This window comes from Pholcus phalangioides, unplaced genomic scaffold (assembly GCF_987345545.1).
Source record: "Pholcus phalangioides strain wild (caught in Gottingen) unplaced genomic scaffold, Ppha-v1.0 ptg000008l_1, whole genome shotgun sequence".
Taxonomy (NCBI): Eukaryota; Metazoa; Arthropoda; class Arachnida; order Araneae; family Pholcidae; genus Pholcus; species Pholcus phalangioides.
Genome location: NW_028301601.1, coordinates 28,787,060 through 28,931,238, shown reverse-complemented (window position 1 = coordinate 28,931,238; position 144,179 = coordinate 28,787,060). Strand labels below are relative to the sequence as shown.

At 36.5% G+C, this 144,179-nt stretch overlaps 5 protein-coding genes across 7 annotated transcripts in view; 1 reads left to right on the top strand and 4 right to left on the bottom strand.

Annotated features, from left to right (window-relative positions):
- Ziz (dedicator of cytokinesis protein Ziz) overlaps positions 1–13,120 on the bottom strand; it is an 87,871-nt gene extending 74,751 nt beyond the window's left edge. For all 3 annotated transcript variants that reach the window (XM_089234503.1, XM_089234504.1, XM_089234505.1), the window contains exons 1-8: positions 12,816–13,120; positions 10,834–10,950; positions 7,605–7,777; positions 6,964–7,036; positions 5,981–6,076; positions 4,204–4,335; positions 1,892–2,072; positions 1,608–1,696 (exon numbers count right to left, since the gene is read on the bottom strand). In XM_089234503.1, coding sequence (XP_089090629.1) covers positions 1,608–1,696; positions 1,892–2,072; positions 4,204–4,335; positions 5,981–6,076; positions 6,964–7,036; positions 7,605–7,777; positions 10,834–10,950; positions 12,816–12,914 — 960 coding nt within the window. In that variant the 5' untranslated portion in view covers positions 12,915–13,120. The remainder of the gene's footprint in view (positions 1–1,607; positions 1,697–1,891; positions 2,073–4,203; positions 4,336–5,980; positions 6,077–6,963; positions 7,037–7,604; positions 7,778–10,833; positions 10,951–12,815) is intronic.
- Positions 13,121–24,430: 11,310 nt separating this feature from the next.
- On the bottom strand, positions 24,431–37,679 carry SelT (selenoprotein T). Its single transcript, XM_089234502.1, has 5 exons — positions 37,493–37,679; positions 34,882–35,119; positions 34,681–34,768; positions 30,212–30,350; positions 24,431–25,182 (listed from the first exon to the last, which is right to left on the bottom strand). The coding sequence occupies exons 2-4, from the start codon at positions 35,008–35,010 to the stop codon at positions 30,235–30,237; spliced, it is 333 nt and encodes a 110-aa protein (XP_089090628.1). The 5' UTR covers positions 35,011–35,119; positions 37,493–37,679; the 3' UTR covers positions 24,431–25,182; positions 30,212–30,234.
- Positions 37,680–37,919: 240 nt separating this feature from the next.
- Positions 37,920–59,966, top strand: LOC149084158 (aldehyde dehydrogenase 1A1-like). The gene is made up of 13 exons (XM_089234501.1): positions 37,920–38,026; positions 41,216–41,278; positions 42,176–42,280; positions 43,098–43,238; positions 45,263–45,389; positions 45,587–45,648; positions 45,843–46,085; positions 46,548–46,650; positions 48,636–48,820; positions 49,341–49,663; positions 55,298–55,372; positions 58,101–58,140; positions 59,778–59,966. Exons 2-13 carry the CDS (start codon positions 41,240–41,242, stop codon positions 59,808–59,810), a joined length of 1,476 nt encoding a protein of 491 aa, XP_089090627.1. The 5' UTR covers positions 37,920–38,026; positions 41,216–41,239; the 3' UTR covers positions 59,811–59,966.
- Positions 59,967–62,795: 2,829 nt separating this feature from the next.
- LOC149084157 (uncharacterized) lies at positions 62,796–77,901 on the bottom strand. The gene is made up of 8 exons (XM_089234500.1): positions 77,623–77,901; positions 76,271–76,430; positions 74,461–74,600; positions 70,642–70,827; positions 69,342–69,461; positions 67,308–67,394; positions 64,378–64,522; positions 62,796–63,113 (listed from the first exon to the last, which is right to left on the bottom strand). Exons 1-8 carry the CDS (start codon positions 77,725–77,727, stop codon positions 63,037–63,039), a joined length of 1,020 nt encoding a protein of 339 aa, XP_089090626.1. The 5' UTR covers positions 77,728–77,901; the 3' UTR covers positions 62,796–63,036.
- Positions 77,902–79,056: 1,155 nt separating this feature from the next.
- Positions 79,057–84,082, bottom strand: LOC149084156 (uncharacterized). Its single transcript, XM_089235454.1, has 2 exons — positions 84,037–84,082; positions 79,057–81,892 (listed from the first exon to the last, which is right to left on the bottom strand). The coding sequence occupies exons 1-2, from the start codon at positions 84,049–84,051 to the stop codon at positions 79,325–79,327; spliced, it is 2,583 nt and encodes an 860-aa protein (XP_089091580.1). The 5' UTR covers positions 84,052–84,082; the 3' UTR covers positions 79,057–79,324.
- Between the last annotated feature and the right edge of the window lie 60,097 nt (positions 84,083–144,179).

Genomic DNA, 144,179 nt, shown 5'->3' with positions numbered 1-144,179 from the left:
TTCTGACAAATGCCTTCCAGTTCAACGATGACTCCTCTAGATATTTTTGCAATTAACAATTTTAAATTACTTTAGTTTTTTCTGTTTTTTTTTTTATTTGAATGGTTTAAGAGAGTTACAAATTGTTTTTCAATTAAGGCATTGTGCCTTAAATTTTTAAACATAAATGTGAAAAAAATAAAATTTTCATTGATTTGCATCATTGTTGACTGTCATTATGGTTTTCTTGACACCTCTGGGGGGGGGGGGGGGCAGGGGGGTACATTACTTCAAGTCCACTCACAGCCTTGTTATGTGTACAAATGAGGTGGTGGGCAAAGTGGCCCCATTATGCCAGGTGAGTTTGCCTACCATGTTTTTATTTTTTCATAAAAAAGGAGTGATCCATTAAAATAACAACTACATATATCATATCGACAAATCATAAACCAAACATAAAAAAATTGTTTCTGACTTTTCATCAATGAGTAGAATGAAAATTTTCCTTTTCAATTTCAAAATCAGGCAAAGTCACTTCAGTTGACGATACATGTCATAATATGCAGTAAAACCTCAGTAATTCATCACACTGTTTAAGTCATCATTTTTCTTCATAGACAACAATGTTATTAAGCCCTCATTTACTCATTGCCAATTTTGATTATCCCGTAACAGTTGATTTCTAGGGGTAGACAGCACTGTCATATGTTCAAAAGCAACCATAAAAGCCTTGTATATGCAAATGGAATTACTCAAGTGATGAAAGTGACACTGAGGTAGTTCATTTCCTAATTAAAACAACAAAAGTTCTTAAAGCATTAGGGAACTATTCAAGCTGGACCTGATTTGGAATGGGCAAGTGGGGTATTTACCAAATGCCCCCAATTTGGGAATTCAAATTTGAGCAAAATATATTTGTTGACAAACTAAAGATTTTTCCCTCAAAACAAGGAGGCTTTATAATCTCAACTTTGCCCTGCTCATCGCCCCTTCAAGTCAAAATCAGGCCCTGTATTTGAGATGTATCTTATGTTTGTACCATGAACTATTGCTGAAAAATTTAAAGCACTAAAATTAAATGTGTTGCAAAATTAATACGTTGGGGAAAAAATTAACTATTCTAACAGTTACTCTGATCAACTAAAATTAGAGCAAAATTGACATAAAGCATTGACGTACCTGTGTATTTAACTATAATAAGTTAACATTGTAAAACTCAGTTAAAATTCTATTTTTTCCTTTGTAATCTATAGATTTGTTATTATTACAATTTAAATTTGCATGTTAATGAATGTTATTTTAAATTTATATGATTTTTACAGTATTGCACTTGAAACTGACAACACTTTGCCTAAATTATCCCTCCACTTAAGCTACCACAATTTCCTGAAAACTTGAGTGGCAACTTATCATGCTTTTACTGTAATATCATATCTGATTTTCTACTCATCAGTAATATTTATAGTAGAGCTTTGTAGACCTTACTCATCATATATTAGTCTGTATAGCCATTCGTTTTCTTCATTAAATATCACTGAAAATTTATGAAATTACAAAAGGGAAATTTGACATTAAATTTCAAAACCCATTAAAAAAGAAAATCAGAAAAAAATCTGAATTATTCTCACTTTTGCTAATTCTGGATTTTTACTATGCTCAAGTCCTTTCAATGTACTATACCCAGTAGAGGAAGACAGTGTAGAAATTCCACTTTCACCTGTAACAATGGTGTATATATATATATAAGAAAGTATTTAACGAATAGTTGATAGGTACATCAAAATGACACTAAGCTCATTACTTGTTAGTGGACAGTTTAAGAGTCAAAACGTCACTTTACATCAACCAATACTGTTGATTAAAAAAAGTTGTTGATACAATATGCATCAACTAAAAGATTATAAAAACTCACTTGATTCATCCAATGACAATAGTGATTTACGGTTATCACCAGCTGATTTTGATGAGCTGACCACATCGGATAATATATTTATCCAGCTCTGAAGCTCTTGCTCGTTTTCAGCAGCTAAGACACATGTTTTATGACCTTCAGACATTTTAACTTCAAAACCAAGTTTGCCTCGCCTTGAGTTCTAAATGACATAAAAAACAGGTGAAAAGTGAAATAAAAACAATTTGAAATAATGGTTCATAGCTTTGTGACTACGAACTAAATAATTAAATATTTTTTTCAGAGGTATGCAAAAGCATACCATGATGAGAAAAATTTTTAATAAATGGTAGAGAAAACTTTCATCCTAAATGTAATCAATGTACCCTGAAAAATGATTCAATGCTGGTACAAACATTTTTTTCCAAGTGCTTAACATCAGCTGGTTAATGATTTCAATTTATATAATAAAAAAAATTCTAATAATTGTCGCACTTATATACAGGGTGCATAGGAAAAACCTTTTATCTTGGAATAGCCCACCTACCGTTCATCCTAGAAACATACTTCCATTGGAAAAAAAAGTTCCAAATAACGTGGAGACCTCGAATACATCATTCATATTGCAAGGGTTTGTATAATTATTAAAATAAAAAAAATTAACCTATTATTTGGTCACACTGTCCTAAATAACCTAGTTAGAAAGTTGTTGCCCTGTCTCTCCTGAACCAAACAAACAAATCCATGTTTTTAAATGGCAATATTCCCTAGATATTTGAATTCAAAAAACCACTGAAAATGAGGGAAACGCCAGCATACGAAGCATAGAATAAGCTTATCCTTAGTTTATGTGGTTCTTTCCCACATTTTTAACCCTCTGGCTGCTCATCCCGCGATTTCCACGGGCAACTCAAATGTAGCAAAATCTGCTCATCCCGTGATTTCCGCGGGCATGTGTTTTTCTTCCTTTATTGAGGAGCGCATCCCGTTTTTACTCGTTTAACCACTGAAATAAATTATATACAGTATTAGACATTCATTTACGTTTTGGCCAACAGATGTCGTTAGTTGTCCACTAAATTGCGGCATTTGAAGGCACATGGTATTACCTCTCAAACTTCACTTTTTGAGTGAAAAAAAATTACACAATTTTTGAAGCAACTTCGGTCCACAAATTGAGCAGTCAGAGGGTTAATGAATTTTGAATTCAAATATGTTAGCAAATATTGCATTTAGAAACAAATTTTTTTGTTAGGCTCAGGAGAAACAGGGCAACAGCTTTCTCAACAATTTTTTGAGGTGAATGGCAATACCCTTGCAATATAAATGACATGCCTGGGATCTACATATTATTGGGATTATTTCTCCAATTGGAGGTATACTTCTAGGATTAATAGTTCACTAATTATTCCAGAATGAAGAGACTTTCCTATGTATTTTGTATGTGTGCATGTATTAATGGTGTTCTGATAAGGGGGAAAATGCTAAGAAATCAATAAAAAAATTCAATGATACTGTTTTACAAGATTTCAATCATTAATTGCTCAATAAATTTAATTCCTTCTGTACAAAGAAATAAGGCAAAAATAACTAGGTGAGAATCTACGATTTGAAAATTTAGCAGACAGATTTGGTGTGGAGCATAGAATCATATAGCAAAAAAATATTGATATCTGGCCCAATAAGGAATGGTGTTATTTGAACTGTAAAGATGAAAAAGTTGATTAAAGCACAGATTGCAGATTCAAATATACTATAATATATTACTCATATGATAGGCAACATGATGATAAAGTATGGATGCTAACTGAATTCAATATTTCCCAATTAAAAGCAAGCAGCTAATTTATGGCAGCAAATATTTTGTAATTTTATGAAAGCTAATTAAATTCACCCTAATGCTTTAACTCCCTCCGTAATTTATCCAATATTGATTGAGAATTATGGTACGAGAAGAAAATGTCATATAAGAATGTTTTGGAGCAGGGCTGTCCTAGCTGGTCCCAGTGGGAAAATAATTAGTCCTCCTTAGCCCTTGATTTTTTTTTCTTCTGTTAGGGGGGGGGGGGGAATCGAAAAATTCGAATGTAAGAAATAATTTCAGAATTGATGAAAATTCAGAATAAATGGAAGAAAAAATTCTATAACCCACACAAAGGGTTACAATTCTTTGTTTGATAGTTCAGAAGCAAAAACATATTTAAATTTTTTAAGAAACTATATATCACCCCAATAAAAAATTAAAAGAAAAAACTTCCAATGTCAGATTTTATTTTCTTGGTTTAGTTATCAGATTGGCATCAACTGAACTGCACTAATAGATATCCACTCACTCTTGCCACATTACTGCAAAAATCCATACAAAGTGCTCCTTTGGACTCATTTTTTCTGTTATCTTTATGGAATTCCAACATGTATGTACCGTCAACTTCTTGTCTAAGGCATACAAATCTTCTTTTGAAAGACTAAGATACAAAAAAAGTTATATATATATATTTATATATGTGTGTGCATGTAATGGATTGAAAGTTATACAAATTTCATTAATTTGTTAATAAATTGGAAGTTAACCCTAAAATATTAACTAAAATAAAAACTGCATGTTACCTATATTACCAACTATGTTACTGAGATGTAGAGTTAGTATTCTAGAGTTAAATATATAACGAATAGTAGATATTATCCACCAATTACACATATTTGCAATTTCCATGTAATAAAGGGCTTATCTATATATATGAAATTGATTTTCTGCCTGTGTGTCTGTTCCTTATTCAAATCTACAATTTTAGCTCTATCATCGCCACAAATTTTGCATATATACCAAATGGGACCGGACTTGAATGATAGGTTACTTTAAAAGTTTGTCAGAGCAGGGCAAATGCCCGAAGTGAGTGAAAAACTGTCAAGCAACAATGGTTTGTGGGCTTCAACAATCACTTTCGGAGCATTTATTTTGGTTACTGTGGCTCCCTAGCAACGTGTTCCAGACATGAATATGCATTTGTAATGGTTTGCCATTTCTTTAATGCTGCCAGTATTATGCATGATAGTTCATGTCTTTGCAATGGTTTGTCACTTTTTCAATCCTCTCAGTAATTGAAGAAAACCCAGGCAGTGCCGGATATTATAGCTATTAAGTTATAAAATTAATTACTTCTGTGGGCTACATTTTCTTTTGAAACTACAGTCAAACTTTGGTAGTAACAGTCCTGGTTGTTATAACTAGGACATGATGACAATAAGCATGATACCAAACATTTTCCTTAGAGAATGATGTCGATGAACATTGACGTCAAATGAAATGACTTTTGATGAAACATTTTTTTCAAAGACTTTGTGGTTTTTCCCTTAAAATTTGAGCTTGCTACATTAACATTCTCTCATTACCATTGACAAGATATCTCACTTTCTTAAATGCGTTTTAGTTTAATGATGTGCAAAGCACAGATGTTTGGTAAATATTTCTCAATGAAAAACATTTTCCTATCCCCCTTACTTTGCAGCTGTGGAAAATCTAAAAAAAGCCTACTTCATAAAAAAAAGAAACATTTGCAGGTAAAAAACATTTTACATGAGGATTTAGTGATTTCTCCTCTTGCAGTTAAAGGGTTAATGAGAAACCTTCCTGTCTTTTCTATTGATAGCTATGAAAATGTATACAAAATTCATGATGAATAGATTAATTTTTTACTCATTGGTTATAGGAACATTGGCAAAGTTCCAAGAAGCTACGAATCCCCATTGGTATATTTGAAAATCTTTAATAAGCTATTGGTAATGACAAATGTGTTTTGATTACTTCTAATTTATTTAAATGAAAAGAAATTACCTTTACGTTCTAGCATATAATTATAAATTATATATATAAACTAGTATCTTGAAAACTTCAATCACAGCAGATGTAACAACACAGTTTTTTAGTCCTTTGAAAATGTTGTTACATCAAAGTTTGCCATTATTTTAAGAGAAAAATTTAAAATATTTGATATTTTCTAATGTAAACATTCATGATTGTTTTTCAACATCAGTTGATTCTATACAGTACACTATGTGATATTTTCAATTTAAACAGATAAATAGCACATACGAAACAAATGCAATATTTACTTTCGTTGCTAAACTAATGAAGCTGTCATTCCCAGATTCTGGACCCTTGAGGATAAAGCCTTCTTTAATGACTCCACTCTGAACAGAATTAGATGCCTTCCCAAGAATAATAAAACAAAATTAAAAAAAGATAAAAAAAAAACAGCAAAAATAAAGATCAAGGATTAGAGTACACCTCTACAATGCACCAAAACAATTTCTATGTATAGTAACATAATTTCTTGCTTATAATCTGCAGATTACACTTAAAAAATATATGAATATGTTGGCGCAGATTTCAGAAAACTGCATATTATCTAAAGTTTATTTGGTTTTTTCCTGAAAGGTTGGAATAAAAAATATCATGGTACAGTCGAATCCTGTTATAAAAAACTTAGCTAAAATAGAAAATTCCATGTTTTTCTATTGTTCCTATATAAACTTATCAGGGGGATTAGAAAAATTTTTGTTAAACAAGATTTTTGCTATTTGTTAAAATAGGAATCGACTGTATAAAAAATATACCATATTCTGGTATAAAAAACATAGAACATAAAAAAATGACATTATCATGCTAAAACTTTTTAATGCAATGAAAAATTACTCATTTCATTAATATAACAGCTTGGTTATTGATATCAGAGTATGTAATTCTTTTTTGCACTTGGATAACCTCAAGAAAAGGAAGAAAAATTAGCAGATTTCCTTTACTTTTTCTTATCTATTCATATTTTTTAATGCAACACTTTCAGAGAAACATTTCTTTCTAAGAACATAATGTCAGTGGCCATTAAGCTTTGCCAAAATGCGTTCTCTTGAAAGAAAAAAAAAACCCCATTTCTATAGTATGAGACAATTCTATATGTGATGACGTAAGTCGAGGGAACAGAAGATGGGGCTATTACCATACTCTTGTCATAAGCTGTGTACTCATTGTATGTCAGACTTTCAATATACCCTAAAAGAAAGTTTGGTAATCTATAAACCAGAATATGTTTCCTTACACAAAGTTTTTCATTTTCTGTTTCAGCATCGACTTCATATACTAAGTCTTCTAATTCATTGGTTTTTGGCAACCTTTATTAAAAAAAATGTGATAACATTATCAAAGTAACATTAAAAAACAAAGGGGAAAGAATATCATGTACATAAAGTTTCTGGAAAATAATGAAATGAATTTGCTCATTTACAGATTATTTCCTCTCACTATTATAAAGGAAAATATGCAATTACCAATGAGATTATCACTAGGTGATGTAATTTAGTTTAATATAATAAAATAAAAAGTGAGAGATAAAATTGAATTATGTGCGTGATAGGAAAGTGTTGAATATCATTCAAAGGAAGCAAAGAGTAAATGGCAGAAAAAAATCACGATAAAAAGCACTGTTTTTTTTTTTCTTTTCCTTCTTCTCTTTTTTTTCTTTTTTGTGAATCTTATAACTGAATGAGAAAATTTTTTGTTGCAGTCCACCACAACAGAACAATAATCTATAAAAATATATTAATTTGTCTAGGATGACAGAAAACCCTGATTTATTCAATGAAAAAAATTATTTCTTTAAATAAAACTAAGATAGACAGTAATAATGTTATTACTTCAATAAATTCTCCATAACCTCCAGGTATTTTTTAAAAAACTCACTTCGGAAGCAGTAGATACGATCCAGAGTAAACTTTGTACTTGTAGTCAACCATACACCAATTGTCAGTATAAGATTTGATACACATGCGGGAAAATAGAGAAGATATTGAATTGTTTTCAAATGTTGGCACGGAAGAATCCACTGTTCGGTGTACTCGAGGGATGGAAACATTCTAAATGAGAACAACAAACATATTTCAAACACAAGTAAACCTTTTACCCTTTTTGTGAGGGTAGAGATTTTTATGTCAAAAACTGGTTTAAATCTTAAAAAATCTGACAAAAACCTAAATGAATGCTTTTGGAAAATGTTTTGAACACAATAGGTTCATAAGGTGATGAGAAAATTGCTTTTTTGCATATTACAATGTTTCATGTTTTTAGGGGTTCAAAAAAACACTAATTTATTACAATAATTAAAAATATTAATTATAGTTCACAATTTTGAACTTTTTGACATACAAAGGTAGTAGAACAGAGAATATATAATTTTATGGTCTATTTTATCTGCACTACTGATCAACTGTGTTCAATTTACTAAGCGAAATAAAGCTGTTTAATCAAAACATGCGTTATACGGAGATCAGAAGTTAAGTTGTTTTACCTTAGAAACTAACTCACTATTAAAACAATCAAAAACTTATTCTCAAATAGTTTATTTTTTGTAACCTGATAAAGATATGTTAAATAACAAAAAAAAACTTATTTTTATACAGATTAATGTCTTTTATGTTTTGAATTATGTGATTTATTGAGTATAAAATATCTACAAGATATACAGAAGACTGGATGTTGTGAAGATATTTATTATTTGAGATGTTAATTTTTTAAGGAAGGAAGAAACTCATCTCTGCCTCTACCGGGAGTCGAACCCGGGTCTCTCGATTGCCGGACGAGTGCTCTGACCAGTAAGCTACAGAGGAGATAGAGGTTTTCCTTCGCTAGAGCGTATATATGCCGAACGGAACCGTGCAATGGACGGTGAAACCGATCAGCTAATAGCTCATGGACGACGAGCCACCAGAGGGCTATATATATGACATGAATGTCGCTCTCCACTTGTTAATACAAGATAATCTATATATATACAAGATAATTATCTTGTATTAACAAGTGGAGAGCGACATTCATGTCATATATATAGCATAGTCATATATATATATCTATATATATACAAGATAATTATCTTGTATTAACAAGTGGAGAGCGACATTCATGTCATATATATAGCCCTCTGGTGGCTCGTCGTCCATGAGCTATTAGCTGATCGGTTTCACCATCCATTGCACGGTTCCGTTCGGCATATATACGCTCTAGCGAAGGAAAACCTCTATCTCCTCTGTAGCTTAGTGGTCAGAGCACTCGTCCGGCAATCGAGAGACCCAGGTTCGACTCCCGGTAGAGGCAGAGATGAGTTTTTTCCTTCCTTAAAAAATTAACATCTCAAATAATAAATATCTTCACAACATCCAGTCTTCTGTATATCTTGTATTAACAAGTGGAGAGCGACATTCATGTCATATAAAATATCTATTTCAGTATTTTAAATTATCTGATCTGCCCAAAATTTTATTTAATATTAAAAATTTGCACACAAAATCTGTTAATACGCAAATAAAACTAATTTATTCTCACCTAAAAGTTTCTTAGCTCAGGTCATATAAATTCAGAGTTTTAAAGAGAATTTTAAATCGAAGCAGAGCTGGCAGGACTTGATACTCAAAGCATTCATTGTTTAGCACGTTTATATACAGCTTCAACTGGGAAACCATTGCATTATAAATGTTAGTAAATATACCTTTAATGACCGGACACACCCGGCTTCCCATCTCAGAGAGATATCAAAGAGTTCCCAGAGGATGGGTGTATACAGTAGTAAATATACCACATCACTGTCAAACTCAGCCATTACTTTTGCACTATGAATAGGTTACAGGAGTGTTTTAAGCTTCATGTAGGGCTACAATGAGCACTGCCAAATTAAAGGACATTTTAGTCCTACAAATTAATATGTTAGATATATTTTAATGTTTGCACAACAAGGGTATTGCTTTAAGCACCAGTATCTAGGCAATTTAATAATAACAGATATGTTGTAAAAGAACTTTTTAAACACCTATCTGTTATAAAAAGAGTACAGCAGATGTTTATATCTATGCACATATAGAGATTTTGAAAGGTAAAAGAATCATCTAGAATTGAAGAACATCAAATCATACTATAGTTTTTCCTTCAGCTTTTATGTTGAGCTCTATTCAAATTGTATATTTTATAACAAAAAACATATATATTGTCCAAAATAATTCTGTAAAGAGTAGCAAATGATTTCAAAGTCATATTAAGTTCAGGGTTATTATAATTAAAGTTACCGTACTCTGAGTAGTTTTTTCCTCAAAAATGACTTCTCCAAATACAACCAAATTTTTAGGATATCTTAATGAGACCATGGGAGAAAAATTTATGAAATAAAAAATATAGTTCAGTTTTTGACCAACAAGGGAAAAAGTGGAGCTTTTTTTATTGTATTTTCCCATGGTACATGTAACGTATATACCAAGTTTCAATGAAATATATCTACCAGAACAGGCACTACATAGGTCTGAGTAATTTCAGTATACTTACACCGCTCAAACCAAAAAAAAATGTATAGCACTGTTAGTATAGGCTACTGATGACGCTATTCCAACCTATGTAGCACCTGTTATGGAGGAGGTATTCGATTGAAACTTGGTATATGGTCCATGGGAAAAATGAAAATACCTGATGGACAAAATTTTTTGTTTTTTTTTTAATTTCATATCTCTCTCATTGGACCATACCCCATGGTCTCATTAAGATATCGTAAAAATTTGGCTGCATTCGAATGAGCAGCTTTTGAGAAAAACTACTCAAAGTACGTTCAATTATAATCACCCTGTACTTATTCTTTACATAACATAGTCACTGAGCATTACATGCAATCAATGTGTTTATTTTCAATGGAAATTTTTATATTGAAAAGCAATATATTCAAGTTTAAACCATCAAGAACTGTGTCCAGCGTTGAAAACCTGCCAACCCTGATTGTTATGCTGGTCAACACAGCTCATACATTTTTTATAACACATAGATCAAACTCTATGAAATGAGAGAACTGAATAAACTAGAGGAAAAAGAAAAGACTAAACGGGGAAAAACAAATGTAAATTTTTGCAATTCAAACAAAACTAGACTGGCAAACAAAAATTACCATGAAATCCTCTTGAGGAAAAAGAAGAATTTCTCTTAAAGGATCATTCTGTAAAATCGTTCGATTCTTCAAAGAGAATGTTTCAAAATCGACAGGCTCTACTAAGTGCAATTTACCCTAAAAAACAAATACAAATATGAGAAATTCAATAGCAATACTGATATTGCTATTGATATAGCAATATCATATAATATATATAATATTTAATACACTGATAGGTCACATATAAATTTGAAAACAAAATTTTGATTGGTGTAAAAATTTCTAATAAGTTTTCTAATTTTAAATTTCTAAATAAGTTTTTTTGGAACAGATACAGTATAATCCACATCGCCAAGGGTACTATAAATCCCCAATGCCAGCATAATATGCTGGGTTGCCATAACTTCTCTCTTGCTTCTAGAATCACCCATTCTAAGTGTCGCTAGTAACGCAGGCAATTCAAATGGCTTACGGTGTGAGATATACTGTGTAATATTTGAAATAGCATCATTTCATTTTACAAAGCGTCATTATCCCATCACTAGGATATTATCTGGATTATACAGCATGGTCCTGGTCATTTGAGCTCTAGGTTAACTCCCATGTTGTCGCTATTTGGTCACTCTCTGAATCACTATTTTGATCCCTCACTGACTTGGTTCCTTGATCTCTAGGACACTACAATACTCAGATCTCTCTAGGTCACTTTTTTGGTTGCTTACTACAGAGCTCAATTTCCAGATTACTCCCAGACTCACACATTATCTGAGTTATACTTTTGGTCAGTCAGTGACCTCGTCCCTCACTCTCTAGGTCAGTGTTTCTCAACCTTTTTCCACTCGTGAGCCCCCTTTAGGCAATATTTTAATCTCATGCCCCCACCCCCCCCCCCCCATTCTAGATTGCGATTCTTTCAGCTTACCAAATTAAATTCGGTGGAAACTAAATTAACAAAAATTTTAAATAAGATCCATTTCTGGAACCCTGGGCCAGGCACTGATCCAGAAGGGAGGGGGGGGGGGGATGATCAACCCTCCCAAGAACTGAATTAAACGTGAAAAATAGGTATGGATGAAACATAGGACGATTCAGCTACCTACAATCGACGTATCACCTGGGACCCATGCCTATCTTGGGCTGGAGTTCAGTGAACATGCTTCTTGTTGGGGGTTTTATGCATGGCCGTCACATCAAGGGTCCAGGGTAGTGATTTTCTGGGGCTCCATACTTAGCTGGATGCAACAGCTTACAAATTTACATTCAAAAATCATAGTACCAGATCTCATTATGTAGGCCCCGGGCCATTGTCCAAAGAAATGTAAAAATTTTATATGTTTTTTTTTTTTTGACACAAAATAAAGAGTTCCAGACTCTGCCACGAAGCTGGGCTGGAAGAGATCTCAGCAACGGGATAAGCCCAGTGGCAAAGTTCTGCCGTTCATTCCTTCAGGCCCTGCCCAAGTGGGTTAAGATTGCCTTGATTTTATGGACATCTGCTTTCGGATTCTGAAAAACGTTGTAATATTTTCTTCCACGATAGAAAGCTTCATTTCTTCACAGTTCTTTGTGGCCTCCTTCACCACTTGTCATGGCTCACCCTTTCATCTGCTTTTTACCCGCGGCACCATTGGAATATCCCAAAACCACAAGGGGGTCATATGGGCCCCCCAGGTAGAGAACCACTGCTCTAGGTCACTCACTGACAGGTTCTTTGATCTCTTGATCCATCACGTGCTTGCAAACCCTTTAGGTCACTCACTGGCCTAGCGTCTCACTCTCTAGGCAGAGGAAGACATGGTTTTACCGCTTGTGGACCATAAAACTTTTTACCACTCTTCTGCCCCCCGTTCTAATAATTTTCTTTACCACTCATTCCTCAAATTTGACGCCCCTCCGAACTTACCACATTGGGCTATATCCCTCCCCGTAAATAATCATCTTGTTGTAACGGAATGAAATCAGCGACCAGTAAAATAAAAGTTAAGAGGGAACATAATTACACTTATTGTACTGTCACGGACAGCTTGAGAGACAGTCTCTCGGACTTGAGCAGCTGAGCCTGGCTTATGAAGGCCCCGGGTGAACTTCCTCTCACTCATTGCGGCGACTGGGGATTGACACTCATTAAAAACTGATGAACACTAAAGTTTTTTATGTTCAATGAGACACTGAGGTCAGTCCCGGACGCAAAGTAATAACATATGGGGAAAATAAAAAAAAATGTTATTTAGCATAATTGGCACATCAGCACTGCTTTCAAACTTCCATTACAAACACGGACGTCCTTGACCGGACTTTGATCTGCTACTTTGTGCGTTGGTTTTATTTCCTCACATATTTCGTGACACCTACCGACAGCATTTTGAACTAATAATCACTTTTGAATTTGCCGAGACCATACCATTCATCACCGGCTCTGCTCTAGGAAGGGGGGGGGGGGGGGTCATTCAAGTATTACGTCATCATCGATGGGGGGTGGAGGGGGTTTCCGATTTGCTGACTTTTGATGACAAGGGGGGAGGGGGTTTGGATAATGCTTACGTCATCGACCACCCTTTATGAAAATATGAGTTAGGATTCAGAGGAGAAGAGCTGATGACGAAATTTTGCTGACAAGATGGGGGGGGGGGGGTCAGCGTTTTGCTGACTTTTGCTGACAGGGGTGGGGAGGGGGTCAAAAATGGCTAAAAATTTGCTTACGTAATACTTGAACGCCCCCCGTTCTTGCAAGTGTCGTCTTAATGCGGGGGGGGGGGCATCATAGCACGGCCAGGAGGAGACGGAGCTCATTTGTAGAAAGGTGCCTCATGAATGATACTCTGATAGAAAAATTTCAGAATAAACACGCAAATTGGTAGGCAGGTATTTTTTTTCTAGCCAGATGGGGGGGGGGCGCTCAGAAAAATCACTTCGCCACAGGGCTTATACAGGGCCGCAACTAGGGTGGAGCCAGCTGGACCAAAAGGGGAACAAATTTCACCGCCTAATCTCTGCTTCAACATTACAAGAGGGTGCCAAAATGCTTTGCTTGATACAACTGGTCAAATCTCTAGTTGGGGCGCAAGGCCTACAATTGTGTTAAGGTGGCCTTGATGTACCAATGGGTAGGGGCAGAAATGAGAAAAGAATCTCTGCCTGTGTGGGATATATTTTTGGTGCCCCCGATAACGTTTCTCAGCTCAACAATTTTTTTTTTTAATTTTTAAATTTCTTCCAATTCGGATTTGGCACCCTTTCCTAGAGAGGTACCGCATGTGGCTTTACAGATCGCACGGCCTCTGTGGGGGCTGAAAGGCTTCAGCCTAGTTTCTTATACCTTTTTTTTTCATACTATAAGTTCATGGCCTCTAAGGCCCCAACAAAGATCCTAGCCTAGTGACCCCTGCTGCGGGACGTGGGTGCAATAAATGCATCCAGTCTTCCCAACTAGGCTAGTGCGTCCTATAGATATTGTACCTATTGGTGGACGACATAACGTTTCGAGTCATCCGGTATAGCAGTTTTTTTTTTGTTTTTTTTGCCTTGTAGCATTTGCCGCGAATTCACAATGGCACTAACAATTTTAAGGGAATTAAAATTAATTTAATACTCTAGAATACTTTAAGACATTCATTTTTAAAAATATTGTTAGTGCTGCTAACTACTTTCAAAATCAGAAGTGCTTTATGTGGTGATAACGAAGCTCAGGTATAAAAAAATAAATTCTTCACTCAGCTTTGCTCCTTACAAACAAAGCTTATAAACTGACATGAAAGATCAAACTTACAGTCAGTAATTTTTTCAAGACCCAAGGAGACATCCAAAACCAAGGACCTCCAAACAAGCAGATGACAGGCACTGAGCTATAAGTAAACTTACTTATAGCTCAGTGATGACAGGTAAGATCGTAAAAAGTGAATTTTTCCACACTACACTTTATAGTAATGTGCTGCCATCTAATCTCAAATTTAAAAGTGACTCATGTGGTGATGACGAAGTTAAAAGTAAAAAAACTATATTCTTTATTCTACTCAGTTCCTTATAAACAAAGCTCGTGAACTGAACTGGGAATTTGAACTAGAAGCTCGGCTATTTTATTTGAGAATAAGGAGACGTCCTAAACAAAGAACCTCTTAATGAGCAGACGACCACTGAGCTATATGTAAACTTTACTTATACCTCAATGCAGACGACAGACAAGAAATCGGTTTGTTGGGTTCCCTACAAGCTAAGCTCACAAACAGAACTGGAAGTTCGAATTGCCAGTTCAAGAATTCTCTCAGGACACAAGGAGACGTCCAAAACAAGTAACCTGGAAAGAAGCAGACGACAGATTCTGAAGCATCAAGCCGCCGCGACGGCAGCGACATCAAATACGAGGAAATGACGTGACTCGGTGAAAACAAACTTCCCATATGGGCAATTTTTCCATAGAAATGTTCAGTTCGGTCTCTAAATATTCGGTTTTAAAGATTTAAAAAAAGGGTAGAGAATTCATCTAAAGGTGAGAAAAGATTTATTATTTATTTCATTAATACTGGAATAATTTCTTTCATTGATGTGGAATAATTTCTTTGATCAATTCTTGAATTTTCCTTCATCAATTCTGAAATTTTTCTTCATTAATTTTGGAATTTTTCTTCATTAATTTTGGAATTTTTCTTCATTATTTTTCGAATTTTCTTTCATTATTTCTCAAATTTTCTTTTATTGATTCTGAAATTATGTCTCATTAATTCTGGAATCGTCTCTTTCATTGATTCTGAAATTATATCTCATTAATTCTGGAATCGTCTCTTTCATTGATTCTGAAATTATATCTCATTAATTCTGGAATCGTCTCTTTCATTAATATCTCTTTTTCATCAATTTTGGAATTATCTCTTTTCTTCATTCTGGAATTATTTTTCATTAATTTTATTATTATCTCTTTCATTAATTTTATTATTATCTCTTTCATTAATTTTATTATTATCTCTTTCATTAATTTTATTATTATCTCTTTCATTAATTTTATTATTATCTCTTTCATTAATTTTATTATTATCTCTTTCATTAATTTTGAATTATCTCATGGATGCTGAAATTATTTTTTTCATTTATTCTTTTGGTGCTGCCATCTAATCTCGAAATTTCAGGCAACTCATGCGATGATGAGAAGAGAGATAGAAAGAGTTCGGTAACAAAATTTGTACATTTGCAATAATCGATTTTATGTAGAAAAAATAATTATTTCTTTCCACAAAAAAATTCGGACAATACGGATGGTTGAACAAATAAGTGAGAATACTGATTATGTGGCCTTCAGATAGGGTTACCAGATTCAAAACTGAAAAAGAGGGACGCCTGGTCCTGGTGCGAACCAGTGGTGCAATGCCGTCTTAACGCATGCCTTCCCCACCCCGTGCCGTGCCCGAAGGGCCTCAAGAAAAGAGGTGCCTCAGAAAAACGAGACGTAGTTGGATTTTTCGAGAATTTTTCTGATAGGGCCTCCAAAAAAACCCGTTGCTTGGGGCCTATGATGCTATTACGACGATCCTGCCTGTCAGCCCCACCATTGTGGGGGGGGGGGGGTCATGGAATTCCAATTCTTTTACTTCTATTAATTTACATTAATTAAACAAAAACAGCATTAAAAAATTCTAAAAATGATCAAAGTTATCGAATTGCAACGTATATTTGATAAAGAGATGATGAAGCGCTTTCAAAGTACGACAAACATTTATGTCTGTTCAATACGGTTCGAGCCACGATGAAGTGTCAGCAGGTAGACCACGCTAATTATTATTAATAATTTATAAATTTTGTAAAATTAATGTGAATGCCATTCCCTCTCAATGGATCGTGTTTGATTACGATCCAAACTATCAACGCGTTCATGAAATAATGAAAAAATGAGTGTAATAAAATGCGTTCTTTCTGAAAAAAATTTCCCATTCAAGATTTATGTTCGTAACTCGAAAAGTTTGTAAGTCGGGGAGCAACTACATAAAAAAATTTAGGGGGGGGGGCCGCAAAAATTTGCTTTTGCATTGGTCCGCGAAATTCTCCGAAGCTCGGACCTGTCTCTGATTTTTGAATTTAAATATCTCAGCGAATTGGGCCAGAAGAGAAAGAGCAACAACTTACGAATTGGAGGAGTGGGGGGGGGGATTTTATAAAAATTTAAATTTTTTATTTTGTGTACACTTTATTATCATCCTCAAAACTCGTACAGGGGGATTTCTGGTCACATTTTGAGAATTTTTAGAATTAGAACCAAATCACTACGACGAACAGTTGACGAGATAAAGGCTGGTAACAACACTCCAAGGAGAGACCATTGAATCTTAGAATGGCCATAATATTACCAATAGGCAGGGCCGCAACTATTGGGGGGGGGGGAACAGGCGGGTCTGGTGTCCCGTCGCATCACAAAAGGGGGCGCAAATTCAACCATTTAACCTATCCTTCAGTATTACGGGGGGGGGGGGTGCCTAGATGAGTAGTTGCCCCAGAAGCCGGTCAAGTTGCCGTCCTGCCAATAGGTATCTTATTTCTGATGAATCACCGTTATATTGGGTATTTTTTTAGATATTCTGAAGTTTTTTGTAATTTACATTTGGCCCAGGCCCGTCATTTAGGAAGAGGAGGGGGTCAGGAGACCCCGGCTTTTGAAAATACACTAAAAATGATATATATATATATATATATATATATATATATATATATATATAATAAGTCACCCTAATAAGTGCAACGCGGGCACGAATAATAAATAATCACAGAAAGTCCGGGCTCTATTAATTTAGGGCTTGAAATTGAAACAAAATATTTTTGTTGAAAAAAATTAAAAGTTCTTTCCCAAGTTGAGGTATTCTGTTTACTTTTCCCTGCCCAGGGCCCCTCTACCAAGTCGAAAGTGTTCGAGATTACTTTGTAGTTGCATCATGAACTACTGATGAAGAATTAAAACACTAAAATATATTAAATTTTATGTATATATACACATCAAATATAATCTCTATTGCACATCAATTTTACATATATGTAAAATTAATGTGCAATAGAGAGTTCTATTATGAAGAAAAGCTACTTATTCTAACAGTTTCTCGGTTAGTCTAAATTAAAAATTACTAGTACGAATCAAAGTGTACAGTACATTTTACCACAATAATTTAAGTAATAAGAGATAAAAAAAGGTAAAAAATTGCTATTATTTTTTTCTTTCGCAATCTATAAATTTTATTAATATTGTTATTTTGATTCAAACTTTAATAAATGTCATATTACTTTAAATTTATACGATTTTCGGAACATTGCATATTCAAACTGACGACACTCCGCTTAATCCGTCATAATTTTTCGATAACTTGAGGTGACGACTTATGGAAAACGTTTGAATGACGGCCCTGCACCTGGTAGCATTTCTTTTACTTCTATAGATCAAACTACACAGTTGATCTACTAATGACCCACAAAAATCATGCTCTTATTCTGTAGTACTTGGTTTACTGCATGGGCCCATCTGGCGCTGGGGTGTCAAGTAACAATTATATCTGGTTCCGATTTTCCAGAGTGAATATGCAAATAGGTAGGTAGTAGTGCCTCTCTCAGCAAAATCACTTTGTATGTGGGCGTATGATAATGTTAAGACAGCCCTGGGCGTACTTCAGGGCCGGTCTTAGACTCGGTGGCACCCGGTGCGAAAACAGTAGTCAGCGCCCCCCCCCCAGGCGTGAATCCAGAATGATGTGTCAGAGGATGCATTTTTTTCTAGTCATTACTGTCCCGTAAAATACGGGACAGATTCATTCTACCATATAATCAGACTCTTGGTGTGGTGATTGTCCCCATTTCCCCCTCCCCCACCTCTTGGTTGGATATTAAGTGGCAAAGAAGTCGGAGAAGCTTTCTTCCTAGAATGGGATTACTGCTATTTAACTTGTAAATAAGCATAAAAACCCAACGAGTTTGATTTAATCAAGAGATTTAAAAACATTAAAAAAGGAAAACGTCACACATTTATGCAGGGTACTCATCACAAAGGATCTATCTTCTTCATGCTTATTTTATAATTGAGTTTTATGGTAAAACTCGTGCAGTGTACGCACGGGATAAGATGATAATAAAAGTGTTAAAATTAAAGTGATATTTCTGTATGATTTCTTTCATATTTATAAAACTCATGAACTTCATTCGAAATTATCCCTTTCAGACCCAGTACTAAGAAACAGAAGGGGCAGGCAAACACCAGCTAAAGCACCCAGCCCTGCAACTTGGGACTCCCAAGTTGGGAGGCCCGTAACTAATCTGAGGCAACTTGGGCGGTGCAACGAGCCGAATGGGGGGGGGGGGGACATGTAACTCCTCCTTTTTCTGAGCATAACCATTTCAAGGAGAAACCAAGAAAAGACTGCCCCCGAGAAAGCACGTTATAGCCCTGGGGAAGGGCCGTCTTCAGAGCATCATAGGCCCCCGGGCCAAGTAGTTTTTCTGAGTGTTTTTTCCAGTCATCTCTCATCTAATGATGGGCGTCAGGATAGTTGAGTGCTGCTTGTACTGATTTCCCAACTAGGGGGTTCCCAGAATACGAGACAGGCGGTCTGGAAGTCTCTGGGGGTTTCATATAGCATAGGATATCTTTGAAAGAAAGTATGAAATCTAGCGCTTACGCTAAAGAGTTTATCATATATATCGTTGAGAGTGTATCCGGAGTGCATACGTTGCTGTATTTCGATCATAGTGTTATACTTTTCAGGAACACCCAGTGTGTAAACTGGTGATACGCTAGTTTCTTCCTTGGAGCAGTAAGAAACGTTATCTTTAAATGTTCGACGCATCAGTTTCTAGTGACACCCGGTATGCATAGTTTTAAGCTGGCTTAGTCTTTTTTTTCTATTGAAGATAGCATATCTGTGATAATGAAAGGTACCGGACTCCTTGCTCTACCTGGCACATGAAACTCTCGCAATCGTCAAGCCAAACCCCCGGGGGGTTCTGTGCATAGGGGTTGTTCAGAGTGAAGCACCAACGCTTTGCTTGTGTGCCCATTTCCAGGCGTAGGCGAATTGTGAGGTGTATTACCCGAGCAATGTTATAGTAGGCGTCGTAGGTCCCCAGGCGGTCCTAGAGATTTGACGCCCTTTTAGAGCATATCCAGTGCCACCGAGCTGCCCCTGTTTGAACTAATAGGAAAGTCTGGCGAGTCGGGAGACTATAAATTGGGGGCGCTAAAGTGCATGGGTTTTCTCGTATGAGAACATTTTTGTTTTTCCTCGTGTGACAAGTAGGAACGAGGCCCAAGTGCAGGTTCCCTATTTAAAATGGTCAGCTAATCATAGTTTTTAATTCATTCATTTTTTTCTTTTTCGAAATACTGTATTGGCGATTCGATTCTGCGTTTTTAATACAAGTCGGGAAAAAAGGGGCACGAAAAGCCTCTGGCTCAAAATCTTTCCCTCATCAGAAGACACCTTCAATTCCTATAATACTCCCCACAACACAGAAAAACACCTTTGCTGTCGTTAGTAGAAAAATTTATTGACGGAGGTCGATTCCTCCATTATTTTTATTTTTTACAGCACAACAAAAAAGAAAGAAATTTGGTCTTCCCCCCCAAAATCTCCTGCAGGGGCAAACGGAAAGAGCTCAAGAGAGAGAGTGTGTATTTTTATCTGACCAAATCGCTATGCACCTATATACTGTACGTATATAGGTGCACTGCCCATCGATTATTTTCTTTTCGAAAAAAATAACCGTAATATTATATACACTCAAACTTTTTTTTTTTAAATTCTCATCTCAGTCATTTTTCATGTATAGTTAGTTATTTTTTTATAAATACGTATGTTAAATATATTTTTCTAGTAATGTATATATAACGCGTTTCGGCGCCCCTTCTCATTTGGCCACCGGTCGCACTGCCCTAAGACCGCCCCTGGCGTACTTTATGAAAAGTGTGAAAAGCTAATCGAAAGACAGGGATAATGTGAAGTCGAGTTTACAATATTATTAGTTTCTCATCTTTTGTGCCATCCTTTGTGATAACGACCTTCAACTATACAATCAAGTGTTCTTAATCTAAAGCCCTTGTAGGTATAAAGGACGTAAAATAAAATGTCATGTCAAGTGTTCTTAAAATTTTAGGATCTTTTATCGGATGATCGATGTTGAAAAAAAATTGTACATTTGAAAAAAATACCATTTGATATTTTTTGTGGTGCCCCTTTTGTACTGATGCCCTAAGCACGTGCTTATTTTGCTTAATCCGTTCCGGACTACAAGCACCGCAATAAAAAACATACGCAATGAAATATAGAAACAAAAGAACATAATAAAATATATATTAGTTATTTTTCATTTTGTTTTTAATTCTAATAAAAAAAAATAATTACAGTAAATCCCATATTAATTCGTATTTCTAATCAATTTAATGTAATAAATTTGATAATTCAGACCTGTAGAATTGAAATATTGGAAAATTGTCTGGAAACTGATGAACATGCCAAGTTTTGGAATCCATGAAGTTTCGTGATGAATTTTTGGTTACTGATTTTAAACGTGGCTCATTTTTGACAAAAATGGATTCCGGTATAACAGGAGAAAATCTATAAAATATGTATTATTCTAACCTTTTACGTACTGAATTAACTTTTCAAAGAATTTTTTACCTAATCTTTGTATTATTATATTTTTTTATTATGTAGCTTTCAATATAAAAGCATCATAGGGGGAAAAAAAAACAAAAGCAGTTTAATAAATAAGAATTTCCTTGTTTCTGAGTATTCACTGAGATATTAGAATTCGAAAGTCGGAGGAAAGTTGGGAAAAAAAGCAGCAAAAACCAAGGGACAACGCTTCTTTCCCGACTTTTGAATTCAGAGATATCAATACGAATATTGCACTTAGAAACGTGGAAATTTCTTCGTTGGCATCACGACAAACAGGGCAACAGCTTTTTAATTCGGTTTTTGGGCATAGGTAGTCCATATAAAAAGTAAATTTTTTAATTTTATTTTAATAACCGTACAATCCTTTGAAACATGAAGGACTTAGCTGAAATTTCTGACTTCGCACATTTACATTCCGCCAGAATGACTTTAATATCTGCCATAGTTTTCTTGCTATTCCCATTTTGAAAACCGTCAGGCGATTGTGAGAGACTGTATATTCAAGTAATGCAAGCACATTCAAATCACACGAATGCACAAATCACTGGCGGGCCCCGTCTAGAATTTTAATCGGTCCACGAAAAAAATTTGAAAAATTATTTCATTACTTCAAAACACACTTTAGGACTTACAGTTAAAGATAATATGTATAGATATCATGTAATGCATTATTTATTTTTTGATAGACTATAATCAAGTACGCACAAAGTATCTCGGCACCATTGATTGGTGCCGAGATACTTTCGAATGTATGCACCCTACATTGGAAATAAATTTATCAGTGTTTTTCATTGATGTGTAGACGCCTACAGGCCGGAGGTTGAGTACCAGCCCCTGTTATATGGCAATAATTTTTAATTAATCAGAATAGGATATGAATATAAGACAGAAAAGATAAAATTTAAGTGCAACTATATACAGTACCACTTTCTTTTCTTTTGTTTATGATTTATTAGTAATGGCCTCACAAAAATGAGATCTAGTTGAGATTTTTGAGAATTTGCCTGGTAGAGCCTCGGAAAACTCATTTGGTCCGGGGGCCAATGATGCTCTTAAGACGACCCTGCATGGGAGGGGCAGCAAAAACATAAATACGGCCCTGACTGTGGTCGCCAAGTATATATTCAAGTCGTCTTCAATACATACATTCAATTCTTTTTTGAGCCTATAGATAGCGCTAATGAAAATCAAAAATCTTCGGTATTGCGATCATTTTGTGATAAAAAAAAAATTGATTTCATTTTTTTTGTTTGATTTGTTCAAGAAGCTTTATTAATATTGCTCCATCAGTTTAGTTTTCAAATGTACAAACTATACTAACGTTGTAAATTGGCAATTGAATTGTTCCCCGCATAATCAGTTATTGTGAGCTGAAATCACTGATATTCGATTAAGCGGGGCCCACTGTAATACAGTGAACGAAATAGGAAAAATAAAAGTAAAAATTTGATGCAAAAGTAAATCAAGTTCCAATAGCGTTTTCTCCCCCCCCCCCCAGATGAACTTTACACTGATTTGGAGGGAAATGAAATGGAATTTTGTCACGATTCCATCCCCCATTGTTGCCTTATCAAGTTTCTTTAAAAATTCTGATTTTGAATGTTTGTTGAGACTGAAAATAGATACGTGTACTGGGTTCATATAAAGACATGCACAGGCATGACTAATTCATGAAGGTTTTTCCTACTTTTTGAAACATGGTATACATATATGTACAATGCTTTCGATTAGAGCAGAAAAGGAATCAAGTTGAGTTTGAATTTTTCATCATAAAAAAATATTAATATTCTTAGCAATTTAAATTAATCCACAAATAAAAAAAAAATAAACAAATAAACAAAATGATAAAGATAATATTCGGAATGCATTTTTTTTATGGTTGGAGAAAAAGGGCAAAGAGGATGTGGGCTCTTCGTTCCCTTTTTTCCCACTCAAGTCGTCAGTGATTGTATGGAAGACTATTTGGAGGCAACTTCCTCATGGATGGAAATATGAAATCCCTTCAAAAATGTTTCATGCAAAAAATGAAGCAGAGTCTCGAGAATTTTTACATGTAAAATGTTGCGATATCCGATGCAAGGCCAAGTCAAATACTGTTACCAACTGTGACACTGATACACAAATCACCCCAAGGCTACACACCTCTAGTTGAACATTTTGGGACTTGGCAATTACGCACCATGAAAATGCATTGGTAGTCGGCTGTTTTATTATTCACATTCATTAATTTTATCAAATAATGTGAATTATAAAAAAGGGGAATAAAAATATGTATATGTATAGTGCTTTCTCGATTTTACATGGTAAGGTGCAATATGTGCTGCGTACTTGCCAAGTCCCGAAAATTTCAACTACAGGTGTGTAGCCTTAGGGCAATTTGTGAATCAGTGTCACAGTTAACAGTATTTGACTTGGCTCTACATCAGATATCCCAACTTTTTAAGGGTAAAGATTCGACTTTAGTAGAAGACTTGACTTTAATTTGTACATGAAAGGTTTTTGATGGGATAAGTCTATCTCTCTAAAAGATACGAGGCTGTGGACTTTGCCCTTATACATTGAAACGTTTACAAAAACTAGACATTTTCATGCCACCAGAATTAGAAAAATAAGGCATGAATGTGAAGAGCATTAAATCCCAAAGAGAATGACACCAAAAACGCTGAGCCCAAACTAAAAACAGAGGATTCATGTCTTATATTACAGGGTAGAATAGTTTTTCTCATATCATAAAAAAGAAGAGCATTGATTCAATAACACAGAAATAGAGATGTAATAACACATATGATTCATAACACAGATAGGAAGTTTTAAAAGTTCAGAAGGAACCACAGAAGCAAATAGCAAACAAAAAAAAAAACTGGATTACAGTTTCTTATGAAGTTTTTAGGTTAAACTTTTCTCATCCTCTTGTACCAATCCTTAATTAACATTTGACCCTTGATAAAACACATTTCATTGTACATCAAACCCGCATCATTTTTTGATATCAAAGAATGTTTTTTTATTCATGTTATACATATTTTCATAAATGAACGATATTAATGATGATTTGACATTCATAAAACAATATCTTCCATCAAACAGTTTTTCAAAGGCTGTCGTAATTCATATGAACTTACTCAATTTTTTTTACTTACCTAGATGAAAATAGTATTCACATTGCTTATTAACCTACTGAAATTCACCATAACATGAAAAATAAAAAGTAAAACCTACATCTTATGTATACTAATATCAAAGAACTGCTTTTGAATTCAATTCAAATAATGCATGATAGCACACAAATCATCTTTTACAAACTATTGTACGTTTAATAGCGAAAAATTACAGAACGTATTTAATCATGTTTTTCAATGACACGAACATAATTTTCAAATAAATAATCACGACACATTTTCGAAAATTATATTAAAAATAACAGGTCTCAATTCATAGCAGACTTTTTTCATTGGGGGAGAAAAGAAAAAATACAAGACAATTGTTTAAAAACATGAAAAATTTTGTATTGTATATTCAGTCTCGTATAAATTTCACTTCTTTGTGAGCAGTAACCTGATCCAAACATAACATAATATGGAATGGCTTACAAAAAAAAAAGACGTGGGTAATTTTTTTTGTTTTTGAGCATGTAGTATCATACCATCAATCCTCTACGGGCACTGCGAATGCTTTATGCAGAAGACATCATCGTTTACAGATGCTCAAACAATAAATACACACGGAGCAGTTTTGCCTGAAAATAGAACAAATATTTTAGGATCAGAGATACTTTCACGGATGTAAAAAACTTGAATAGAAATGAGAAGATAAAAAAATCAGATGAGGGGTATGTGCGTTTAGAAGTGCATAACAGAACATTTATTAAATACTTGTCCGCACTTAGAGGTCAGACAATATGAATGAGAGTATATAAAAAGGTGGTTTTAGATGGTATGGGTGGGGTAGGGTGCAAGAGTATTTCTTTCAAACCAAGCACAACTCAGGTCTATCACCATCTATGGGCGATTGTGAGTGTTTACCTAGTGAGTTGTGCCAAGTGTAACTGTGCGTGTACCCTAACAGTCTGAGTGCGTATGCAGTGTTACCTTTGATTTTTCAGTGCTGCCATCTATATTTCAGAGGTGAAGTGAGTGATGTGTTTATGATTGAGGTCTGTTGCTCTCTGTGACGCAAGAGTATTTACAGAACTTCTGCCTATCAGACTTTTCTGTTAACCAGGATTGGTAAAACAAACCGTTTTTTTGTTTTAAATAGTATCAACATTAAAAACAATAAAATTTTATGAAAAATCATTCAAACTCTAATAATTAAAATAAAATGCTTATTAATGTAATTAACAGTATTCCCATATTAAGAAATCAATAAATATTTCTTATATTTTAACAAAAACAAACTTTTGCAATTTAATAGATTTTTTCCTCAACTCAATGGATTACTTTGTGTTTGAAAAAATTCTTGTAATGTTTTTATTAATCATATAATATAAAGATGTTTTCTCCAGTTATTTTCAGTATGCTTAATTAGGAAGCTATTTTGTACAAACTATAATAAAAATTAGGCGAATATAATGTATTTAACGAAGAATAAATAATGCAGATTAATTAGTGATTATTTACAATATACAGGGTGATTATAACTAAGGTTCTGATTTCAAAACACTGTAAAAAAAGAATGACTGTCAGAATGACTTGAAAATTGACATGAATATTCCTAAAGAAATGGAATTTTATTAAGTAAAGAGGGGAAAAAAATACTTCAAAATGTAAAATTAATGACATTACCCAAAACGTGGGAAATTTGCTCGCAGAATGGAAATGATAGCCAGTCGTGGCAAAATAAATTAATTATAACATTACACGATTTCATAATTCATGGAAACATTACAAAAAAGTGAAGTAATTGAACAACTAACTATAACTTATTCAAAAAATGTTAAATATGTTGTCCACCGTGTTCTGGCTATGAGGTAAAAGCATAAAAATTCTTGTTCAACGACAGATCAGAGTATGCCATGGTCATGATGTGGATGCGCTTGCAATTCACTTTTATTAAACCAAACGTGCCCCCATGTTAATATTCCTGAGGAACTTCTAACATATAGGAGAAGCGCGGAAGCTTGCAATTGACCAAAGTTTGTAATCCGACTACTGTCCATAACATTTTGAGACACCCCCCACAGCCAGAAGTTGCAAGGGTTAAGGTCAAGTGAACTGACGGTCAGCCAGGTGTTGTGCCATCCTGTTAATATCAAAATGGGTCTTCAACAGTTGCTTTGCTAGTATTGCAATGTGCATCTTGATAGAAATTGTTCTATCCACACACTGATGCTGCGGAAGTGCCGAAATGATGTGGTTGCATAAAATAGATTATACTGCTGGTCAAGTACAGCATCATCTACTTGCACTATGTGCACTTTTTTTCTTTTGCGAAAGAAATTTCCATTGCTTCAGGAGTATCCATGCAAATGTTCAAGTCATTCTGACCAGTACTTATTGTATAGTTTTGGAATCAAAACTTTAATTATAATCACCCTTTATATAGCCGATTATTTTTCATAAATCTGTTACTACTATACAGTAAAATCTTGATTAACTGGGCCTAATAGTGAAAGTAAAAAAAAAAACTATTGAATATTAAGACTGGGAGATATACAGTAGAAATGCTACTTTTTACGGAAAATGAAAATGTCTGAGCTAATGTAACTACTAGTACACTAGTCTTTGTCCTTTAGGGACAGCTGGGGGTTGTACCACCTTCTGATTCTTAACAACCAATCATCCATACGTAAGAATCACGTTAAGATTCGAGCTCCGAATGCAACCACGGTGCGATTGTTAAAAGTTATTCTTAAGGTCACGTGACGATGGACATGCCGATAAATTTCCCTTTTAGGGAATTTCGCCATTTGCCAATCAGTGCCCAGCTAAAAATTAACAACAACTTGTTGTTGAAAAGATGGAGAGGGAAAAGAAATTTTAGAGCGACGCTAGCCGGAGCCTGAAAAAATAGCGGAGATTATTTCAGCAAATGTGAATACAGTTTTGAAGAAATGATAAATACATAATATTTTTTTAACACGTTGCAGTAAAAAACAAACATATCCATACTTAATCACCCGATATGATTCGAATCAAAGATTCATCCCACGTTCACTGGGATGGATCCCTGCCACCCTCCATGAAGAGGGGCTATATATGTTATGGTGAAAGTGATAAAGAGCTGTTATTATATGAATAATCACCGGCCAGTTTGGTAAGTTTGATGAATTTTGCTCATATACCGTGAATCTATCACATTTGTAGGTCATTATGCAAAATCGTCAAACCATGGCTAATGGGACAAATGAGTCATCATTGTGTTTACATTACGTATGTAAGTGAAGCTAACATTACAAGGCAATCATTTTTATAATATGCTTCGTTTCTTTAAATTAATTGTCATGGTGAATTGAACCTGGTGATGTATAGCTGCTTTGTGGTCAAATAACAATATTAGTGATCAGATAATACATCAATATTAAAAATGGTCATCGCTTCTTTAATGTTGGCTTTTTCACGTACACCGAAGCATGTGAAAAAAAAAACAAACGCAGCAGCAGGTTAGTAATGATTTTTAATTTATGTACAATTATATTTCGGACGATTAGAGCTTTATCTCACATATTTTGTGGAAGAAATTCAATTTTCTCCGAAGTTTTAAACTAATAAAAAATTTCAAATCTACAAGTTCCCATAATATGAAAAAAATGTATTTACGACTCATCGATCATGATATTTATGGATTGAAAATTTGAGAATTATGCATAATCACTGGTAAATGTGATAAATGTAGCAAAATTTATAAAACTTTATTGAAATAATCCAATATTTTATCACTATTATCAACATATATGTGCTGCATATAGACTAACACTGTTTTCAACTCTCCCACACAACCTTCAGATAACTTTTCAATAATTTAAAAAGTCTGCCGAATTCCTTATTTGGAAATAAAAATGCATTTTAATTTTTTTTTCCATTTTTTAAAATATGAATCATAAAAAACTTCTATTAAAGAAAGAATTTAAGTTATCTCGCATAGAAGAAAAAAATTGTTTACTAAGAATCAAGTTAAGAAGTGGGTAGCCTTGATTCTTAACTATGGAACAAAAACGATTCTTAGTTAAGAATGTGGTAGCAAAGTTCTCTCTCGATTCTTAACTAAAGATCAAATCCATAGTTAAGAAGCGGATTCTTATTAAGAATCAGAAGGTGGTACATCCCCCGGTGTCTTTATTGGATTATAGGACCACCTGCCCCTAGCATGATGGTGTCACTACTGTTGCTGCTTGTTTGTGAAAGGAAAAAAAACCCAAAAAACAAACAACACTACATTTAGATGTGTGAAGCAAACCTTATTCACGAATTTGCAAAAGATAGAGCACCAGAATGTAACCAAAGGTTATAAAATGTGGTAAGAGTGAGAAATTATTTTTCATGTGAAAAAAAAAATATTCAGGCCACTATGAGACTTTTTGAAAAAAACCACTTATACCATCTTATGCCATTTAAAGATATACCATCAAAATGTACCCCAAGAATATAAAACGAGGTAAAAATAAAAAAATATGACTAATAATGAACCAATATTATATTTTCAAGGAAAAAATATTTAGGCCACTTTTATTTGATTTTTTGAAAAAAAACCACTTGGTTAAAACCAAGGTTTAAACCAAACAACCCTGCTGTTAACCCATTGAACTTAAATAACTTAAATGAAGAGTCCAACTCGCCATGAAATTGTATATCTACGCAGTGCTGCCCTTCCGCCACACAGTTCAGAGAGTCTATGGTGATTTGTTTTTAGTTCTTATTCGTAATACATGCTCTTACATCGAGTTGCTGTATTTTACTTATATTTGATATCTACATATTTTTTATGGGCATCTTTTTTCAGTCAAATTGTCCACCTCGTTAGACAATTTGCCCCTTGTGGCCTTTGTATTAATACCTAGAAAAAGTGCAGCTTGACTGCTCCATCCTGTATGATGTCATAACAAAATTACTTATTGCCAAGCCATTTTTCGCCACAACACACCCAGTGTAGTGCTCCCCACATGCAAAACATGTGCTATATCAAATTTATGTGAATTTGGATACTATCATATAAAGGTGGCTACTGCTCCTAGGCCGCAAACTTTACACTATGTACGCTACACAGTCGGGTTTGTAAGCAATAGTAGAAAACAGTGTGAGAGGTGGTGTTCTATGTGATATAGTCAGCTTGTTTCTCTCACACACATGCAGATGAAAAAGATAAGTTCCTAAAATGTCAAGACTTCAGTTTGGTATTAAAAGAGTGAAATCACTCAAGTCTGAGGCTCTTAATTTTTTTTTTAATGCATGTTCCTATGTTAGTTCCACTTAAAAAAATAGAAAAAGTAAGACTGGTGGAGGGTACCCCTCTTGAGAAAATAAACAGCCTTATGAAAAAAAAAAACTTTTTAAAATTTTTTTTCATAGCACTATTTCAGTATCCCAAGACGGAATAATTCTCTCTCCCCACGTACATTATATTCTATTTTTTTAGGAATCTTTCTAAGTTTAATCTGTCAACTCTCTTATGATGCACATAAATTATAAAGACATAAGTAAAGTTTTTTACAAATGGTGCTTCGAGACCAAAGAGCATCCACATAGACTAAAATATTTGCTAGCTGGACCCACATTCATTACCTAAAAAATTTGTAAGCAGAGGCATCACTGTATTCAAATCATACTCACTCAGAAAATATGAACGAAATGGACTATAAGTTCAAGTTTGATCTCTCAGGATTCAAGGAAATGTGGTTATTTATGATTTGGAACAGTTCTGGAGGAGAAGGTATCCTTCCAGTTTCTAATTTTGACCAAATAGGCACACCTATAAAACAAAGAACATTGAATATCACTGAAAAGAAAAACTAATCATCCGATTTCACACGCACAAGACATCCCAGAGTGGAGGGGAACATAATTGAAAATGGCCTTGGGGAGGGTCTGAGAGCTTACATAACAAAATAACTGACTATATTTTTATACATTACATTAAGAAAATTATTTTTCTGTAAAGACCAAGGATTTCACCCCTTTTATGGGCTTGCACTATGAATGTCACTCCTGTAATCAATGATGTATCAATGCAGGGATCTTCAACCCATAGTCTGCGAGCCAAATGTAGTCCTCTGAGCTTTTTTTCGCGGCCCCACTGACTATTTTGAGAAGAGTGCTATTTAAGACAGAAAAATGATTAAATTACAAAAAAAAAAAAGTTGTCAAAAGAGTTCTGGCCACAGAAATCTGCACTGCTGTATTTAGCATCCAAAAAGTATGGATGCTAAATTTTAGTTTCCCAAAAACTTTATAATTTCCAATATAACTAACTTCATAACTATTATAGTTTCCAATATAACTAACTTCATAACTATTATAGTTTCCAATATAACTAACTTCATAACTATAATAGTTTCCAATATAACTAACTTCATAACTATTATAGTTTCCAATATAACTAACTTCATAACTATTATAGTTTCCAATATAACTAACTTCATAACTATTATAGTTTCCAATATAACTAACTTCATAACTATTATAGTTTCCAAAACTTTTCATTCCATCACCACCTTCTCTTCATAAACTTTTTCTCTCAACGCCCCCCCCAATGCAAACGAACCCATAGGATCCTATGTTATAGCCGTAGCTTCTATCGCCCACCGGGAGGGGCAATATTGCCATAAGAAACATCAATATATATAATTACAGAAATACTGAAAAACACCTCTTAATAAAAGAAATAATTTTAGAATTATTGAAAATTTTTTTATAATTGATGAAAATTTATGAAAAATATCTACAGGAAGAAATGACTTTAGAATTATTGAGGAAAATACCAGTTGCTGAAAAAAAATTAAGAATTTGTGACAAAATGTTTTTATAATTAAATGAAAGATAAAAAAATAATTTCAGAATTGTTGGCACACAAACAAATTTCAGAATTAATAAAAGTTATAAAAAAAATCAGAATCAGTGAAATAAATTATTTAAAAATAAATTTAAATTCAAATTTAATGAAAAAAATAATTTCAGTAATTAAAAGTGTTCAATAATTTGGAGAACCCTACTTAGTAATGAGGGAATACCACAGTAGGCTACGAATTGTGGCCCACAGGCTTAATGGAAAGTTTTAATTTGGCCGCAATGCTTGAAAGGTTGAAGACCCATCTTAACAAATGAACTCAAGTCGAATAAAGGCACTGAAATCAAAGTTTTTCACTAATATGCATAAAATACATTTTACTTTGATTGTGCTTTATCAACATAACAAAAAGAACAAAAAAAAGGCTCAGTCTCTGAACTTATGACATCCTTGCCTGCAGTGAGGAAAGAAAACCAACCCTGGGCTAAGTAGTGATCACATGCCGCTTGACAGATAAAGAGAATACATAGAGCCTCTTACACTGCAGACCAAAAGGTTTGAAATAAATAAAAATTAGGCAACCAGCCAAATTTCTAAAAGCCAAGCATGCTTTTTGCTCAAGAAACATGGTCCTGAATCATGTTTTTTTCCACCCTTCCAGAACTTCATAAATTTTACCCATGTTAAAAGACATTATGTAATGAAATCAGAAAATTTTGCCTCACCTCTAGACCTCCAGAGATGCCGCTACACTCTAATTTACTTGGGTCCCTTCTGAGTGAAAGTGGGTCCCTCTCGAAAAAAGTATGGTCCCCCCTTCCCCCATAATTCACTGGTACCTCTACAAATTTTTTCCAGCATGCCCCAGGTCATCACCTGCTTATATCTCTTCGTTGAGACAGAGCGGTGGGCAATGTTCTGAGTAGGAATAGGAATCTCTGTGAATCAAAAATATTCATTTATAAAAACATGTTCTATCCAAAGGTTCATTTATTTTTTATTTTCTATCAGTAGGAAAAGCTTGCAAAGAAGCCCATTAACGCTGAGAATTTAACGTATGGAATGCAGCACATGTACTAAATCTAAACCAAATATACAGTTGATCCTGCTCATAACATTCCCATTTAGAATATTTCCCCCCCCCCCTCCACTTAATACAGCAACTTATTTTCATGGTCTCATTAATTAGCATATTACCATGGCGCAATAGCGGGTTCCAAACCAGGATTTTAACCGAAGAGAAAATCTGGGGGTATAGGGGGACCCGAGTCCCCTGTCCCTAAGAAAATGAAAAATATTTTGGTAGAAAATTAAAATATTGGAAAAACTACAGTTTTATACTATGTTAATTAAAATTTTTTTTGAGTATTAGTGACCTATAATTTCTGTGGAAGAAATCATTTTGCCCCTCCAAAACACTGATTCTGTGTACTCACCCACCCATTATTTTCGTAATGCGAAACGGTGACTATCACATAGCAGCTAAATGACAAAACTGTGGATATTCTATATACTTTTTCTTCTTGGAACTCTCAGAAGATGCGTGAACAAAACTTTTATATGCGTTCTTTTCTGAAATTTTAGGTATTCGATGCACTATAGCATGTCAATGGCATCTCTGGACCTCAATCTAGCAATTATGCATAGAAAATTTTATAGGCGCCAATACTGATTTTTTAGTCACGATGGCTACCTGGGATCTGTCATACCCAACTGTAGATTAGTCTCCATCCAGGAGGTTTTGGTAAACTACAACCCCTGCTAAGATGGAGTGGTGGGCCATTATCTGGTCAAGAGGAGAAGATATACATACTACGTGAATTGCAAGAAACCTCCGTTTATAAAGTCAAAATATCTTTGCAAAATTTTGCTTTTCCTATAAATCACTCATAAACCAAGTTACTTGTAATAAAAAGTTTTATAGTACAAATATATATATATAACAATAAAAAAAAAAACTGGAAACAATAACAGCTTTTGTAATTGACAAGTACTATAGATAACAAAAGCATCACTTCGAAAACAGTAAATGCAAGGGCACGGACGACATTTTGAAATTACAGAAGATAGAACACACACACACACACACACACACACACACAGTTACTTATGAACAAATATTCATTCCTACACCAGAATATAGTTCGCAAACTGTGACATCCATCACAGAACGATGTAGAAGAATTTTAAGAAGTGTAAAAACACTATTATGGGAATTTATACTTTCTTTCTCTCAAACCGAGCACAACTCATATAGTCTATTGCTATAGGTCATTTACTACTGAATGAGTTTGTGTCACAAATGTGCATGTGTACCTAACAGTCTGAGAGCGTATTTAGTGTTGTAAACGGATGTTTAGTGGCGTCATCTATTTTTCAAACTATGAGTGAAGTGCAATGACTGAATACTTGTACTGTTGTCAGCCTGTTGCTACTTGTGGCGAGACTTTTAACAGGTACATCGGTTCACATCAGCACCTCTAAGTTGGGAACCAATGACAGCCAACTTTGGCCATGAAAATTTTTACTTCAGAACATATTTCCAGTCAGCTGAGGGTTTGAGATGTGAATGCGAGCTGATCTCGCCATTAAAAAAATCTCTCCACAGAGAGCAACAGGCCTACAACGGTAAAAATATTTAATCATTACACCTCACTAACATGAAATACAGATGGCAGCACTGAGGAAAAAAAAACCAGACACTACACCGGATAGAGATTGGTAGGCACACAAATTTTCATTCAAACCAAGCACAACTTCGGTCTATTGCTATAGGGAATTTAATACTGAGTGAATTGTGCCGGAAGTGTGAGAGTGTGTGCCCCTAACAGTCTGAGTGCTTATATAGTGTTGTGTCTGATTTTTCAGGGCTGCCATCTATATTTCAGAAGTGAAATGAGTGAAGTGTAATGATTGAATAAGTATACTGTTGTCAGCTTGTTGCTCTCTTTGGTGCGACTTTTTAAAAGGGGATATCAGCTGGCATTCATGTCTCGAAGTTGGGAACCACACAAAATCAACTTCAGCCTCCAACACTGACAATGGTAGTATTCCAACCCGGGTCGTCATGACACGAGTCCATCACTTTGACCACTCAACCACCACACCCACACTTCCAGCACAATTCGTTCAGTAGTAAATTACCCATGGCGATAGATAGACCAGAGTTGTACTCAGTTTGAAAAAAAAAGATAAGTCAGCTGAGGGCTCATTTGAAAACATTGTTTTGCGGATATTCAGCAACTAGGCTATTACCAACTTGAGAGATACATGCAAACACGGCGATGTCACTTACCATTCAAAATTATTTCAAATGCTCCTGTTGATACTAGTTGACCTTCTACAGTGTTACTAACAAAAAACGCCATCAAACATGCATACATCTAACCAGAGAAAGAAAAAAAAGAATAACAACTTTAATGGTCAGGAATATTATCATCAGAAAAGAATGTTTCAAAAAACATCAGTGAATTACGTTAACTATGCTGTTACTAACCTTGTTGTTAAGCATCCAGAAAAAAAAATTAGGAGTTTGGTAACCGGCCAGAGCAAAAGGATCACTGTTGCTAATGACCATAGCGATAAGAAGCCACTTGAATATACCAACACCGTTTGCTAGATGCATGCGCACTAGTGGAGGTGGATATGTGTCTCCAAGCACAGTAATATCAGGATATTTTTCTTGTAATATGCTAACATACTGCTCGAAGACACGACGGTAACCTCACGAATAACTGAAAAAAAAAAAACCCATCTCACATCAATAAAATTAATCTAGTTTATTATTGTAAGAATCTTACTAATAGCACAAATTACATGAATCAATTCTTATGAAAACACAAACTACTTTCATGGCGAGCCCATACTATATGTGCTCAGATTCGCTCCAGCCCTAGAAATTCTGACCGACCGATTTACAAGTTGACTCTTGAAAATTTTAACCAGATCCTTTTCATGAGGCTCTCTTTGCACTTGATGCCACATGGATGAGCCCATGAGTTAAGAGGGCATTGTGAGTGTGAGAAGTTGAAGCAACACTGGTTTAAGAGAAAATACAAGGAAACACCTATATAAAGATGCTCAAGAGATCAGAGAAACACATCATTATAGATGGAATATCTCAACACTGTGAAAAGTGCATTGAAACCGAAGAGCAATATCGTTATATAGCAAGGGTGCTCAACCTTTAAAAGAGTGTGAGCTTTAATTAAGCATTTTTTAAAGCAGAAACAGGCAGAGATAGATAACTTGAAGTTCAAAAGGGGGAATCAAAATATTTAGCACCCTTTAAAAGAAGAAAAAAAAAAAATTTTACGTTTCTTTAAATCTAGATTTTTTTCTTTCATGAGTCCTGCAGGGAGTCGCCATATTGGTGAACTTAGACACGGTTTGCATGTCCCTCAAAGAAAGAGGGAGATATCACGTGATCCAAAAAAAATCTCATTGAAGAAAACCCGGGCAACGCCGGGTATTATAGCTAGTGATCTATAATCTGTAAGTGACTGCAAGCCACTGATCTAGAAGATTGATTCAAGGCCATTAAAGTCAGGGCCGTAACTACGGGGACGGGACTGCCCCGTGTGGGAAAATTTAGGGGGGCAGCAATTTTAGGTGGGAACAAAGAACACCATTACAAAATTATCAAATTTTAAAGTTTTGGGACAGCAAAAAAAGTTTGTGGAGGAGGGAATCCTAGTTACGGCCTGATTCAAGTGATCGGAAATGTGAAGAAAGTCATTCAGGTGATCTGAACGTGTGAAGCAAGTCATTCAGACTTTGGCAACTTTGTCCCTGTGATAAATTGCCAAGACCGTCATAATGGGGCTCTTGGTTACTGTATTTTTCAGCATATTTCCAGTTTTTGCTGGGTGATACCAGGTAGCGTTAGCTTTGCCAAACTAGTTTTTTCTTTTGTTCAAAAGTATTTTAAAAAATTCGAGACAGCCGTTGTTCCATTTCCAGCATGTCTCTTGGATTATTATTCTTCCCTTCTCCTGTCGCTCGCGTCACTTGGATTATTATATATTGGTTAGGTTATATCATACTGTTTTATTTATTTCATTATATTTATTATTTATTTATCCATTGTCATGCCTTCTGTCTTATCATTTAAAAAAAAATGTCTTATCATTAAAATCCTACAGTTTATTATTTAAAAGGAACTCAGAGAAACTTTCATGACTGGAATTCCTTATGCCCAGATCCACTTATTATAAAAAAAAATAGAGTACAGGTTTTATTTTTCTTTTAAACTGATGTTTAGTCTAGAAAGTGATATTTTTGCTATTATTATGCTTGGTGGTTTCTATTATGTTTTGTACAGTGATGATTTTTTTCTTGCAGCCTCTGTAGGGTCTGACGGCCTTGGTGACTTTTCGTCATCAAACATGTTTGGTGCCAGAAAAAAAAAGTTACCAGAAATCGCCAAGTGGCAGACCATACAGTAGCTGTTCCCTTGAGTCATCTATAAAAGTGAAACGAGCTGCTTGAGGAGATGTAAATGTGTCGCAGCTGCTGCTTAAGAGAACCATAAATTCGTCACAGGTTACCGCTTAAGTGTACTGCGACCCACTCAAGTGATCTCCAAGCATGCGATTGGCCACTCAAATGCGCTGGCCAGTCACTTAGGTAATCTGCAAACGTACCACATGCCACAAGTTCCGCTGGTCATTTCGAAATGTTCTGGGGGTCACTCAAGTGATCTGGATGTGCATCGTTTGCAGTCCGAATGATATGGAAATGCGCCGTGACCCACTGAAGATACCCGAAAATGTGCTATGGGCCACTTAAGTGATCCAGAAACCTTTTTCTGGGCCATTTCAGTGGTTTGGTTATTTACTGAGGGTCACATGTGGCTTGTGAGCCACGTGTTGAGCACATATGATACAGGATTTTTACTGTAGTCATTCAGTCTTAAGGGTTGAAACTTTATAGAAGTCTTCTAGATGGCGCTGAACGTTGGTTCACAGAAAGGAAAAGTGAAACACTGGAAGGCTTTCAAAGATTTAAATAGTATAAGAAAGCAAGACCATAAAATAACAACAAAATTGCGCATTATCATATCCAACACAAAGAAGATAAAGGATAACTGACATTAAAAGCCATACCAGTATAAAAATTTCAGCGTTGGTCCACTTAGCGAGTGAAGGAACGGTGTCTTTGGAATTTCTTTCACATTGTTTTCGGAAGAGGTAAATAATTCTCTCGTCGACAGAAATAGGAATAATGAAAACAAAGACCAAACTAGATATTTACAATAATCCGCCATGACTTCCTTTATCTGCCTTCCTAATTAGTATTCGCACTGGCGTCGACTTGGGTCCTTTCTCCTCCTTAATCATGTGCTAAATAAAACTCGGCACCAAACGAACAAAAATGTAATTTTTTTCACTTTAATTGATTTTATATGAACGTTATACTGAGAATTATCGACAAAAATGATTTTTTGTTAGAAATAAAAGCTATAATTTTATTTTTTGCATTTAATTTTTTTCATGTTTTTTTTATTTTATTATCTGGCAACACAAAGCTTTATTTACTTTTTTTTTAAATGCTGATAACCGGTACCTCCATGTGATAACCCTTGGAACTACGATTTCTGATATCCCCATCCTTCCAGTTGAAGTGGTAGGATAAGATAGGTAAATTTATCTGATGAACGATATTTATTTATTTATTAAATTAAAATAAACGAATTCACTAATTACTAAAGTAAATTAACTTATTAATTATTAAAATAAACGAATTTGTTAATTAAAATGAACGAAAGTTATTTTCTCGAAGTTATCTCATTAAATATTGATACTAGGAGTTAGTATCAGGACCGGAACTAGGGGGGGGGGGCGCAAGATTTAGGTGTGAAAAAAAGTTTCAGTTGGTGTATCGAACCAATTATTTTTCAGTCTATAGTGTAGGTGGTTCTCGATATGTGTTTGCTGTGACTCCTAGGGCCGAACTAGGGAGGGATGACGGGGCTAATTTCCCTGAGCAGCGAACTTTAGCGGGGGGGGGGGGGGATACTGTTTCCATAGACTTTTATACAGTGGAGGGGGTGCAAACCCCTTTTTTCAGGCGCTAATGCGAGCCGGTCTACTGATTCAAAAAGTCTCCCTGCGGATAGAAGGTAGATTAACACAATACTTACATAACATGAAAAAACAGCATTTACCATCTCTACTTCAAAATATATTAGACAGATGGCAGCACAAGTGGAATACAGCAGTATGATTGTGTGGTGACTGTGTATTGACTGGAGTTGGCTTGTATGCTCTGCTGTGAGTTTTTGCTTATATGTAATCTTTTATTGAAACCTTGCATTCTCGTATATATTGGCACGTTCATCATTCATATACAATGACTGCATGGCGACAGATAGTAACGGACTGGCATCCTAAGAACCAAGGTTTGAACTCCACAGTTGGTGGACGGTTGAAGATGGTTTCTTGTGGTTCCTAACTTCGAGGCCTGATTGTGAGCCTATCTCCTTATAAAGTCTAGCCACAAAGAGCATCAGACTTTCAATGGTACAAATATTCAATCATTACATTTCACTCATAGTCTAGAACAGCGGTTCTCAACCGGTGTTCCGTGGAGCCCCAAGGGCTCTGTGTGCAACTCCCAGTGGCTCCGCGGGGACTCGAGGAAAATAAAATGAATCAGTAAATTTGATAGATAAGTAAATAAGAGAGGCCTACAAGGTTCTGCCATAAAAATTATATAGAAAAAAGGGCTCCTCGAGTCAAACAGGGCTCCGCCATAGAAATTACATACTGAAAGGGCTCCCCGAGTCAAAAAAGGTTGAGAACCGCTGGTCTAAAAGATAGATGGTAGCACTAGCGATCCATGCACAACAATAGATAACACTCAAATTGTTAGGTGCACATGCATACTTCTGGTACAACTCATTCGGTGGTAAATTGCCCATGGCGATAGATAACAATTGTGCTGGGTTTAAATGAAAGAAAAAAAACTCCAGAGAAGAACACAAAACGTGATAATTTTGACGACATTAGATACATTAGGGCTACACTTGCAACTCTGAACACATTTTAACATGTAGGAATTCATTAGAAATTTCTAAGGTGAATGTGTATGACGTGCTTCTACGGTTAAGTAGTAGTTAAAGGGCCGGAGAGGTGAAGAAATATGTGCTTTGTTAAAAAGCCTTAATTGTGGACTTGGTGCATAACCAAACATTGCCAAGGGCATAGCATAACATGGTAATAGTCCAATAAAAAATCATGCCCTGTTGAGACAACCGAGGTACCCCAAGCTTATTGGAGGGTTTATTGAGCCAGTTTCGAGGCACGAATGTGAGTAGTAGTTGAGCCAATTAGGTATAGGAAGATTAACATTCAGGACTCTGTATCTGTCCCATGTGCTCCAGCTAATAATCTATATATATAAAATTGATTTTCTGTCTGTCTGTCTGTATGTTCTCTATACAAATCTACAATTTCAGATAGATCGTTGCCAAATTTTTCATATATACCAAATGGGATCCGACTTGAACGATAGGCTACTTTAAAATTTCGTCAGAGCAGGGCAAATGCCCCAAATGGGCAAAAACTGTCGGGCAACAATGGTTTTTGGGCCTCAACAATCACTTTCCGAACGTTTACTTTGGTTACCGTGGTTCCCTAGCAATGTGTTTAAGACGTGTATATGCCTTTACAATGGTTTGTGATTTCTTCAAGGCTATGTATATGTATAATATTTATGCCTTTTTATAATGGTTTGCCACATTTTCAATACTCCCAGTAATGAAGTTTTTTGAATGATGTCATAATCATCATCAGCATCGCTTTGAGGGTCAGGAAAAGGGTGACGCTCATAGAAATCAGTGCTAAAATTGCCGAATTTAATGTAGAAATGCGGAAATTTGGTGGGGTTTTCTGTCACATCAATAGTTTTAAAAATTGTATTCAATACTCGATTTTTGAAATATTGAGTTCATTTATAGATATACGAAGCCCAGAAAATTAGATATGAAGTAATTAGCCGGACCTACTTTCGAGTTGGATATCCATGCAATAACATTGATTTCAACTTTTTATTTATATTTTCTCAAGCATGAAAATTAATGTCTCCGTATTGTCTTTTAATATTGAACTGCATAAATTCATATAGTTTAGGTTGCTTTAAAATTAATTATGGGCCCGTAAAAAGTACATCGAAAAAATTCCACAGCTATAATTAAGCATTTTTTAAAGCAGAAACAGGCAGAGATGGATAACTTGAAGTTCAAAAGGGGGAATCAAAATACTTAGCACCCTTTAAAAAAAGAAAAAAAAATATTTATTTTTACGTTTCTTTAAATCTAGATTTGTTTCTTTCATAAGTCGCGCAGGAAGTCGCCATATTGGTGAACTTAGACACGGTTTGCATGTCCCTCAAAGAAAGGGAGATATCACGTGATCCAAAAAAGCCTCATTGAAGAAAACCCAGGCAGCGCCAGGTATTATAGCCAGTAGCAAAGCGCTTGCGGAGAGCCAAAGCGCTCTCTTCAAGCGCTTTGGCTAGTAGTGTATAATATAGATATGTATAGGAGCCTTGGGTAAAACACAGGATGTTTTAGATACTCGATAACCCCTATGAACATGGCAACATGTATTAGAAAAAGGAGAAAGTCATTAAGAAAGAAATTTATTTTCTCACATATTTCATGCCTATAAATGGATTAAGAAAATGACACACATTAAGAAAATGACAGTGTTTGTTACTCAAAGACTTGTTAAAATGGGTCTATATAATTGCATATTTTAAATGATTTAAATACTATGATTTATTGAAATTTTTTATGATTTATTAATTTATCTTTGTATGCTTAGCTTGTGACTGTCAGATATTTGAATATGGCACCGAATAAAAATCCAGAGATAAAATATACAAAGGTAAGGTGTTTTTTCTCATATGGATTTATTATTTCATTTGATAGATAGAGTATCTTGCATCTTTTTTCAAGTTAACACCATCAATCAATGTTCATCATTGTCAGTGAAGGACGCAAAACATATCTCTGACACATGTTGAAAGTCAAATAAGTCTAATGTTAATCATTGAATGGGTAGTGTTTGATCCTTAAACACTACTTTTATTGCGAATACATGTTGAGCTTAGCGGGCTGTTGAATTGCCTATTGAGGATTGGATGAATGGGGGTGGGGGAAGAGGAATTTTTTTCTAATTAATTTTCGAGAAGTAGATATGTGAATCTTGTGGACATCTCAAGGTTGAAAGGTTAAGAGACTTCTCATTACTGGACAACTTCTCTTGACAGACACTTTTGAATCTGGCAAAATAGGACCTCATTGTATTTCATGATAAATTAATGGAAGTTCTCTTTTAGTAAGCAAAATGTTCTGTCCCATGGTGTTTCTAATTAACTTATTGAGAGGTAGTAAAACTTTGATTTACGAGAGTCTCACAAAATGAGCAAAAATGTTAAACTTTGACTTCATAAACTACTGATATCTTTCAGTATGAGTAGTAGACTTATGTATACCAAGATGAGGACCAGTTTATAAGAGGCCATGCATATTTGCTTCATCTATCCATCATCAAATGATCATAACTCGGTTAACAGTTCTCTTTCTCTGCAATCAATGCCACTGTTTCAAGTTCTGGGGTTGAAAATTTTTTTATAATGCATTTTAATTATGTATTATGGCACCATTACTTTAACAAACAAATTAAAAAAAAGTTGAGCATAAACTTAGTTTATAATCAACAATGACAGCTGTTAATTTTTAGAAGAGTGATTTAATGACTAAATTACAAATTTTGTTTTAGATTTTCATTAACAATGAATGGCACAATTCTGTCGGTGGGAAGACTTTCCCTACAATCAACCCTGCTAATGGCAAGAAAATATGCGATGTTCAGGAGGGAGATTCTGTAAGTCATTATGACATTTTCATTATTGTTATTATGATGTAATCATATCAAAAACTTTTGTGAAATGGTGAGTTATTAAATTGACAACCAAAAAGTGTTTTGGTACTCTTCTGTTATAACTATACCACACATTTTTAACACCAAATTATCAAATTTTCGTTTAGTTCTTTTTGCACACCTTGTTTGGAAAAAAAAACTAATTTATAGACACCTTTAAAGAAAATATTTAACACACTAAACAAGAGACATAAATTTCAAGAAAATTTGCCAAAAAAGACAAAGGAGGTGCCAAATGATATGGTTATAATGGAAGAGTACCAATGTTTTTTGAAAGAAAGTGAGACAAATAACTTATATCTCAGTGACATATATCATATTTTGAAATGGCTAATGTTTGTTTCATTGCATTTATGAAATTTGCTTCACAGTTTTTATTGTTAGTACAGTGATGCTCGTTTTTATGAACCCATACAAACATGAAAAATAGTTGGTAAAATTGAGAGTTTGTAAATGGAAAATACGTTTAAAGGAATAGTGTATTGTTTATAACCAGAAAATTAGTTTGTAAATGAGACATTGTATTAAAAATAAACAAGCAAAATAATCGAAGAATATAATTATTCTCATTATGAGTAATTAATGCAAAAACGATAAATCTATTAAAAGTGTTTGTAGAATTGGCCAATCAATGAGAAATAAGCAATTTGTATGTTATTAGTTATAAGCAAATTGTAATAAGGTGATCAAGTGGTTATTTTATGTCTATTAGTTGAATAACAATTATTTGAAATACAATTTTGGATATATTTTTTGAAAGGCTGATGTAGATAAAGCAGTTACAGCTGCAAGAGAAGCGTTTGAATTAGGATCCACATGGCGAACAATGGATGCTTCAGAAAGAGGTCGGCTCCTTTTCAAATTAGCTGAACTTGTGGAGAGAGATTTGGAGTATATCACAGTAAGCTTATAACTAACTTATACATTGAAGAAAAGGGCATTCATACTAAAAGTTACAAAGTAAAATTTTTATGTGGATATTGATTTGAATGTTCTGTTCATCTTATTAAAAATAAATTTTTCCTCTTCAAATAAATTCTTGTATCAGTTTTAATTGCTCACACTTCGTACTGCGGAAACTCAAATTCAAAGAATGCCTTCATTCTTTACACAATAAATTGAGGAATGGTGGGAATTGAATCAAGTGATATTTAAAGGTTATGTGTTTAAAATAAATTTGTAAGCTACATAAGTTTTTCAAGCACTGTGAGGTATACCTTCCTGGGAGCCACGAGAATTTATTATTTTTTTTAAAACTGTTTGGTGATACCTTTTTTTCCCTTAAGCTGTGATCACAATAACAAAACCTATGAACTTTACTCCAACAATGCTGTTGCAACGCCCAACCCCATCTCAGTTGTTATCACAACAAAATCTGTTGAACGTTACAGTACCCAATTGCCTATGAAAATATATTGCCGTAATTTTTTATATTTGTAATATTTTCTTTTCTTTTCCATTCAATAATGAAGTGTTCCAGGCTCTGCCATGAAGCTGGGCTGGAAGAGATCTCGACAACAGGATAAGTCCGATGACAGAGTTCTGGCATTCATTCATCAGCTCTAGTCATGATTTTTTTTTCTTTGTTAAAAAAATGCAACTTAGGGAGGTGTGTCCAGATTTTGGAAGCTCAAGGGAGCAAATTTAAAAAAGTTTTGAAACTCTTGTGCCATTTTATAAATGCACTGGTTTCCATATAATACATAATCTAGAATGATGGGGGAGAGTAGGGAGGTATGGGACAGAGTGGGACAGTTGCTTTTACGGCTAAATAAATTACTTTAATTTGATCTTGTTTTTTCCAGTGTGTGAAGCTTCAATGCTTAACATTTATTGCTAACAAACTTTAGACAAAGAAGATTTACCCTGTTATAAATTGAAAAAAAATTAATTTTCAGTATTCAAAAGTTAATGCATTCAATTTTGTGAATTAATTTTTTAGTTGTATAACTTTTTGAATGTGAATCAGATGTACAGTTGTTAAAAGAGAACATTTCTGAATATATTGAGGCTTTGACATTCAGCCTGAAAATTGGATGGTTTGTGTTTGAGTCTTTGTTATATAATGAATCCACTAGAGGAAGGAATGGGACAACCTCAATTTAGTTAGTTTAATTGGCTTATTAGTTTGAAAATATCAAATAATAAAAATTGAATAGTTTTCTTGTATTTATAGGCATTCAACTTTTATTCAGATTCTTTCATTACTGTTTTTGATAAATATGTAATTTTTTGTTTCTGAACAGATGATTTTTTCCCTTCAAACTTTTTGTATAGAATGTCATTATTTTATTTAAATCTGGTCCCAGGAATATAGTTTCTCTAAGTTTTATCAACATTGTGGCCCTATAAATTTATTCCACTTCAATGTTAACTAAATTTTTACTTTTTAATTATTGTCCCATACCCGTATCTCACTCTTTCCATACAGGAGAGGGAAGAATGGGACAATTTTTTTTTGCAAATTTAAATGACTCATAAAAAATACATTGTTACTTATTTCGGAGTTTTATATATTTTTTCCTATCTCAAGGGAAAGATTCTTGATTTATCAATTATAAAGTTTTATACCTTACGGAGAAATTTCTGTGAAAAAGGTGCCCATTTCTCCCCCACTCTACATAAGCATATACATGTAACTTGCATCTCTAATTTTCCTGCAAAGTAGTATTTGGACTTAAGTTAACCTGCTAATAGGTAAAATAACACTAGAGAAGTTGGGTCAGTTGTCATGCTTAGTCATGAACAGAGAAGAAATAAAACTTTTTTGTTTTGATAAATTAATCTCAAGTTTATACATCAAGGTTTTTTTTCAAGGCCATGCTCTTAAATAGATTATGCTCTTATTGTAAAGTGCAAGGTAGAGGCTGTTCTTTTTGTTAAGTAATAACTGCAAAAACGGAAATGTGTTTGTTATTTTCAAAGGATCTGGAAGTTCTTGATAGCGGTAAGATACACAAAGACACTTTGGAAGAAATCAAGTTTGTCGCCAGTGCATTTCGATATTATGCTGGTTATGCAGATAAGTTTCATGGGAAGACCATTCCTGCAGGTATATACTATTTGGCTTTTACATTAAACTATAGAACTGTGAAATTGTTTCTTAAATAAATTCGTTTATGTATTGTCTGATATTAATTAACATTTTTATTGAGTTAAAGAAAAAAATTCTAGTAGGAAAATAAAATTATATTTGTAACTATATACAATTTATAGGCATATTTCCAAAGGCATTTTTTGTTTTGACAGATGGCGATGTTTTTTCATTCACAAGATTGGAACCAATTGGAATCTGTGGTCAAATTATACCGGTACAAATTTTCTTTTTAATGAATTTTTCATTTTCCTGATAAACTGTGTGAATTGCTTTGAAACCGAAGGGTGGATAGGACCGAGACTTGAATTCTTCTGTTTAGAATTCTTGAGCTTTCAGCTAGGGTATGGGAAGATTTTTGCTTTATGATGTTGAATGTTCTTTTTCTTTAATTTTTTTTAAATGTTTCAGTGGAATTATCCTCTTGTTATGGTGTCTTGGAAGTTTGGTCCAGCTTTGGCTATAGGCAACACAGTAATTCTGAAACCCGCTGAACAGACGCCATTGACAGCACTATATCTGGCCAGTCTTGTGAAAGAAGCTGGTTTTCCACCTGGAGTAGTTAATGTAGTACCTGGGTATGGGCCTACTGCTGGTGCAGCAATTGCGAGACATCCTGACATAGACAAAGTTGCTTTTACCGGATCAACAGAAGTAAATTTTCTCCTTTTTTTTTTATTGAGATGCTACATTGTTTTTAGTTAATGCCATGTGATGAATCAATCCAACTTATAAATTTTTGAAGTAATTGAAACACTATGTTAGATGCAAATTTAAAAATTTAGCAATTTATTTTAACTTTTTGTAATTATGTGAAGTTTGCTGACTTGACATATATAAAAATATTTTGACTATAAAATTAATTTTTCTACTTAATAATCCAGGTCTCTCTTGTTATAATGAAGAGTATTAACTTTTCACGTAACAATAGACAAAACTACATGCCATCTTGATTGATAGCAACTGACTAAATTATTGTATAGTTCCAATACATTAATTTGCATTATGATAGTTTTCATTGTTTTTCATTCATAAACTCGTTTTTGCCATACATGTGCATGAGGTATGATATACTAGTTTATACAACTCTTTTACTAAACACATTTCTATTTATAGGTCGGTAAGCTGATTCAAACTGCAGCAGGTGAATCCAATTGTAAACGTGTTACTTTGGAGATGGGAGGCAAGAGCCCTCTCATTGTATTTGATGATGCTGACTGTAAGTAATTCCGAATAGTTTTCATTTGAGATGAAAAAACATATTTCATTTATAAAACACTATTCAAACAAATAGATTGAAGTACCAAAAATATTTGTCTTGCCCATATTTTATTTAAAATTTTGTAAATTATGTTGATCCTAAAGAGATTGGTTCAAAGAAATACAGTAAAAGTCTGCTATTATGACAATTCACAATCATGAGGAAAATTATCATTATAACAGACTTCTTATAAGTGGATATGTATATTTTTTGCTCTATCAGGTTATATAATTGTAGAAAATTGCTGCTTTATCTGCACTAAAAAACGTCTCTTAGATCATTTCATTCTAATATTAACAAATGAACAGAACTCTAGTCATGAAATTGATTTTTGGTTTCACAGCTATTGATTCTCAGTTTTGCATAGTTTCATATTTTCAAAGTGATTTAGTCGACGAACTGAGCAGTCAAAATTCTCAATTATATCACTGCTCACTTTTCTGGCTCCATAGGCTCATCAACATTTTTCTGCTCATCTGGAAATTTTTTTAACACAATTTCCTGTCATTCGAAAACTGTAAGTTCTGGTCTCGTGGCCTCTTAATCACTGGAAGAGATAAAAGGTGAATGAAAGCATCACATCCCATGTGTATAGTTGGGCTGCTCAAAAATAGGAAGAGAGGGGATTGAAAATTTGACTTCGTCCATTCTTCGTTAGAAGTACCTCAGAGTAATTTTTGTGAAGCATGTGCGCCATGATAAGAGTTGTCATGTTTAATTTTTGAAGAGAGAGAAGAAAAAACTGGGGCCACACAATTTTGAGAATTTTTTTTAATGTTATAAGCAAATGTTTCTTCATTTTCAACTTACTATAACCAAATATTTTTGGTATCGCTAACAATTTTTTTAATATTTGACAATCTCTATTGCTACTCACTCATGATAGTTCACTCCCACGAAATAATTACCATTATGGTAATTCAATTGAAAAGTTTTTTCTTAAATTGTTGGGAATGTGCTAAATCCGTGATTTCCTAATAGCCTACCACTGATCTAAAGCCCTGTTTACATGTGTAAGATTGTGGGTTGCTTTAGTGATTATTACTTGCATGGCTAATTTTTTTCTCATGGAAGGGGGGGGGGGAAAGGTGGGATAGAGATCCCTCAAAAGAAGCCCATCTTTTTTGTGGAAGAATGGTGGGTGACTCCGACCTCACTCCCATTATCCTTTGCACTGTGAAAACGAGCTCTTTTAACAGTCATCTTGAGCCAACTATTTCCATTCAACCCAGTTGACCAGTGATGACTTCCGGAGTGGGGGGATGCCTGAATAAACTAAACTCCATGTAAATGGGTTGTAATGAAAATCCTGTTACCTGTAACTTCCTGAGTTATGTAACATGTTTCTCATGTAAACAGGGCTTTAGTTTGCTTTGAGAGATTGTCTATGGGTGCTGCGAGATACATTAAAGATGAAATGTATTGAAAGTCTGCAAGAATGTTATTTCGTGTTATTGGATTATGTGAACACAACATCACAGCAAGCATTATGATTGGTAGGAAAAGATTAGAAGTGTAGGATTGCTTCCAGAAGCTGCATGATGTTTATTGACTGGCAGCTATATATTCTCACTCAATGGTAATTCTGAATATGGTTGAACATAGGTGGTTTGAACTGATGGAATTCTTTGTCAAGTGCCCAAACTTTTGAATATTAACGTAGATGCTCATTAGAACAACCCCTTTGTTCTGTCAGAAATAAACGTTGCATCAAGGGGTCATTATATTGAAAGGAAAATATAGATAAGAAAGTTGTTAAATGAAAACATTTTAGACTTAAGATACCAGTCATTGCAATAGAATGATCACATGGAATGAAAAATGTGAAGTTATAACAAGCATAGAGTGTATTATGCTTATATGTATACATACGTGAATATCAGTATTTCTTTATAGCAGAGACAAAAAATAAATAAATAAATAAATTATTTTACTATTCATAGTGGACACAGCTGTGGAGATTGCTCATTTTGCTGTTTTTGCCAACATGGGTCAAGTGTGTTGCGCTGGGACACGAACATTCGTGCAAGAAAACATACATGACAAATTTGTTAAGAAGAGTGTCGAACTTGCTCAGAAGCGTATTATTGGTGATCCTTTTGATGAGAATACTGAACATGGTCCTCAGGTAAAAAAAAACAAACATTTTTTTCATTATAAAAATGGAAATATTTGCTCTCGTAGTACCATGACATACTTTTTGAAACTTTGCTTTTAAAACAGTATGAAGGGATAGACAAATGCCAGGTGGTCATGAGACTACTAAAAAATTGGTATTGGAACTTTAAAATGTTCTTTGTGTACTTTCTAAATTGCAGGCTGAGAGCAGCACAAAATGTTTTGAATTTATAGCAGCTTTTCTGCCAACTTGAAAGAGGGTCACTATGCCCTGAAAAAGTCAAAATAAGCATTATTTTGTACCTTTTCCTTTCGGTAAAGGAATTTGTTTATCGCCTAAGATCATTTTCTGGAGCTTAGATTCTTTAACGATTTGTCCAGTCCTACAGTATGTTAATTTTAATCATTTTATAAATAAATTTATGAATATCTTGATATTTTTAATTTTGATGAAACCTTGTAGTGAGTATGAATTTGATTTTAAGTTGATGTTTCTATAATTGTTTTCGTATCTTTCTATATTTTCTTAGATCAATGAAGAGCAATGCTCTAAAATAATGGATCTTATAGACAGTGGCAAGAAGGAAGGAGCTATTCTTGCTTGTGGAGGTGATAGAATCAAAAGCAACGGCTATTTCATCCAGCCAACTGTATTTGCCAATGTTACAGACAGCATGCGAATAGCCAAGGAAGAAATATTTGGTCCAGTCCAGCAGATCTTGAAGTTCAAGACACTTGATGAGGTCATCAAGAGGGCTAATAACACAATGTATGGACTTGGAGCTGGAGTCTTGACACAGAACATAGACACTGCATTGCTTTGTGCTCAAGGAATAAGAGCTGGTTCAGTGTGGTATGTGTTAGATGCTACTTCATTCAAAAACTTCAAGAAATGGTTCTGTGAATATTTTATTCCCAATTTAATTGCTTATTTAATATTATTTTCAAATTCTCCCCCCACCATGGAGTATAAAAAATTATTTCAAGGCAAATGATAGTGGCGAAACTTGACAGATGCCACCCCTTAAGTTTTATGACACTCAGTTGATATTCATTTGAATAAATAACTTCACAAAAAATGAAATGACAGACGTTGTTTGTGATTTGACTACTATGAAAACACATTCTCAAACTAAAAAAAAGAAGATAGGGAAAAGAAGGCATGAGAAAGAATATACAAGGAGCAGAACTGTAGCATGTTTTCTCGGGGCCCTGGGTCAGACTTTTCCTGGAGGTCCTCTTCAAAGGGTTATTATTTTAGAAAGTCCAGTCCTACAGTCCTACAATTTTAATCATTTTATAAATAAATTTATGAATATCTTGATATTTTTAATTTTGATGAAACCTTGTAGTGTGTATGAATTTGATTTTAAGTTGATTTTTCTATAATTGTTTTTGTATCTAAACACATTCTCACACCAAAAAAAAGAAGATAGGGAAAAGAAGGCATGAGAAAGAATATACAAGGAGCAGAACTGTAGCATGGGAACATTTCCACAATCACAGTCGTTCCTTTGTATTTGCAGGGGTTACGTTCCAGGGGTGACCATGAATACAGAAAATCTGAATAACACAAACTATAAACTTTTTGTTTTTAGATGTCTCATATTTTTTTGCTTTGTGCAACAGAAGTAGAAGAGAACTTCTTGTGATTCTCAACGATGTTTTCTGAAAGAATATCAATGTCTTTTAGCCGTTTCATCTTTATTTCAGTTAATTTGTTAGAGTATGGTAATAAGGCCTTCTTAATCGGTTTTTCTATGTGTCAGAAACGTACCAAAGATGGGTCTTTGTCATGGAAACAATGCAATGCTGGTTTATTCTCACAGCTTCTAGGATCTTTGGGCTTCCAGAATGAAACATCATTTAAACCAATCCAGGAAAAGTGTTTCCAAGTTTTTCTATTGTTTATACAAAATATTGGGAAAGGTGATTTATTCTTTCTCTCCAATGTTCGCGGATTTGCAGACGGTTTAATAATGATGGTTATAGTATACAAGTCATATGTATAACTTGCATAACGTTTTTATTTCACCCATAGAAAAACGGCACTTTCTATGAGAGACAAGTGGATCCACAGCTATATAGTAGCAGGTGTAGATACACTGAATATTGAAAGACCGGGGACACTTCTCATCTCAGAGATATCGAAGCTTTCCTGGGGGAAGGTGTATCTGGAAATTTATTAATTTATGAGGAAATAACAAACAACGATATTCCATATGTACAGTGAAGAATCTGGAATTTAAAAAAAATTGTGATCATAACATCATCTACAGATAATCAGTCCATAATCTTAACATTGCCTTTATGTAGATAATCAAAGAATAATCTTGTCTTGTAACCATGATAGAATCTGGAATTGAATTTATCCAATCTAGAATATACCAATCTCATTGATTTTCAGTATAATCTTGCCTCCTTGGCAGGCTTGTCGGCTATTTCCTTGGCAAATATGCCCGTGTGGGCTTTAACCCAGGCCAATCGGATTCTCGTGTTGGCTCATAAAATTCAACGAATCTCCCATATATTACGATGCATAAAACATGGGATGGGTTTTTGATTGATAACAGGCATGAAGCGCTGTCTGAGAAGATCAACACTGTTTTCAATAAGACGTGTGCCTTTGAAATGGTATTAAAAATCGCACATACTTCAGCTTGAAATCACTTTTATCACTACATAAGTGCACCCTGTGCCATCAGAACACTTGGAGCCATCTATATAGATCTTTACTGTTCTAGGATCCATCTTAATGCATTCAGCACCAGACAGCATGACCTGATTTGCATCGATGTCCACGTTTGGGTGCATGAGCCATAACTTGTATTCCTTTTCAAAAGACTGCTCCTACAGTGACAGAATATTGATAACATCTTCATCCAGATGGAAAATGCTGGTCTTGTGGGCTTCATCTATATATATAAAATTGATTTTCTGTCTGTCTGTCTGTGTGTGTGTATGTTCTGTATACAAATCTATAATTTTAGATCGATTGTCGCCAAATTTTGCATATATACCAAATGGGACCCGACTTGAACGATAGGCTACTTTAAAATTTTGTCAGCCCAGGGCAAATGCCCCAAACGGGCAAAAAAACTGTCTGGCAACAATGGTTTTTGGGCCTCAACAATCACTTTCCGAACGTTTACTTTGGTTACCGTGATTCCCTAGCAATGCGTTTCAGACGTGTATATGCCTTTACAACGGTTTGTCACTTCTTTAATCCTGTTAGTATATGTATAATAGTTTATGCCTTTATAATGGTTTGCCACATTTTCAATATACTCTCAGTAATGAGGCTTTTTGAATAGACGTCATAATCATCATCAGCATCGCTTTGAGAGTCAGGAAAAGGGTGATCCTCATAGAAATCAGTGCAAATTTTGCGATTGGCGATTTTGCTGTAGAAATGCGGAAATTAGAGGGATTTTCTGCCCCCATCAATAATTTTAAAAATTGTATTGAATTCTCAATTTTTGAAATATTCAGTTCGCTTAGAGATATACAAAGCCCAGGAGATTAAATATGAAGTAATTAGCCAAACCTATACTTTTGAGTTGGATATTCGAGCAATATCATTGATTTCATTTATATCTTCTCAAGTATGAAAATTAATGTCTCCATATTGTCTCTTTCGATATTTATTTGCATAAATTCATGTGGGTTAGGATATTTTAAAGTTAGTTATGAGCCCGTGAAAAGTGCATCGAAAAAATTCCACAGCTTTAACTAAGGATTTTTGGAAGCTGGAACAGACAGATGGATAACTTGAAGTTCGGGGGGGGGGATCGAAATACCTAGCGCCCCTTAAAAAAAGAAAAATATATATTCATTTCTACGTTTCTGTGTAAATCTAGATTTGTTTATTTCATGAATCGCGCAGGTCGCCATATTGGTTAACTTGGACACGGTTTGTATGTCCCTCAAGAAAAAGAGGGGGAGATATCACGTTATCCAAAAAAAGCCTCATTGAAGAAAACCCGGGCAGCGCCGGGTATTATAGCTAGTATTCAATATAACTGCTCAGCCACAGATTCCTTGTGACAACATATGACGTCATTTGCAGTGGTGGAGTAGGCCTCAGATACATGTTGTATGTATCTGAGGCCTACTCGCAAGCGCTGGGCTATGTCCAGAATTCTTCTTTGTGTTTGCTTAGGATATCGAAACCAAGAGGCGCATCCAAAGGAAACTGTACAACTGATCTGTATAAAACATTTCTAAAATTCTACGAGAGAAGGAGTTGGAGGCTGGTCACAGCAATGGCTGATCGAATTTAAAGTTGTTTTCTTGATATATCAGATTGTAGATTTATTCATGACATAATAATGGGAAACGGCAACAGTGAAGCTAATCATTGTCAATATTTGAAATTTTTCGTTCAAGTTTTTCACTTTTAGAAACATTTAAATACAGTATTTTACATACATTTACAGCAGCACTAAAAAAAACCATTAAGAGAGTTTTTTAAAACATTTAATGTATAAAATTTATAGTTTTTTTGTTCCAATACAAGAATTAACACCGCAACAGTGCTTTCCAGAAAACTAGGAAAAATGACCGCAAATATGAAATCCGCGAATACTGAGGTCTGACTAATAAATTTACAGTAAAAGTAAAAAATGTATTCCCCGGAATATGGACTGCTTTACGAAAGAGGAAAATAACCTATCAGGTAGCAGCATATGGGAGTGGTATAAGAATATTTAAACACAGTAAAACCTCTCTTTTTGGAAACACGGAACAAAAAAATTTGTCCGTAAAAGAAAAACGACTTAATCAGAGGGTTTGAAATGCATAATTCTATTTTTCAGAAGGGGGTAATTATTATTTTATGACATGAATGTCGCTCTCCACTTGTTAATACAAGATATACAGAAGACTGGATGTTGTGAAGATATTTAGTATTTGAGATGTTAATTTTTTAAGGAAGGAAAAAACTCATCTCTGCCTCTACCGGGAGTCAAACCCGGGTCCCTCGATTGCCGGACGAGTGCTCTGAGCCACTAAGCTACAGAGGAGATAGAGATTTTCCTTCGCTAGAGCGTATATATGCCGAACGGAACCGTGCAATGGACGGTGAAACCGATCAGCTAATAGCTCATGGACGACGAGCCACCAGAGGGCTGTATATATGACATGAATATCGCTCTCCACTTGTCCAGAGCACTTGTCCAGCAATCGAGGGACCCGGGTTCGACTCCCGGTAGAGGCAGAGATGAGTTTTTTCCTTCCTTAAAAAATTAACATCTCAAATACTAAATATCTTCACAACATCCAGTCTTCTGTATATCTTGTATTAACAAGTGGAGAGCGACATTCATGTCATATATATAGCCCTCTGGTGGCTCGTCGTCCATGAGCTATTAGCTGATCGGTTTCACCGCCATTGCATGGTTCCGTTCGGCATATATACGCTCTAGCGAAGGAAAATCTCTATCTCCTCTGTAGCTTAGTGGCTCAGAGCACTCGTCCGGCAATCGAGGGACCCGGGTTCGACTCCCGGTAGAGGCAGAGATGAGTTTTTTCCTTCCTTAAAAAATGAACATCTCAAATACTAAATATCTTCACAACATCCAGTCTTCTGTATATCTTGAATTATTATTTTGTTGTAAAAGCTGGGGTGAATGCATCTGAGGGGTTTCCGTTTAAAACAGGTTCTACTGTATATTTCTTGCTCAACATTCAAGGGAGTCATCTACATTTGAATTCTGGAACAGTTCCATTTTGAAAGAAAATTAGTGAAAATGTGTTACCTTTTGATTAAAATTGGAGCTGATTACATCTGAAAAATCAAATTTCTACACAACCTATTGATTCCAGAGGGCCTATCCAAGGAAGGTACTCTTATTGCTCTCTCATGCGTAACATAAGAAACATGATCACTCTGAAATGTGACTTCGAAAGCCCTTCTGAAAATGTGCTGTTTTGGAAAAAATCCCTTAACACAAGTAGGACAACTGCTTTGTTATGTTTCCTTTTGAATGAAAAATATCAGAGTGAGTGAAAGAGGTGGATATGTTCTCTTTTGGTACAAACATCTAACTATAGAACTAACACATTGTGATTTCTATCAAAAAAATTACTTTCAAATAAACTCTGTTCCATAAATAATCCAATAGAGCTCATCTCAAAGATTTAAAAACTGTTGGAAGGTGAATTTTGAAAAAAAAAAAAAAAAAAAGGAAATGTGCCCTTTTGAAAATGAGCTCCTCACACTTAATCATCAGTTTAAAAAAATGCAAAGACTACTTCAATTATTTTTTCATGCAACTGTTGAATAAGTACTTTGATTGCATATGTATTCCCAAATTTATTTTAATACAAAAAGTCATAATAATGGCTGTAAACAGATTCTATGAATTTTACAACCAGCTTCCTTGTTTTAGGACTATATTAATTAGTGTTTTGTAAATTAACAATTTTTGTTTTCATGAACATCAATGTGTGAAGTGTCATGTGTGAAAATTTTTCATGCTTCTAGGGTGAACTGTTATGATGCGACATGTATTCAGACTCCCTTTGGAGGATTCAAAATGTCTGGGCATGGACGAGAATTGTAAGTTATTGTAGAATCCATATTGAAATTTCATTTTTATTAGAATTTTTGAAATAAAACATTTAAATTCCATAATCTAGTTATTCAGAAAAATTGACTTGAGAACCTCACACGATAGAAGTGAAACTTCTAGGTTTCACATGACTAGATTCACTTCAACTGAATTTATTATTTATAATTGAATTTAGAAATTTTAAATTTAATTAAATACCAAAATAATCCCCATGTGTGGCATATTTGTTCATTAAAAATTTCTGACAATAATCATGGTCGACTCTGAATCGGGGAGGGACTTTTTATCGCGACTGAAGTCTAGTAAGTGCTCTGGATGTACAACCAAAGTGCTTGAAGCTAAAGCTAATTCTTCAAGCGCTGTGTGTGCAGTGTTATGACAGCACAGCCAATCAGGAGCTTTCACTATGAAGTCACAAAACTTGCATTCACACGCAAAATATACTCTTATATAGCCAGCGGGGTACAGCGCCATGGGAGGGGGGGTGGTGGTGGTAGGGAAAGGTAAACTCTTTTTATTTTCTTACACAGTCGAATATCTATTGACATCCCCCCCCCCCCCCCACAACCCATCTGGTTCTTGGAACTTCACACAATTAATTAATGGAATGGGTTGTGAGGAAAAAGAAAGCACTTCACTTTTTGAGATGGCTTTATTTCCCTTACAAACTTTCACTCTTATGTTGCTATAGAAGTTTCACTTTAATAATTTTTGTTGGCCTCAGGAGAGACAGTGCAACAACTTCCTAATTGGAAGTAAAAAAACAGGGGACTGTGTATAAAAATATAGATTTTTTATGGTGTTACACACTGTGTGGGTATTTTCACTCTCAAAGCTGGGTAATTTTTTGAACGGTTTTTGAGCATTTTTTAAATTGAAACTATGCCTCTATGACTGTAGAAACTTAAGAACTACATAGGTTATAAGAGGGTCAGATTAGATTTTATAATCAAAAGATGTGTTTTATTGTTCTTACATGTTTAAATTTTTATCTATAACCAAATACAGTGCATGCCATTTAATGTGATCACATTAGGACTCTTGAGTTTCTCATAACAATAACCGATTCATGCTATATTGGAAAAAGTTCTGGTTCTAAGTTTGGTGACCATGTCCTGTTTGGTCAAATAAGATGCAAAATGCATTAAATCATGCATTTTATTTTATTTGTCCTAAATCAGGTTTCCCCCCCCCCCCCCAAGGTAATATTTTTCTGTGAAGAATCAAACCTCAAGAAACAGACTATTTTTTTTTACCTTACACACATACATGGATTATAGTTGCTATTATGACATAATTAGCACATTGTAAACTGTGTACAGAAATTTTTGTCAATGTGAGAACCTTCTGACCTCCTACATAGTCTTGTAGGTTGATAAGAATAACTTATAGGGAAAAAATGAGTCAAGAAAAAAACTTTCGAACATAAACCAAAGTCTTGATAACTGCAAATTTTTTCCCATGTTATGATATTGGTTCATTCCGTACTTAGCAAAAACGACATCATTACCCGAATGATGACATTATTTGTGATTTTAATAAGAATCGTCTACCATATCAGTTTATTAGTTAATAACTTCCATATAAGTTATAACTTATCACACCAACTTTCAACAGCATAGTCTTGTTCTAAATGTTGTATGGTTTAATCTATCTCATTAGGCCAGTTGACTAGGTTGATTAGCATAGGAGGTTTGGATTCAAATCTGTGTTTAGGGCTTAGATCATAGTTTTGTAAATTTTGTGTTCTGTATCCCCTTTTTTTTTTCTCATCGTCCCAAAACTCAAATCTTTCCACAGGATCCTATACTAAAACTGCAGCTTCTACTGCCCCCCTGAAACATTCCATTGCCCACTTTGGGAAACACTGGCTTAAATGCCTTTCTCCTCTCAGAACCAGTTTTCAGTTGATCATCCTAGTCTGAACACCCTGTCAGAGAGAAGAGTAACCAATCTGTGACATCCATGTTACTGGGGGGGGGGGGGGGGGAGGAGGGAGGGAAAGGATACTATAGTGTTATGAATGACTTGATGCCATAGAAATTTTCAAAATTGTGAAAAGTTTTTGAAGGCAGTAAAATTTTTCATGTGATCCCATTGACATACATACAAATTTTTGTTGTCATATTAGCATGGGTATGGATAAAGTTAGCCACCAGTGCATTAGAGTCTGGTACAAATAAGCGCCAATATCTCTGTTAAAAACTCTCTCCACAGAGAGCAACTGGCATACAATGATACAATTATTCAATCATCACACTTCACTCATAGTTAGAAAAACTGATGGCAGATGGCGATGCTACACATAATAAACATTACACAGAAACAAGCTTCACATCAGATTCACTACACGTACATGCACAGTCCAGCATGTACCAATTTTCGTTAGTAGTTCCACAGAGGAATGTGGACGAGGTGCATGTGTAGTTTAGTAGTAATGTATTAGAGCATGAAATAACCATGGTGCAACAAAATTTATCAATCTGATCAGATTAGATGGGTTGCATCTGGCATTCTTTTGAGATAGATAACTTGATTGCTGTGTTTAACGGCAATGAGAAATTGACGTTTTTGTCAGACAAATTCTAAAGTTACGTTCAAGAATATATTTTATTGATGCGAGTGATCAGCATGTAACTGCTTTATTAAATTTAAAATTTTGATAAGACACTGATGATGACTGAGGTTATTATTGGTTTACTTTGAATATTTCAGAGGAGAAGATAGCTTGCATGAATACTATGAGATAAAAACGGTAAGTGACTATTTATTTTATAATAGTTCATTCTAATAAAATGATTAATTCTGAGCTCAGATGACAAATTTTTTTATCATTTTTCCCAAAAAATTGAGTTGCTTGCATTCCGTAGTCTCGTTCATTAAAATTTTGGAATGTAGCAAAATTTCCTCTTTCTCTTTATGAGGAAACAACGCAGGCCAATTGTAATGACTCAAAAAGCCACAGTATCGCATACATTGGCAAAATATTATTTACAAATTCACCATCGTGAAATTTTAAAAAACTGACATAACATTTTGCCATCTGAGCACAGAATCGAAGACCCCTGCCAAATAACTGCCTGTGTTAAATTTTTTGTGAAATCGGATTTTTGACTGAATAACATTCTATGTAGCTTCTGTCCCTGAAAACAATGACATAAGTAATGCTACTTTCATAGGAGTTGGATGGAATAATAGTCTATGCTAGTTTACTAGGAAAAAAAAAAAAAAAAAAAATTGTTTCCTCTAAAGTTAAAAAAAAACCCCACAGACTGTTATTCATTTGAACATCAATTAATAGAATTTCCTGTGAAAAAAATTGAAAGTGCGATGGTTTATGCATCCTAATTTCATGATATTTCCCATTAATTTCGATGAGAAATTGTGCATCTCTGCAATGAAGAGTCTGGCTTTACTTAAACGTAACTATTAAGTAATGTATCTTTAACCTTAGACATAGTGCGGGCCACATTTAACATTCCTAAGTCTGGAAGCCACTATGCTGCAGCAAGCCAACACCATCTATATCAGAAGGACTCCACGTGACGTCACTGCAGAAGTTATTTCACCTATAGTCATTGAATATATATTGCAAAAAAAGGTAAATATATCACACTCGTAGGCCTGCTATATCCAATTGCTATGTGAAATAACTTTTTTAGTGATGTCACGAGCTTCACGTGGAGGCCTTCAGCTATACATGTTGTTGACCAAGCATATATATTATCAAAGAGCTCCGCAGGCCATGAAGTGAAAGTCCCTTGTCTAAGATTCATAGAATTTTGTCAACATATCACAGTGCTGAGATGTCATTGAGGATTTCAAAGAGAACTGGCCAGATCTAGACTTCTTTTTCAGAGCCACGTGACTGTGAGAGTTAGATTTTAGGAATTTTTGAGTAATCTAGTGAAACAAAAAAATCAATGCTTATCATTGGGATTTAGTATTAAAAAACCATGAACGAGATGCCAGGCTCTGATCACACTATCATCATTACTGCTGGCTAAGCAAAAGTAATTCTTAAATTACAAATTATAATAAAGCAAAGTAATTCTCATAAATGAGAAGTCAACAAACCATCAAAGTACAACTGCAAATAATTTGGGATCCATGATTTGAATTTGTTTTTGCAAGGACTTTCGAAGAGAAATTGGCAGGAAAAATGGTCTGGTGATCCACTCCAATGGGGGGGAGGGGGGTCGCGATTTACTGGTTGATCGACAGGTTGCTGACCGCTGCTATTGGCTATGTGAGGGGTTTCTAACCTTTTTTTAGCGGGACCCATGGGACTGTTGTATATAATTGACTACACATTTTTGAAAAAAAAATGAACACTGTAAAATTCATGTTTTCATATATTTTATAGCATATCTTCATTTTTATAATTTATAGGTGACGATAAAGATCCCACAGAAAAACTCCTAGGCTGCTGTTATTGATTACGCTGTTACAGTTTTGATATGATTGAGCCGATCTTTTACGCATAAAAGTAGTGCAATATGAGCTATATATATAATGTGTTATTGAAAATTTTAAATTGTTTATTGGAATAAACTTTTTGCATTTTGTTAGTGAAAAGAATTATTTTTGTGGAACTTGCATTTTTTTACTTTCTTGAAGTGTTGTGAAATCATATACCATATGTATTTAATAAGCTTTCCTAATTATCAAATCTGTATATCAGAACCATACTATCGTATCAAAGAAACATTTTATTTTCTGGATATTATGCTGAGGTGAACTTGGAAAGAAAAGTCACCTCGTCTTTGCCGGGACGCGAACCCAGGCCCTCTTGCATACCGGGCAAGCATGCTACCATCTACATCACTGGAGACACGACCCTGCCTTCCTTATTTCACGCACTGTGGTGTGAGGCACAGTCATCTTGTCCCGGCGGCGACAAGATGACTTTTCTTTCCGAGTTCACCTAAGCATAATATCCAGAAAATAAAATGTTTTCTTGATATCTTGAGCTGAGAAAAAAAGCCATCTATCGTATGTTTATTTTTGTCAATTTTGAGATATTTCTGTATTCTTGTAGTTCTCATTCTGTAGTTTAAGGCCATAGTATTGTATAGATTAAAATTTGTAATCGATTAACCAAATTTTTTGTTGTAACTGTATAATATTAATTGATACTATAAAAATATTTTTTATTCATTTCTTGCTCCTGTTCGCCAGATGTAAACAAATGCAGGAATACATAGATTAAGAAATTAACTGAAATTAACTATTTTCGATTATACTGTTGCTTGTTTTGCAATATAGGAACTTCCCCCAAATGGTAAATGTGAGGAGAGGAGCTGATGCTGCCAAGAATAGGAAAAACTGTTGTTCATAGTGGAGACAATGAATTTTAGTCTTTGAACTCTCGAATTGCATTTCCACATGCCAAACAAAAAATGTAATCAAAATATTGATTCAAATATTTTTAAATATGGTCACTTATCCAAAATACTATATGTAGGTATGTAATTCAATACATCCAATCAGTTTTGTTGAACAAATCAAGTTTGATTAAAATCTTAAGTTTTAAATTTAACTGATTGAGTCTATTAACTACAATTAACAATCCTAATTTCAGCTAAAATATTTTAATGAAAGATATATTAGAATGAGAGAACTACAAGAATACAGTAATATCTCAAAATGAACATACGATAGTATGGTTATGAGGGGCAGATATATTTCATCACAAGCTTTAAAATTCAGTTGCATTTTGCAACAATACATGTGTGTTTGATTAGAAAAAACCTTTTAGGGATATTTATTTACGAGGTGTATGAACTGTTTGGTAGAAATGCATGCGCAAGATAAACCAAGTACACCATGATATTTATGTTCAGGTTAATGCTAAGCGTTTTACAGTGTGCACGAAAAACATTGAAGTCTTTGAAAGGGCTATAAAAAAAAAAGTTTTTTCCATTAGGTATTCATCTTACTCAAAATTACTTTCTGAAATAGAAAGAGCTACACCTGGAAAGCGATTCTGTGGTGGATATCACCACAGAATCGCTGCTGCAGGTTCACTGCTTGTGGGATAGTGATTCTGATGCCTCCGTATTCATAAAGCAACCTCTTAATTGAAAGTTGTCATCCATTTCAGACACAATTTTGTTGCAGCAATACTTGTTCTAAGAGGATTGAAATATTGGATTTAATCAGTGTCTGACAGGCGGAAATTTCAACAAGATGCGATTTTATGTTTTTGAGATAATCGTAAATAATTCAGTTAGCCTCTTAGAGGCAACTACCAGATACCTTGCTTAACTTGATGCCTTGTATGTCAACAATCGAGTCCAACTACATTGCAACAATGTTTCTTCTAATAACACATTTCCCATCCCCTCTCTGTTTATCAACCAACAGCCAGTGGGCTACAGCTATTGCTGATGTTTTGATAACAGAGATACGGCATTTGAAATACAATTTTTTCCCCTTCCCTTTGAAGTGCTATAGGAATATGCATATAGTTTAAATAAAAGAAAGTATTTTTCTTGTTTATTATTTTCTTGTTTTTATTATTCATGGAGTTGGGGAGGATGGAGAGCACTATTACATGCACACAAAACTGGAGGGGGAAAAAAATCCTCTTTTTCCAAGATGTGGCATTTTCCAGAGGGTTTGGTTATTCCCACTGTCCCAGTTTTAAAGTGGATCAGTGAGATTTATAAAACAGGAAAATAAAATTCAATAAAAAAATGACACCATTTTGTGACTGTCCAAAATACTGCAGTGTTATGTTAATGAGTCAATCCACTAAGACTTATTAACCAAATCTGAAAAAAAGACTATTGTCATTACCTTCATTTTGATATCTACATAATATGAAACAAGCAAAAAGTCTGACAACATTAGGGCCATACATACTCAACATATTTCTACAAGTACCATTTCATTAGAAATTCCTCAGAGGAATGCTTACAGGCCAGGATCGGGATTGACATTTTGATTAAGTAGTAGTAAGGACAACCTCTACATTGGCTATTTTCACTAACATATATGAAGCCAGATGGCGGCACAGCTGGAACACGAAACATGCATAACTCTGACAACATAAATTAGGTTCACTCAGAACATGCTTTCCTGCATTTACCAGTTCATCAGGAATGTTTATAAGGTGCAACATATGATTAAATAATAGTAGTTAGGACAGTCTAAAAATGTCCATCTTTTCATTTTGAGCCATTATAGTCATTCTATTTTTAGTCAAACCTCTATCTAGAATTATTTTCGGCCCTGTCAGTATCAAGATAGAAAGTTTTGAATTTATCTTTACACCAAACTTACTTATAGAACATCCTTATATTGGGTTTAAGACAGTTTTCATGTTCAACAGAAAACACTTGTTCAACAATTAGAAAAGTTTATTTTATAAAATATATAAAAGACAAAAATTTTCCGAGCACATAGATTTTAAGAAAACAGACGACTTCATTTTTCGCATTAAAAAAATGTTTCAGAATTATCTTCATGAACATTATGCACATAATCAGGAAAGCAAATTATTGAAGCTTGAGGTAAATCACATGAATGCTTGATGGGGATACCTCCAGAACTTTTTCCATTAATTCCTCTCTGAGAGAAAAAAAGCGACAATGACGGATACGATAATACTTCATTTCTGCCCTCTGCAAGAAACACAAAATTTTTATGATGGCTCTTTCATTGATCCACTGTCTACCGCTGATACTGGATTGGATGTTGACTGCGGCTGATAGCCGTGCACTGCAAAGAAACATATTTAATGTCAGATTTATAGAGCAAACTATGGTGAACTTTCATTCAGACATTTTTTGTAAAAAAAAAATTAGGGATTGTGAAAGTTGTTTTCAAATGCCACTTTCTTTCATAAATGTCAAAATATAGTGCTTTGATATCTTGTCGATAGTGGTGGCAGCATTAAATTCTATCAGCTGTCAGATTATTTAATTAAAAAAAAAATATTGAAAACAATATACTTACTGTCAGGATTCCACAAATTTATTTATTTACAAAAAACCCCAGAAGGCATGAAATGCACTCACACTGGAAAAGTAATAAAATAAAAATAATAGAATGGAAAGCATTTTGCATACAGAGCCAGGTCCAACTCCTTAATAGTGGAAGCAAATCATGCATAGGAGACGCATACAAGTTCTGATGTCAGCCTGTTCCATATTCTCGCCACACTGCATCTGCATCCGTGGAAAAAGCAATCTCTTCCGGCTGTTGGTATTCTTATTTGGAAGCAATGCCTCCATAGGTTAACTCATCTATGATCTCAAAAAAAGGTTCTCCCGGTGGTAAATAAACCATTTGGTGCACTAATTTGTAGCACATCTTCAGATCTGCAGCGATTCTATGCCATTCCAGTGAGTGCAAACCCAGAAAATGAAGCCTCTTGAAATAAGACCAGAAATGATTTAGGCACCAGATAAATTTCTCAAGAACCAAGCATAATATATATTTTCAAGCATGAAGGTATAAAATAACATTTTCTCAAAATCTCTGAGACTTAGTTATTCCTTTTCCCTCTTTCCAGTGTTGGTAGCTGACACAATTTCCTGAAAAAAAACATCTAAAACATTGTCAGTATCCTGCGCTTTCTGTCACACCATATTTCATGCTATAACATCCTGTCCTATACCAGGATTATCCATGTTATTTTCACAAATGAATGCTACCTATCGTTACCAAAATTTTATAGTCTGCCATGCTGCTGTTAATCTCTTAGCAACCTGTTATTACTTTAAAGGAAAGTAAAGCTCAGCTATATAAATACATCATGTCTTCCTTGGCTAGTCAACTGTCCCTCCTTTAATGTCTAGGATTTGACATTAAGTTATGACCATCAAAAAATATAGATGAATCAAACCCACCAATTAGGAATTATTTGAAAAAAAATCTATAGATGTTAATTTTTGAGAATTTCAGGCAATTAAATTCGGCCTATCATAAAAGCAGATATTACCTGTTAACATATTATTTTAATTCACTGTGAAATGCTTACATGTTTCTTTCAAGCCTCTCCCAAACCAATGCGTCGAATAATACCATGTACATGCCATCAACAGCAACCAAATTGCTAATGCAAAACAACCACAGGCGAATGTACTTTCATAAGTTTCACTGTCTGTGTCTTCATATTTACCAGCCTGCAATTAAAAAAAAAAAATTTATATCGTAAAGGAAACTGCATTATGGGTTTGCAAAGATACCAAACTAACAAAAAAAATTGATAAACTTAAATTCTTTATTGCAAGAACAATGAAATAAGTAGTAAATATTAGAAAAAGGGAAAAGTTTTGTTTCAAGGTTATGATACATTTTCGGTGATGCAACATTTCAGAGAGTTTTGTCTACAATTTTTTTCCTCAAATTTTTGCAATAAAAGTTTTGATAGCTTGTGATTTTCACTATCGACACAACTGGAAATACAGTGGAACTTCAGTTAACGAGCTTAATTTGTTCCACGAATGTGCTCGTTATCCGAATCAAACTTCCCCATAGGAAATAATAGAAATCCGCAATTATTCATTCACATAAAAATGACATTCAATCAATAATTAAACACAATAATAATAACAAATATTACAATAGAATATACATAATATAAATAATGCCATAAATAAATATGCAATATGATAATGTTTACAAACATGATTGACAATTAACTTACTCTAAACGATGAGAGAAAGGAAGACTATTATTTAGGACAATTTACTCCTTGTTGTTTGCAAACTATATTTTTTACATGACTTTCAAAAAGAGCCTTATCCAATGACACTTGCTTTTGCATCTTTTTTAGGATTTCTAAGAAAGGAGAAATTGCAGTGTTCGTTGGATAGATTCATTGCTCACACATTGCTACAGCTTTATTTGGGTGGTTCTTTTCTACAGTTTTGCACAGATTCCCACATTCTACACATCTCTCTAATCTCATTTTATATGTGAGGGACATCTTATTTCTCTCTTCCTCTCAGATGAAAGATACCATCCATAAACTCTTGCTGGTGCGTGGAAAAGAAATCCATCACTTCATCTACCTTCAATTCCTAGACATTTTTCACCCCCCCCCACTAGTTCTTGAATGCCCTCCTCGTGCACCCTCAGTTTATAGTCTTCCCCCCAAGCACACAATCCCTTAGAGAAGTAGTGGCTCCAGTTCATGAGCTAGCCCTTCAAAGTCATGTTCAATAATGTAAATCAGCCCACAGTTTTCTCCAAGCAGAATTTGCAAAAAAAAAAAACAACTTTGAGCACATGACTACAACGCTACATCTAGTTTTGTATCGTAATTATTCACACAGCACATGCTAATTTTCCGAGTGAGGCAGGCTTACCAGAGACTTTAGGGGAGAATATTATCCACAATTCCATAACACGTGTGTGGGCCAAAGCAAAAAAATCATCAGCTCAGTGGTGATAACGTGAAAATGAATGAACAAAGAGCAAAATTTTTTCTCGTACTGCGAATCATCGTTCATTAACCGAGTTAAAATTTGCCCAAATTTTTGTTCGTTATGCAAATTGCTCATTAACCAAACCACTCGTTAACTGAAGTTCCACTGTATTGCCAAATCAACACTTCCGCGTGCATTTGTGACTACTATTTTACCGCCCACATATTCTGGTCATATTGCCATACAGCAATTTACTACTGATCAAGTTGGGTCAGAAATCTTTCTCATCAGAGAAAGTCATGTTATACTTCTGCCCTTATCTTGCACATGGGGGATTTTCATAGAGAATGTATATTGCGGCACTATCCATTGGTGGTTGCCTCAAGTTTAGTACTGAAAGAAGTATGTTCTTCCCCAGGTTCGAACCCGGGAACTTGACTGTAGCCTTCATGGTGGTAGAGGAATAGTCTTATCACTGTGCACTAATAACTACTACTACTACTACGAAACTGTACACGTATCTGTGGCCCCTAATGTATTTATGTCAGAGTTGTTTGTTTCGTGTTCTTACTTTGCCCCTGTCTCCCATATTTTGGAAGTGAAGATGGTAAATGCTTGAATTTTTATGAAATGTTAGTATATCAATATCAACTGCAAATGAATGAGGTAAAATGAACAAGTAAAAAAAAGTTCCAGATTTCATCAGGAAATCTTTCCCAACTGTGGTGCTTATGAGCAATATAGCATTCCTGATGTTTTGGAATTTATTAGGCAATTTTCTTGCAGGTGGTGCGCTTCCTTTAGAAATTACAGTACATGTTATATGGGTTGGGGTGGTTTTATGGTTTATCATGATAAGAAGTGGTTTCATATCAAATGTGTCTATCAAGCATATTACAAACTACCGTATTTTAACATGTATAAGGAACTATTTTTTGCAAAAAAATTATGGCCAAAAACAGAAGGGTTTCTTATACATGGATAGTATTATAGATATTAACAAATTACTTAATTCCTTGCAATTTACATGAGAGTGACTCTGATGATGAACTAATTGATGTAGCTGATCATTATGTATCAGATGGAAAGAAAGTGATGAGGAATTTAATGGTTTCTATGAGATGAATAAAAAAATATCTTTGATGAAAACTTCTTTCCAAACTTTAAAACAAAAAAAATCGGGGGGGGGGGGGGTGAAGAATCCCTTATTCATGAGGTTTTCTATCTCTTATGCATGTTAAAAAATGGTAGTTTCACTTTGTAGTTTAATTGACGTGCTTGGCAAAGAGGCAAGAAAACATTTGAAAAAAAGCCTCCACAATATGAAAACTTTCTTGCTAAAATCTATCGCAATGATCTTCATTCACTTTTTTTTGCCATCATTTTTGTCATCAACAATGATGACAACATCAAAGTTGTCATCATTTTTGCCTCAGGCGGCAAAATTTCTAGAAATGGTCCAGCTCATATCCATGGAAAAAACTGATAAACGAGAATAATATATAAGACAATAAGATGGGTAAAAATGTATACTCACATAATAAAATTTATAGGCAACATAAGCAGGCTCTAATAATCCAAGGGCATAAAACATTATCATGATAGTGATGTTTTCTCTTCTTATCTGTTCAAGGATAAATTTTTCATTTTTTTTTACAAGAACGACACTTTTCTATAAGTCAGATTTACTTAACAACATGGACAGGAAGAAACCAATTCATGAAAAATAAAGAAAAATCTCAGAAAAAGGTTATCTCATATGTAAGATGCTCAATAGGTCATTCATCATTTTATGTTATAAATTTTATTCAATAACGTTCACTTTTCTCCCACCTCTGTTTATCCAGAACTCTAATAACTCAGGGCTCTTGATAAATATAGGCACTAGCTTATGCTACGACCCCCTAAAGAAAACAGTTTTAAAATATTTTTTCCTACTTTTTTGGGACTTCTTTCCATGTTAGCAGGTAGGTTGCCATAAATTCCAAAAAAATAATGTTATCTTCAGACTCTAATCCAGTAATCACGAACAGAAAATTTTTAGGAGCAAAATATAAATTTTTTGATCGATATGGCAATCTGGGATTTATCAAGTCCCTTATGATAACTGATGTCTATTTTCTGAACTATAACGTGTTCCCTTAGGAAAAAATTATCATAGAGGGAGAAATTCTCTTGCTCATGAAAATGAAGATAATGATGGAAAGTGAGAACAGGTTTCAGCTCTTCTCTCTCCCCTCTACAAACACCATTTCACCAGCAGTGACAAATTAAAAGGAACAAAGAGCATAGCCTATATTGGCAAAAGTTGCATTTCTCACTGTCGCCATTGGTTACCACAGTTTATTGTGAATCTGATTAGAAATGTTTAGGTAATGATGCATAGGCACTATTCAGGTCATATTTCAGCCTTCTGCTCATCTGATCCCTTATTCAAACTTTAGAATGATGTGCTGTGTTACCTAAGTTTTTATTTCTTGACTTCCTATACAAGTAAAAGTGCAAAGAATTGCTGAAAGTTTTCGATAGATTCAGTTTCAACATGTAAAAAAGGTTTTTAAGGTTGTTGCATTGGAAAAAACAACTAGAGATACTTAGTCAGCTGGGATAAACATTTCAATACCATGACACGAGATCCTCACAAATGCGTAATTAGAAATCAAAGTGAGGTGAAAGGAATATTTAAATTTAGCTTTGCCACTGTCTGGTATGTTATGCACAGAGCTGCACTTAGGGGTGTGTAACAGGTGCGATCGCACCAGGCCCCACATTTTGGGAATCAATTCAGGAATAACAAATTTTCATCTAGATAGAAATATTTCTGGTACCTGCATTTTTCATTTAGAAAAAAAAATGATTCTAGTACTCTGCATTTTCATTTAGAAAAAGAAATATTTTTTTATTATTTATTATCTTTCATAAATTCTGAATTTCCACCAATTCTGGAAGTTTCTTTAATAAATTCTGAATTTTATCAATTCTGGAGTTCTTTATTTTCACCAAGAAAGAAATAATTCTGGAATTTTCTGTATTTTCATCTGAAAAGAAATATTTCTGGAATTTTCTGTATTTTCATCTGAAAAGAAACAATTCTGGAATTTTGAATTTTCATTTGTTCTGAATTTTCATCAATTTTGGAATTATTTATTTCATTTATTCAGAATTTTCATGGCAGGCTGGAATTATCGGTATTATATATTTATTATAATTATTTTTCTTACATTTAATTATGTCCGTATTTTTTTGTATAAATATTTTTCAATATTCCTGTATATGGTGTGATAATATATGAATTTTTTTGAAGCCGATTTCCCTTTCCCCACGGAGTATATAAAATCAGGATAACTCTGACACAAAATTATCAAAATGCCCCTCTATTATTTTCGCACCGGAGACCCACATCTTGTAAGGCATTCATAAGACCTGTCTGCTGCGACCCTGCACATGAATTAATATTTCTTGTATGCATGCATGCATATCACCCCCCCCCCATGAAGTTAAGTTTATCAATACAATTTTAAAAGTGGCTGCCTTTAATTATTAAAAAAAAAAAGATGAAATAAATGCTTACACCAATGAATCCTAAGGTAATGAAAATCAGAGTGAGAAGCACACCAGATCCAAGAATCACTTGCTGGAGCAAGCTCATGTCACCGCCTTCTTTTCCCATAACTAAGATTAACATACTTAGCTGCAAGAAATATCGAACATCACTGACAATAAAAATAGAGATGAAATATAATTGAACTATTATTTCATTATAGTATTCGGAACAGCAATATCATCATTACAAACTATCTCAATTGTACGTTCGGTACATTAATATAATTACAGTGCATTATATGGCATGGCAAAACTAATAGTACTTATTTGCATATGTTGGACAAAGAAAATACAGTAAAACCCCTCTTTTGTGAAAACTGGTAAGAAAAAAAAAGATTGTCACTAAAACAGAGGTGGTCATTAAGCAGAGGTTTGAAATGTACACTTCAAATACACCCGGGGAATTATTATTTAACTGCAAAAGAGGGGTGACTGCATCTGAGAGGTGACTGATAAGAGGGGTTTTACCATGCCTAAAGTCAGGACTTGATAAATTGAAAAAAAATTTAGGTACCAGCCAAATTTTTTAGGAGCAAAGAATGATTTTATTCTCAAGAAAAACAGTTTTAAACAGTTTTTAGAATTTTCCAGGACTTTATAAACTTTTACTATGTTAAAAAAACACTATCATGAAATCAGAAAATTTTGTTATTCACAAGACTGCACCACCTGTTGGCAGAGTTCTGTACTACTTTTTTTTGTTTAAATTTTTTAAGAATTTCTTTCATTTAATCCAATGAAAAGAAATTTGAATCATTTGCAGTGCAAATTCTGCATCATTTAGAGCAGTGGAACATACTCTGGGGTGAGAAAGTTGTTTTTAGCTACTTCTGTAAGAAAGTTTAATGAATATAACAGGGTTCCCAGTAAAATCTGCTTTATCATTTTCCTGAACCAAACCCAAAAATTTCCCTGACCGAAACTTTGGAAGGAAGAAGTATAATTCAAAGTCTTAACCTTCTAAAGTTTTGAATTTTTTTTCAAGTTTGTTTTTCTTCCCCTTCACAGAACTTTTCCCTGTGATTCTTGCCAAATATTTTCAATTTTCCCCGACCATTTTCCATTTCCCTGACTTTGCAGGTCGCTGGGAACCCTGTATAACAAACATAAAATATCTTGATGACTTGAAAAATGATTTTTTTTTTTAGGTGTTAACCAAATCTCTTGGGAAATTTTCTCTTTAATATTATCTGGGAAAAGTGTTCATACGTTTGCTTTTTAATGGTCTTGCCAAAGAATAAAATAACAATAAAATTAGATAAATTCACCTGCAGCTGCAGATCAAACTCAAGAAGACTAGAGCAGTAGAAGAAATACTGACAAGCTTTCTGCAGCTCAGCTATACCTCCAACAGTATTGAAGATAAGATTATTTGATCGAAAATAACGTATAGCTAGATAAACTCCAACGCCTATCAGGATTGGACTAATGATACAAACAATGATCAGTCTAACCTAAAAAAAAAAAAGAGAAAGAATAATTTTACCTTCTTGAAGATCATTAGCAGCAAACTGAAATCGCGGATAAATCACAGAAATAATACAGAGGTCAGAAAACTATGATGCAATCAGATTTAAATTCAACCTTGTGTTAGTCACTTTGTTAAGACCGGACACGACCCGGGCTCTGTCCCTTCCAGGATGTAAGCCCTTTACCCGTGTGGGTTTGTGTCAGTTACTGGCAACCTAAAGTAATTTTTTTATAATTTTTGTGATGTTATGGTCATTTTCATAATTTTTTTTTTCGAAGACTACTATTTATAGCTGATTCAGAGTGTGTTTTTCTTTCTACCAGCAGGTTTGTGTCTTACTGCATGTAGGGCCCGGTGCAAAAATAATTTCAGGACTAGATAAGTTTGTTAAACTTAATACCCCCCCCCCCCTCAAAATATTTTGAGGGGGGGGGGAGAGGAAAGAGAGGAATCGGGAATCCAAAGATTCATGCGTTACTGCAGAGTATACAGGAATGTTGAAAAAAAAATATATCCACTCATTGACAATTCAGAATTAATGAAAGAAAAAATCTCAAAATTGCTGAAAATCCATAACTAATGAGAGAGAAAAACATCAGAATTGATGATGAAAATTCAGCATTAATGAGCGAAAAAAAAATCAGAGAACTGATAAAAATTCCAGAATCAAATTAACTGAACCTCAGAATCTTGCTTAGTATGAAAAAAAACAACTTGTTGGATATATGTGTATTTTTTCACTTCTTCACTGCAGGGTTCCCCCAAACTGCGGGGCCTGGAGCAACTGCACCTGCCACATACCCCTAAAGGTGGTTCTGACTGCACGGTGAGAAGACTTCTTGCAGTCAAGCGAGAAGTCTACAACACGATACTGACAAAACATGAAAATTCAAGCAATTCCATCTTTATTTAAGAAAATGAAAGCCAGATGGCAGCATGAACACAAAATTAGTACATAACATACATTAGGGCCAAGCATACACTCAGAACACACATTCCAGCATGCACCAATTCATCAGAAATTCCATAGAGGAATGTGTGCGAGGTGCATGTTCGGTTTAGCAGTAGTAGTAAAGCAAGTGCAACGTTACAATTATTCATTCGTTACACTTCACTCACTATGAGTTGAGAAATAACTCATAGTTTAAAAAATTGATTGCAGATGTCAGCACTACACATAACAAGCATTATACAGAAACGAATTTCAGGGAAGGCTCATTATACATACACACACATTCCAACATGTACCAATTCGTTAGAAGAGGAATTTGTCACAGAGGAATATGGACGAGGTGCATGTCTGGTTTAGTAGTAGTCAAGCAAGTTGCCACTGTGCTGCTGCGTGAACATTGTGCTAGACTCTCGTCCTGAGGATCCAGGTTTGAACCCTGTTGACGGCACAGTCGTGTTCGGTTAAAGTTGGTTTTCTGTGATTTTACAGCTTTGAGGCACGAATGTGAGCTGATCTTCCATTTGAAAAAGTCTCTTCGCAGAGAGCAGACACACCTACAACATAATACTGACAAAACATGAAAACTTCAGGCATTTCCATCTGCACTTCAGAAAATTAAAGCAAGATGGCAACATGAACACAAAACAAGCACAACTCGACAACATTAATACGTTAGGGCCAAGCATACACTCAGAAAACACATTCTCTCTCTGGCATGTGCAGATTCGTTAGAAATTACGTAGAGGAATGTGTGCAAGGTGCATGTTGGATTAAGTAGTGCTAGCAGTTAAGCAAGTGGGATTCGAACCCCACCATCTCCACAGTGATGGTCGGCTGAAGTTGGTTTTCTGTGGTTCTCAACTTTGAGGCACGAATGCAAGCCGATCTCACCCTTTGAAAAGTCTCGCGACAGAAAGCATCAGGCCTGCAAAGATACAATTATCACACTTCGCTCATCACCCATAATTAGAAAAATTGACAGCAGATGACAGCACTACACACACAACAAGCATTACACAGAAACAAACGTCATGCTAGGTTCACAACACGCATTCCAGCATGTACCAATTCATTAGAAATTCCGTAGAGGAATGTGTCCGAGGTGCACCTACAGTTAAATAGTGGTAGTAGTCAGGCGAAAGTGGGATAATTTATTTCAAAGTTAAGGTCACAGAGTTGTACAGCATCCCGTGCTTCACAAAACAAAATCATTTCTCATCACATCATTATTTTTTAAAGAAAGCTTTAACATTGCAAATTCACGTATTGAGAAAAGAAGCCTAAAGCACCATCTCCAACGATCTTCAAATCTTTTCTGCCACATTTTCTTGGTGGTTTTCCATTTAGGAGTAGTTAAAAACGATTCCATTGTACCCAGGCTCTCCATGGGGGCAAGGGAGCTGTTCTGTCTGGATCCATGTCTGCTCGCAGTGGCTATATCTTTGATTAGCCTTTGACTGAGAGTGAACTGGTGGAAATGCAGATTCCATGGAACCCACATACTAGATCAGGGGCCCCAGGCTGGGATCTTTGGTGGGCCCAGGAACAGACTTTTCATGGGCCCTTCTATATTGAATTTATTGCATGAAAAAAAATGATAACTGTTTCAGGGCCATGTCAGCCCTGCCTTTGTGGAGGGGGGGGGGGCATGGCAGATTCCCTAGTAAAAAGGGGGGGGGAATCCCCTTTTCAAGTCACGCCCAGTGCCAGATTTCTCTATAGGCCAGACAGGCAGCAGCGTAGGCCCCTAGGTTTGCAAAGGGCCTCAAAAATCTAAAACTGTTATTTTTGGATAAACTACTCAAAGATCAAATTTCAACACATTGAAATTAGAAGTTTGGAATTTTGTTGTCACATTACGAATGTTCACATTACAAAAAACAGTGACAGTTAGTCAGCAAGTCACAAAGGACAGCTGGAGTTGGACATATAATGAGGACCATTACCTTCAATAGCCTCTAGGGGCCCCCATCAAACATGAATCCAGTTCTGGTCATGCCAGTTTTTTTCATTCCCAGTGCAGAGGATTATGGAGAAAGATGTACGAATCGCCATAAATCCACTCAAAAGAAAGTTGCAATTTCTGTAGCTTCTTTTTTTCCCTACAAGGGGGGGAGAAAGTTGTCAAATGGACTCTATTTCAAGACGAGAAACCCCAATGCACAAGCAATCTTGCCCTCGTGGGCAGGGTTTTTATTGGATACTGTGCAATGGTGTAGCTATCCTTGGTCCTTGTCATCACGGAAGATCTGGTCCGAATCCTGCAACCACAACTGCACGGTTGTGGTCTTACTATTACTTAATCATATGTGCACCTTGCAAACATTCCTCTGGGGAATTTCTTATGAATTAGTATATGCCGGAACATGTTGTGTGTATGCATGTGTGGCTCTACCATATGTATGGTTACACTTATGTTTTTTTCCCCCTTTCAATGTTATAATGCTGCTAAAATGATAGAAAATTGCAGCTACTTGGTGAAAGAATGGGGCTTTTGGACAAGGCACATAATCACTTCAACTTGGTATACTCGACACTACACAAATCATATTCAGCATAACATGTCACTATCATTAAGCTATACAAATTTTTGAAAAAATACACATAATTCAGAAAAATTTCTTGATGAAGCATAAACAGGCAGAAGAACAAACGAGAATGTACCGTTTTTATCGTACTCCTGTCCTGCGATACATAGTTCATGATACAGTATATGAACACTATGCCATTGCTGACTACAAAGACAAGGAGCTCATCACCTCGCTCAGTCAATACGGAATGCACAACATAATAGCAACAGAATACTGCGGAAGACAAATAGATAAATTATCAAAAATATATCGAAATTGATCATCAAGCACACCTCTTTTATAGATAGAAATTATACACTGGTGAAATAAATTAAGAGAATTTGCATATTTTATCGAATTTCATGAAAAGAACTGAACTGAATGTAAAACCACTGCTTCTAGACAAAAATGCAAATCTTGTACGTCAAATGCGTAAGCGTACACATGTGTGTAGGCGGAGCCAGTAGAGAAACAGACTTTACAAGCGCGCGTAAGTTAAGACGCATTTCGTTTGCTAGCACACCTCGGCGAATTTCTTGGTGTTATTTTGCAGCAATCGGTTAATTTCAAATTGTAACAGTAAAACTGAGTAATCCCCAACATTTAGATGATGGAATGAGGTGGCGAATTGTGGGGAGGCTAGAAGCAGGACAATCTCAAGTCCAGATTTGTAGAGAGTTCAATTTAATGCCCAGCGTCGTGTGTAATTTATGGAAACAGTTCCAGGATACCGGATCCATCGAGAGAAAGCCTGGGCAAGGTCGTCCAAGAGCCACGACGGCCAGAGAAGATCGCCATTTGTCTATTATAGCGAGGCGTAACAGGAGTGCCACAGCTTCTCAGCTCTCTCGTGACTTGTATGCAGCCACAGGAACCCGTGTATTGAGGGTGACTGTTTCCAAAAGATTTCATGAGAGAGGGTTGTTTGCAAGAAGACCTACTGTTTGCATCCCGCTCACTTCTACGGACAGGAGAATCTGTTTATCATGGTGGATAGAGTGTAGAGATTGGAGTATGGATCAATGGGCAACCGTTCTCTTCACTGATGAGTCCCGGTTCAGCCTAAGCACAGATTCTCGCCGTACGTTCATATGGAGAGAACCAGGGACCCGCTACCTACACTCCAATGTCCGCGAAATCGACCATTATGGCAGAGGAAGTTTAATGGTCTGGGCAGGCATCATGTTGGATGGCCGCACACCTCTCCATGTCTTTGAAAGAGGCACTGTGACTGGTGTGAGGTATAGTGATGAGGTCTTGGAGCCCTATGTTCGCCTTTCAAGGGGTGCAGTTGGCCCTGAGTTCATTTTAATGGACGATAACGCGAGGCCACATAGAGCTCTTCTGTTCGACGATTTTCTAGAAAGTGAGGATATTCGCCGGATGGATTGGCCAGCCAGATCTCCAGACCTTAACCCTATAGAGCATGTCTGGGACGCTCTGGGGAGGGCAACTGCAACTCGCAACCCCCCCTCCGGGAACCATCCAGGGAATGAAAACAGCGTTGGTGAACGAGTGGGACCAATTGCCACAGGAAATGATAAACTGCTTTATTTCAAGTATGAAATCACGCTACGAGACCTGCATATCTGTAAGAGGGGACCATACCCCCTATTAACCCATTTTTTTGTTTATTCTGCAACCGCTGTTTCATACCTTCCGACTCCAACGAGTGTTACGCACGATCATGCGTGTGCATTACACAATTATTGAATGGTTATTTGTTTTGTATTGTATCAATGTATGTACATATCAAATTTCATTAAAATCGGTACAGTAGTTCTAGAGATAATCAACCAAGTCTGCAAATTCTCTTAATTTCTTACACCAGTGTACATTAAAAAGACAATTTCCCAAACTTTCTCAGCACGAATCGGTATTCAAAGCAAAAGACATGAGCTTACCAACAGTTAACAAAAGCAGTATAGCAAATGTGAAATCGCTCGATTTCAAGGCGTGGCTAACAAGTCGTTCGATCGTTAGTCCAAGGCAAGTGACAAGAGCCAGGAATGCAAAGACCATATAAATCCATTCTAATGCACTCACTTCAGTGAAAGATCTTACCTAAAATAATAACGATAAAAACTATACAAATTAAATATTGATAAACTTTAATATCCCGAAACTTGTAGCAATGGGGAAGGGCCACAGAGCTGTCAAACTAGACAGAGGTGTCAAAATTTATTATATAGAGGTTCCTGATAAATTCTAGGTGTCAAGTCACTATGGTGACAAAAACAATCGGCATTGGTGCCTAAAATTTCATACAGGGTGATTTAAAATTCATGGGACTAACTTTAAGAGGTGGTATAAGACACCTAAACAAGCATTTCTGATCACAGAGCGTGTATATGTGATAGAATAGTAAAGACGATAGAGGACGTTTTTGGAGAGTGCACACACAACAGCACTTCACCAAAAGAAAATACCGTGAAACTCCCCAAAGCGGCCAGTGTTCCTTGGGACAGACAATAGGCTAGGCTTCATCGACATAATATAAAAAATCAGCCCCATTCTGTAGCCACCTCTATATGTGGTCAGCACAGGGCCGTCTTAAGTGCATCATGGGCCCCTGGGCCAAATGATTTTTCTGAGGCCCTACCAGGCAAATTTTCGAAAATCTCAACCAGATCCCATTTTTGTGAGGTGCCCGGGTGGGCCCATGCCTTAAGACGGCACTGGGTCAGCGGCCAACCTGTCCGCAGCCACTTCCTTGGGATGGCAGATCAGTAAATGAAGCATGCACATATTTTCTTTCTTTTAAACTGAACACAGCTTCGGTCTTCACCATGGGCAATTTACTACTGAGTGAACTGTGCCCAAAGTATAATTGTGGATACCTGACAGTCTGAGTGTGTATCTAGTGTTGTGTCTGAAAAATCAGATACAACACTAGATTAGCAATGTATCTAATATGACGTAGGCACCGGAATCCAGGGGATGAGGCCCCTACAATAAATTTTGCAGACCCCTCCCCAATTTCTGAAAAATAAAAAACAAAATGCACCCCTCTCTATCTCCTGCGTACGCGCTTGAGTCCCGTATATACGGGACGACCAGCAACTTTCAATCCCTACCCCTCCCAATGGTTTCTTCATGTCGGCGCTTCTGTAATATGATTACTACTCGGAGGTGGGCGATTCATTCACTGATAGGTATAGATAGACTATTACATAAATATACACGATTATGATTAAATATTTACGTGAAAAAACACGTGGAGATTAACATTTGCAATGACTTAAAAGCTGCTTACTTGGCCACATACTGTGCTTTGTACTCGTCTCGGGGGGCTCCTGAGGTTCAAGTCGCTCAAAGATATAGGAAAGGAGGCCGCTTCTTCTCCAGCATTCAAACTCATACTGATACTTGGAATTAATCGAAACCAGCGCTATAAAATCTATTAATCGATTAAGTTAATTAAAACTGACAGTTAAATTAACATGTCGGTCCAGCTGTTTCGTTAAAATTGCTGGCGTCCGTCCTTAAAGTGAAACCCCCGGCCGTTTGTTTACATCCGGACATCACATGCTTCCAGCACAGTTACGATAATGAAGGGAGGAAGACTATACACGCTCATTTTTGGCATTTTTCGGATAATAAAAAAAATTGCAGTTTTTATATTGATGATGCGAAATTCAAGCATTTCAATTATTATATAACTATATTTCAACCATCTTGGATTGAAATTGTGGAATGTGGTGAACAGATTAATTTATGAAATACTGTTACCATATTTCAGAAAAGAAACGGGACATATATATTAAAAAAAAAAAAAATGCTATATGATTAATTTGAAATATAGATAGCAGCACCAACCGACACATTAATGAAGTCCATAACAATGTCTTTAAACCCTATTTTTTTTTAAGGGCTGCCAAATTCGGAAACTACCGATTAGTACATGCCGGAATGTGCGTGCGCTAAGTGTATGCGTAACAGAAATTAGTTAAAATAGCACGTAAAAAGTTCTTTCGATTAAAAATTTTTTTTTACCGAATTATTGAACTTTTTTAAAATTAATTTTTGCTCAGGGAATAGGGGACACTATTACACTGCTCCCCCGCGTAGGTCTTTGCTCTTAATTTATTGTCATAAATCATTAAGCAGGTGTTATCGTGGAACCCTTATTATTCAACTGCGGACCCCATCGTGACCCCCTCCCCACAAGAGGGTGAGGCTGGCAGGTCTCAATCCCGGGTGGCGCGAGATGATTCTCATCATTTTTGTACTCACTCTACAAATTCATACTAGAGGTTGTGGGGGGTGGGCCCGTGAACAGTCTAACCGGGGGTTCATCAAATATCTCAGCCTAGGTGCACCCTACTGCAGGATGTAGGGGCCATGGGTCTCCGTGCCTGATTTAATTCACGGTTGGGACTATGTTGGAGCCCTGTCATCATATTGGCAGACATATTCATGAATCAAGAGCTTTGATTACAGCCATCATCAGAACCAATTCGTTAGGAGTTCCGCAGAGGAATATGGACGAGGTGCATGTCTGATTTAGTACTAGTAGTAGCCATCACCAGAATAAGAGCTCCCGAACACAAGACCTCTGACTCTGATCGTAAAGTGATTATAAGACGGTCCAGGATATATACACTCATACCCGAACAAAACATTCTATTAGAAATACACCACACGAAAAACATTTTAATCAAGTAAAATAGTACATTCTTTTCCATTGTATCGCTTTTATAACTATTAAGTTTTTGTTTCTTGCGGGGCGTTCAGTATTACGTCGTATTCCTAAAATTTGCGACATAAATACTGCTTAGTGATGAGCTGCGTTGAGGAAATAAAATATCGAAAAATTTGAATTTGGGTCGAAAATATAAATAGTTCGGTGATACGTTCAGCGCTTCTTCTTAGCTCGACAAAGAAGGATCAAAATTTACAGATAATTTCGAATATTTTTTATGTCCATGCGAATATTAACTACGTGTTCTTCTGGCTCAATGTCCTACGAATGGAGTTCCTTTGTAATTATTTATAGCCACGTGGCTTGGATGAACTCCGCCGAAAATGGGGAGACCAAGAGAACCATGATGGATTTCAGAAGAGTAGCCTTTCACGGCGTGGTCGGCGAAAGCTCCAACAACAGGAGCATGGATTTCAGTAGAGTAAGAGTGACCCTTGACCGAAGGTGCGCCGTGGTGAACTTCTGCCGAATAAGCATATCCTTTTGGTGAGGCATGAGCTATCGCCTGGGCATCGTGGTGGACCTCATTTGAGTATGCGTACCCTTTCGATACGGGGACCTCCACAGCTACCGCAGCTGGAGCAGCATGTTCTGTGAAATAGGAGTATCCTGTCACTGCGGGTGCTTCTAGTGCAACTGAAGCAGGTGCAGCATGGTGTAGGTCCGTTGAATAAGAGTGACCAACAATTGCAGGCGCCGCTTCGTGGTGGACCTGTGACGAATAAGAATAGCTTTTTGACGCTGGGATATTTACTGCAACGGCGGCTGGGGACGCATCATGGTGAAATTCTGTGGCGTAAGAAAATCCTTTCATAGCTGGGACCTCCACTGCAACTGAAGCAGGGGCTTGTACTGGTTGCTCATGATGAACTTGAGTGGAATATGAGTGGCCTAGTGCAACTGCAGCAGGGGTATCGTGATGGATTTCCGTAGAGTATGCGTATCCTTTTTGCACCGGTGATTCAACAGTAACCGCTCCTGGGGCTTCGTGATGACTCTGAGTGAAATAGGAATATCCTTTAGGGGCTTGTGCTTCTACTGCAGGTGCAGAATGATGAACGTCTGTGGTATATGAATACCCAGTTGGAACTGCAGCAACGGGAGCTTCGTGGTGCACTTCAGTAGCATACGAATAGCCTTTTGCTACAGGTGCTACTGCCACTGCAACAGCGGGAGCTTCATGATGAGTTTGAGTGAAATATGAATATCCTTTAGGAGCATGTTCTCCTACCGCCGGCGCTGAGTGATGAACATCAGCTGCCGGTGCTTCGTGGTGCACTTCAGTAGCATACGAATAGCCCTTTGCTACAGGTGCTACTTCTACTGCAACAGCGGGAGCTTCATGATGAGTTTGGGTAAAGTATGAATATCCTTTAGGAGCATGTTCTCCTACCGCCGGCGCTGAGTGATGAACATCAGCTGCCGGTGCTTCGTGGTGCACTTCAGTAGCATACGAATAGCCCTTTGCTACAGGTGCTACTTCTACTGCAACTGCGGGGGCTTCATGATGAGTTTGGGTAAAGTATGAATATCCTTTAGGAGCATGTTCTCCTACCGCCGGCGCTGAGTGATGAACATCAGCTGCCGGTGCTTCGTGGTGCACTTCAGTAGCATACGAATAGCCCTTTCCTACAGGTGCTACTTCTACTGCAACAGCGGGGGCTTCATGATGAGTTTGGGTAAAGTATGAATATCCTTTAGGAGCATGTTCTCCTACCGCCGGCACTGAGTGATGAACATCAGCTGCCGGTGCTTCGTGGTGCACTTCTGAAGAATACGAATACCCTTTTGCTACAGGTGCTACTGCCACTGCAACAGCAGGAGCTTCATGATGAGTTTGAGTAAAATATGAATATCCTTTGGGTGCATGTGCTTCGACTACCGGCACGGTATGGTGAACATTTGTCGTATATGAATGACCAGCAGCGGCTGGAGCTTCGTGGTGCACCTCAGTGGAATACGAATAGCCCTTAGCTGCAGGGACTACTTCCGCTGCAACAGCAGTAACTGGAGACTCTCGGTGTACTTCAGAAGCATACGAATAGCCTTTTGACACAGGAGCATCATGATGAACATTTGTCGAGTAAGCATACCCGATTGGTGCATGATCAACTAACCCAACAGAGACAGGTACTTCGTGTTGAACATTAGTAGAATAAGAATGACCATCTGATGCTGGTGCTACAACAGCTGCAGTAGTGTCATGGTGAACTGTCGTTGAATAAGCATGTCCTTTCGGAGCTTCAGCAGGTGCTGCAGAATGCTTCACTTCTGTAGAATAAGCATAACCTTTAGATGCAGGTTCATTCACTGCTACGAAATCTGGTGATGCATCATGATGGACCTGAGTGGAATAGCTGTAACTTTTAGCCAACGGTAACTCTAGGGCGATAGATTCAGGTGCATGATGCTTCTGCTCTAAGCCAACCACTACTGCTGCTGGTTCGGCGTGGTGAACTTCGGAGGAGTAAACGTAACCCTTAGAGGCAGGTTCCGCTTCGTAATTGATATGCGATTGTACTTCGTTGTCTATGGTGGATTGATGTACAGTTGCCGGAGAGTCGCCATGGACACCGTGGTGTACGTCACTGCTGAAAGCATATCCCTTCACATGTCCGCCATGATGGATATCAGCGGCGTAAGCTGGGACCGAATGGTGATGGTGAATGTCTGAAGCAGTGAAGGTTTTTACCACGGGACCGTGGTGGATGTCAGTTGAGTACGCGTGGGCTTTCACTGGATGTCCACTGGTGAACAGGAAAGCTCCAGTATTTCCCAGAGGAGCTGAAAGTGCCCGTGAAAGCAGGAAGCCGAAGAAGATCTGAAAAAAGAAAATTGGGGAAAAAATATAATTAATTTCTTTCGAATTTCGTGTTTTCTCGGAATACGAAAAAAAAAAAAAAGGATTATAAGATGAAAATGATCTGTAGTAAAGTGAACACACACACACACATGGAATATTATAGAAAATTTTCAACATTTGAATTTTAACCAACGCAAAAATTTGAGCCAGTCTTTTATTTGAAAAACTTTAAAGTTCAGCATTTTTACTTTCATTTCCAATATTGAAGCCAGGTGGAAGCACATGAACCCTGACACAGTGTTTCCCAAAGTGGATAACATCACCCCTTGGGGGGGGGGGTGATGGAATGGTCCTGTGGGGGGGGGGCAGGTCCAGCTATTGGTTTTTTATATGAAACTATGGGTTGGCTTGAGTTGGGAGGCGATGAGAGGAGATATTTTTGGAAGTAGGGGGGCGATTTAACAAAAACTTTGGCAAACTATGCTCTGACATTACACATATGTTGGGCCAGCGGATTTCCAAATCTTTTTTTTTGGAAGCGCGATCCTCTTTTGATAAGAATTTCACTGGCGACCACCTCCCAATTCCGCATAACCATCTCCAATCTTGAACTTTATTCAAAATAAAACAGCGACTGCACTACCATTTGCGCGATAAAAATTACGGTAGTATTTTATAAATTTGTAAGAGATTAAAGAAAGGTTCAATCCTGGAATTATGTGATTTGTTTCCTTGCAGCACCTTTTATCGACAAAAATTTGAAGTCATTTTTTTTACCAAATATTTTCGCAAACAGTATTCAAATTCAAATTCAAAAAAAAAAAAAAAAAAAAAAAACCAAACACACACGATTCCTTCTCAAATACTAATACGAATACGAGGCCACAACAGCCAAAATACCCCACGGGGGTGAGGAAAAGATTCCTATAACAAGAGTCGATGTCATATATTACTAAAATACAGCAACCCAATTAAAAATGTAATTAACAAAAATTATAAACAATACACATGATAAAATATTATACAATGCCCATAAAGAATACAATTGTCTTATTCTGAGTATGGGTAGTTTTTCGATTTATCCCCAACATGTTTATCGTATTTCTTTTTAAACGTGTCAATTGTGTTGCAATTTACTACCTCCGGGGGTAAGCTATTCCATTTATTAACAACCCTATTAGAGAAAAATTTCCTAAAATTACTTTTCTCCATTATAAGAAAAAAATAAAATAATTACATCGTTAAATTAAGTAATCATAGTTTTCTCTTATATTATATTATACAAAATAATATTTTAGAAAATACTTGCTAAATTCTCAGAATCATTTTTGAATCGCATTGAATTAATTGATAAATTATAAATCAATATTCATATTCGAATCAGTTTCATTGGTAGTATTTTTCAAAAAAAAAGAAGCACTAACAGGGTGAGTTTCTTTGACACTGAATTATTACTGATGGCGTACTTATTATACTGATGCAGTGTGTATATGTTACTGCCAAAGCCCGAAGTTGGCCGCTTCGTTAAATGGCCAGCCCAGTTGATCCAGCCAATGTCAGAAATTCGGGCTTTCGCCTTGACTTACAGTCGATCCCTATACATCCCTATATCGATCGGACATTCGCCGATCCCTATGATTCGGGGTCATACCACGTTGGCGTATTTTTTGTGGTATAATTATGGCCATTTGGAATTATCACATAGCGATAGCTAACCATAATTATTATGGTTAGCTATGGCAACCCTAACGATCAAAGGAATCTGAATATCGATACATTTGTGATACATATATAGGGATTTGTAGGAATCGACATGTAAAGGTCGGCCAAAGCCCGGCGAAAGCCTGAATTTCGGATATTGGCCGAGTCAACTGGGCCGGCCATTTAACGAAATGGCCAACTTCTAGCTTTGGCAATAGCATATATACACCGCATCAGTATAAGCGCCGCAATCCTCTAAACCTACGTTTTTTTAAAACTAAAGCAACGCATTGGATAGGCTGAGAAATACACGTTATACATAAACAACTTTTCTTCTAATTCATATTAATAACCATTTCCCTTATAATATAAATTGTAATAATTATCGAATATATACAAAATTTCAATCACTAGGCATTACATATGTAAGTATTATAATGACGTAACACTGGATAACTTACCGGCAAAATAATCATTTCACTTTCGGATTTAATACGGATAGTAGAAATTTCGTGACTAAAATTTTGGCATTAATACAATAATTTCCTTATATATAAGCGGAAGAAGACAAGGGAGGGAGAGAGAGAAAAAAAATTCTTGTTTTATTAAGTATTTTTTTTTCTCTTCATTATAAGAAGAACCACAGGATTGTGGACTTTTGGCGATTGTAATTGGGTCAAGAACAAACTCGTTGGACACTTTCTTACTTTATTATCATTTTTTTTGCTACAGTTTTCACTTCTGTTTTTTTTTTCACTCGGAACTTCTTTTTCGTTTTTTTCATTTACGCATAAATTATAATACATATTATTTTCTTTAACCGCCACAGACGGGCAGGGCTCATACCTTTAGGGTACGAAGACCCGCTTATTATAATCCCATCCTCCATTTTTTTGTGTTGTCTTACATCGCTTTTAGCACTCGAGCCTTGAATATGATGATGTATCAACCGGCTAACTGATCGTTCTGTGAAGTCGCGATGGTATAGGAGAGAGAAAAAAACCGTTCTTGTTTATGTGAAAAAGGTTCATAAATATTTAAACTATTTTTTTTTCTCTTGAGTCGCACGTGTCGAATTTTGTTTTTGTTGAATTTATTGCGTGTTAAAAACAAAGAAAGTTAATGTTTCAAAATATGTGCTTGGGTAAACAAACGCTTTCTTAAATAGGTGGATATGCTAACATATGATGTGTTTATTTGTCAAGTCATTATTTTGCCGTTGCATAGTTAAAACTGAAGTAACCCACAATGCAGACAGTTGTTTAAATTTGAAAACTGCATAATCAAGTATCCGCAATTTCTAGTGAATAAGCTACTGCTTGAATTAGTCACATCAAGTAAACATTATCCAAGGATGATGTCACTTTCCGCTATCCCCATATCATTTTCGCATCGGCCAGCTGTTAAATCTTAGCTAAACATTAAAGTTTCAAAAGTTTTAAAGTTTTTAAAGTTTAAATAAGCCAGGTGGGGTTAATACGGGAAATTATGTTATATGGCATGGTTGAATCACCCGATGGATTATAATATTCCTTGGAAAAGAATCTAGCATAAGCATTTGGTATAAACATAATCTATTCAAAAATCCACTTCGAGCAAAATATGGCATGGATTTTACTAAATGCCTAAATTCTGCAACATGGGTATCATGCACAAACTCCAAAAACTACTTATTTGGAAAATTTCCTAATTACAAGTATGTCTCTAGGATCAACGGTTCACCAGTAAAATGCCATATCCCCTGTTTGCTATGCACCCTGTATATATACGTATAAGAAGAAACGAATAATATGAATAATTTTGCATATAAATTTTTATCGAATAATTTCTAGATAACTTTCTGTACATATTTTTTGAACTGAATACGTCTTTCAAATCATCTGAAGAAGTACCTAACGCAAGTCAAAAGCAATGGTACCGTCAGATGCACATTGCAAAGGTGCATCAAATGGTATCTCACTCCGGTTTCAATATCTATTCCTTTCTGGGCACCAGGTCCGCTAACTTGATTCGTAACAACTTATTATCCGCTATATCAAGAGCAGTTCCCAACGGAATAGATGAGATTGGTGTCGTTTGTTAGCTATTCCAAAGACAAAGCCGATGATAACGTACCAAGGAAAAAGTACCTATCACGCGATTCAAGGCGTGAAACACGTATTCATGTCAAAACTTGCGGCAGTGAATATGACTGGCTCAGTATTAGTTGATACAAAATCGTACGAAATAGAATCAGAATAAATACTAGGTTTGCCATTTCGTATTTTAAAATAACCCAAAAGATTTTAAACATTTTTTTCATTCTTTATTTATATTTACCAATGAAATGATAGATAATCATAACTATATCCTTTTGATGTAAAACTAACATTTTGCAAATTGCTCCATGTAATGTTATGCAGGGGCGGTAATTGTGCCGCTAAACCACAACCCATCTCGTTTTCAGGGATGCAAAAAAAAAAAAAAAAAAAAAAAAAAAAATTCACCATATTTCAAATAAAGCACTGATATTACATTTTTGAAGTAACTTCATTAAACAGTGTAGGGAAAATAAAAAGCGCTCTCTCTCCTCAAAGGGTTAAAACGACGGACGAATTCCAAACAAAATTAATTATACGATACGAAAACGACCCTCCAAAAACTTCCCGGTTCAAACTAAATTATTGAAGTGAAAAAATCATCCGCTTATTTGACACGAAAGAATCATTCACTCGATGATTCAAGAATCCAGTTGGAAATAAAACCACGCCTCGACGGCGTCGTTTCCATCGGAAATGATTCGAGCGCAGTTTTGAGCGACCTCATCATCGTCACCTGAGAAATTCTTATTGCGCTTCGATCACTCAAGAACCAGTTTCGATTTCGAATCGGAAAACCTCATTCGATTCGTGATATAACAACAGTGAGGAGGGTTGGAAGGAATTTCCGTTAATTTTAACTAATTAATTTTTTTATGGTTTTTTTATTCAGTATTCATTATCATTTTTTTTTGTGGAGTAATCTTTTTATATATCTATCGTGAACAAAGTTCTATTTGCCCTTGTCAATATATTGGTATCATTTCTGTAAATGATACGATGGAAATTGGCTCTGTCTTGATGACAGCGTGTGTTTGTGTGAGTCGTATTTGACTTGTTTGTCCTGTTTCCAAGCCTTGAGTTTAACGAGATTAGAGCGGACATCCTTTGAATAGAAGCACGCGGTGGCGAAAAATACATTCGCATCTTCGGCGCATCTTATATTGCGTGTTTATTTATTTATACCATATTCAAGATATACAGAAGACTGGATGTTGTGAAGATATTTATTATTTGAGATGTTAATTTTTTAAGGAAGGAAAAAACTCATCTCTGCCTCTACCGGGAGTCGAACCCGGGTCCCTCGATTGCCGGACGAGTGCTCTGACTACTAAGCTACAGAGGAAATAGAGATTTTCCTTCGCTAGAGCGTATATATGTATATCTTGTATTAACAAGTGGAGAGCGACATTCATGTCATACTTATACCATATTGTTGGCCCTGTAGGCTTATACAAGAGAATGCGGTTGAAGGAGACATAGATATTATACAAATACAACGCATATGTATAATATCTATGTCTCCTTTAACCGCATTCTCTTGTATAAGCCTACAGGGCCAACAATATGATACTTCTATCGTCTTCTATCTTTCTTCTGCCTTGAAGACATATTTTTTGATTTTGTGCAAAAACTAGTGACAGTGGGGGGGGGGGGTGTACGAGACAATAGAGCTGGGGAGTTCGTTCCATTCACCAATGGTATGAGGAAAGAAGCTTTATTTGAAGCAGTTAGTAGAAGAAAAAATAGGTTTTATTTTAAAGGTATGGTTGAGTCTTCGGAGATGTAGGCTAGAATACCAGAAGTATCAAAGTTGAGATGACCACGGAAAATCTTATAAAACAGGGTTATTAGAGAAATAAGACGAAAGATGGGGGAAAGGAGATTAGGATGGTTTTTAAGTTCGGACATCGAAACAAAAGGTGACCAGCAGTCGTAGGTGAAACGGGTGCATTTATTTGGGATTGATTCGAGTTTGTCAATATTACTGGAAGCGTAGGGCTCCCAGATTTCAGCGGCGTAGGAAAGCACGGGAGATATATTGATAGCAGTGTAGTCTGATATCCCGAGTGGAATGTTTAAGGTTGCGGCGGACGAAGGAAAGTCTGTTGAGACATTTCTTTTGAAGACATAATCAACATATTTGTTCCAACGTCGGTCAGCTAAGATCATGATGCCGATAATGGCATTTAATTTGGGAAAGTTGGGATATGGGTTAAATTGTCGCCTGAGTAAGAGTATTCGAGAAGAAATAATTTACGGGTAACTATCATGAGAACTGTTTTTGAGATATAGATAGGCATCCGCCGTAATGAACACCAGTCAGTGATGGAAGTCAGATTATGTTGGAGAAGTTTTTGTTCGGACTCCTAGCGAATGATGCATTATCTATCTGTGCATATCATGAGGACATCGTCAGCATTTAAAGATAAAATTCCCTTAGGCACCTGTGGATAATCATCTATAAAAATATTGTGTAATATAGGTCCAAAGTTTGATTCTTGCAGACGTGTAAACTTTTGGAATCCAGAAATCGGGAGATTCTCCCGAAGGGCTCATAGACTCGATCAAAAAAAAAAAATTCACGACATTTTTTTTTCATCAATTAAGAAAAAGTTCCACCCCCCCCCCAAGGCAGGTTCTGTATTGTCCCCTCCCCCCCCACCAGCAGAATATAATTTCATGTCAGTCTTTCCATGCAGAATAGAGAAATCACATCTACATATACTGTTCATAAAACTGTTCATAATTAAGTTTCCTTTCGTGGATGCTATCAGCGATTGATAATCTTTGGTACATGAACTCTTAAAAGCTTTATATTTAGCTTAAAGTTTTATATTTTCTTTCTGAAGACATATTAAATCGGAGGTAACAATTTAAAAACTTCAAAATACAAAGCTGCTGACGAAAAAATTTGTGTTTACTGCACGGATGTTAATGGGATACAATAACGATTATACAAGAATTTCAGCAATCAGGGTCACGCCCTTGATAAATGATTGCCGATAAATGTTACGTAAAAAAAGTCACGTCTTTGCCAGTTGCTTGAATGCGGTCGCCAAGACTTTTCTACGGCTGCTCGATGGAAATGACCACGGCTGTCATTGACGTCACGACAACGTGAAAGCTCGCGTAAAATCTAATTTTCTGCCAAAAATTGGACAAATTTTAACAAATACGGAAAGCGGGAGGAAGGATGAAAAACGCGGAGAGTTGGCAGGTCTGTCCTTGATTGATTCCCGCTTTAATGCACCTTTTGGAAGAACATGCTTCTCCTATTTGACCTGAAATGTTCTAAAAAATAAGTATTATCTCAAAAATTTAATGATTATCGAGGGATGACCTCTGTTGATCATCTTCAGTAGGAGCTTCTCGTGCCAAATGCAATGGAATGCCTTGTTATAATATAAAAAGCTCCTACTGCATAGTCTGTGTAATTTTTAGCCTCTTGAAGGCATTCCACAAACCTCGCGAGTTGATTTGTAGTACAATTCGTACTTAAAATTACGTTACAATAGTCTTCTTTAAAACCAAATTGCTCGGCTCTGGCTAGATTTTAATCGTTTATAAATTTAATCAATATTGCTGCAAATAACCTTTCGAATAATTTAGACAGATGTGGAAGAAGGGAGATGGGTCTGTATGAATTGCAGTACTCTTTTGGTTTTCGTTGCTTCGGTATAACTTTTATAATTGCATTTTTCCAGTAATCTGGAAAGTAAACTTTATCAAGAAGTCCATTGAAAAAGTTAACAATTGAGATGATCATGTTTGGGGTAAGCTTTTGTATTGCCTTTGAAGTTAGGCCGTCAAATCCTGCTGCCTTTTTTGGTTTAATCTTTTTGATTATTTCTTCTAGCTCCTTGACGTTTGTGTGATATAAAATACTAGAATCTTGAGCTGGAATATTGTTGAAATATCTTTGCATTTCCTCATTCACATCATCTACGAGCCCTTGTGGTGTATTGCTATTTGGGGAAAATTGGTTTTCAAAAGTTCTTGCAAATTCATCTGCTTTTGCTTGGTCTTCACATAATAGTTTATTCTGTGACGATTATAAATTAAACTATTCATAAAATATAAGCAATGTTCTGATTATTTAGGAAAAATTATCTTACACTATTTTTGTAAGGTTTAAATCAACAGATGCCTGATTGTGGTTTTCACCTTCGATAAAGACATTTGAAAGTGCAAAAATGCATTGAATCTCGAATTTTGCTACGATACTTGACAAAAATAAAATTATTAGCACTTGCTATTTTAACTTTAAAAATGAAAAACAGATAGCAGCACTTCTCGAACGAGAACCAAGAATAATTTTGACATCATAAGTACGTTATGGCCACGTGTATATGCATACTAGGCTCCTGAGATCCCAGGCTGATTCTTCCGCCATATTTGTGCGACGTGTGACGTTAGTATAACGGCTACAGCCAAGCGCTATTCCCTACGCCACCTTTTTAACGGTTAGACGTCACTTTGAACAGGAAACCAGTTTTGCCGAGGGCGACCATATTATACTTACTCGTATTTTCACATAATTCTGGCTGTCCTGAACTTTTCGTAAAAATATTTTGTTTCTTCTCGTATTTTCAACGAAGCTCTCCTCCTACGACACATTATAATTTATTGAAATCAAGAACTAAAATTATCTTCCCAACTCACATTAATTAATTACGACTATAAATAAGAATATTCAGCTCACATATTTCTCATGCTTAAACGTTTAATTTCGCAGAATTAATTTGATCCCCCCATTGCAATTTGCAGTACCGCTTCATTTCTCGCCATTGGCGATTTTTCAACGATTTCAGCAATAGTTGGTAACGTTGGTTACTTTTGCATCATTTTTGTCAATAACTGATGTCCCGTATCTTCCTGTGTTTGGAATCCAAACTACTGCTTTTACAAGGGGACACCAGTATCGATTGGTGAGGGACAATGCAAGGTTATGGTGTCGCAGGGAATTTTTCTCTAATAGGGTTGTTAATAAATGGAATAGCTTACCCCCGGAGGTAGTAAATTGTAACACAATTGACACGTTTAAAAAGAAATACGATAAACATGTTGGGGTAAATCGAGAAGCTATCCATACTTAGAATCAGACAACCATAAGTATTCTTTATGGGCATTGTATAATATTTTGTCATGTGTATATATTGTTTACAATTTTTGTTAATTGCATTTCTAATGGGGTTGATGTATTTTTAAAATATATGACATTCATATTTTCATGGGCATGTTTTTCTCAGCCACCTCGTTGGGCATTTTGCCTGTTGTGGCGTTGTATTTGCATCTGTATTTGTATCTCTCATTTTGACGCTCTGATACGGAGAGCAATGAGTCCGTTCGCTATACCAGGCGCCCCTGACTTATTACATTGAAACTTGATATATATACGCTATTGGACAATAGGGACAAAAGGACAACATAATAAAAGAACGCCACTTTTCACCTGGTGGTCAAAAATTGAACTATTTTCTATTGCATAAATCTCTCTCCTACGGTCTCATTAAGATATCCCGAAAATTTGGCTGTATTCGGATGAGTAGTGTTTGAGAAATACTATTCATAGTACGGGGACTTTAATTATAATCACCCTGTAAATATTCTTTGTATAACATAAGTCGCTTTAAACATTGTAAGTATCATTGAATGAAAATCAGGTCTAGAAAGCTTAATGTTTATTGGCCAATTAAATCGGTCAGTTCTTGGTAGGAAAGTTATTGGGGTTTCGAGATTATTCTGCGAGCTGTTAATGAAGTTGAAAGTTCACATTGAGGGCACAAAATAAAATTGATCAGTTAAAACTTTCATTCAGAGAGAAAAAATAAATTAATTACGGCCATAATTTTGCCGAATCTAAAAAACAACTATTCAAATATCCTTACATATTCAAATAATTGTTTGGGAACGGCTATTGCGGAAAAATGGTCAATGGCTCATCCTATACAAGAACATCATCAAATTAAACAGAATGAATGGATAATTTGGTCAAGGCTGACAGGCTATGTTATAAATTCGTATGATATAACGGTAAATAGATATCATTGATACATTTTTTCACGTTTCACCAATTTCAGAATCCCTGCGAAATCCAGAACAATCCAAGGATTCTCGGAAAAATAAAGAAAAAAATCCAACGAGACATCCCTTTGTTTAAGTTATCTTAATACAACATCAATCTTCACATTACTCACACCTACTTGCCAAACTGAAAGAAACAAACTCATCCGCAAATATGAAGGCGAAGAATGCTTATAATTGATATGCCAGCATTTTCCGATGTAATTTTCTTATTATTTAAGGTGGGGTCATCGAATTGCATCATCTCGAAGCAAAAACAATGTCTTAATACTTGTAGATGAAGCTAAAAGACAAACAATAATCCTACTAAGCAAAGCAAACACAGACGAACGGAGACCAACGCTCTTGACCCCGATTCGCAGCATCGCCAATAGCCAATGGCTGGAACCGAATCACGACGGTTGCCATCTTGAATGAATAAATTCAACTCGTAAGATGAATGGCTCTTTGTTTTTCTGGAACGACCTCAATGAACTCGTCAAATAGTTTTGGGTTTGAGACGAAACTAATAGAGATGGAATTACGTTGTAAACGTGCTTCGAATGCGCAATATACATATACCGGGTGAAAACTTGAGTCTATATTAGCTCAAATGCTCGTATTCCGTTGGTTATAGAAACATACTTTCAATTGAAAAACGTACAGTAAAACCCCTCTTTTGCGGAAACCCTTGGGACAAAAAAAGAAATTGTTTGACAAGACGAGTGACCGTATCAGAGGGGCGGTGGTTCCTGTTTAAATTGCATTATACAGTATTAACAATAACTGAAATGGTTCTTTATTTGAAATTGCCAAGTCAAATATAAATACAAAGGCCACAACAGAAAAAATTCCCAAAGAGGTGGCCGGAAAAAATGACCATAGAAAAATATGGTTGTCGAATATATATATCTAAACCATACAACAATAAAGTAACCTAATTGATCTGAAAATGTGCCACGAGTCATGTTAGTGGTCTGGAAATGTGCCGCGGGGTCACTTGAGGAATCTCTTTATGCGCTGCTTAGTGCATTTTTACAAAATTGTGTTTGAGGTCACGTGCTACATCAGATGACTTCGAAGGCCACGTTTGGCCTACGGGCCTTTCCCCCTAAAACCGACGACTTTTGAATTCGCGACCTGACCACTACTCCGGTCTATCGCCATGGGCAATTTACAACCGAGTGAGTTGTGCCGGAAGTGTTTGTGTACCAACAGTCTGAGTGCGTATATAGCGCACTGATTTTTCAGGGCAGCAATCTATATTTCAGAAGTGAAGTGTAATGATTCAATAAGTACACCGTTGTGGGCCTGTTGCTGTCTGTGGCGAGACTTTTTAACGAAGAGATTGGCTCGCATTCGCGCCTCAAAGTTGGGAGCATACGAATTTTGGCTTGAATTTCTTACGACTCCATTTACCGAGAACTATTGGCCTTAATCTCCAGAAAGAGAGCTGTCCTAAAATGATCATTTTTTGTCTATGAAGCCTGCTTCTAGCGTATTGGATCCTCACTGATGTGACCCCCGGTTAGGTCTAATGCTTTAAGACGGCCCTGCTTTCGGCTGGCTTGCTCAACCTCTTTACGAAACACCAGCGGAACAAATTCAAATAAGTTCTCTGCGTTTCCTTTCCTCTCTGTTAACCATCGCGAAGCTTTACAGCACACATAACCCTTGCTTTTTCTTTACGCTTTCATTTTGTACATGTGAGAGCGAAAGAGAGCAGGCAACGTGAGGGTGAAAAGAGGAATCTAAAAAAACACTCTTGGGCTATGTCCATACTCATATACAAAGTCACAGAACATGTGCACTGCGACAATGTCGGAACAAATTGAGTGTTCTGCGACTTTTCAGAGATAAAAGTCGCAGGTCTAAGTCACTGGACACGTCCTGTCATACTCGTATACAAAATCATGCAACACGTGTTCTGTGACTTGTCGATCAACAAATCGAGCGATTTGTTACTCGACTTTGTATATGAGTTTGAACACACATGACCTCCTATCTCTATATCTACCTTATCTGTTGTACTTTATCCGTATATATATATATTCCCCCCCCCCTTTTTTCTATTTTTCTAACGTGTGGTTAGGTAAGCACGAGGTTAAAAGATATATTACCGATTCGTTAAATGCACAAAACGTTAATTCATCAAAATTTCTTGCCAGAACCTTGTACGTGAAGTGGCTAATACAGTACTTAGGGAAGCTCATACTAATTCCTTGGTCACTGCCTTAAAACTTTTTGATTCCCTTTTACTTTCAACTGCCTCATATGCATCTCCTATTTGGGTATTACAATTTATTGATAAAATATGGACCAGATATATTCAGTATTTTCGCTAAGAGACTATTAAAAGTTTCTAGAAATACCTCCCGGATACGCTTCAAGAGCGGAACTTGGCCGCCCAAGCCTCGGTGTTTTGTTTAAAAAATATACTTTGAAATTCTGGATTCGTTTGCTTGGAATGAACCAATCACGCTTGGCAAGAATAAGTTATGACCAACAATCTTGCAATTCTCCCACCTGCTGGCTTTGGGTTTATTTGGGTTCAACAAAATCCAAGTCAAGCTTGTGAAAGCTTATCTCCCGCTGATTATTGAGAGTATAAAAAAAATCAGAGTATCTCCAAATGAATTTCTCCCGTATTGTAAATAGCAAAAATTTTTCTCACTATAAAGATATAAAAACAGCTTCTCTGATGGGGAAGGTTACTTATTTTCCTCCCTTTTCATATTTCAGGTAAAGGTTTATCTCAGTTAGAGAGGTTTATCTTAGTTAAAAGGGTTTTTGCCCAACTCAAATTTAACCAGACATCAATTTTCTATAGATCCCATTAACAATTGCAAATATTGCAACCTTTCGATTTTTGAGGATTGGAATCATTTATTGTTTCACTGCCCTTTTTACTCTAATCCCAGATTTGAATATTTAAATCTCTCTTCAGGGGTCCCGTTAATATACTAGTTCAATTACTTTCGGTCACTGACAATGTATACTCAATATACGCTGCTCAAAACAATTAGGGGAGCAAGTAAAAAAGTGAAGAAAACCGTGCGAGACAGCCACGTATTGGTATACAATGGATAGTACACGCGTATCAATGCGCAATACAGAAAAAAGACGTAAAAAAAATTTTTAATTACGCTTTAATTCTTTGAAAATATGGAAAAAACATGAAAAGATGATTTAGGGCAACAATTTGGTTACATGTAAACGATAAAAAAAAAAGTACTGTTTAGACATGATGCATGAGTTTTAATAGGGCGTGTGGTCTCCTCGAACAGCTAAGACTGCTGCACACCTGTTTGCCATGGATGCGATGAGGTTATCGATCAGACTTTGGGGAATACTGTTCCACTCCTCAAGAAGTGCAATCTGCAAGTCTCGGACAGTAACAGGCGGCCTTGGTCGCGCAGCAATGCGTCGTCCTGATTCAGGTCAGGAGAGCACGCTGACCATTCCATACGCTGTATTGTTTCAGCTTCAAGCATGTTCTCCACCAGACGAGCTCTATGCGGTCGGGCATTATCATCCTGGAAAACAAAGGAATCTCCAATGGCTCCAGCGTAAGGGATGACATGAGGTCGCAGTATCTCGTCTGCATACCTTCGGGCCGTCAAAGTGCTATTCCGAATGATATGCAGGTCCGTACGTCCGCCTATGCTGATTCCACCCCATACCATCCAACCAGCTCGTCTGTATTGTGACCTTTCACGAACGAATGCGGGGTTATTTGGAGTGCCCCTGTCCCTCCATACCAGAACACGTCGGGTGTCACACTCCAGACTGAATCGGGACTCGTCTGTAAACAGCACTTGGCTCCAATCATGTTGCTCCCAATCTCGATGTTCAGCAGCCCATCTTCTTCGGGCCGCACAGTGGCGTGGGGTCAACGGAATGCAGACCATTGGCCTACGTGCATAGAGCCCTCCCTCATGAAGCCGATTACGTACTGTTTGGCTGGACACCCTTCGTCCTGTTGCCAAGAGCAACCGTCTTTGCAGCTGCGTAGCATTCTCTGTTCTTTTTCGACGGGCTGTTAACCGTATATACCGGTCATCAGTTGCTGTAGTGGCGCGTGGCCGACCTTGCCCTGGTCGACGTCTAACATTTCCTGTTTCTTGGAATCGATTCCACAGCCTTGCAACAACATTTCTGGCGACTCCAACAGCGTCCGCGACACTACGTTGTGTTTGCCCGGATTCCAGTCTGCCTATAACACGCCATGCCATGGATTCCGGTAAATCACGTTGTTGAGACATCCTCAAGTCACCTTGTCTCAAAAAAAAAATACTGCGCAATCGAATTTCACAGTTACGGCAGTAAAACAGACGTTTCTGCAACATCCCGATTTCTGCCCTTATCTCCTTTTTCTGGTTTTTGACGTCATGAACTTTGATTTGCATATGAAGTTTTCTTCTTCCGTTTCCTGCTAGGCTTTAAATTATGGATGATTCATTTTATGTTACTTATCGGTATACATCTTTGCGTAATTTTGTTAAAACCATGTGCTCGCCTAATTGTTTTGAGCAGTGTACTTGTCTTGGCATGCATTTGCCTACGCTCGCTCTGTTTGGACTGAGTTGCATATATTTAGATTATTGTTAATTTTTTTTTATCACTTGTGTTTTTTTGTTCACGTAATATGTATGCTACCTATTTTTATTTGTGGTGGTGCACTTTGATGGTGTTTATTCTTTGTATTTTTATCATTTGTATTTTTCTTTTGCAATGCTTTAATTATTTTATGTGACACCGACGTATATAATTCATTACATTTCCAATACGTTACACAGGGCGGGCAAAAAGTCCATAGAAAAGTCCAAACTTTACAAATAAATAAAAACCGGAAAAATAACCGAAATAAACGGATAAACGGTTTGTAGGGTGAGCATTGCTAAGTCACGGGAATTTTTTTGATAGAAAACCCCCTCAAAAACAGCCAATAGATGGCGCTAAAACAAGCGACTTCGGTGGAAATATGCAAATGCCACTGTTATAAGAACTTGCGCTCCTAATCCACAATCAGTTCACCGTTGTAAACCGTGTATGTGAACAAGGATGCTGGATGCGAAGGATATGGCTCTGTTGGTGAAGTTGTTTAATGTGAACCAGGAATCAGCTACTTTGCCTTGCGAAAATGCCGAGTTCAGCAGAAGAATGTGAGGACTGGAAAAGGGCCTTTAACAGCGACAGGCCTCATAAACTTTGTTCACCGGTTTGAGGAAACTGGAACGCTGGAGGATCGTGTAAGAGAGCCGGACGACAATGCCTAAGAGATACTAACCCCCGGCCCGGCAAACATAGTTCGCCATACGGGGTTCCCCGAAGGGAGCATTTATTTTCTCCATAAAAAAAAAAAAAAAAAAAAAAAAAATCAACTTTACATCTTGGCCCAGGGAGCAACCATTAACAACTCGCGAGCAGCAATTTAGTGTCCCTGGGGTTTATAATAATTGCTTCACTTAAGTATTATATTTTACATTGTAATTATCACACTGTAGATACACATTCACATATCACACATGAGTCCGACAATCATTTGATCTTTCAACATAAAAAAAGAGAGAAAAAAAAAAAAAACCTATACACACATCAGGTCAGCTGAAATAAACGAAGCAAATCAGTCCGTCAATCAGCTAATTTTGCACGAGATCGAAGAACACTGTAATACAAGGTATATTTCAGTCGATTTTATGCATTATAACTTACAGTATTAGATATTAACATATATTTTATGTGCACGAACACTAACATATATTTTTGTATCACGAACTAAAAGTTTACATATTTTCGTAAAAAATCAGTATATGACATAAATTGAAAAGAATTGTAGTACGTATTATTAAAATTTACAGTATAACTCAGCAACAAAAAAGATCAAAGTGAGAACTTTACATTGAAAAAATGGTATACGCTAATCCAGTCTAAATCAGAAAATCCTTTTCGTATTCATCAAATGCACTTATATACAATGTTGTATTAACACCTTACAATTATTCAACTTTTCAATAATATCTATATATTTAAAACAAATATATCATATATATTATGTATTCATTTAAACCTTGTCATAAAATAGGACATTATTGGTATATAATATTCCACGCTTTTTTGCATGATGGATTTTAAGAAATTAGCTATTTTCTTATTTTTCACCAATGTTAAGATTTTTATGTTGTGATCGCTAAAATTGCATTCTTTTCCGTCTTTGTCCCATGCTTCACATCTATATACTATATGTTGAGCGTCGCTAGCCTCCTTCTTGCAGAAGATACATAATGAGTCTCGTCTGTGGAACCTTGCCTGATAGACTCCCAGTGCCCCATGTTGAGTCAACAATTGGTTGATGTAGAAGTCTCCATAGATGTTGGTTGTTTTAACCTTCGGCATTATTGAGTGTGTAAATCTCCCTTTTGTAGTTGAGTTCCACAGCCTCTGCCATTCATCCTGTATATTTTTTTTTATGGCATTTTTAAGTTGTATTTTAGTGATTTTAGTTTTAATGTCAATTTGGCCCTTTTTTGTTGCCTCTTTAGCTTTATTATCCACATAGTCATTTCTTTTATTATTATTATGCGCTTTGATCCAATGAAATTTGATATTATTTATCGTTGCCAGATTTTGTATAGTACGATGAATTTCGTTATAATTGTTAGGGTTTGCTAGCGCTTGAAATGCCGATTTCGAATCACTAAAAATGTGCACATTTTGAAGGTGATTTTCATGAGTATATTGCACCGCCTGTGATATCGCTGTAATTTCGGCTCTAAATACAGTGCTATGATCACTAAGCCTTGTTAATTGCTCCTTTTCAATCTGTGTGTTTTTATAATGCACATAAGCACAGCCAACCCTGTTTTCAATCCTGGATCCATCTGTGTAAATTGAATTTTCCATACTATCCTTTTGATCTTCATTCCAGTCGATCTTCTTTTTCTCCCACGGTGGTATTAGAGCTGGCTTATCTTCTTCTATGTGCTCTCTTTTAACAATATTTTGATTAATGCATATTTGTTCTCCAAGTTGAAGCAATTTGTAACGTTTCAGCAGATTTTGAAGCGTAATCTGTATGGGTGGTATCCCAGTAAGTACATTCAATGCTTCATTGAAAACGTAATATAGCATTTTGAGATTACAATTAAAGCTTTCCTCTGGATAGAAATTAATTTGTCATCCTGAGTTCTTGTATTTGTGTACCAGATATCGTACCCATATATTACCATTTTCTCCAAGCATTCCAAATAAATTTTTTTTAGCACTTCAGCTTTGACACCCCAAATGGCCCTTGATCTTTGAACAATTTCTTGCGTCTTTTTGGCCATTTTGTTCTTAATGTATTGTAGATGGTCAGTCCATGAAAAGTTTCTATTGATGACTACGCCTAAGTATTTGAATTTTGTTACATATTTTAGTGATTTTTTATTCATCTTTATGGAGGGGATTGTTGGTATTTTGCCCTTTTCTTTTACTATCGTAAATAGACATTTCTGAAGATTAAATTTCAAGCCAAATCTGTCCTCCCATCTTGCAGGCTCCTTAATGATGTTCTTTGATTTCTTGATGAACTTGTATGGTGCTTCTCCTGTTATTATGATCAAGAAGTCATCAGCAAACGCTTGTAGTATTATACCTTTAGATGTAGCCTTTTTAAAATCTCATTTGCTGCAATGTTCCATATCATGGGTCCCAATACCGAACCTTGTGGTACTCCAATGTTATATTCTTCAAACTTATTTGTAAGTTGATTCCAATACGTTCTTTGTTGTAGGTAGTCAAACAATATATTTTTTAGATATGTTGGTATTTTCATTTCACTGATGACAATTTTAACTTGATCTATTCTAATGGAGTTGAAAGCATTAGATATATCCAAAGATATCAAGCATGTTAATTCATCTCTCTCAAAGTTCTCCATTATCGTGTTTTTAACTTTTTGTAGGGCTTGAATTGCACTTTTGTTTTCATAAATCCATATTGATTATCAGATATTATTATTTTATCCTTTTCAAGGTGATATATTAATCTGTTATATATACATTTTTCTAATGTTTTCCCCAGATCTGATAGTAAGCAAAGAGGACGGAAGTTTTTAATATCATTCATCTGTATCTCCTTTTTGGTTATATATAAAATTTTTCCCCTCTTCCAAATCTGTGGGAAAGTTCCTTGTTCAAGGCACAGATTGTAGATATGAAGAAGTTTTTCGGGGCATGTTTGAAATATGATTTTTACAACAGATTTAGTAATGCCACGACAATGCCTAAGGAAGGCACGTTCGCCGCATGTTGCAGCCGAAATGGAAGCTTTAGCGTCCGAATCAGCTGCGGGTGCAGGGTTGGAGATCTTATGGAAAGATGGCAGCATAAATGGGGAACAGCAAAGACTGGAAGAAAGGTCTTTGACACTATACCGCAAGTATCTCTCAGGCCCAAGAAATGGACCAAAGAACTGGTACGTTACTTCACAGATCATGGCCTTTTTCCCGCATACTTGAACAGATTTCATCGGAAAACCGACAAATGTAAATGTGGGAAAGTTTGCAACCCATATCATTATGCTACGGACTGTCAGCACACCGAGGAACTTCATATAGCAATTCAACCTTCAGAAGACGTTGTTTCCTGGAAGAAAAGACGTACGACCATTTCACGAGTGTACCGTGAATATCGGGAATCCGGTAAAAAATTAAATCTACGACATCGTTGCGGCCGCAAAAAGATCATGCAAGAACGGGACCAACGACGACTGACGAGAATCATTAAACGTGACAGACGTGCAACCCTTCCGCAAATTGCTGCAGATTTCAGTGCTGGGCCATCAACAAGTGTCAGCGTGCGAACCATTCAACGAAACATCATCGATGTGGGCTTTCGGAGCCGAAGGGCCACTCACGTACCCTTGATGACTGCACGACACAAAGCTTTATGCCTGGGCCCGACAACACCGACATTGGACTGTTGAGGACTGGAAAAACGTTGCCTGGTCTGACGAGTCTCGGTTCCAATTGCTTCGAGCTGATGGACGTGTACGGGTATGGAGACAACCTCATGAATCCATGGACCCTACATGTCAACAGGGGACTGTTCAAGCTGGTGCAGGCTCTGTGATGGTATGGGGCGTGTGCAGTTGGCGTGATATGGGACCACTGATACGTCTAGATACGACTCTGACAGGTGACAGGTACGTAAGCATCCTGTCTGATCACCTGCACCATTGTGCATTCCGACGGACTTGGACAATTTCAGCAGGACAATGCGACACCCCACACGTCTAGAATTGCTACAAAGTGGCTCCAGGAACACTCTTCTGACTTTAGACACTTCCGCTGGCCACCTAAATCCACAGACATGAACATTATTGAACATATCTGGGATGCCTTGCAACGTGCTGTTCAGACGAGATCTCCGCCCCCTCTTACTCCTACGGATTTATGGACAGCCCTGCAGGATTCATGGTGTCAATTTCCTCCAGCACTACTTCAGACATTAGTCGAGTCCATGCCACGTCGTGTTGCGGCACTTCTGCGGGCTCGCGGGGGCCCTACACGATATTAGGCAGGTGAACCAGTTTTTTTGTCTCTTCAGTACATATAAATATATTGTTTTTTTTCTCTCTCGGGCATATCTACCTCCATCTTTTTTATATAATATTGTCCAGACGGACATTGATGTTCATAACGATTTCCGATGCCATCCTTTTCATATATTTTGGATGTTTATTTTGTGTATATTTTTCCTTTGCAACATGTTTTATCCTACACATGTGAATATCATTGTGTAACACTGACACATTGCATTGTATTGATGGACACTGATGTTCGTAACGATTTCCTCTGCCATCTGTATTACATTTCATGGAAGCATGTTATTGCTACATAGTATCTGTAATCCATGTAAATCTGTTATCTGTATCGATGCAATATCGGTTATCCTACCTTTTACTTCGTATCATATTGACGAACACTGTTATTCATAGTGTTTTCCGCTGCCGTAATTTTCAGATTTTTGTAACAATATGTCATATAATATGTGTATTTTTTCCCCCTTTTCCCGGAGGGTGATGCCTTAAGGCATCAATTCTCCTGGGCTAAAGCTTTTTGTGCTGGCTTTTCCGATTGCTCTGGGGGTTGGTTGCTCCTGTTGCGACCTCTGCGTGGCTCTCCCGGCCTGGATGCTGAAAGGCTTTTCCAGCATGACTTCTTAACCGCTTATATCCCCTTTGGGGGACAGAGATGGGGTCATGTTCTGGTTTGGTGGTGGTGCAGGTGCAGGGACCAGCAGTGCTCGTGAAGCTGCCAGACGCTTGGGCTTACCACCATCCTCTATACGCAATATTCTTCATGAAGTTCTTGATCTGTACCCATGCAGGTTGCAGTCGTGCCACGAAGTTTTACCATCGGATACCGTAGAGAGGGAAGCATTTGCGAGGTGGGCTTCCTCCAAAATCAAACACAATCCCACCTGGGTCTTTAACATCTTGTCGACAGATGAAGCTCATTTTTCGCTTCATGGCGACGTTAATACCCATAACTGTGGCATCTGGGCGACGTCTAATTCACGTGAGTATACGCAGAAACCATTTCATTCTCCAAAAGTGACAGTGTGGCGTGGGTTCACAGGTACGTTCATCATAGTATCCTTCTTCTTTGAAACGCAGTGTCCAGTAAATGGGTGGAGAACGGCTACGGTGAATCAGCACCTCCATCTCTAGAAGGTGCTGGGTGAATGCGCAGCGTTATTTAACGCGGTCGTGCCATGTTTGCGGGAAAGAGATGCTCTTTCTACCGTTAAGTTTATGCAAGATGGAACAACTAGTCACACTGCTATTCCGCTCAAGGCATTCCTGATACAGACATTCGGGGAAGAAAAAATTATTAGCAGGCATCGCAGGTTCCCATGTCCAGATCTGACACCGACAGACTTCTGGTTATGGGGATATTTGAAATACCGGGTGTATCGATCCAGTCCATCTAATCTGTAGGAACTGAAAGATGCGATCCACCGAGAGGTGTCGTGTAAACATTCGGACCTGCTGCACTCGGCCGTTGCTGGGTTTGTGACTCGCCTGCAATGTGTTATTCCCCGTGGTCATGTGGAACACATAATGCTGTAATAAACGATTTGGAGTAGGGTGACCATACGTCTCGTATTTCCCGGGACAGTCCCGGTATTTTCTGTTTTTTTGGCTGTCCCGACTTTTTAGCAAAAGTGTCCCGGTTTTTCCCGTATTTTGCACGAAGCCTACTTGAATTTTTATTCTTTATTGAAAGATTGAAATTATTTTCAAGTTATAAATTATATTATGATAACTACAACTATAAATGAGTATATGAGTCTCCCACATTTGTCTTAGTGAATTTTTTTTTCGTGGAATTCATTTTCATCCACTGCAATTAGCAGTAATGCTGCATTTCCCGTCATTGTGATTTCTCCATTATTTCAACAATATTTGGCGACTTTGTTCGGTTTTGGCGTCATTTTTGGCAATAATTGGCGATGTCCCGTATTTCCCCGTATTTTGAATCCCAATGTCCCGTATTTCTCTTGAGGAAATATGGTCAGCCTAATTTGGAGGCATTCTGTTCGTTATTTGCGTATCTTTTTTTCGACTTGTGCACGTCAGTACCGCCTATCGGCTGTTTTTTTTCCTGTCAAAAAAATTCACGTGACCGATCCAACCCTGCAAGCTGTTTTTTATTTCTTTTATTTTTCCTAGGGTGACCATACGTCCCGTATTTCCCGGGACAGTCCCGGTATTTTCTGTTATTTTGGCCGTCCCGACTTTTTGGTAAAAGTGTCCCGGTTTTTCCCGTATTTTACACGAAGCCTAGTTGAATTTTTATTCTTTATTGAAGTCAAAGATTGACATTATCTTTCAACTCATAAATTATTTTATGATAATTACATCTATATATGAGAATACTAATCTCCCACATTTGCCTTGGTGAACGTTTTTTTTTTCGTGGAATACATTTTAATCCACTGCAATTAGCAGTAATGCATCATTTCCCGCCATTGTGATTTATCCGTAATTTCAACAATATTTGGCAACTTTGTGTTGTTTTAGCGATAATTGGCGATGTCCCGTATTTTCCCGTATTTGGAATCCCAATGTCCCGTATTTCTCTCGAGGAAATATGGTCAGCCTAATTTTTCCGCTTTTTATGAATTTTTAAAGGTTCTACGGACTTTTTGCCCACCCTGTATATTCCGTAATATGGCTGTAGAAATCAACAACGTTGAAGGACCTACTGGTCAAATCACACACGACGATAAAATTATTTCTTTATTAATTCCAGAATTATTTAAAATTCGGAATTCATGAAAGTAATAATTACGGAATGGGTGAAAGAATGGGGAACATTCGGAGAAATTGAATCGAAGCATTAATTTAACACCAATAAAATCGAATTTAGATTCAGTTTTCATCATGTTACATCCCAAGAAAACTTTAACGAACATGCGGAATCACCCCTAAGTAAATTTGTATGTATAAGAGGAATTTTGTTCTCTGTTGGAGAGAGGTTTTTAATTTGTCCCGAATTCCATTAGTTTTATCATGATTATAAAAACCTTCGAACTGAGAAAAATCCCGGTCATTTTTTTCTGACATCTACCGGAGAAAATTGTAAACTGAAACATTACAACAAACATTATGTCGCTAGATGGCTGTAGCAGTACCGTTCGTGATGCGAAACTAATAGAAACTACAAAAGACGCCGAGCCCTGTGCAAAAATAATAGTAAGGCCAGGCGCGTCTGGATAATCTCAGGTCCCTTAGGCCCGGGATAAAAATTCATTAAAAAAAGCGTCACTTATTCAACTGGTGGTCAAAAATTGAACTATTTTTTTTATTAAAGGGTACTCGGACTTTAATTACATTCACCCTGTAGGAAGATCAAAATAAAAAAATAAAAAAAGAATTGCTTTCTTTCTAGATGACAATGCAGAATTTTATAGAAATTTTTCAGTATAGAATTTATGAACATTCAGAATTCCAGAACTGATGAAAATTCTGACTTCATGGAAAAAAAAGTAATTCCAGAATTTATGGAATAAAATAATTCCAAAATTTTTGAGTTTCAGAATTATTACTTTCTAGATAAAAATGAAAAAAAAAAATCCGCAATTTATTATTTCTGGAAAGAAGATGCGGAATCATTTCTTTCTAGATAAAGATCCAGAATTGATGAAAGAATCAATTCCAGAATTGTTGAAAGAGATTATTATAAACGTTTGAGGACATTGAATTGAGGCGTTAATTTATTATCAAGGGTAAAACCGAATTACAAAATTAAATTTTCAATTGAATAATATTTGATTCCGACTCCAACGAAATTTTTAATGAATATGCAAAAAGAGTTGATGCGAGAAGTTGAATTAATTTACGTATCGGGGAATTTTCTTCTGTTTCAAATTACAATTAGTCACTAACTTCTCTAATTTTGTTGTGATTTCAAAAATCATTAATTTGAAGCGAAATCAGAATTGGAAACTAGCGCGCACTATGGGGGTCATTCAAGTACACAAATACAAATACAAGTACAACGCCACAACAGACAAAATGCTCAACGACGTGGCTGAGAAAAAGATGCCCATAAAAATATGGATGTCATGTATTCAAAAAAAAAAATTAATATAACAACCCAATTAAAAATGCAATTAACAAAAATTATAATCAATATATACACATGATAAAGTATTATACAATGCCCATAAAGAATACTTATGGTTGTCTTATTCTAAGTATGGATAGTTTTTCGATTTACCCCCAACACGTTTATCGTATTTCTTTTTAAACGTGTCAATTGTGTTACAATTTACTACCTCCGGGGGTAAGCTATTCCATTTATCAACAACCCTATTAGAGAAACATTCCCTTCGACATCATAGCCTTGCATTGTCCCTCACCAATCGATACTGGTGTCCCCTTGTAAAAGCAGTCGATTGGCGGTGTACTAAAAGTTCATGGTCCATCCTATTCATCCCATTGAAAATTTTGAACACTTCGATCATAACTCCTCGACACCTGCGTTCATCCAATGTAAACATATTCAAAAAATGAAGTCTCTTCATAACTCAAGCTCTTCTCTCCACTCCTTCAACCAAGTCTATGTCCCACTGTAGGTATGGTCTCCAAAACCTTACAGCATACTCCAGTCCAGGACGAACTAAGCCTCGAAAAAGCGGAAGAATGACTTTAGGAGAACGCGAAGAGACCTTTTTGAAAATGAGACCAAGCATTCTATTCGATTTTTTGACAACCGCTGAACAATGTTCAGAAAACTTAAGTCGCTCGTCAATGAGAATTCCCAAATCGGTGACTCTAGTTGCATCCGGGATAGTGACACCATTCAACTCGTAAGAGAACCGTGGGTTGTTCGAACCAAAATGAGCGACCATGCACTTATCTACGCTAAACGTCATGCTCCATTCATTTGCCCATGCTGCAATCTTGTTTAAGTTGGTCTGGAGCAACTCCCTATCGTTTTGATTACCGATTAGCCGCATTAGCTTCACATCATGTGCGAATTTGCTAGTAATCCCATCGATACCCTGATCGAGTTTGTCGATAAAAAGTGAAAAAAGTATGGGGCCAAGGACACTTCCTTGAGCAACTTCACTTGTGACGCCTGTCCAACCAGAGAATTCCCCGTTCACCATAACTCGTTGCGACCTATCTCTTAACCACGATTCTATCCAATTCAGCAAGTTGCCCCCTATTCCAATCTCGTGTAAACGCTTCAAGAGTTTGTCATTTGGACCCGATCGAATGCCTTCTGGAAATAAAGGTAAACAACATCTACATTTTTGCTCTTACCCAAAGCCTTAGTTACGTGATCATAGAAGCATGCTGATTATCCGACAACACATTATTCTCGTCTATCCACTTCACATACTGCCTTTTGATGATAATTTCCAAAAGTTTCGAGAGGGAGCTCGTCAAACTCACTGGGCGATAATTGGTCACCGCTTCTCTACTACCCTTCTTAAATATCGGAACAACATTAGCAAGTTTCCAATCCCTTGGGACGATACCCTCAGCAACACTACTCCTGTATATCTGTGCGACTGGCCCCAACAATTCATTACCGCATTCCCTGGGATAGATATCATCTGGTCCTGGTGCTTTGCTTGCACATACATTTCTTGAAAGATTCAGGACCTCCACGTCTTGTACTTGAATATCGTTGAGGGTTTTATTACTCCATGCAACACCCGTATTTCGAATATCATTATCTCCATTAAAAACCGACGCGAAATAGTCATTGAAAGCACTAGACATGCCTACATTGCTCTCTAACCTAGAGCCTCCTATCGAGAGGGGGCCAACTGTCCCCTTACATCCATTATTAACGTATCGAAAAAATGATTTTGGGTCTGAGCCAATGTTATCTGCCAACCTAGATTCAACTTCCTTTTTACTATCCCTTATCAATTTCTTCAACACTCTTCTTTTATCATTAAACAATCATAGGTCACCTCGCCCACTTTTATATTCTCTGAATGCTCTTTTCTTTTCAAGATAAAGGTTACGCACGCTATCCGTGAACCATAGAGGGTGCGATGTACAAACACGCTTTTTTCGAACAAAGGGTATGACGTCGTGCAAAGCAGAGGACAGCTGCGTACTAAATTCTTCCCATTTACTTACCACCCCTACTGATTCCAACCGGTCTTTGAAAACTTCCGCTAACCTTCCTCTCAAAACATCAAAGTTAGTTCTCCGAAAACAAGGAACCAGTCTTTCCTTACCCGAGGAAAAGTTACAGTGAAATTTGACCATACGATGATCACTAGAAGAAAACTCTTCCCCCACCGAAACATGTTCAACTAGATACTCAGAACTAGTAAGAACTAAGTCCAAAATAGCAGTACCCCTGGTGGCTTCTGACGCATGCTGATACGAAAAATTTTCCAGCAACAACTTAAGAAAGTCATTTTCATACTGATCACTAGATGAAAGGTTCTCCCAATCAATACCTGGGTAATTGAAATTCCCTAGTATGAGAACCCTCTTACGCTTACACATGTAGGAAATTTCATCATGAAATTTGGCGATGTAATTTGGATCCCTATTCGGTGGATTGTAACAAACACCAACAATAAGTTTATGACGTCTTTTGTTCTCAAGTTCAATCCATATGGTTTCAATATCACTTCTCTGCACGTTACACTCTCTAGCCTTCAAACATGATTTCACGTATATCAACACTCCACCCCCTTTCCTATCAGATCTATTTCTCAAAACAACTATCATAGTTTCTAAAAAATCTTTCTTATTACCCAAGCTCCTGGCATTTATTAACACACATTTTAATTTGCCCGGTGGTTTGTTGTCAATCGAGAAGACATCCAAGTCAGAGGTGGGTAATTCCCCGTCAGTACTGTTGTGATTATCATTAACTAACCCGCATTCCCGACTACGTGGTCTGGGAGTAAAAAACCTGACCTAAGACTATCGTAAACCTCCCAGACCCCCCCTCTTATTTAGATGGATCCCGTTCGAACGTATTACGTAAGTATCGAGGGCAGGGAGGGGGTTTCTGATTTGCTGACTTTTGATGACAAGGGGGGAAGGGGGTTTGAAAATCAACCACCTTTTTTTGAAGATATGAAATATAATAAGCTGCGGACGAAAAAATTTTGCTGACAGGGGGGGGGGGGTGTCGTCAGTGTTTTGCTAACGGGGGGGGGGTCAAAAAGGGCTAAAAATTTGGTGACGTAATACTTGAATGACCCCTATGTACATATTCTTACTTTGTACCTGTTAAAAATCGGAAGAAAACCTATTTCTCATTAAAAAAGTTACAGCAATTTGAATGGGGGTTTTGGTGACTTTTATTATGCCGTAGAAAGGGTTAAAGTAAGCAAAATACTAACGCAAAACGTAGGCTTAATTCTTACGAAAATAGTTACAGCTTATTTCATTGATAAATAATTACACTTGCAACGCGTGGCGCACGCAAAGTAAATTATTCATCTTTTTATTACGGAGATTAACTTTTTTTAACAAGGGGATAGTACGGAGGCCGGTTAGTCGCGAACCGGATAATCGAAAATCTACTGTACTGTTGACTTAATTTAGGCCTAAAAGAGCTGAAAGTTTTCATTTTAAAGGAGTAATTAATATGTGATTGTATAGCAGTCGTGTAGTTTAACGGTTACGAAGACTGTATCTGGCATGACTTCAAGGGCAAATTCCTCCACTCCGGTGTGGATCCTAAAGTTTGAACGTTAAGGAGTAGTTGGCACTTTTCAAGTATGAAAGGGCAAACTACTTTCTCCTTTTCCCTACCAGCCCTCATTATATGTAAATGGTGCTCTTCAAGGTTCGCGAAAAGGTTATTTGCATGAAGCGGTGTCGGTCGACCCTTTACCAAGATGCCTGATGCTGTCAAAGACGGGAAAAGCAAGAGATAGGGAGAGGTGGGGGAGTTGCGAAATCTTTTGAATATTCAGCGCTTGTTATAGAAGAATATTTTTGAGATTTCTCTCTCTTTCTCTCTCTCTCGAGTCTTCGTGACACCAGAAATTTATGATAAAGTTTCGAAGATTATTGATGGATGTTGGGGGGTAGGTTGAAGGATGAGGATCGAAAGATTCTTAATGAACCCCAGCGATTAACCACCGAGTTCACGCTCCTCGCGGTGTTTGCGGATCGATCGATCAATCAATCAATTTCCGAAAAAAGAATAAGAAGAGGTTCTCCCACTTCTGAAGCATCATTTTTCGCGTGATTAAAACCAAGTATTGTTTGCATAAACCACCCGTGCCCATAAAACTGCAATCAGTCACGAAAATTGATTGATTTTATTCATGTGCACACAGTGATTGTGGGGTTTTTTGTTACATGATATTAACTAGAACGTTCTACCAGAACCTTGATCTAGTGAGTGTGGATGTGCTATGTTTTTGGGACGAGACAAATCGTGACTTTACTTTCATCAGTATTATTCAACGGTGGAATTGAAAGCTTGCTGTACACCAAGGGTTCTTAGCCTATTGTGCTCCTTCCATGGCCTCTCATGCTGACGGGGGTGAAGAACATAGAGCCTTCACGCCATTAACATTAGGTCCAAGGGCCCCTTTTACAAAAACATGTTCAGTATATAGCGTTGCAAAAACAATGAGTCGATTATTTTCTCATCCACGCTTACGGATCCCTTGAAGAACCTCCGCTCAACAAAATATGAATCTAGAGCAGGGGTTCTTAACCCTTGCGTTCCACGGACCATCTGTGCCAAAAAGACGAACACCAGGGAACCCTCTTACCAACAATCCTCCCCCCAATTAAAAGATGAGCTAAATTAAATTTCACTTCGTCAAATTTCATTTCACCGATCCTCGAAAACATTTCTTCAAAGAACAATTTAGTCGAAAATATATATCGGAAATTGGGAGGGAAACAAAGTAGATGAAATTCAGAGAAATTCCACTCTCTCAGAACATACATATGTACAACGGAATACGTTTCATACACAAAATCCTCGTTCCCTATCCGCAAGAGGATTGTCCAAAGAACAAAACATATTGTTTTCCATATGGAAAAATGGTTCAGAAACCTTTTTTTGGATCATAACAAAACAAAGAGGACATTATACCACGGTTCTAGAATGTTCTATACTCATTGCAGGAGGGGGAAAAAATATCCCGAAATTTTTCAAAGGCAAAAGAAAGAAATGAATGCAAAAGAGATTTTCCGAAGAACATGGAGGAATTGAATTCAGAGGGACTGCGAAATAAAACCATTTGAGGAGACCCTGTCTGTTTTCTGTATACGAGAGCATATATTGTCTTCTCCGTGAATACAAATACGTTTTTCCTACCCCTAGAGAGATTTCTGACCAATTCTTTTCTATGAATTTTTATAGAAATATATTTCTAGCCGAGATAATAGCGTTTTCGTTACCGGTTTCTGCGACTCACGAGCACGATGGAGGTTTGTTGCTAGATGAGATTCAAGTTCGTGTCTCCCATCTGAATGCAGTATATAGCCCGTGTACACACGTAAGTTTAGTTAGTAAATGCCTTTCATATTTCGTGGAAGAGAGAAAAAAACATTTTGTATGCATTATTTATCAAGTAGACATGGATGTGAGAGATTGGAAAAAAAAATGAACTAAGATTCCAATTTCAACATTTTAGAGAAAAAACATTTAATTTTCGTTTTTTATGAAAAAAAAGTAACCCTCTATGGCCCCGTGTTTATTACATCGCTCAAAACAATTATGGGAGGTGTTAAAAATCATTCATTTAAATTTTCTAACGTTTAGTTCCGTTTTTATAAGCGCTATCTACCGTCGGTTTTCTCCTTTTTTTTCCAGTAAGATATCGAACGTATTTGTGAGTTTCTATTGTACCTAAACAATTTGGTGCTCACGTATTAGTATTGTCCGTGCTAAGTTAGAACTTCGCAAGGTTGCCAACACGAGAGAACGGCTAACTACGCGGTTATTGCGGTTTCTCCATAGTAAAAGGGATTTCTATCATTCACATTAACGCTTCGGTTTCTCCTCGAGATGGGAAGCCGGGTGCGTCTGGTCCCTCAATATCACACTCATTTTCACTGCTACCATTATTGGCACTTTATCTCCCTGGCGCAGATAAGAAAAAAAATTCCGTTTTCAACTCGTTCGATTTCTTTACTCACTTTACTAATCATTTTTACTAGTACCATCTGTCGTCGGTTTCACACAGGATTTTCTTTTGATGAAATATTGAACATATTTTCGAGTATGTACTTACTTTCTGCACTAAAAAATTATATATTTTGTAATTTTAATTATTAATTTTATCTATAAAAATATTTTTTAGCATCATTAATATAAACAAACATTATATATGTATATATAAAATTTATGAACAACATAATATATATTTGGTGGCGGATAATCGACATCTGTTTGAAGAACCTGCTGAACACCTAGCAAGTCAACTCAGGAAGGAAGATCTATGTGAAAGAGTGCATCCATTCTGCGCGATGCGTATAATAATTCTCAAGAAGATTCAGCTTCGTTGTATTAATTAAGTATATAGTGTCTACCGTCGAAAGCATAGTAATTATAATAATTACTAAAACTCAGAAAACGCTGATTTCGAGTTTTGTGAAGATAGAGCTGTCTTGAAAGCTCTACCGCGCTATTTCTACGGATCACACACTCGTCATCTCACCCTCATTTTCATTAAAGCCTGAACCGGCCCGGTTGTGTCATCAACGCAGAACAGAGAGAGAGAGAGAGAGAGAGTCAGTCAGTGACTGGACGCGTCTTTGCTGGGGATTCAACAGCTGAATTGAGCGGAGATGACTTTGCCAATGGCGTATATACCATATATATATCTCGCATATACATGTAAGGGAGGGATATCTACACAACTCTCTCTCTCTCTCTCTCGTAGTCTTCGCCCTAAAACCCCATCGCCCTTCTCTGTCTTTCACTCTACATCTATGTAATATGGCAGAGGGAACGGGTTCTTGTCCACCTTCAGAGATTGATGTCACGGCTGCCAGAGGATGAAATCTGTGGCGTGATTCCATCGTGTGCCAGCGATTTAATTAATGGTTATGCATCCGTGGTATTTTGATGCCTGGAGGGAAGGAGGAGCTCTCTACCGGGATATAACGTCTGTCGAGGACGTCGGATCGCTTCTCAGTGTGTTTTGTGCGAGGAGCGCAAGTGGAGGTCACTAGTGCTATTATACGCAGCTCTTGAGAATTGCCACCACTGAATAACTATAATTCTGAACCCCCACCCCCCCCTCCAATGCCCGATAGATCCACCACGAAGGTTCCGGAACTCGTAATTGCATTGTACGTAGGTCGTTTGATAAGTAAGGTAAATCTCTATGAGAGATAGCAGCACGATCACTTTCAAATTATTACAACTGCAAGTATCACTCTTCAAAATCTGTCACAACAAGTTAGGGCACAAAGAGATTCGTGGTTTAGTTTCTGGCGTCGTTCCAAGTTCGGGTTATAGGAGTTATTTTATAAATGCATTATGATAAAAGCCATACGTTAAAAAAATAAAATATTTTTTTACCTAAAATAATTGCAACAATCCCATATCAAAGCTGAATTGAAATAAGTTATAGAGGGGACTCCTCTGCACCGTCATTAAAAGCCATTTATTTTTGGATCAGAGAATTTAAACGGGCCGCACGTTTATTGCAGAAGAACGCCCTGGACGGTGGGTTCAGGTCACCACTGAAGTTTGGCTTGGTGGGATCCCCCCATCAAATGAAGAGGCCATCCCCGCTATACATGACTGCTTTGAGGGGTTGGAGTAAATGAAATTTTCTGATGGGATAGAGAAATTCGATAATTATTATAGTATAGTATAGTATGTGGAGCTTGAAGGAGAAAATATATTAAAAAAAATACAATTTGCCCAAAAAAATGTTTTTTTAAACACCTTTTTTGCCTAACTTTTCAAACGACCCTCGTCCACTTACTCGTACTTCCAAACGTTAAGCACGCGACGGCTTATATAGCATAACGACATCACTTTAACCATTTCCTTCTGGATTGGACGGTTAATGGAAAACAAATGCGTGGTACTCGGGCGCATAGTCTCTTCATGTGGAGCTTTCGGCACACAGGACTAGCAAATATTGTCTTACCAAGTGATGCTGCAACAATGGATGTAACAGTGGTGAAAGTCTCTCGTGGATTCCTCTTGGCTCTCTGCTGGTGATGAACTCCGACGGCTCCACGTGAAGGGACTATATTCGCGAGTACCACGCATTTGTGTTCCACTAACCGTACAATCTAGAGGGGCAAAATAAAAGTGGGGGTCGTAATGTTATATAAGCCGTCGCGTGCTAACTTTTGGAAGCGAGTGTATTTCCGGGACTTGTTCCAAACTTGAACATGAGAATGATAAAACCCCTGAAAACCCCATAGTTGGTGATACCGGGGTTCCAATGGGTAGTTATAACCTATCAAACCCCCTTCATCATTACACTGCCGGTTCAGTAGTAGTAGTAGTGCGCTTTGCCATAAGAATTTAAGAAAAACAATGAGAAAATCTTATAAAGTGTCTGCATCGAATATATAATGATTACTTTTCAACTGATAACGTGATGAAAGAGCTTTCTCTTGAAAATAATTAATGTTCTTTATAGTTTTTTTAGGTGCTAGTTACTAGAAAAATAATTTAATCCTTTATATCCTGACGGTACATTAAAGCAGTGGTTATCAACCGGGGGTCCTAGGATATTCCAGGGGAGCCACGGATGAAAATCTTACAAAAGGGGAGCCACGGCTACTGATACGGGGGCCACGATGAAAAGTTTGTGAAATTAAATTTTTTTTAGTCTTTCCCTAACACCAATAGACAGCGCCTTCATTTACAACCCATCTCATTAATGGCAGTAAATTGCGATATGGCCAGAGTTGGTGTTTGGTGAAGTAGGATATAAAAGCAGTATTTATGAGGTGACAAAATAAAAATTTCAAAATATTTCGATTTGGGCTATTTCGGCCAAAATATGAAAACTTACGTAAAGAAAAATAAATTGCATTTTTGTGAAGAGAATCGGCACCGAGAAAATAATATAAAAATCTGTTATATTGAAACTAAAGAACACTTTCCGAAAGTACATTTTTGTAGACCAGTGTAACTGTTAATTGGATGATGTATGTGCCTTCCAACATTGCCAATAATGAAGATACGTCCTTTATATTCTAAGTTAACCATCGATATCTCGGCGCCTGTCTACTAGGCGCCATTCAGTTTCCGTCCATTTTTCTCCTCGAACAACACACGCGAGTATTCGAACGATGCATAAGCAACCCATTATTGGCAATATTTTATTGGCACGAGGAAGCGATATTGGGAAACAAACAAACAACGGGGAAAGGGGGCATCGGAATCCATGAGTCAGTCATCTACGCATTTTATTTTTGCATTTGTCACGGAAGAAAATAAATAATTTCAGTTCTTGTTCGTAAAATCGTCCAAAAACTATCACGTGATATCAGTGTCACCAACGTTTTCATACAAGCATGAGGTTGAATATGAGTCATCATATTCTTCTCAGAAAATATGATAAATTGTTTGAAGAATCACCCAATATAAGACGAAAACCGGAAAAATATGCAGAGTGGATGAGAAGTTCTAGACACATTTCAAAAACTAGAGCCTGGAAGTTCAGCCACTAAAAATGGTCAAAACAGGCATTAAGAGAAAACATTTATAATTAATGGGGAAAAAGGAAAAAGTAACTAAAAGCAACGGTATTAAGGGGTCCAAAAACTGGCTACAAAATTATGCCGAAACTTAGTGGTTCGTTGAATTGTACCATGAATTTCACTGATTTTTAGATTCAGAAAAATAGGCAAATACTAGCATATAGAAGAAAATAAGAGGGAAATTGAACCATACATTTTAGATAGCTAAATATTTTTGTATTCCGTGATTATGTGTCTAAGATTGGATCAAGCAGACTTGAAAAGGAATTGAAAAACATGCAAAGCAAAACATGATATTGTTATGCAGAATTTCTTCAGTACTTCACATAAATTGCCATCAGTCTTCGGAATGTAATCTGTGATTCTTATTAAACGCCATTTTTTACTAGCACGCTTGGGAAAGGACCATGCCCTAACATTCTAAAAGCTGGTGTCCTCCGAGTTTAAGGGCACCTACCGGCTATTACTGTGGAATACTGTAGGTAATATGAAAATTTCTTGTTTTCTGTCTTATTTTCCGGCACTAACGGAAAGAAACTATTCCTCCTTACTCAAAATTTTCAAACACGAAAACGTACCAAGACTTCTTCGGTACTAGGAAGACCAACCAAAAAGTGTTGGAGAATTTCGTACACGTATAAAAGAGCGGAAGAAGTAAAAGAGTGCGAAAAAGACGCCCTACATACATATAACGTGGAGAACTCAGAGATAAGGGGAAGAGAAAAAGGACCCGAGAAAGCAGGGTGTACCTGAATGAATGAGAGTAAAAGGTGGGAAAGAGCCTGGTAAGGTGGGTGCTATTTAATTAGAGCCCACTAATGGAACCAAACAATTAGCTCTCGCTTTACGAGCCGTAATTGAAAACTCCTCAGCGGTAATGAGCGGTAAGGGAGGGCCAGAGGAGAAGAGGAGACCATAGGAAGACGTTAAAAAGGGAACGGGCCGCAGGAGCCAAGGAAAGGAGGGTGAGAAGAATTGTGCGGATCTTTTCCTCTTCCAGGACATCTCCTTGGATTCCTGTTCGTTTTAAAATTAGAAGAAAACGCATTTTTTTTTTGTTTGCCTCGTTTCACTAGAACATAACAATTTTTCACATCGCGCTCTGCCCCCTTCGAAATCTTATTTAAACTCACCTCGGAAAATGTTAAGGGAATGTCGGGGGGTGGGAAAACGTGCCTTATAATTTTATTTACTTATCATATTTTCTTAAAATTAATTATATTCAAAAGTATGTGTTAACCCTAACTTGGTTTTCCATATTATTTTCTCAGCGGAAAGGTTAACGAGTTTTACATTTTCTTTCTCGTTTGATATAACCTAATTTTTAAATATTTGAAAGCTTATACAAAATGTGGGGAACGTGAATGTAATTTATCAAGATTTTCCCAATGCTTAAGTCAAGATAAAATTGCGTATTTGTGTATTCTTGCGGATGCCATCTATATTTTCTAGTTGGAAGATTTCAACAATCATCTCTCCCGAGAATAGTTTTTTTCTGGCAAATTTCTCAAGGATAGTTAGATTTAGTTTTAAATTTATGTTTAAACACAACTAGTGAATGAAGTCCATTGTGTCTTTTTATAAAGATACTGACTATTATGTTTAAAAAAACACATTGTTAAATAATTTATTCACAAAATTAAGGAAAACAAGTTTCAAGTGGACTGAGAAAAACAACAGTTTAGAATATATATAGAACTATAGAAAGTCCCGTGGAAAGACTGATTCGGGGCCCACAAAAGTTCCCAGGCTAGGGGCCTAGTTCATTGATCCACGGTTTGCGCACCACTGCCAAAAAGAGCAAATCATATTTAAGCTAATGCCCGTAATGGCTGATATTAAAAGCGGTAAAAATGCTTACACCAAAACATCCTCATATCTCTTAAAATTTTTTTAAATCTCATGTTGATGGTGGCTTATTTCTCTGCGTATTGATGGGATGCTGTAATAACGTTGGTTCCAGAACGTGTCCAATCTCGAGCATTCACATCGTCACATAGCTTATTGCTCTTCTTCCTCATCTGTCCAAGTTATTCTAGAAAATATTTGCGGCAAGACTGATCAAATTTATCGAATTAGTTCAAATTAGGCCGTATGGAATAGTTGGTTTGAAGGCGGAACACATGAGACAGTGTATCAGAGCTTGTTACGGTAATCAAATGAGTGTGTGTGTGTGTGTGTGTGTACCTAATAGTCGGAGTGCGTATTTAGTGTTGTGTGTGATTTTTCAGTGCTGCCGTGTATATTTCAAATTTTTATTTTTTGTGAGTAAAGTGTAATGAGTGAATAATTTGTGAAGTTGTAGGTCTGTTGCTCTCGGTGGAGGGAAGATCGGTTTTAACAGGAAGATAGGCTCGCATTCGCGCCTCGAAGTTGGGAACCACAGAAATATCAAGAAAATAATTTAAATAAAGAAAATTCTAAAATCTCTTAAACACATCTGTCATCAAGTTATCAAAGTCATGTTTGTTTAACGAAAAATTTATGATGGTTACAGTTATATTAAAAATAACAGAATGAGGTATTTTTTCCACCATTGCAATATTCTATACGAAACATTTACTTCCACAAAAACTTGCATTTGCGATGGAAAAAAAAAAAAAAAAAAATCCGACGTGTAAAATTTTGAACTCGCAGGATATGAGTATCATTTCTAACACTACTTATCTATCGTGTCATCTTTTCAATTCCAATTTCTCACTATACACGGACAAGAAAAAGAAAAAGGCTTTACACAAAACGGCAGACACATATACATAAAATAGAACATACAATGAAAAATATATTTGTTTAAGAACTCCATTCTCCCTCATACAACAACAGCAAGAAAGCATCTCTCATAAGAAAAGAAATTCCTTTAGAACATTCGAAAGACGCTGAGATTTCTCGTCCTTTTTTTCTTATGAGTATGTGGAGACGCAATTTTTTTACTTTTTTTTCCTCTCTAAAGCTCACCCTTTCTATTATTATTTGACGTTGAAAAATTCCTGGCATATGTGCTGTTCATGTTCGAATAAAATAAAAGAATAAAAAGCCACGGATATAGCGAATAAAGTGATCGCACACACACACACACACACAAATGCTCTCGAAGAAGAAAGAAAAAAGTCTTTATATTGCCTTCTTTCATAGCAATACCTTCCATTGAATTCCACGAGTTGTCAAGGAACTAGAGGAGTGAAGTCTAGATCAATTTTTGTGTTTTTTTCACTGCACTGTGTGTTCATATAATGCACACATGTATATATATATTTCTTTGTATATTGAAAGATATTTCCTTACCTTTGAGCAACGAGAAACCGCGAGAATATACGAGAGAAGGATCAAGAGAGATATATACTGAAACATTTTTGATTATTTTTCGAGTTGTGTGGTGTCCAATAGTCGTATAGTGGCTTTATATACGAGAGTGTTTATTGGAAGTTGATCGAATGATGTCTGGATGGAATCGAACGAAAAATGGCAATGAATGGAAATTTTTGAATGTTGAAATATTCGCTGAAACCAAAGGATATGCTTCCCTCCCTCAAAAATATGACACGTCATGAACGAGAAGGTTTAAAATTGACGTTCTTTTCACTGCTTACGTTTGCTGTGCAATGCTATAAATAGAAAATATTTATCTGATTTTGATCATTATGTTCCGATGACTAGTTAAGAGCACGGTGTTTTTTTTTGTTAATTGTAAACAAATACACAAATAATGGACAATAACACACGAAAAGGAATACAAAAGAAAAAAAAAGACATACATATATAACGAATATACACTTTGTGGCCCCAAGGGACACCAAGTCCTTCCAGGAAGCCAAAAAGACATTGCATTACCTTTTTTCTCCACGATTGGTTTGATCCTCTCAAACCCAAAAGATTTTTACTGGCAACTGGATGTGATGTCATAGCAAATGCGTACGAAGGATCGACTTTTGTAAGGAGCACATTAGGATTGGGGAAAGGGGGGGGGGCAATGAATTTCTTCTGTGGAGTTTTCAGAGCCCAATCGTGAAAAAGCTTTCTATATCAAAAGAAACTGATCGAAAAATTGCAGTATAAAAGTATTTTAAAAGATATACGGAAGACTGGATGTTGTGAAGATATTTATTATTTGAGATGTTAATTTTTTACGGAAGGAAAAACTCATCTCTGCCTCTACCGGGAGACGAACCGGGTTCGGCTCCCGGTAGAGGCAGAGATGAGTTTTTTCCTTCCTTAAAAAATTAACATCTCAAATAATAAATATCTTCACAACATCCAGTCTTCCGTATATCTTTTATTAACAAGTGGAGAGCGACATTCATGTCATAAAAGTATTTTGTTTCAATATTTTAATGATTTTAGAAAAAGATATTTAAAAATATTTGTTAATTTTTTACTGTTTTTTTTGGGGGGGGGAGGGTACGGGCCCCTTATTGCCTCTCCTCCTACGTATGCTTTTGTAAACATCTTATGGTACAACCCCTCCCCCACCTAAAGATGAACACAAAAGTCTTTATATATATTGTCTTTCATAGCAATGCATTCTGCGAGTTGTCAAAAAATCAGAGGAAACCAGTCTAGATCAATTTTCTTTTTCAACTGCACTGCGTGTTCATATAACATATACATGTATATATATCTGTGTGTACTGAAATATATTTCCTTATACCATTGAGCAACGGGGGACCACGGGGATATATAGGAGAAAGATCAAGATAAATATACTGAAATATTTTTGATTATTTTTCGGGTTGCATGTTGTCAAATAGTCGTATAGTGGCTTTATATATGAGCATGCTTATTGGAAGTTGACTGAATGATTCGAAGGAGAATCGGCAAAGTTAGGGACAATGAATGTAAATTTTTGAAAATGTGGAAGTATTCGCTAAAGCCAATGGATGCTCGTCGATGAAAAAATATGACACGTGTCAAATACGAGAAGCTTCAAAATCGACGGTTTTTTTTTCGCTAGCAGTTTTGCTGCAATATTAGAAATGGGAAATATTTGTCTTTCTGATTGTTATGTCCTAATGACTAATGAAGATTACGGTGATTTTAAAGCTTTTGTTTGGCCCTCCCAAACACCAGATGGATTCCTACCGGCAACTGAATGCGATTCCAAAGCAGGGGCGTAAGCAGAATCGACTTTTGTAGCGTGCACAACAAATTTCTTCCAGAGAATTATTATAAACTAATCAAGAGAAAGCTTTTTAAATAAACAGAAATCGATTAAGATAGCAAATGAAAGAGTACTTTCTTTTTATATTTTACTAATGATTTTACAGGGATATTTAAAAATACTCAGGAGGCGCGCGCGTGAAACTACGGGTATATTATAAGGTCCTATGGGTTAGATTGCGTTGGCGGCGATGGGAGAAAACAATTTCTGAAGAAGGGGATGATGGGACAAAAAGGTTGGGAATTGTATTGTTGGATTTGCTGTATTTTTATTGGTGGACCGTTGATCCTAGAGGTATAATTCTAGTTTGAAAACGTTTCTACACAAATAACATACAGTGCTCAGATAAGGCATTCATGTTTCAAGGGGTTGTATAGTTATTAAAATAAAAAAGGTAACTATTTCTGGGTGCTCCCGAGCAACAGGTTGAGGATGCGTGCGGTGTCCATATTAAAGAGAGATGAATATTGCATCGATAATATTCATGTCTGAGTATTACCATAGTATAGTAAAATCCCTCTTTTGCGGACGCTCGCGGAACAAAAGCAATTGTCCTTAAAAGAGGGTGTAACTGTATCAGAGGGAGTTCCTGTTTAAAATGTATTGTATAGTATTGAGAATAACTGAAATGGTTCCTTATTTGAATATGAATGGAATTCTGACAATATGAGAAATTTAAAAAAAAAAAAAAAAATGAAATTTACAACACAGAAACAAAAATACCATATTATACAAAGTTACTGAATTTATACATGTTTTAGTAAAACTGATAATTTCATGCTTGGTGGATTTTGACGAGTGTTTCAACTCCTTGAAAATGTATTTTAAGATGGGAGAATAAATCCAATGCCTCTCCGTCATCATGCTTGCAAGAAAATGTATTTAATTAATTCACTGAGTTCAGTTGCGAGAGCGCGAACTCCACAAATTTACGTTCTTAATTGTATTCGAAACTTCAGATTTTTCTCACACAGTAATAGAGAGCGAAGATTATACTGGAGCTGGTCAACTGCTTACAGCGTGAAATAATAATAATAACACAACAATGATATGAGATTCTAAACGGACATCACAGTTACCAAATATTAACAAACCGCCAAAATTTCATTCAAAGTACTAGTATTAAAAAGTTGATAAAATATTAAAATTTCTGCTGCCATCTAGTGAGCATAAATCGAACCACAATTGTAATTATTTGTGTCCGTACGTGGGTTTTAGCAAAGCCTCCTAGATACTACTAGGAGGCTTTGGTTTTAGTCGCTGTCCGCGATCGCATAGAAGAATGACCGTTAATAGCAGTTCGAAATACATTATTTAAATAGGCTTTTATTTTTTGGGGAAAATTTTTATTTGACCGAAAAATAAGAATAATCGCTAAAGCTTGCTTAGTGCTGCATCTCATACTCTGACATAAGTAAAATATTATGTATATATTTAACATACATATAAATATTAGTTAGTAATTTATTTATTTAATAAGTTAGATATTTAACATACATATAAATATTAGTTAGTAATTTATTTATTTAATAACTTACTAACTAACTTGTCTAAATACTGCGAAATTCTCAGCATCGAAGAAGAACTAACCCTCGACCAACATACTCCTGATACTGTCGAACAAGGAATCTCTGATATCACTTGCAAAATTAAAGACGCAATTGATAAATCGACAAGGAAAATTCTTGCAACTGACAACAAATTTGGCATCTCCCAAGAGTTGCGAAACAAGATCAAACTCAAGAACAAGATCAGGAAAATGTGGCAACATCACAGGGGGCGAATGGACAAAACTAAGTAGCTCTGAACAGACTGGAGACAGAAATACGAAAAGAGACTTCAGCCTTCGTCAACGAACGATTTTGCAACTTTATAGAAGACGCGACAGCAGCACATTGGATTGCTTTGGAGGGCCAGGAAGAACTGCAAGGTCAAAGGAGGAAACATCAACAAGATCAGAAACCAAAGGAACCATCTATCATCGAGCTTCAACATCGGAGGAAAAAGGACAAGATTTCCTGAGCATACCAAGACCGGCTCTATGTGGATTTAGTGAAGCCGAACTACCCACATCGGACGAGGTTAAGACAATTATTAATAAACTCAAAACTAAGAAAGCCCCTGGCCATGACGAAATCTCCAATTATGCTATTAAAAACTTACCTCCTCCAATTATCTCTACTCTCACAAATCTCTTCAATAGCATGCTCCGAATTTTCCACGCATCTGGAAGCTTTCTATTATAAAACTAATTCATAAAATGGGTACTGATCCTCTCATTGGAGCAAAAAGTTATAGACCCATCAGCCATCTCTCTTGCATATCTAAATTAGTCGAGTGTATATATAAAACACGACTTGATAGTGTTTTATCTATCTTAATCAACATAACATCATCCGACCTGAGCAACATGGCTTCCGCAAAGGAAGTGTGTAACCCAACTGCACAGACTGACAGAATTCATAATTGGTTCATTTAACAACAAAGATTACGTCCGTGCAGCATGTCTTGACATAAGAAAGGCGCTCGACAAGACTAAACATGATACACTACTGGTCAAACTTATCCAGGCTGTATTCTGGACCGGCCAATGACTTTTGGTCCGCAGATTGACTATGTCAGAAACAAGGCCACCCAAATTTATAAGAGGAGCTGACATCAGGAAAGACCTGGATATACCCCTTATACTGGACTTCATCAAGGAGCTGTCTACAACCCACTATGGCAAACTACAGAACTCCGGATATGGCCATCTCAATGAGATAGTGGGTTACGACCCATTACGCCGAGAATAATATACCATAGGCCAAAAAGAGTATTGCACTCTGACTGGACACTCTACTGATAAAGAAAATTATTTATTCTATTATTATTTTTGTTTTAAATGTTTTCGAGAAAAAAAAATTGAATTGAATTAGAAAAAAGAGGAGATAGATTTCTGAAAAAATATATATAGTTATATTGTGCATTTCTATTTTTATTGTTCTGTATAACTCATCCTATTATATCCCACTTTATCTACTTTGCCACTGGTATATTGCACACTCATTCTTGTATCCGTATGTGTTATCTATATGTCTTATATGTATTGTATGTGTCTACCAACGTTTTGTCTACCAAAGATATTTTTTTTAAAATATTGAATATTTCAATTCCCCCCCCCCCCCTTATTGTGATCTTTCAGAGCGCATACTACATTCGTACTTTGGACATGACGTTGGACTGGACTTTTGTTTACTCTACACAAACACACACTCATGCTTTACACATACATGTACAAACTTATCTTTCTCCCTCCCAACCCCTCAGAAAGGCTATTTGTACGTCGTCAGAGAGCCTCATTGGGCTGTGAAGCGACGAAATGAATTAAATTCTGTTCTGTTCTGTAAATATTATTTTGATTTTATGTATTATATCATACGCTGATATAATACATAAAATCTTGAAAGTAACTTGCGAGTAATGAAATGGAATTTTCTCTCTCTCTCTCTAGAATAATAAAATTCCTATGAATATTCATTTCCACAACGTAATATAAACATAAAAGAATTACTCACAGAATTCGAGGTGAAATCAGTTACGAGATAATTCCACAATTTCATCAAAGCAACTTCGACACATATGTTCGGAAACAAAAATTTCTCGTTAATATGCAAATTAAAAGAATTTTTGAGCAGTTTCCGCAATAATATTGACTATGAGCTTCAGGAAACTGTGATGATAAATCTCATTTCACTATGTTGGAAAGGATTTGGCAAATGGTGTTTCTACTATTAAATTCCCCTTACTTAAGAAAGTACTAGAATTTTTCCCTACGTGTTTAGATCATCGGAAATAATAAGAAAAAAGCATCGATAAGGTATATTTAGATTAGAATTTGGATCAACGTGGCTTTTCAAAGGATCAACATCCAATTTAAGTGGGATTTTCATCAAGAGAGGGATTAATTCAGGTGAAGTTCGGTGATTAATTAACATTGGTTAGTTTCTCACCCTGCTTTTAGTTCCATATCTGTATTAATTTGTGATAAACAAGCGATTATTTAATGAATTCAGAATTCCCTTTACCTCAATTCTACGAGAGAAAATTCAATAAGAATGTTTGATAATTAATACCAATAAAAATGCAAAGGCTACAACAGACAAAATGCCCAATGAGGTGCCTGATGATGCATCGATAAAAAATGAAAAAAGTATTTCGCCACAAGGACACTTCCTTGAGGAACTCGACTTGTCACACCTGTCCTATCAGAGAATTCCGTAGAGTAATAATAGTAGTAGTATATATATATTTAACTCTATGGAGAATTCCCACTTCACCATTACCCGTTGTGACCTATCTCTTAACCGCGATTCCATCCAATTCAGCAAGTTGCCCACAATCCCAATCTAGTGTAAAAATGATTCAAGAGTTTGCCATGTTGGACCCATAAAATGCCCCGAATGCCTTCTGGAATGCCGCGATTAAAAGCACTAATGTTTTGTTATTCGACTTACTCGGACTGCAAGTGGGAAGAGGGATGGTCTAAAGCATAGTTTCCCAAACTTTTTTGTCCCGTCGCCCCCTTCAGAAATTTTTTTCCTCACATCGCCCCCCAATGCAATCTAACCCATAGGATTCTATGCTATATCCGTAGCTTCCACCGCCCCCTGGAACATTCCATCGCCCCCCCCAGCGGGTGTTAACGCCCATGTTGGGAATCACTAGTCTAAAGCGGGGGGGGGGGGTTCTTACTCTATGGGTCACGCCCCAAACTTCGGTCGCAAAGGCTTCCGAGATGGGTCGTGCAAATGCACTATCAGCCAGGGATTCTTTGATTCCAACCCAGACTTGTATAAGAGGGACTTTTCCGGGATAGGCCGTACGAATTCAATTACAGGTGTAAATACACTTTCGAGTCACTGGTTTCCATATCTTCAAAAAATAAAGAGTTCCATGGGTCGCAAAGCTGATCTCGTAGTTGATTTTGGGTCACCGCTGAAAAAGCTTAAGAACCTTTGGTCTAAAGCAATGGTGCTCAAACTTTTGGAGAGTTCGGGCCCCTTTATTGATTTGAAAACGTGTCGCAGGCCACTGAATTCTTGATCTGGAAATGCGCCGCGGGATGCTAAATTTAAGTGAGAAATGCGCCGTAAGCCGTTCAGGTGATCTCGAATAACGCCCCGGGTTACTTGAGTGATCTGTAAATGAGCTGCGGGTCACTTAAATGATCTAAGAATGTGCTTTGAGCCACTTAAGTGATCTAAGAATGTGCCGCGAACCATTTAAGTCATGTGGGGGTGCACCGCTGCTGATCATTTAAAAGATCTGTGGATGTGTCCCGGGTCACTTGAGTGATCTGTAAATTTGCTGCGGGTTATTTGATTGAAGTGAAAATGTACCACAAGTCCCTTAATTGAAGTGAAAATGTGCCGCAGGCAACTCAAGTGATTTGAAACAGCGTTCCAGGTCATTTGAAAGATATCTAAATGTGCTATGGGTCACTTCAGTGATCTGGGAAAGTGCCGCTGGCCACTTAAGTGAGCTTCGCCACGAACGATCTGGAAATATGTCACGGGCTACTGAAGTGATGTGGAACAGCATTGATGGTCACTTTAGTGATGTGGAACAGCATTGATGGTCACTTTAGTGATCTGGTAATGTGCTCCTTACTTCATTTTTATAAATGTAGGTTTGAGGTCGCGGGCCACATCTAAAGGCCTGGATGGTCAACCAAGAGAAACCGAAGTAACCCTTTATCAGAGTTCGATCACTCGTTCAACCTCTTGGAAAGGAGATAATGATAAAATACGGTCAAACTCGGTTACGATGAGCCCGGTTTTAACAACAACCCAGCTATTACGCCAATAGTTGGCTGTTCCGGATGACTCCCATTGCTAATACTGTTAATGAATGTTTCTTATAATATCGATGAAAAACAATGACGAAATTTTGACTGCTTGTTAATCCTTTCAGAAGAAGGTTTAGTCCTAAAATAAAGTTGAACTCAGTTGTAACGGCACCTCGTCGTCATGGTCGGTTGTCCAGGTGAATTTCCACGGATAACAACGTTATTGGATGCATCTTATAACGTCGATGAAAAAAAGAATGACAAAATTTTGTCCTTTCGTGCAACCTCATGGGAGGGAGCTAGTGCTGAAATACTATCAAACTCGGTTATAACGACCTTGAGTGTAACGATACCTCTGCTATTACGTCAAGACGTGACTCGCTCACCATAGAGAATAGTATTTCAGAACTTTGCTTATAACGTCAATGAAAAACAATGACCAAATTTTGACCACTCATTCAACTTCATTGTCCACCCCTCGTTTGGCGTCAAAAGTACCTAAATAATTTTCACCTAGTTATTTATTTATTTTTAGCCGTTCCTCAAATTACTTCTGGTATTTATGAATTTTTTTTGTATGTCCGCAAATTACCGTATTTTAATGTGTACAAGGATCCCTTTTTTGCCAAAAATTGGGCCTCAAAAATAATAACTTTTTTTTTGCTGGTCCGCAAACTATTTCTCTTATTTTTCTGCCCCCCCCCCCCAGAAACTGTTCGACTGGTTTCACCGGTCCACCACCCAGCAGTAAAAAATTAAACTGTTACTAATAATTACCAAATCATATACTGCTGCTACCTCGTGGTGTATTAAATACCTACTTGTGCCATCAGCTTTCTCTACGTGTGATTTGCTAGCATATATGCAGGTATTTTATTTACGTTATTTCTTCTGAGGCGTTGACCAAAACAAAAACTAACTTTTGTTTAGAAAAATATACATGTACAAACGTCATTAACGTATTGATATATTTGATTTTAAATTTTATGAATCGCGCGATTGCCATAGTTTTGCTATTCGGAAGGCATATCTAGCCACGTCGTGAATTCAGTATTCATTGATGTGTATTGAAAGAAAAAGTAACAGCCTGGTCACACCTGAATATCAACGACGACTAAAAAAACAAAACAAACACAAGTCGCACAAAATTTGTCACACACTTGACGACTCTCATTATCTCCAACAAACTCACGTTATACAAAATGTCAATTCGACCCATTTTGCTCTATGCCATTCCGGTGTGGATTTATTCGAGTAAAACCACAATCTCATCAAATTGGAAAATTTTCAAAATGTCGCACTCTGTCACCTTCTCGATGCTCCGAGATTCACTAGAAATAGATATAAGAAAAGATACTCTCCTATATCGAAACAATCACACGTTATGCCCAAAAACTTGCTAGAAATTTTCACCAAAAAATCATTGGATGAATCAGAGTTTCAACATTTGAGGGAAATCGCTCCATATCCCTGTACACAAAGACTCAGATTTGCTAGACCTAAAAATTTTCCGACGATCATTAGATCCTGTCGTAAAAGAATTATAATATGAAAATAATTGAGCATATATTCATTTTATATTATTCATAATTTCACCATATTAGCATATTACCCGTATTTTACATGTAAATATCCATCATGATATTACTTTTGTGTATATGTGTATATTTATATATAGGCCCCTATATATATACATTTCTAATGGATACCTCATTTTCACAATATTTTGAATATTATACACCTTGATCATCATATAATATCTTCACATTTCTTATTTTGCTGCATTACCTATGATAATAGTATACCTGGTAAGGGCAGGGTCCTTCCCCCCACCGTCTAACTTGATTTTGCTGGATCAATTGTATTTTTCTAGCCTAAAAATAGCGCCAGAGAATTTTAAGTATTTCTTATTATACTCTATTAAAGTCATTTGCTTAGCGTACTCATGTTTTTGAATCGGCATAGATAGAATAAAGAGAGGCCATCAGCTGAGCCTACACTCAGCGAGGACCCTCGTTCCACCATTCAAGATTTCCATATCAACGATGACCATCTCACAATCAATAAACTCCAATGAAAACTAATGCTTTCCATATAACATAATCTACTAAAGGTGTTCAACGTGTGCTACCACGTTTGACCTAATATCTTTGGGATTTCCCAAAGGCCCGTCCCCCGATCAATATTATTCAACTGCTCAGCGAAGCTTGACCAAGTATGGATACAGGCGCCATGAAGATTACACCAAGTCTCGGCAAAAATGTTTCGATGAATCAGTGACGCTTCTGTAGACTATTCCACTATTCCGAAAACTATTCCACCGAAATTAACCAAACATAATTTCATGTACACACGAGACTCCATCAAATCTCGAGTCTTCCTCTAATAATTATAGTTAATCTATTCTTTGTAGAAATTATGTTTTCGCAACGCATATAACCGTGCAGCAGAAAATCCGCGTTGTTATTCAATTGTCCATAGCGTGGCAATCCCCACTAACACCACCAACGGAACGCAAAAGTGGGGGGGTGTACGGAAAGCCTTACATTCTCCCTTCTCGAGGGCACATCCAAGCTTAACCATCCGTTATCCCTTTCCCATGTCACCTGAGAAATTCGGCTGCAAAGGAGTGGCAAATGCTCTTAAAGCCCCGCTCTCTCTCTCTCCTGTTACCTCTTCAAAACGTTATAAGCGTTTACACATCGGAACGCTCAAGCTCTGAGGAAAGGGAGGGGAGACACTCGCAGAGGACGGGTACATCTATGGGATTAAAAAGAAATTCATTACAACGTAGGCTATTGTCAGTCGTGTGCTTAACATGACAAATCCTTGACGCCAATCATTGTCCTCATCTTCCCGGTTGGAAACGGTCCCATCCCGTGCGCTCTCTCTCTCTCTTCCACTCCGGGTAGGAACAGATTGATTCCATTGGGAACGTAAGCTCCCTCACGCGGCGAGAACATGGCTGCCTGTACTTAATTGTAAAGGCTGTAAGGTAGGGTAAGCTTATACAAAATGGAAAAAAAAAAAAAAAAAAAATTAAAAAAAATTGGGAAAATGCCTTTTTTCAAACTTGAATAAAAACCATCCATTGTCCCAAAATCCTCCAACATCTTGCGTCTGAAGAAAAAGCTTGCAATCAGACAGGCCACTATTCCTCTCAACTATATACCGTTTTTTAGCTTTGATTATGATAATTTATACACCAAGTGGTTGAAATTAATGTCTGGTAAGCTTACCTCGATGTGTCAAGGGATTATTTCAATAGCGGGACATGCCCGTGAGGTTTAAAATATAATTGTGTTCATTTTATCGATACTGGATTTCCTTTCTTTTATAACTTTGTTGCCAAAGGGAAGATTACATTTCTCAGTTTGTATATAAGTCGTGATTATAGATAATAGTGATTCCATAATTTTTTTTTGTAATCGATGCAGGTTATTGAGCAGGGGCTCTTGACTTTTTTAGCCTAGACTTCCCTCAAAAAAAAAATATAAATAAATAAATAATAATAGCATGACAAACTTTGCGACTTATCCGTCTTTTATGAAATTAAAAACGCTTGTGTTGCAGCATAACCTTTAATGTTAAAAAGTACATATGGTCGCTCACATTTTAGTTCAAATAACCTACGTTTCACTCACGATTTGAATGGTATATTATACAGGATGCTAATAGGGTTAGTAGTACCATTATTAACTCTAGGTGATTAACCCCAAATCTATTACCGATTTGGGAATTATCATTGATGAGTGGATCAGGTTTTCTGAACATAGTTCAGCGGTGGCTGAAAAATCGAATGGAATGCGCTGTTCATTCTTCAAAAAGGCCTCTTCGCGTTCTCCTAAAGGCATTTTTCCGCTTTTCCGGGTCATAGTTCTTCCTGGATTGGAGTAAGCCGTAACGTTTTGGGGACCATACCTACAGAAAGACATATACGTGTTGAGGGTGTGCAGAGAAGAGCGTGCTCTTGTGTTGGCACGCAAAACTTGAGCTATAAAAAAAAGACTCGATTTCTTAAATATGTTTATATTGGAAGAACGCATGTGTCGGGGATTTATGATCGAAGTGCTCAAAAATTTCAATGGGATGGTAGGGTTATGCCATGGATTTTTAACACACCGTCAATCGACTGCTTCGACAAGGGGACACCATTATCGATTGGTAACGAACAATTCTAAGTTGTTGTGTGTCGCAGGGTTTTTTCCTCTCTAATACGGTTGTCAATAAATGGAATAGCTTACCTCAGGGGGAATGGGGGGTCGAGAGCTCTATAACGATTGAAAAGTTAAAAAAAAAAAAATACGATAAGCATGTTGGGATGAATCGAAAAGCTATGCATTCTTAGATAAGACAACCGAGATCAATTTTATGAGCAATAAATTATATAGTATTGATTATTAGTGTTTTTATCGTGATAATGCTCTTATTTTGGGCTGCAGTGCTTTAATTACATTTGACATCCATATTATACAGTCAAACCTCGTTAATGAGTCACTCTTGGAAGAGCAAAAATATGACTTGATATGCGGAGTGACTGATTAAACGAAGTAAGCCATAGCTGTGCCGTTTCCTGCCTGAAGACAATAGGGACTTCCAAAAAGTGATCTGGTAAGCGGAGTCACGTGTTAACCGGGTGACGCACTAACGAGGTTTGACTGTATATCTTTTTTCAGCCACCTGGTTGGGCAATTTTCCTGATGTGTCCTTTGTAGTTGTATTCGTAATTATTTATATTTGAATATTCGTTATTAAGGTTGTTACTGAAACCAGTAGCGCAGCGAGTGGATTTGTACGACCCATCTAAAAAGCGCCGTGACCGGTTTGGGCCGCATAGGTTAAGAACCTGGCTATAAAGCCTATTGAAAAAGGTTATACGTGGTGCTCATTCTTACCATTGCCCAATACCTAATTCCTAAACCGTTGGTCATAGAAGAAACTCCCAACTATTGATATAAATATCAACATAGAGGTTGGTTACCATAAATTCTGATAATTAAATTAAATATGTTGAACAGTCAGAATGCGCATGTTTTACAAATTATTATGCTTTTGTGCACTTTTGAATTTCATATGCATTGACTTCTTGCGATGCCGAAGTCTAGGAATTATTTCTCCTAGGATAACCAACACTTGGAGTCGTTATTTTAAATAAAAAAAATCTGTCAAATTTTCAAATTCCTACAAATTCCATTTTATTCTCTGCATTCTCTGGTTTGTAATAAACGATTACTTTCCCCCAATCATTTCAGTTTGTCGTTCCATTATAAAATAACTTTTTCCAGGGGTTGTAAGAACTAAAAATTAAACGAATAATTTATTTTCGAAATTAGTTTAATCGAAAATATATCCATCATTTCAAAAGCAAAAAAAAAAAATTCACAAAATTATATTGAAAATGTTTGTTTTTTGGAATAGAAGTTTTGACAAGTTCTTTTGGCAGAAAACTGAAAGATTAATGAGATTGGTTTTTGTTTACGACAGGGGGAAAAATAACACGCCTCGTGATAACAATAATAATAATATTAATAATAATCCAGAGTGAGAAATATTTTTCCCAAGGAATAAAAATATAAATTCCTCGAACTTTGGCGTTAATTTTCTCGGTACTGTTCAATTATAAAATCCACAACATACGCATAAAACACGTAAAAAAAAAAAAAAACCCCACTCGTATCCAACAAGCATATATTTCCGTCCTGGAGCTAAATTATCCAATTTTCTCCAAAAAAAAAAAAAAAAAAAAATTGCTGCCGAGTAATTTTCCAGTGGATTTCGCTCTTAAAGTTAAGTGAAAAAAAAAAATTTATTTTTTGCCTGCGTTCCCGGTCGGAGCCACTGATCCGAAGTTCTGTAAGTGGAGGAGAAGGTTTTGGTTCGAACTCGATGCTGATGGAGCGTGATTTCTCTGGAAAAGTTTAACTTCGAAAATTCATTTTTTTTTCACCCCCCCCATAAGTATTTATGCTAAATAGATGATGGGAAATAAATTATTTGCTTTAAAAAGCTTAAATAAGAAACCAGTAAAGCCAAGAAATCTTTAATTAAACGGAATTTATGAAATATTTTCTGTCGATCTGGGTTTTCTTTCTTGAAAAGGACGGAAACCAACATTTTTTTTCACGAATTGTTTCATTATTTCTCAACTTTTTGGTAATAAATATTAAAAAAAGAACCACTCTTATACGAGATTTGTCTCTTTCGATGGGATTTTTCTTAAGGCATTTTTCACTTATATTTAATTAATTATAACCCATGAAATACTCCATTCATATCTCTATACCAGTGTTTTCCAACCCCTTTTTTCACCATGCCCCACCTAAAAATCTTGTAAAATCCTGATGCTCCCATAAGAGATATACGAGAGATGTATACGGCCCAAGATGATCGAAAATGTAAAAAAAAGTTTAAATATTGAAAAAAAGTTCTTTAAATGCTGTTGCAATTTATTTCTGTGAATTTGAAGTCTATTTTGAAGGCTTTTCTTCACCTCATAAGTATTTATGCTAAATACAGTACGTAGATGATGGAATTATTTGCTTTGAAAATCAGTTAAGCCAAGAAATTTCTAATTAAACGAATTTTCTGCCGATCTGGGTTCTTTCTTGAAAAAGATGCAATGAAAGATGAGATGAGAGCTGGGAAAAGTTGGGGATAAATCGTGAAATTAAGAGTGGCTTTTCTGGCTTGAAAGCCGCCGTTAGTTTGAGTTTATTCTCAACGTTTTTCCAATGCTAATGGGTAAGAGATTTTTCCGATCATGCCACACCATGCTGTCACCCGCGTAATAGCCAAGATTTCTTTGAGAACTGCTGGACCCCCCCGTTGGAGAGCCGAAATGTAATTGAAAATCCTGGCTATATATACAGAATGTCCTTTAAGCCGTAATTAGGCCTTTATCTCGTCAACCGTTCGTCATACAGGTCAAAAATGCTCAAAATGTTGTTGGAAATGGCATCATACTAGTTTTGAGAGTAAAAGCACAGAGTGCCAAAAAAAAACCCGGAAATTTTCTTATTTGATTAGAAGGGTGTTGCCGTGTCTCTTGTGAATCCGACAAGAAATTCCCACGTTTCTAAGGGCAATAAACGCTGAGATATTTGAATTCAAAAATCTGAGAAAAGGGAAAGAACAACATGAACTAACTGACTCAGTTCAGTGACTAAGTTCACTATGGTGTTCTTTCCCCCTATTTCTTCTGATTTTTTGAATTGAAATATCTTGGCAAATATTGCACTGGGGAACAAGGATCAAAAGAGAGAGAGAGCGAGAGCTAGCAGGGTTTTTTAGATAGGATGTTATCTATAAAGAATTTGGATATCTTTATTTTGCGACACACTATATTTTCACTCTCAAAACTGGTAGGGGTTGATTTTTGAACACATTCTGAGCATTTTTCAAATTGAAATCATACCTGTACGACGAACGGTTCATGAGATAAAGGCTGCATCAGCACTTAGAGGACAACCTGTATAAATCCTACCATTACGCGTTTTTTTTGAGAAATTGAGTCGAATTTCCTCATACCAAAGTTCCGAAGAGATAAATAAAACCCGGAAATTAGATTCTTTGAGGGATAGCCTTTGTGCCAAACACTGTCAAAGGCTCAGTATTACACAATACTATTTAGAGAAGCTGCCACAGCACAATCTGATTTTCTGCTGGAGGCAATATACTGTATAACGTTGATATAAACGTCAACACAGAGTAGTTCAGTTTAGTTTAATTAGTACTAATTAAGAAAAAATGAAGTGGGATTTACATTGAAATAAAAACAGCGAACAACACTGGGCAAAATCATTATAGTTAGTTTAATTCTAGAAAGGTAATACGCCAACATAGGCATTTTGTGTTGTCATGATATAGTTGAAATAGCCGGCTATAGTGAAGAAAACCAATAGCAGCTCCTCTTCTATCTTTGGGAGATAGATGGCACTTCTTTACAAAGCGAAAAATAACACTCGAAAATTCGCCGTTACAAAGAAAGATAATTTTTTAGACCATTTTACTTTTATAAATTTGGTCACCTTTATAAATTTTCTGTCCCCTGAGCGTCAAAAATACCACATATTGGCCACGCTGAATGAAAAGGTTGTGGAACGTGGAACCCTGCTCTATGGGAATCAGTCGGGACTGAAAATTTTTGACGTTATAGCAGAAGTGTCGTTACAACCAAGTTTGACTGCACTTATTGAAGTTTGGATGGATGGACCATACACGTATACACGTGTTTAAACCTGTGTTCGGACAGAATCAAGGGGGGGGGGGAAACCCACGACTTTCACCGACATTTCGAGAGACGTCATTCTTTCTCCTTCTACACATAACAAAATGTCGTGTATAACGACGAAGACGATCGAATATAGTCGCTAAAACGTCGATTTCTCTCTGTGTGTTCGACATCACGCAAGAATTAGATTTTTGTCGCTTCGCGGAACATTTCCTTCCGTTCAGTCGAACAATAATTGAGTGGATCACGAAACTCCGAAGACACAAATATATAGGAGGAAAGTAAAAAAAAAAAAAATTGATGGAAACAAGGAAAGAAAGAAAGAGATTTTTCCTGTACTTTTGTAAGAAAGATAGAATAAATAAATAAATATATAATATATAATGGAGAGAAAGAATATTGAAAAAAAATATATAGGAAGTGGGTAAAATGATCGCATGACAATTTTTGCTTCGAGGGAATCGATTCTTATTTACGGTCGTGTGTTTACAACTTTAGCGGATTCTGCATTTTTCTCGATCCACTGAATCCACCGGAAAACCTTCGACAGAAAAACTCGGATGGAACCTTTCTCTTTATCTATAGCATTGTTATTATTATAGCTTTGATATCTTCTTATTCTTCGAGGCAGGAGAGTTGACGGACGTTAACACTAGAAAGACGGACGGGATCTGTGTGACCCCTGCTCGCTCTTTGTACTCCCGTATCTCAAGTAAGAATAAACCAGAAGCTTAAAAATTTCTCGACTTTTCCTGAATTTACATGTTCTTATTGTACACCGAAGCTTTTTCCCATTATCTTTCTTAGAAACGGAGGTATGAATGGATATACCTATAAAGAAACGGAAGAGGGTTCACACTGACCTTAACATATATTTTAGAACACATTCACTGTATAATACTAGCAACATTGTCACAATTGGTTTTCGTGTGGTCACAATTCCTTTTGATAGTCTCTTTGTGCATCTAATCCACCATTAGTAAGACTTTTTTTTTTCCCTTCACGCCGTGGATGTGTCAGCTTTGGTTGTTGAGTATTTTTGTCATTTTCCCCGATGAATTGTTTGGTCTGCAAAGTAAAATATCTACGTGCAAAATATCCATTAGGATTTCTGTAAAAAGGACAAAAGATGCAGATTCACCGAAGAGAAAAATTTTCAGAAGTTGACAGACATTGGGTCAGAAAAACCCATAAGCAGTGATAGTTAGGATGAGAATTCAAAGGGGGAATGAAAACTACTCCAGGGAAAAGTTTGTGAAGTGAGCAACAGTGTTAAGTGTGAATCAGAATGAAATCATTCGTCGCAAATGCATCAAGGATTCCAAATTATTTTACTAGAAAACTCAGAGCTTACAGATAGTGATTCCACATCAATGGGATTATGCGATTTTTATTTCAAATCAAAATCGACCAGCTTGGTCGAAACTCTTCCGAAAGATCATCGTCAGGTGCTTCCAACTGCGAAAAAAATGAAGCAAAATCACACTCGTTGATCTGTTCAAACCTAGGCGAGATGTAACATTGAAATCCTATCGGGAATGTAAAATATTCAGAGGTCCCAGTTTCGAGTCTCCTCCACACTGACGCACATCGAAAGCGGTCGTTAGCACAGAATCATTTAGAAACTAAAATAATAGTAAAAATATGTTAGAAGATGAGGTTTCACCCACTATCCTTTTCTAATTCTATCATAAAAATATCATACAATGCTCTAAAATATTAAAATGTTTAAAAATTTCCGGAAAAAGTTATGGGGTCACACAGACCCCTGTCCGTCTTTCTAGGTACAGTCCCCCGACCAGTTTTTCTAATACAAATACAAATACAATTGTATTGAGGGCACGTGAGGATTGTACAGAATTCTCTGGGGAATTGGTGGTTTTCCTGCTACCACTTGACCAGCACATGTATCTCGTAGACATCCCTCTGAGGAACTTCTGACGAACTGGTACGTACTGTAAAGTATGCGTTTATTACCTTGTTGATATACGAGCCCCTAGCGGCTGAGAAAATGAACGAATTCGAATGAAATTCGAGATGTGTGTCAGAGTATACGCCCAAGAATGAGAAGAGGAACGAAAACCTAGCTTTCGCGGTTTTACGGTTGCAGCAACAAAATTTCAAAAAATCTGAATGGCAACACTCCATTTTATTCATTGAAAAGTATCGGCGCAGTATGCGTGACAGATGTGGTACCTGAGAAATCGGGATAAATTCTAGAACACCTTATTAACCACTTTAAGATCAAGAACGTAATATTTCGTCCAAACGCCACTGCAATAAATTCAAACAAGTACTCCCTGTATTCTTTCTAACCCTATGAAAGAAAAGTTGTTCTTTTTACCTCCGTTTCTTTCTACAGGGTGATCTAGAAAAGATGGGGAAAACTTTAGGAGACGATAGAACACATCAATACAAATATTTGTCATCAAAGAATGTCTGGTCTCATATGAAACGCAAACGCGTTAGCGCGTTTCGAAACGGTCGCTCTGTAAACGTTAAAACTGCATTCCTGTTGAAATTTATCGGGAGAAAAAGAACACCATGCATGCAAATGTAACCCAGGGAAGAACAAAAAGAAACCGTATGCAAATATGCGTCACATTGAATAAAAGGCGTGGACGCCAGCCATGTGAAGTTATTCAAGCGTGCAACCGTTCTAACAGTTGTAACGTACGGGGTAATATCGCACTTCTTTTTCCTCTCGATAAAATCCAACAGAAATGCCGTTTTCACGTTTGCGGAACGGCCGTTTCATGTTATACCATGCATTCTTCGATGAAAATTGATTGTGTTTGTGTGTACTACCGCATCTTAAAGTTTTTCCCATCTTTCCAGAATCACCCTGTATACTCCTATTAGTGACTTTTCCCCACACATGTGATGTATCCTTCTACTATATACATATAAGAGAGAAAGGGAACAAGTAGGGTGAAGATGAAAAGAGAGAAATTTACTTTGTAACTACTCTTTTATTGCTTCATTTTTTCTTTTTATCTTCTACTTTCCCCCCTTCTCCTTCTTTTCCTTTTTCTAACGAACGGTTAAATTAGAACAAGGTTATTATATTTATCGTCAAATGTTATCATATTTATCGAGAAATTCGGAGATCATCCGAATTTCTCGCCAATAGCTTGTAAGCGAAGTGCATTTTTTTCATTATTTTCCATAATTTTAAGACATTTTTTTGAATTTAAGGCATATTTTCATATTTTAGAGCAGCGATTGTCAACCTTTTTTGACTCGCGGAGCACTTTTCAGTAAATAATTTCTGTTTCGGAGCCCTGTTTGACTCGAAGAGCCCTTTTTTGTGCATAATTTTTATGGCAGAATCTTGTAGGCCTCACTTATCAAATTTACTGATTCATTTTATTTTCCTCGAGTCACCGTGGACACCCTTGAGAGGTGCGCATGGAGCACCGCTTTACCAGCTTCATTTCTCACATTTGGCAGTTTTTCGACTGTATTAGCAATAATTGAAAATTTTACTTACCTTTTATTAGCAATCGTTGCGGATTTTTCGGCGGCGATATCAGTGGCAGGAAAAACAACTTCAGCCGATCACTACTATGGCGACGGTGGGGGGTTCAAATCCGGGTTCTCGCGATGCGAGTCCGTCACTAATGACCACTCGAACCCCCACTACGGCTCAAATAATGATCACGGATTTAATTGGTACTTTTACCTTATCGGGGGTCGCACGCCACCCATCTGTTGGCCACCCCTGCCTTAAATCACTTAATGATGGGATCATAAACATTTTATGCAGGATGATCGTAGTTTGTTAGTGACCGCAAAAACTAACAGTGGTCATATAACTAAAAATTTCATCAAAATACGATTAACAACAAAAGTTTCAGTAATGTAGTCGAATTAAAAATCAGTATCTTTCTTTCATATCAATAGAAATATACTGATGTGATTTTCAGTTTTTTTTAAAAATTATTTTGAAAACAGTATCTTTCCCCACAATCATATAAGATTCACTGACCACAAGTTGCGGTCATTGATCATTAGACAGTTACACAGAATACATGAACATTGTATGTACTGCGGATTCCCTCAAAGCAGTATCATCCAAACGGTGGTGTTGGTCCGCAAAATATTCATTTTATTTATTGTTTGCTGGTAGGCAAATTAATTATCCTAATTATTTGTTTTTTTTTTGCTGGCCTTCAAATTATTCTGCCCATTTGTCCATTATATATATATATATATACGCCACATATCAAATTATTCCTAATTTTTATTATATATATATATATATATATAGGGTGGGAAAAAAGTCCGTAGAAAGTTTAAAAATTCATAAAATCGGAAAAATAACCGAAATTAAAAACGGTTTGCATTCCTAGGGTCATGAGAATTTTTTCAAGACAGGAAAAATCCTAAAAACAGCCGATAGATGGCACTGGTAGGAGCGACTTCAGAGAAAATATGCAAATGAGACGGTTATGAGAACTTGCGCGCTCCTAATCCACCAGTTCACCGTTACATACATTACATCCGGACGTGCTGTACTTTCCGTTGCTGGATTTGTGACTCGCCTATACAATGTGTAACTACACATAACCACCTATACCCTGTGGTGGTGACTATGTGGAACGTATGCTGCTGTAATAAACGATTTGGAGGCATTCTCTTCGTTATTTGCGTATCCTTTCTTTGACTTGTATACGTCAGCGCCATCTATCGGTTTTTTTTAAATTATTCCCCCCCCCTGTCTTAAAAATTTCCGTGACCTAACCCGCGATGTTAACCCTGCAAACCGTTTTTTATTTCGGTTATTTTTCCGGTTTTTATGAATTTTTAAAGTTTCTACGGACCCTGTATTTGATTTGCTTGTTCGCAAATTATTTTCCCAATGATATACATTTGCTGGTCCGTAAATTATTTTGCTCACTCATGGTATTTAATTTTTCTCAAATTTTTTTTCCAATTCATTTTTTGTGGCCCTCCAACTGTTTCTCCTATTGATTACTTTGGCTTTTGACAAAGATATTTCTCTTATTTATTTATACATGAAATTTTTTTCCCAGACCACAAATTATTTCTTCAATTTATTCATTTTTTTTACCGGTCCGCCAATTATTTCTCATATTTATTTATTTTTTGTTTAGTTACAAATTATTTCATTTATGGCATTTATTGGTTTTTACGTTCCGCAAATTCTTTCCTTTATTTACAACTAGCTGACCCGTCGCGCGTTGCTGCGATCTCAGAAGAAAGTAAATTCAAGGAAATTCGTTATGATAACATTCAATTTACATTGTGTCCTTTTTATTGAAACTTATTCATTTTCATATGGAAAAAACTTCAAAAAGCATCGTTTTAATTCCATTTATTAATTAGAGTGCTTGTGGATACACGATATTTTTTGGTTTTTCCGTCTGGTGGGTACACGAATAAATCAGAAAGGTTTTCTGACGCGTGAGCTGGCCACATACAGTTGTCGATGTGAGAAGCACGGCTTCTTCAAATCTAGCTGACACACTTGCAGCGATTGCCTTTGTGGTTTGTTGATGGTCATTGCAAAAGCGAGTCACACCGGAAAATGTAAACGTTTGAATTCCAATGGCATATTTGTTGGGATCATTGGAATATTTGGCAACAAAAAAAATACATCTCCCCCCTTGAATTTCCCATTCAAAATTGTAGCTTCGATGACATTGTTCATCATCTTTTTCACCGAAAGTCTTGTACCGTTGCAAAGTCGTGAAAGATTGATGTTTCGGAGAAGAATGATAGGCACGATAATTTTCAATGTTAAAATGTGCGGGGGCATACCTGGCAAATCGAGTGAATTCAAGAATTCCGTTGGGTAATTGACAACTTCGTCTTGATTCATCACATTATCGATGGACTTGTACGTTGTCGCTTCGCCTGGTATGCCGTTTTGAATGCTGAAATTGATGGTATTGAGATCGTTGTTCGTAGCTGCTAATATAGCACGTGCACTGAGCCACTGATGATTTTTGTAATTCCGCGCCTTATTTGGGAAAACCTTTTGAATCAATTCGTCTTTGGTTGATTTCATCTTACAAAAGTCTGTTGGCAATGTGATACATTGTGTAGATCTGTCGATTGCCATCTTCCCATTCCCAATATCCAGCAATTGTTTTGCGAAACGTTCGACGGATGCATCATTTTGTAGTTAAACACGCATATTGGTTTTCAAAGTCAATTTCTTTACATGTCGCCATAGAACTGATGATTTGAGACATGCATTAAGTTCATCAGCGGGTGTTGAACGTGGCATGACTTGCAGAGTTTGTCGAAAATCACCAGACAATAAAATAAGTGCTCCACCGAAGGGCTGTCCATTTCCCCTGCAGTGTACGATAAAGCGCTTCCAATGCTTTTTTTTGAGCCATTGTGCATTCGTCTCATATGATAAGTTCACATGTTTGGAGAACTTTGCCCACTATGCAATTTTTGGTGACATTGCATGTTGGCGTCTCAGTGATTTGCAAATTCGACGGCAATTTCAGTGCTGAATGCGCTGTTCGACCACCATCCAAAAGTGTTGCCGCAATTCCAGATGATGCAATTGCCAGTGCAGTTTTATTCCGTGTTCGTATGGTTGCCAAAATGATTGAAATGACAAAATTTTTGCTTGTACTTCCGGGCGCATCTATGAAGTACAATCCGCCGCTTTGATTCGTAATTGCTTGCATGATTGTGTCATATACAATGCGTTGTTCTGGAAATAATTTCGGAAGATTCTTTTCAACAAATGTATCCAAATCATCGACATCGAAGTGTGTTTCATGTTGCAAATCACGATCATACGCGTCATTTGCAGATCGATTTGGTGCACACATTCCCAACTGCACCAATCCTTTGTTAGCGGTTTACAAACATATATCTTCGATCGAAACCAACGCCTCATTATACGCGTTTGGTGTGAATTGTACGTCCGGTTCGTTGCTCGCAAACGACGTAGGATGTCTTCGCTCATGTAATCTTTGTATTTTTCCCAAAGATCTTTCGGATTGGATGGGAAACACGTTGTCAATATTATCGCTGCTTATTCGCTCCTATTTATTTTCATTTGTTTTTTGCTGGTCTATAAATTATTTCCATTTATTTTTTGCTGCTCCACAAATTATTTCTCCTATTTATTTTTGCCAGTTTATTGCTATTTCTGCTCTTTTAAATTTTTTACCTGTCTGCAATTGGAAAAAAAATCGAAAACACTGCCCCAAAGTAAACTTTTGTACTAAAACTCCGTAGATCAATTTCTTATTGTTTTCCCAACCACTTTTTGAAGAATTATTCTGGCAAGTGAAGTTTGACAATCCATTTACAACGGAACAGTCCATCATTTACTCATACATAAATTCATGTACAAACATATCCTTTTTACATATACATATCCTTAGAAACATGCCACGTATAATTAAACCCTTTTTTACTCTCTCTCGCGCGCTCTCTCCATACTTCTCTTTGCTCAATTCGTACAACCATAGTGTCCGTAATTCCGAGCGAGGATAGCATGCGTGTGTGTAAATATGAATAGCGTGAGAGAGGCAGGTTGGACTAAGAGAGAGAGAATGAGCTAGAGATCTACTTACATCTTGAGGAGTCCCCCCGAAATTCGACTGAATATGAGCGGAAAAGGCCTCCAGAAGTGGAGGAGTAGGAGTAGGAAAAGGAGCCCTAATTGAGCATTCCTGAACAGGAGGGCTTTAATTAGGGGGCTTTGCAAGGCGCGTGACTTGTAGCACGGAAAGCGCATTGCGCTGTAAAGTCGGCCGCTGCTTCCATCATACTCCCCGCTCCCGCACCCTATTCTTTGGGAACCCCTCTCCGCCATCCATGCTTCCCTTATCCTCACTACCGTCTCTGAAGAGATTACATGGGAATGACCTGTAGAAGGACAACGCGTGCCTGTCCATACTAAATTTGGGGCTGAATTGCTGACAAACTATCTTTGAATCTCCCTGTCCGGTCCGAGTCTTATGCATATATGTACGTATATTTATACGCGTGTATGTGCGTGACATGGAACGCGACGTATGATTTGTACGTCCGAGGAGATCATATTGGAAAATTTAATCCTAAGACTGTGTTGGGAGATTAACTCCCAAATATTTCTCAATCTTCTCCCGTTGATATCCGTGAGTAAATTTCTTACTAAAAACAATTTTTTTTTCAAGCTACATAAGTTTTTTCCTTCGGTGTATTACAGGGTGTCCCAAAATTCGACGGGACCATTAGAAAATTGGATGGGAAAAGAACGGAAAGATATCGTTTGTTGTATTGTGCTTAGAAAAACCAGGGGCATATAACAAGGGCTGCCTCATTACGCACCGGAGTCAGTACCAGCTGACGCCACCACTCTGACAGAACCGGTTAATTATAATCGGCTTCCCTGGTATTTCAAGGTCACGCTTTAGTTGAGAATAAAACGCTTTAATATATAGGGGCGTTGGGTAAGATGTTGTTATAATGGTGGCGATGGGGAGGAGTTTAGTGGAAGATGGAGGAGTTTAGGGGGGGGGAGATTTTATATATGCAGGCTTTATACCAAAAATAAACTATTTACTCTCTACTATTAAATTTATAAACATAATTTATATATAAGGAAAGTTGTTGCGCGTGTTTTTTCCGCCGTGACGAGGCGTACGGAAATGTGTCCGCGGTTTCTCGCCAATGAGCTTAAATCATACCAAACATCGATGACTTGGCTGCATGCGCTGTAATGTATTAGATCAGTGACGTCACGCACCTGATCCGAGACCACGCCCCTTAGCCAAGGCGACAAGAGCAACTACAAAGGAATAAGACAGCCCGGGGGGAGGGTGGGTGAGTTCAAATTTGCCGAATTTGATAACAAGGGGGTGGGGGGCTTTAACTGATGCTTACCCCTCCAGTAACACAACGATATCGTTATAATATCGTACCGATACCGGTCCGACGTCGAAACGTCGAATGAATATCGAAAGTCCGAAAGAGGTCTGCAATTTTTACGTGTCTGATATCGAACGATATAGTAACAATGTATTCAATCAATAAACGCCAAAAAATAGAGGATTTTTTTCCTCTAAAATAGTTTTACTCTAATTTTTGCAACATTTCGTTTCGAAGGAGAATATCTTATACGATAATTGGTCTCTTTTGAAATAAAATAATACAAATTTCTCTCCGGATTCTCTATGTCGAACTACGTCATCAAATATATGTAATTTCTACGTCGAACGATATCAGTAACGATGTCGAAAGGCATCGAAATATATATGTCGTTCTATATGTGTGTGCTACTGGGGTACGTCATCAACCCCCCACCTCTTTATGAGATTATGAAATGTTCTTATCGCATCTTTGCTAAGAACGGCAAAAACGACAAAAAATTTCCCCGTCACATACGTTGTTCTCGATTAATTTGCTGGACTTTCGTACATAAGCGAATAGAAGCTCTCCGAATAGGGGATAGGTGGTTCACCGAGAGTGTGATGGTGATGGGGGAAGGGTGTAATTTCGCCCTGCCACCCTATGAATATTCTCGAAGGACAATCCCAGTCAGAGGCGTATGCAGTGGGCTCGTACAATCGAGGTGGCACAAGTCTTGGGGGTGGGTAGTAATGAATTTCCTAAAGAGACATTTTGAGTTCTTAGTCTTCAAACAGCATTGAAATTGACAAAAGACAAAAACTAGTTATAATAACATACAACGATGTTTTCTTCGGATGTTTCATTTTATTAATTTTTTTTTTGGATCAAAAATAAAATTTTGATCATCGGGGGGGGGGGCGGCATAATAGGCTTGCTCCCCACCACCCCGTGCACGTCTCTGATCCAAATATGCCTTAGAATGTAGGTGGCAGAGCTGACAACATTTTCTGACAAAGGGGGGGAGGGAGTGGGTTCAAAAAAGCCAAAAATCTGCTGAGTTGAATAGCCCTCAAGTAATACTTGAATATCCCCCCCCCCCCCACGTCACTCGGACCTCAGAGCCGTCACCAGTCTCGCCAAGTTTGCCGCCAGAGTGGTGAGATTTACAGAGAAATGCGTTATTTTTCGTTGTTACATAAGATATG

Bases quoted from the DNA above. Each gene is read 5' to 3' on its own strand.
- SelT (XM_089234502.1), bottom strand. From the start codon at position 35,010: ATGCATCTAGCAAACGGTGTTGGTATATTCAAGTGGCTTCTTATCGCT. The intron at 34,769-34,881 runs GTTAGTAACAGC...TTCTCTGGTTAG, and splicing joins TCTGGATGCTTAACAACAAG to ATGTATGCATGTTTGATGGC. The intron at 30,351-34,680 runs GTAAGTGACATC...TTTGTTTTATAG, and splicing joins ATTTGAAATAATTTTGAATG to GTGTGCCTATTTGGTCAAAA.
- LOC149084158 (XM_089234501.1), top strand. From the start codon at position 41,240: ATGGCACCGAATAAAAATCCAGAGATAAAATATACAAAG. The intron at 45,390-45,586 runs GTATATACTATT...TTGTTTTGACAG, and splicing joins TGGGAAGACCATTCCTGCAG to ATGGCGATGTTTTTTCATTC. The intron at 45,649-45,842 runs GTACAAATTTTC...TAAATGTTTCAG, and splicing joins TCTGTGGTCAAATTATACCG to TGGAATTATCCTCTTGTTAT.
- LOC149084157 (XM_089234500.1), bottom strand. From the start codon at position 77,727: ATGAGTTTGAATGCTGGAGAAGAAGCGGCCTCCTTTCCTATATCTTTG. The intron at 67,395-69,341 runs GTAAGCATTTAT...ATCCTTGAACAG, and splicing joins TTACCTTAGGATTCATTGGT to ATAAGAAGAGAAAACATCAC. The intron at 64,523-67,307 runs GTGAGTATACAT...TTTTAATTGCAG, and splicing joins TTGCCTATAAATTTTATTAT to GCTGGTAAATATGAAGACAC.